The sequence below is a fragment of the Pan paniscus genome, chromosome 15, assembly GCF_029289425.2.
Source record: "Pan paniscus chromosome 15, NHGRI_mPanPan1-v2.0_pri, whole genome shotgun sequence".
NCBI lineage: Eukaryota > Metazoa > Chordata > Mammalia > Primates > Hominidae > Pan > Pan paniscus.
Window position 1 is genome coordinate 70,500,602 of NC_073264.2, and position 143,768 is coordinate 70,644,369.

The following is a 143,768-nucleotide window of genomic DNA, read 5'->3' on the forward strand; positions in this document are numbered from 1 at the left end:
TCATATTTTCCTCTGTAAGCCCAGCACCAGAAATGGTACTATATCTGAGAATCAAGGGAAATCATTCCCTTCAGATCTGCTCTAGAGTATTTAAAAAATAAATAAATAAATAAATAAAGCCAAAGATCCTCTATTTGTTAAAGAAATAAAACTATTTTAGCAGGACAGGCCAAATGAAAAACAGGACAATCAGATTACTTTTGGATCTATTTCTTTTTGTGTGAGATTATTTTAGCTTTATTTATTTTTTTTTGAGACAGAGTCTCTCTCACCCAAGCTGGAGTGCAGTGGTGCAATCTCGGCTCACTCACTGCAACCTCTGTCTCCCTGGTTCAAGGGATCCTCCTGCCTCAGCCTCCTAAGTAGCTGGGATAGTACAAGCGTGTGCCACCATGCCCGGCTACTTTTTGTATTTTTAGTGGAGACAGGGTTTCATCATGCTGGTCAGGCTGGTCTTGAACTCCTGACCTCAAATAATCTGTCCACCTCAACCTCCCAAAGTGCTGGGATTATAGGCGTGAGCCACCACACCCGGCCTATTTTAGCTTTAAAATTTGGTTGGTTTCACAGTGAAACATTAACTACAACTCTACTTAATTTTGTCAGGTACCCTAAAATTCTAATAATCTCTTGGTACAGTGATAACATTTCATTAACCAGATTATTCTATAGAAAAACTGAGCACATATGAGTATGTTCTAGGTAAAATTTTGTCTTGCATAAAACAACAAAAAAAATAGTTAAGGCCCTAATGTACAAGTAGAGGCAGGAACAGGGGGATATTAAACCAATTATGAGCCTTCCAAAAAACTTTCAATCTTATGCTGTGTCAAGATATCACTGGCTGTTGGTAAAGTGCTAATAGCAGAATCAGAGAGTGCTCATGTACTTGCTGATTGAAAATACATGATTGACATGATTGGAAGTACACTCCAGCTTGGGTACAGAGTGAGACTGTCTCAAAATTAAACAACAACAAAAAAGAGACAAGACTATCTTACACTTTTTTGTGGTTTTTCCCTTGCCCTTACAGCTTCCCTACGGTAGTGGGTAACTAGTATCCAACTGAAGGCTCTGAAAAGGGCACAAAGACCTCCTAGAAAGAGTACTTCCTTTGATCAACACTAAGAAGTTCATCTGTCTGCTGCTGCTGCTGCGGACAAGCTTTATCACCAGAAAGTCATTTATAACGTTTGCGTCAATAGTAGGTACAAACCTTGGAGCTATAATTAAGATTCATTTAATTATGCTGGAAAAGTGAGGTAAAAGTGTTATTAGCTTCACATAAATCACAGCAAAATGTGTTGTGCACTACTTAAACTTTCTTCAAATTCTTTGTGTAGCAGCTATTGGTTTTTAAACTTAAAATGAAAAAATGCTTTGCAAGAAAATTCAATGTTCAAAGACAAAAAAAAAAAAGCACTCAGGGAGAAAATATAACTAAAGGACATTTATTTATTTTTACCAAGACTTTATCTTGAGGACATGGCTAAACTGCATTTCCACCCCCCACCCCATCTTGAAGAAGGGTTAGTATGTGAATGTTATAAAGTAGATATGAACAGTTGAAGGACTGGAACCAACATTAAGTGACGAAGAACAACTTCCATCGAAATCATCATAAAAATGTTTAAGTAAAAAAAAAAAAAGAAAGAGAAAGAAAAAGAGGAGGTAACGGGGGTTTCCGATTGAACAAGATCCTCACATTTCATCTAATACGGTCAATCTTGGCTAGAGTATAACAAAGTGGAAACAGGATTACTATGATACAAAACTTCCACTACAGCACGCTGTACACACCTGTGTTCCAAGCCCACCCCAACCCCCCCAGTGCTTCCAACACAATTATTTCCCAGCCTGTTGGGCCTGCCGACGAAGGAGCACGTAGATCTTCTCTTTAATCCAGTCTTTGTTATAAGGCTGGTATGTCTGGGTATCAGCTCGGTAACTGAGGAGAGAAAGGGAATAAGCAAAGTCACAGTGGTCAATCACTGCCAGGTGTTTAAATCCCCAAATTATAACTGCCCAATGATGGCATAGATGTGCACATTTCCAAAAATGAACTTAATGAAAAGCTGAAACAGCTACTTACACAGTCGTTGAATTTTAAGTGACATGAACTTTATATCACCTAGTACAATCTTATAGTGGAAAAAGAAAACATGACTTAGAATTTTTAAGTTAAATGCCCAATATGTTACATATCTACTTCTTGACAAAGTATGACCAGAAACCATGTGTTCTTCCTCCTACATAGTTTCTATTTTTATGGTTCCTTTAGTGATTAAAAAACAACAACAAAAAAATTGGCTGGGTGCAGTGGCTCATGCCTGTAATCCCAGCACTTTGGGAGGCTGAGGCGGGTGGATCACTTGAGGTCAGGAGTTCAAGACTAGCCTGGCCAACATGGTGAAACCTTGTCTCTACTAAAATACAAAAATTAGCTGGGCATGGTGGTGCACGCCTGTAGTCCTGCCTACTCGGGAGGCTGAGGCAAGGGAATTGCTTCAACCGGTAGAGGATGCAGTGAGCCGAGATCGTGCCACTGCACTCCTGTGAGTGAGACTCCATCTCAAAAAAACAAAAACAAAAACAACAATACTAGAACAAACTTTAGATTTGCAATGTTTATTCTGAATTAACTAAAAAACCTTTAAAAAACATGTACTGGCAACAAAGATTTCTTGCTAATTTCCCTCCCCCTGTAAAGTATTAAGGAAATCTTAAACCTATATTTTAGGATTTGCTTTTTAAAATAAATAATGCTAGAGGCCTATGGAGAAGAATTATCAGAAGATATAGTAAGCTCCAAAATATCTCTAATCAGAAGGAAAAGGAGTACACAGACTAGCATTAGCAGTAAAACTCCAATGGGACTGTGAGTAGTATCTAGTAAGATGTCACAGAGTACTGGGTGTCGCTTTAAATTCTTATCTGAATTAACTCATTTTTACAACCCTGTGAGTAGGTACAATTATCCTCACTTCCCACCACCCCCACCACCGACCCCTGCTTTTTTTTGAGACAGAATCTCACTCTGTAACTCAGTCTGGAGTGCAGTGGTGCCATCTTGGCTCACTGCAACCTCTGCCACCTGGGTTCACATGATTCTCCTGCCTCAGCCTCCTGAGTAGGTAAGACTATAGGTGTGTGCCACCACGTCCAGCTAATGTTTTGTATTTTTAGTAGAGACCAGGTTTCACTATGTTGGCCAGGTTGGTCTCGAACTCCTGACCCTCAAGTGATCCAGCCGCCTCGGCCGCCCAAAGTGCCGGGATTACAGGCGTGAGCCACCGCACCTGGCCTCCTTTTTCATAAATGAGAAACCAAGGCTTTAAAAAGTGAAGCAAGTTATTAGCTAGGTAATGCTGGACTGGAGATAGATTTTAAATACTCCTGACTCCAGAGTCCTCACTGTTAATCACTAAGTTAGAAACCTAAACTACAATTTTTGGCAAGGGAAATAAATTCCAAAGTAGGAATGCTTTATACAATTAACATCATATTCTTCCTCTGAACAGTAAGGTCACAATCTGGTTTATTAAAAATGTACAAGATTCCCATTTTTTAAAATGCTTAACCAAATTTAAAAATTCTAAAATTTAATTTTTTCTGAAAACTCTTTGTCCATGCTTCCTAATTAAATAAGCTCTAAGCTAGTCTACTGCAAAATGTAGCAGAAGAGACTATAACATTTATATTAACACTGGAAAATAACTTAAAAAGGAACAAAATTTCTCACAATTATCATATCTGGGTGGGACAGGCTTTGTTTATACCATTCCCCCCAACAAAAGTCACTCTGGTTTGTGAACATTAAGGAATCCATCAACTTGCATGCAATTTTCCAACTCATCAAATAGTAGGCCAGGTGCCAGTGGCTCACGCCTGTAATCCCAGCACTTTGGGAGGCTGAGGCAGGCGGGCCACAATGTCAAGAGATCAAGACCATCCTGACCAACACTGTGAAACCCCGTCTCCACAAAAAAAAAAAAAATACAAAAATTAGCTGGGCGTGGTGGCACGCACCTTAGTCCCAGCTACTCGGGAGGCTGAGGCAGGAGAATCGCTTGAACCTTGGCGACAGTGCAAGACTCTATCTCCAAAAAAAAAAAAAAAAAAGCAATAATGCCTTCTTTATGGAAAGCTGTGTGTCGATGGCTGTTAACTGGCACTTGAAAATGAGACAATTAAATGTTAAATACTTTAATAAAATGCCTAGTCATTGGCACAGATGAATCTTTTAACCTATTGTTATGGTCAATGAATGTAGGTTTATATAAGAACAGAAGCTGTGGGTCTGGGCAGTGAAATCAGAAATGTCTTCAGTGATAACTTCTCTTACTGATCAGGAATACCTCTTGTCATTATAATAACTGACAGTTTAAATGTTCTTTATGTCTCTAAGCAAACAAGAAAATACTGCATGATCAAAAGGGTATTATTTTCATCTTACAAAAAGCTTATTTAAAAAACATACAGATCAGAAAACTGGAAAAATCTGACTCTGACTTTAAGTATACGAAATACAAATTTTCATGCCTACATTTTATTATTAATGCATGGTCAGTCTGCTCTGGGTTTAGTCATGTTACAAAGTAGAATCTTATTTATTCCATTTCCACCTATGCTGTTTAAAAAGAATTAATTTAAAAAAGTCCTAGGTCACTGCCATGTAAATTTAATAGAAGCTATGAGCACACAACCATCTACAAACCAAAAATGGACCCAGTCTCTGGTCTGAGGAGTAACGGCCCAAATCACAGGATGTGCTGTGGCAGTGGGTGACCTCTTTGGAAACAATACCTGATTTCTCCTGAATATTCAAAGAACAAAAAGGACATAACCAAAGTCACCTGGGGAAAATAGTTTTAAATCCTAAATTTGATTCTGAAAGTTTTTCAGAGGCCAAAAAATTTTCAACATTAGAAACAAACATAAATTGTTACAGGTTTTCAAGCTATGATAATTTACGGTTTTTAACACTCTGAAACTACTAAAAAACCATAAATTATCATTAACCTCTCTTCTATATTTCTGGAAATACTGTAGGTGGGAAGAATTATCTAGGTAATAATTAAAGCTTTCCCTCTATTTTGCTTTAATATAGCAAATATTGTATTAAAAATCAGTTTAGTATGCTAGATATGGTTTCTAGTTTACATTTTAAAGTCTAATGCAGCTGGGCACAGTTGCTCATGCCTGTAATATCACTCCTTGGGGAGGCTGAGGAAGGAGGATCACTTGAGCCCAGGAGTTTGAGACCAGCCTGGGTAATATAGCAAGACCCTGTCTCTAAAATTTTTTTTTTATAAAGTCTAGTACAAAGTTAGAAAAGTTATGTTCTGTCATTAATGACATACTTGTATATCATTAACATGTCACTTGTAACTGTTTTACTCTGTTCAATTTTCATATTGTTGAAAAAACCTCAACACCTTTTAAATCTCACTTGAAATTTATAATTTATCTCACACGTAGACATTAAAATTGATATCATTCTACTCCTGGCAAATTTAAGAACATGCTTGTAATTAAAAATAAAACTCTATCCTGACTTCTTCAATCTAGTTGAAAAGGGAGTTGCTGCATATCTAATAATGCTGTGCTCAGCAAGCACTTGATCCTCACAAGGAGTCTTATGAACTAGATTTGTCTGAATTTTACAAATTAGCAAACTAAAGTTTAGTAATACAAAGCTGCCTTGTCAAAGGGAGCTAGCAAATGGTAGACCCAGGATTCAAACCCAGCTATGTCTAATTCTGCCACTCCAGGTAGCTCTTAACCACAGCCTCCCAAGACAAGTAAAACATGATCCTTTGCTTCAAGTTTACTTCCCACTTACTGGGAGTAAGTACGATATCCCAAAAGCGTCAGGATTACATCCTGAATGTTTCAGTAAGGTTCTTTTATAAAACCATAAAGACAACCATTAATTTTTAATCAATGCAGAATATAGCTCTGTAATATAAATAAGGGAAATAGAAAATTATCAATAATTTTAGAAAGCTATTCCTCAAATAACACAAGTGACGTGCACTTATATAACCAATATTTACTCAGCACTAATTATGTACCAGAGATGCAGCAGTGAACAAACACAAAGCAACTTCTTCTTAAATTCTATCAATTAATATACACATTATTGGTAATTTCATATCCAGTGGATGATTCTGTCAACACTTAGGCCTCCCAATTCCATGAAGTCTTTTCCTCTAATGATCTCATCTCCTACCCTCTCTTGGCCAGATCCCTAGACCTTGTCATTTCCAACTACTTCAATTTCCTAATTTCAAGCATGTCATTCTCTGATCACCACTTCCTAACACTCTAATGTGAGCAATCCTTGATCCAGTGGGACCTACAATGAACTGATCTACCTCTGTTTCCAGCACCTCCGCCTACACCCCCAATTAAAGCTCATGGTCATTCAGTCGTTGCTGTTATCCTCATATATGCCCTCAACCTTTAGCAAAATCTTTACTCTCTACCTACTCCTCACCTGTAACCATCCAGGTGAGAGAGACTAGGAAAAAAATCCCATTATCACAATGACTGATTTCACTTTAAATCACTATCAGATAGGTACTTTGGAGGACACTTAATGCATCCCTGAATTAATTGCAGTTCCCTAATTCTTTCACCTTCCTAGCTTATTTCTTACTTTTCCACAAACCTGTAACACCTGTTTCAAATGATGTCCTTGCTCCTTATCTTTCTGAGATAACTGAAGCATACAGAAGATAATTCCCCCCAGCTCCCAAATTTGCCTGTCCTCCCTTTTTTATGATTGAACTGTCCAAGAGCCAATTTGAGCTATCAGTTTCTCCTTCTCTGGTACATCATCCCATCAGCCTGCAAACTTACCATTACTTTTCCCACTTAAAAAAAAGCAATTTCTTTCTCCAGCTACAACCCCATTTTTCTGTTCTTTCAAGCAAAATTCTTAAAATAAAAAAAAGGAAAAAAAAAAAAAAAAGCAAGCCTGTAATGGCCACCTATAAATCCTCTCTTTTCATTCCCTTCCATACACTGAAATCTGTAAGCATTTTACTCCTGGCACTCTACCACAACTGTTCTGGAAGTCACCAAAGACTTCCACAGTGTCAAATCCAGGGGTCAATTAAATTCTCAGTCCTCACGTATCTGTCCTATCAATGATATGACACACTTCTGCATTTGGCTTCCAAGATATCATTGCTCCCTGCTCCTCCAATCTCCTAAGACTCTCTCCTTCACTCATTCCTCTGCAGCCTCAAAGGCTTCCTTAATGACTTCAAACATGCTAGGCACTCCTACTTCAGGACTTCTACACTAGCTGTCCCTCGTCCCCTCTGTCTGGTATGTTTTTCCTATAGATGTCTGAATGGCTTAAAGTACCATGCAACATTCATTTGAATGTTCTGAGTGATCAAAGTGAAATGGCTACAACCGGAACACAATGAAGAGGTACAGAAAACAAAACTCAAACATCCCAAGGAAATGCGTGTTTTGGAACTTCTGGGGAGACAGCATGGTGCAGCCACATTCCATGATTGGCTCCAGTGGTGATCCAGGAAGTGCCTATGAGTAAGACTTGTATATTTCTCATCACTGCTCTTTCAACTTCTAGCACAGCACCTGACATGTAATAAATATTCAAGTATCTGATGATTGAGTATTGTATCATAAGGTGCTTCCATTTTCCTTGGTTAAATGAGCTGTATTTACACTCAATTTCTGTTTGCTAATGCAAAAAAGATTAGGTAAGTCTACAGTAACACTTTATGCTCCTTGTTAGTAATTGCCAGAAGCAGATTATTAACAAATATTATTATTTGTTAATAATAATAATATTATTATTAACAAATATGTTAAAAAATCTCACTCTAACATACCAAAATATACGTACTTACACAGGGTAGGATTGAAATTAAATTTCAGCTATACACATATTTAAGTTTTTGAAATGTCATGAAAAAAAGATAATCTTAGTTTTAATCCAAAACCAATGGCTTTAGGACAAAGACTGTAAAGGAAAAAAAAAATTAGGTATAAGGAACAAACAAGAGGGACATGGAACTTCTGAATTAGGATCCTTTCTGGATACTAACTATATCAATTAGCAAAGTTATTTTTTTCTGTGCCTTTGGCTTTATGTTGCCAATCTCTTATTTCTGTAAGAGAAATATTAATTACTATACACTATGCAAATGAAAAGATCAGTATCAGGCACATAATTAGCTCCCAATACCATAAATCACCTCAAACAGACAGAAAAGCAATAGAAAATACAAGATAAAAGACATGTTGGCTAATACTTACACCAGGCAGCTGAGGTCTGCCAGATCATCGATGAAATCAAACAACTGACTGATGTCATATGTGATAGAGGGACTGTTGGGATTCATTCTTTTCAGATGTTCTTCATACATTTTACAAACACCTAAGAAAGGATAGGAAAAAAAGCAAAATCTTACAATCGCATACACTTCTAGATATGAGCAGTGCTTATGAGCTGTGCTATATGTTGATATCATATTTACTTTAATAAAGTTGGGCTGGGGAAAAGATGATAGATTGATGGCTTTTGATTATTGCCACTAGCAAATACTTTTTTATTTTATAAATTCACCAGGTCAGGTGTAGTGGCTTACGCCTGTAATCCCAGCTCTTTGGGAGGCTGAGGCAGGAGCATCACTTGAGCCCCACAGTTTAAGACCAGTCTGCCTGGGAAACACAGGGAGACCTCATCTCTACAAAAATTAAAAAATTAGCCAGGCGTGATGGCGTGTGCTTGTGGTCCCAGCTACCTGGGAAGCTGAGGTGGGAGAATCACTTGGCTGCAGTGAGCCATGATTGCATCACTGCACTCCAGTCTGGGCAGCTGAGAAATTCACCACAATGTTGGTGTAACTATTTTGTGTCTTAATAATAAAATGATTACTTCAAACCACTGGAGCTAAGGGACTTTAAAGACTTGCCATCTGATGGCTCAAACAAATAACACTGTGGGTCTTAACAGGTTTTTCAGTAATTCTTCCTAAAGCCACAGAGCAAAAAAAAAAAAAAAAAAAAAATTGGCAACAAGGAAAGAGATTATCCTAAGGTATATTTAAGATCCTAGACTAGGCCGGGCACAGTGGCTCACGCCTGTAATCCCAGCACTTTGGGAGGCCAAGGCGGGCGGATCACGAGGTCAGGAGATCGAGACCATCCTGGCCAACACAGTGAAACCCCGTCTCTACTAAAAAAATACAAAAAATTAGCCAGGCATGGTGGCAGGCGCCTGTAGCCCCAGCTACTCGGGAGGCTGAAGCAGGAGAATGGCATGAACCTGGGAGGTGGAGATTGCAGTGAGCCGAGATTGGCCACTGCACTCCAGCCCGGGTGACAGAGCAAGACTCTGTCTCAAACAAACAAACAAAAAATCTAGACTATGGATTCAGACAGACTTGAGTTCCAACTCTGCCCCTGTCAAACCGAGGACAAACGACGCCATTCCCTGAACCACACCTGTCAAACAGAGTTAAGAGTGCCTCTTCATAGAATTGTGAGGTTTATTTGAAATAATACACATAAAGCATTAGCACATGAACAAGGATATAAGTACTTAAATATAATAAAAAAGATAATGAGCAAAATCATTAATAGCAAGCCCACATTACTAATTATAATTAGCTACAGAGTACATTATCTATTTAGTTTTTATTCAATAATACTCTCCTTTTTTTTTTCTTTGAGATGGAGTTTTGCTCTTGTTGCTCAGGCTGGAATGCAATGATGAGATCTTGGCTCACTGCAACCTCCGCCTCCTGGGTTCAAGCGATTCTCCTGCCTCAGCCCCTCAAGTAGCTGGGATTACAGGCACCCGCCACCACACCCAGCTAACTTTTTGTATTTTTAGTAGAGACGGGGTTTTACCATGTTGGCCAGGCTGATCTTGAACTCCTGACCTCAGGTGATCAGCGTGCCTCAGCCTCCCAAAGGGCTGGGATTACAGGCTTGAGCCATCGTGCCCGGCCTGATACTCTCCTTTCTTATTCCCACAAAAGGAGAATACACCTTTTCAGTCTATTCCCGCTGTCAACTATTTTAAGACTACTATGATGAATGGATAAGTGACATAAATGCTAGTTATCTAGAAAAAACATGTCCTATACTGTATACATAAGCCTTTTATTAGCTCCAAATTAACTTTATAAATTTCCTAATAAAAATACTATTCAACCACAGAACTATTAAACAACTATCTTAGGGCTTTTTATTGCTACTGGCATACTACATTGTGATCACAGAATATCACCCATGAGTTAATGAATGGAAAGAAAATAAAAACTAGGAAAATAAATTCGTATATGTTAAAAAGGCATTGACCCACAGTTATACTTTTTTTTTTTGAGATGGATTTTTTGCTCTTGTTGCCCAGGCCGGAGTGCAATGGCGCAATCTCGGCTCACTGCAACCTCCGCCTCCTGGATTCAAGCGATTCTCTTGCCTCAGGCTCAGCCTCCTGAGTAGCTGAGATTACAGGTGTGTGCCACCACACCCGGCTAATTTTTGTATTTTTAGTAGAGACGGGGTTTTGCGATTTTGGCCAGGCTGGTCTTGAACTCTTGACCTCAGGTGATCCACCCGCGTCGGCCTCCCAAAGTGCTGGGATTACAGGCATAAGCCACCATGCCCGGCCTCCACTATACTTAATGGTTAAAGACGGGATGCTTTTCTGTTAAGATTAGGAAGAATACCAGAATATTTATTGTGCTACTTGTATTCAACATTGTACTAGAAGTTCTAGCCAGGGCAATTAGGCAAGAAAAAGAGATAACAGGCCTTCAGATTGGAAAGGAAGAAGTACAGTCATCATTATTTGCAGATGACATTATCTTATAGATATAAAATCCTAAGGAAACAATAAAAATCTATTAGAACTAAGAAATGAGTACAGCAAGGTTGCAGGATATAGGATCGGTATATGAAAATAAATTTTATTTCTATGCCTTAACAACAAGTCTGAAAATAAAATTAAGAAAACTCCATTTATAACAGCGTAAAAAAGAATAAAATTCTTAGAAATAAACGAAACAAAAGTAGTACAAAACGTGTACACCCTACACTATAAAATGTCATGGAAGGACTCTTTTCTTTCCCTTGAGACACAGTCTCATTCTGTTGCCCAGGCTGGAGTGCAGTGGCCCAATTGCAGCTCACTGCAGCCTTGACCTCTTAAGTTCAAGTGATCCTCCCAAGGATCTGTGACTACAGGTACACGCCACCATGCCCAGCTAATTTTTGTACTTTTTGGAGAGCAGGGGTTTCATCATGTTGCCCAGGCTAGTCTCAAACTCCTGGGCTCAAGCAATCCGCTCACCTTGGCCTCCCAAAGTCCTGGGACGACAGGTGTGAGCCACCACGCCATGCAGAAAGTAAAGCCACCACACCATGCTTAATAAATGGAAAGACATCCCATGTTCATGAGTTGGAAGACCTGATGCCAATACTCCCCCAGATGATCTACGGATTCAACGCAATTCCCATAAAAATCCAAGCTGTTTTTGCAGAAACCAACAAGCTAATCCTAAATTTGACATAGAAATGCAGGAGACCCAAGACTTGAAATAATAATCTTGAAAAAGAACAACACTGGAGGATTCAAACTTCCTGATTTCAAAACTTACTATGAAACTACTCCAATCAAGACAATATGGTATTGGCATCAGGATAGGTATCTACATCAATGGAACAGAAATGAGAGTCCAGAAACAAACCCTCACATTTATGGTCAACTGCTTTTTGACAAGCATGCCAAAACAATTCAACAAAGAACAGTATTTTCAACAAATGATGCTAGGACAAGAGGATAGTCACATGTGAAAGAATGAAGTTGGACACATCTCTACAACAGACCAGAGACTTAAAAGTAGGAGCCCAAACTATAAGACCCATAGAAAAAAATAAAGGCATTAATGTTTGTGACCTTGGATAAACCAATGGTTTCTTAGATATGACACCAAAAACACAAAAATATGCAAGTTAAAATTTATAAAAATAAAAAACTTTTGTGCTCCAAAAGACACTATTAATTAAGAAAGTGAGAAGACACCACAAACGGGGAGAAAACCTTTATAAAACATCTATCTGATAAAGAAGGACTAATGTCCAAAAATATACAAAGAACTCCTAAAACTTAACCATAATCACTCAATGAAAAATAGGCAGAAGATCTGGATACCTCAATAAAGATGCAGACGGCAAATAAGCACATGAAAAGATGACATTATATGTCATTAGGGAATTGCAAATTAAAACAATAAGATACCTTAGAATGGCTAAAATCTAAATCAGTGACAACACCAAATGCTGGTAAGGATGTGGAACAGAAACTCATTCACGCTGGTGGGAATGCAAAATGGTCCTGCCACGTCTGAAGACAGTTTGGCAGTTTCTGACAAAGCTAAACATACTTGTACCACATAATCTAGCAATCACTCTCCTACGTATTTACGCAAATGAGCTGAAAACTTAGGTCCACACAAAAGCCTACACAGAAATGTTTATAGCAGCTTTATTCATAATTGCCAAAAAATAGAAGCAACCAAGATGCTCTTCAATAAGTGAATGGATAACCAAACCATGGTACATTCATTCAAGGGAATATTATTCAGCAATAAAAAGAAATCAGCTATGCAGCCACACACACAAAAAGTAAGAACCATAAAAGCATACTGCTAGGTTGGCCAGGCATGGGGGCTCATGCCTGTGATCCCCAGACTTTGGGAGGCTGAGGTGGACGGATCACTTGAGGTCAGGAGTTTGAGACCAGCCTGGCCTACACAGTAAAACCCGTCTCTACTAAAAATACAAAAAAAGGTAGCCAGGCATGGTGGCGCAGGCCTGTAATCCCAGCTACTTGGGTGGCTGAGGCAGGAGAATCGCTTGAACCAGGGAGGCAGAGGTTGCAGTGAGCTGAGATTACGTCACAGCACTCCAGCCTGGGTGACAGAGTAAGACTCTGTATCGCACGCCAAAAAAAAAAAAAAAAAAAAAAAAGCTATTGCTAGGTTAAAGCAGCCAGTCTGAAAAGGCTTCATACTCCGTAACTCTAACATGACATTCCAGAAAAGGCAAAAACTACAGAGATGGTAAAAAGATCAGGGGTTTGGGGGTGGTGGCAGGGAAGGAGGTATAGGTGGAGCAATGGGGATTTCTGGTAGTGAAACTACTCTGTATGATACAGTAAAGGTAGATACATGTAATTATACATGTCAAAACCCACAGAATGTTCAACACATACAGTAAACCCTAACATAAACTGCGAACTTTAGTTAATAATAATCTATGAATATTAATTCATCAATCCCAACAAGTGTAATCAGACTAATAGAAGATGCACTAATAGGGGAAACTAAGAAGGGGAGGAAAGAAGGCGTATGCTGGAGCTCTGTATTTTCCAAACAATTTTCCCATAAGCCTAAAACTGCTCTAAAAACATGGTCTTAAATAAAGTCTTTAACTACTCTTAAAAAAAAGGGGGGAGGAAAAAAATGCTCTGATCTACAGGGGAATATTTACTACAAGAAAAAAAAAAGAATAATAAAATTACCATTTGGCAACCACATCATGTGAGAACTTATTTAATAATTATTTTAACATTTTTTTGTTTTAGTTTTTTAAATGGGAAATAAATCGCCATTTTTAATTTTTAGAAAAAGAGCTACCAAGTCATGAAAAGACATGGGGGAAACATAATAAATGCACATTGCTAAGTAAAAAAAGCCAGTTAAGAAAAAGCCACACACGATAATGATTCCAACTATATGACATTCTGGAAAAGGCAAAACTATGGACACAGTAAAAAGACCAATGGTTCCCAGAGGTTGAGGGTGGGGTAGGAGGGGATGAATAGGTAGAGCACAAGAAATGTTTAGGGCAGGGCAGTGAAACCATTCTGTGTGATGCTGTAATGGCGGACACATGACGCTGCGCATTTGGGAAAATCCACAGTAATGTAGAACATAAGAATGAAACCTAGTATGAACTATGAACTTTACTTAATGACAATGTATCAGTAATGAATACTGGTTCACCACTGTTACAAATGCACCACACCAGTGAAATTCATTAATAATAGGGGAAATTGTGTAGGGGTGAAGAAAGAGAGTAATATCGGAAAAACTGTAGTTTCTGTTCAATTTTTCTACAACCCTGAAACTGCCCTGAGAAATAAGAGTATTGCAGAATCAAAGACCAAACATGATAATGTAGGTTAGGTAACAATTTGCTAAGAGAGCCTGCATACAAAATCTACATCAATAGCAGGCAGAAATGTCAGCAGAGAAATGGATCTGTAAAGAGATGAAGAAAAAATGCCATGTTCTTCTTTAAGAATTAGAGTAGGTGGCCTGGAGTGGTGGCTCACGCCTGTAATCCCAGCACTTTGGGAAGCCGAGGTGGGTGGATCACTTGAGGTCAGGAGTTCGGGACCAGCCTGGCCAACGTGGCGAAACCCTGTCTTTACTAAAAATACAAAAATTAGCTGGGTGTGGTGGCACACACCTGTAGTCCCAGCTACTGAGGAGGCTGAGGAAGGAGAATCATTTGAACCAAGAAGGCAGAAGTTGCAGTGAGCTGAGATGCACCACTGCACTCCAGCCTGGGCGACAGAGTGAGACTCTGTCTCAAAAAACAAAAAGAAACAAAGACACCTGCACTCATACGTTTACGGCAGTACTATACACAACAGCAAAGTCATGGAATCAACTACGTATCCATCAATGGATGACTAGACAAAGGAAATGTGGTGTATGAGAATGCATGCACACACATACCATGGAATACTACTCAGCTATTAAAAAAAGAATAAAACCATGTCTTTGCAGCAACATGGATGGAATTGGAGGTCATTATCTCAAGTGAAGTAACTCAGAAAGTCAAACATTTAATGTTCTCATTTATTAGTGGAGGCTAAATGATGTGTGCACATGGACAGAGTGGAATAACTGACACTGGAGACTACAAAAGGTGGGAGAATGGTGAGGGATGAAAAATCACTACTGCGTACAATGTACACCAGGTGATGGCTACACTAAAAGCCCAGACTTGGTTGGTGCAGTGGCTCATGCTTGTAATCCCAGAACTTTGGGAGGCTAAGGCAGGAGAACTGCCTGAGGCTAGAAGTCTGAGACCAACATGTGCAACACAGTGACCTCATCTCTATAAAAAAACCAAAAAATTAGCCAGGTGTGGCGGCAGGTGCCTCTAGTCCCAGCTATTTGGGAGGCTGAGGCAGGAGGACTGCTTGAGCCCAGGAAACTGAGACTGCAATAAGCCATTATCACCACTGCACCCCAGCCTGGGTGACAGAGCAAGACCCCGTGTCTTAAGGAAAAAAAAAAAAAAGGCCCAGACTTTACTACTATGCAATATATCTATATAAGAAGACTACACTTGTATCCCTTAAATCTATTAAAACAACCTATTAAAAACAGACAGACACACAAACCTATAGTGCTTGAGCTTAACCAGAATATATAAGGGATACCTGTAAAATATTTCCATACTGTAACAAAATAACATGTGACAAATAATAAGAGAATATTTATAAAACAACAAGCTGCTCTGGAAAGTCACCCATTATATACATTACTTTAAAAAAAAAAAAAACACCTAATACTTGTAGCAAGGAGGATACTATATACATAATTAATGTTTAAAATGTTCAACCGGCCAAGGCAGATTACTTGAGGTCAGGAGCTCGAGACCAGCCTGGCCAACATGGTGAAACCCCATCTCTACTAAATACACAAAAAATTAGCTGGGTGTGGTGGCCCATGCCTGTAGTCCCAGCTACTTGGGAGGCTGAGGCACAAGAGAATCACTTGAACCTGGGGGGCGGAGGTTGCGTGAGCCGAGATCGCATTACTGCACTCCAGTCTGGGTGATAGAGCGAGACTCTGTCTCAAATAATACATAAATAAATAAACAAACAAGCAAATAAATAAAATGTTCAATAATTATGGTCCATCCTAAATATCTGCTTTCCCTCCTAAAATTAGCAATTCAATAAATTTGGAGGGTTGGAAGTGATAAAGGCAGGGCCTGGGGTGGATGGACTATTAAAAAAAAAAGAAATTTGGGAGGGGGAAAACCCAGTTCCTAAATGAGACATTTTTCTACCCCTTGATTAGTGTTAAACTCACCTTCCATGCATTCATTCACAGATTCGTAGTCAGCATAAGTTCTGCCTTCTGGCCTCTTGGTAGGCTGTACCAGCAAAATGGTGTGAGACTGCAGGGGGAAAACATGATTTCAATATAAGTTTCTATTTGAGAAATTCATAGTATGATAAAAAAAAAATCCCCATTTGTAATGCAATAATGATTGCTAGTTATTAAAATGTAATTAGAGAGGCCAGGCATGGCATCCCATGCCTATAATCCTCATCCTCTGGGAGGCTGAGAGGGGGAAAATCACTTGAGGCCAGAAGCTTGAGACCAACCTGGGCAACATAGCAAGACCCTGTCTCTACAAAAAAATAAAATTTGCCGGGTGCATGCCTGTAGTCCCAGCACTTTGGAAGTCTAAGGCAGGAGGATTCCTTGAGCCCAGGAGGCTGAGACTGCAGTGTGCCATGATCACACCATTGCATCGGAGAGTGAGGCCCTATCTCTTAAAAGAAAAAAAAAAAAAGTCATTAGGATACTTTTCCCACAAAAATATTTATGTCTTAGTCTAAGTATAGTATCTAGCTGGATTCACAACTCTGCTGTACGGTCTCCCTAAGTCTCCCAGTCCTACCGTACTTACTGCCTACAAGTAATCAGTATAAGCTACCTTGCCCTCCTTTTTCTTTTGTATCTTTTCTTCCCAACTAAATTATAAACCTGCTTAGGTTTTCTGTCTCCAGTGGTCACTTTCCATCTTTAATGCTCTTAAGTCACTAATAAAAACTCAGATGGGCTGATGAAAGGAAACAAAAGGGGAAATAGTATAATAATCACAAGCATGGTTTCAACTTAAGTTTTTTTTCCAACCTTAGCATAAGAGCAAAGTCACATTTTATCCAGGGGTTAGACTTAACATTAAAGCAGTAGATAAATTAGCAATATAAACATATCGTAAGAATTACCCTTAAAAATCCATTAAACTATTCACCTACTAGATGACTTGCCTTACTGGGCTTTCTCATACCAAAATCACGTATTAGAATCACACAGAAAGTTAGGTTATCACACTATGAGAAATGTGAAATAATGCCCATAGCAGACAGACTTGTCTTCCACTTCGTGCTCACTGGGAAACATGTTTTTGTTAGTGATCAGTCACTAACAAATCAATCTCAGTGTTTTCTCAACGTGGGCTCTATTACATTTTGGGTTGACTGATTCTTTGTTACAAATGTCCCTTGGGGAGCAAAAAATCTCATCCAGCTGAGAATTCACTGGTCTGTTGAAAATATGACCCATCCAATTTTTTGCTACATGTGTAAGGTTAATTAAATGCAAGTATGATGCAACTCCACTGTAAATCCAGTCCCAAATCAAACTATTCACCTTTTTCCTTCTCTTCTGCTGTACTAGTATTTTTCAGCCAAAAACCAGAAAACAAAAATTTCCTAACAGGAACCCTAAACTGTTTTGGAATAACATAATTTTTTTTTGGAGACAGTTTTGTTCCTGTTGCCCAGGCTGGAGCGCAAAGGCGCGATCTCAGCTCACCGCAACCTCTGCTTTCCGGGTTCAAGAGAATCTTCTGCTTCAGCCTCCCAAGTAGCTGGGATTACAGGCATGCACCACCATGCTCGGCTAATTTTGTCTTTTTAGTAGAGATGGGGTTTCTCCATGTTGGTCAGGCTGGTCTTGAACTCCCGACCTCAGGTGATCTGCCTGCCTCGGCCTCCCAAAGTGCTGGGATTACAGGCGTGAGCCACCGCGCCTGGACAAAATGATCAGAATTTTTAACCATCAAATTGGAACTGAAATAGCTGAAGCCCAGACTTTCTGAATAAACAATGGAAAAATAGTACATTTAACATGACATGCAAAACCAAGGGTTATCATACCCTTCTCTCCCCATCAAGAACTAAACCACTTTGACTAAAAGTTTCAGAGGGTTTGACATAAAAACGGAACTTCGTGACAAGAGACGAAGGATTAACTCTCACCTGTAATAACCTGAGCAGTCAAAGCCTTTGTTAAATCGATTTAAAAGCCACAGAAAGCATCATATTAGATTATTTGTTATACAGAAGTCTTTGTAAGCTAGCTACTCAAAAAGTTTCAACGAGTCATTTAAGAAAAAATAATTTTGTAGAAACCATGTGCATTCTTGCAACAGAGCTTGCCCTATACACTAGCTATCTCAACTGCTACTGTAATAATTGTATTCCAATTCTAATGCAAATTAAAGGACTAATTTGAAAGGGTAAGAATGGAAAAAGCTATACAGCATGTTGCTTTTTATATCTAGTCTTAAAATGAACACCGGGCAAAGTTTACTATTTTCAATACTTACTGCCCAAAGACAAGGATTAAAAATCACTAAGAACATAACATGATACATTTTAAAAACTGTGGTCAACTGGTTATCATTTTTAAACGGCAATGCTTTCCTGCTCAAATTCTTTACAGATTATACCACCTCTCAAGCCAGTTTTGGTCACTTTCTTCGAATTGGAGCTTACTGATCATCCTGGTTGGGTTCTAATAGAGCTGGTCTCTGAGCTGAGCCTACTTTTCAGCCTCCAGCCCCAAGAGGATATAAATACAAATAAGTACAGGATCGAGGGCTGAGGGACGCGCCACATGCAATACCTGGAGGTCTCAAAAACAGGAAAAAAAAAAAAAAGGCAGAGCACAGGAAAACGAAAGCTGAGAAAACACTGCAAAGCAAATACGTCCTCTCCTGGCCCACATGCTGGGTATAGCTGGATCTGTCAGCTTCGAGAATAGTTAGACAACCCTGGCCCATTGTTCCTACAGCAGGCTAGAGCATTTGGAGGGAAAAATACCATATCCGGCAGGGCCCGGTGGCTCACGCCTGTAATCCCAGCACTTTGGGATGCCGAGGCGGGTGGATTGCTTGAGGTCAGGAGTTCGAGACCAGCCTGGCCAACATGGTGAAACGCCGTCTCTGCTAAAATAAAAAAACTAGCCGAGCGAGGTGGCGGGCGCCTGTAATCCCAGCTACTAGGGAGGTTGAGACAGGAGAATTGCTTCAACCCAGGAGGCGGAGGTTGCAGGGGTCTGAGATCCCGCCACTGCACTCCAGCCTGGGCGACAGAGACTCTCTATCTCAAAAAACAAAACACCTCCCCCACGTCTCCCTCTACCGAGTAACAATCGGGAGAGAGTTCATCCTTAGGCCCAAGGCACGCCTGACCCGAGCGAGCAGGCGGGCGCGCAACCGCAGGGCGGACCGGGGCTCCGAGGCCTAGAGTCAGGCCTGGCGTCCCTGCGGCGGGAAGAAGGGTCAATCCACCGACTAGAGTGGCGGGGAGCATCACGCGGCGCTACATGGGGCTCGTGGGGAGGGGAAAACGTATGGGGCTGGGGTCGCTCTGGAGGCCGGGGACTCGGACTCGGGTAGCCGCGGAGGCCTTTCTCACCATCGCGCCAAACTCTCTTCGCTGCAGCAGCTGCCGACACCGCCGCCGTTACACGAGCTTAACTACAACGCCGCTAACAGCCAATCCTCGCGAGAGGAGCCGCCGGAAGTCGTCGAAAGTGCAACGCAAAAGAGCCTTTTGGATCATAGAGGCACAGTCACTTCCGGCAGCTAGAGCAGCTACTGACTCTGTTTCAGCCATCTTCGATAAAGGCAAAAAGGTAAGGGAAAGTTTCCAAGCTTTAGGAAGAATTATTTTTTTTCAAGACGCTGTCTTCCGTACTTTCGTTATTAAACATACGGCTCAAGTGATCACCGGTATAGACAGTGACATCAGACATCTTTAATTAGCCCTACTCAAAAATGGCGGCAACGTAAGTATCCTGGGCCAGAGGTCGGTTGTAACCCGGAAGTGCCTTTGTAAAGGAGGGGGTGGTTAGACAACCCGGAAGTGGATGGAATGAAGAGATGCCACTTGGCGGCCATGGCAGCTGTAGTATCGGCGACTCCGGGTCAAGGCCCGGTCGAGTGCAGTACCATGGGCAGCACCGGGTATAGGGCAGAGACAGCTTTGTGTCAACTTTGCTGCTGAACCCCTAGGACCCATCGTTGGAGACCTGCAGGACTCCTTTCCTCATCCCAGGCTCGGAGGAGAGTTTGCTGGGACTGGTGGGCTGGTTTCCTGCTCTGGGGGGCGGATCACCTTCGGGGCCGCCTCTTGGAGACAGGGGCGCCTAGGGAACGAACAGGTTCGCTTGAGTCACTTACCCGCCGCCGCCTAAGACATTGTGCCACCCTCAATCCGACAATCGAAGAAATCGATCATTCGCACATTTTCCCCATTGACTTTTCCCATCTCTGTTAACCCACGAGAATCTAATGAGTGGCATCTGAGAACCCAGAGCCTGGGACCTTAGATTGCTGTAAGCTTTCTCTGGTGCTAATATCAGCAAAAAGGGTCTGTTGCCGGGTACGTTCAAGAGGAAGGTGCCTCGTGAACACATCTGCTGGTGGGAAGGCCTAAAGAACTGGAAAGCCCACTCTCTTGGAACCACCACACCTGTTTAAAGAACCTAAGCACCATTTAAAGCCACTGGAAATTTGTTGTCTAGTGGTTGTGGGTGAATAAAGGAGGGCAGAATGGATGATTTCATCTCCATTAGCCTGCTGTCTCTGGCTATGTTGGTGGGATGTTACGTGGCCGGAATCATTCCCTTGGCTGTTAATTTCTCAGAGGTAAGAAATTCTCAATTTTCTGTCAGCTGTCAGGATGGCTGTGAGATAGTAGTTTTAGTTGCAAAGGGAAGCTGCTTCCCTAGTTAAATCTCAAAGCTGAAGGTCTCATTAAGAAAGACTATCTTTTTTAAAAGATACATGACACTTAATAATAGAAAGAAACCTCATATTCATTAGTGGAATTCTTAACCTGGGGTAGATAGATATTCCACGGAAGATCCTGGAGTATTCTGAATCCCCTAGAATTGCTTACAAAAATTTGAGGTTCTGTGCATTTACCTGGAGAGAGGCACCATAACATTTCTTTTGATTCTCAGAGGTTTCATGGAATCAAGATTCCAGATTGTTATCAAGAAAATAAATGGAGGGCTGGGCGCGGTGGCTCACGCCTGTAATCTCAGCACTTTGGGAGGCTGAGGTGGAAGGATCGCTTGGGCCCAGGAGTTCTAGACCAGCCTGGGCAACGTGGCGGGACCTTGTCCCTACAAATGAGGCTGAGGCAGGAGGATCGCTTGACCCCAAGTGGTTGAGGCTGCAGTGAGCCGTGTTTGGGCCACTGCACTCCAGCCTGGACAGCAGAGTGAGATCCTGTCTCCAAAAAAGAAAAAAAAAGAAATGGAGAATGTTATTTTTCTACATGAACTGAAATCAATATGATAACTTCTTTTTGAGAAAGTCAAACACACCTTTCTGAGGAAAGCTGTTTTGTTTTTTGGATGTCTGTACTAGAATGAATGTAAGAAAAAACTAAAATAGATTGTTCTTAACTCACATTTCCTTTTAAAGAAGGGGAGCCTTGGAATTGATATTCTGAAGTTGTTTCAAATCTATTTGCTTAGCAATGAATTTTTGGTTAATACGTTTTGACATTTTTGTTAATTTGATTGGTACCTTGAACAGACGTTAAGCGAGGGTCCCGGGAAGAGGGATAGATGAAAGCACTGTTCAGTGAACATGCTGATAGGTCCTTTAGGTAGGCAAAAGGAATTCACGAAGTGCACAGCGTTCAAAGATTTAGGGGGGAAAAACTACTACATTCAGAGGGAACAAGATTTCATGAGTTTGTCCTAGAGTTCAGCAGTAAAATAGGCCCTAGTTTCAGTGCCATTCCTGAAAGTACTTTCAAAGGAGGCCTGAAGTAGAAAGGAAAGGTATAAATGAAATATTAAGTACACCTTGAAGAAACCTGAGGAAGAGGAGATATTACAGGTGAAAATAGCCTGTGGGTGGGAAAGAAGGTGGGACAAGGTGTTGTCAGTTTGAGGAAAAGTAAAGCCCATAGCCAGATGGGACAGATGCTTAAATTGTTGCTGTTCTTTTTCTGTTTCCTTTTTAATCTGTACCCCTCAGCATCTAATGATAGCATTTTAAAAAATTACGTGCATTACCTAACTTCACTTAAAAAGCTCAAGCTGGGTGCGGTGGGGCGCGCCTGTAGTCCTAGCTACTCAAGAGGATAAGGTAGGAGGATTGCTTGAACCCAGGAGTTGGCCTGGGCAACATTGAGACTCTTTCTCTTAAAAAAAAAAAAAGAAAATAAAAATCAGTGACATATAGATGAGGAAACGGAGACTGGATAGTTCATGAAGTTTGTTAGAATCAGAAGAGGGGTATTTTTTCAGTCTAGCTTTTCTGACTCAGACTAGTTCGTAGCCACTAAGCATTTCGGCAAAGGTACATGGTACATATACATGGTAGCCTGTGTGCCAAATCCAGCCTGCAGACTGTTCCATTAGCAGAAGTTTATTATTGTTGTTCTTTACCAGTATTTCCTCGAGGCAAAGGTTGGGTCGGGCTGAGTAGCAGCTGTTAGGCACAGTCCTCCTTGCCCTTGAAGCCTGTTTCACTTATTTGGGTTACCTGCCTGCCCAGTACTTTGTGAACCTGCTGTGTTTCCTTTGACATAACCATATTTTCTTATAACTATATTAGAATTGAATTGACATTAGTAGGGCTGACATGTGTGAGATTTGGGTTGGTTTGTATATTTTTAAACATATTGAAGTAACATTTATGAATAATCATAATTAATTCTGATAAGCAACCAGTAAAACTTTTTATTTCTATAAAATGCCTTTAACTTTACCAATTCCAGTATTTTTTCAAACTACCTTGAATGATTATTGCAATATGCGGATATATACTATTTCCTTTTTCACTAGAAGGAAATGTTTACAGGAGTGGTGTTAATAACTGGGTCATTAATACAGATAATTAGTATGTCATGTCATTTGTGGCTTTCTTAAATTGACGGTCAGGTGGTCTTTTCCAGCTGTAGGTCTTAAAATGCTAAAATCAGCATTCATAATATCTGTTTATTATTAGAGTAGATGCAATGCATTTTGAGGTATTAGAATAAAAAATGAAAGTTATATATAACTTAAAGACATCCTAGAATTCAACTAGGATTTCTATCTCCTAGGAACTAAACATATTTTCTAGGTAAATTATGCCATTATTATGGACCAATGTTGTAATGAAACTAGTGAGATGGTAAATTTGTAAAAATAAATTTCATTCACGGGGGACTGGAAAGCACCATTTCTTTCCTTAGAAAATAATTCCCCAAACTCCTACACTGGATAAATGACTTGCCTTTTTAAGGAAGTATGGCTTTCTTAGAGACTAGTGTTACTGTTTTACAGTTCACTTTCGTTTACATCAGGGGTGTCCAATCTTTTGGCTTCCCTGGGCCACATCAGAAGAAGAATTATCTCAAGCCACACATAAAATACACTAAGATAGGTGATGAGCTAAAAAAAAAAAAAAAATGCAAAAAAAAACTCATAATGTTTTAAGAAAGTTTATGAATTTGTGTAAGGCTTCATTCAAAGTACTCCTGGGTTGCATGCGGCCCACGAGCCATGAGTTGGACAAGCTTGATTTACATGAAAAGATATGCTTTTTATTCATGTTTTTAATCTTGCTGCTGCTTTCTCATTCAGTACTTTTTCTAAAAATTTCTCAGAACAGGAATAAAAGTCAGATGATCAATTATGGCAAGATTAGTATTTAAAAACGAGTTAAAATTAGGTAGTCTGAAATTGCAGTAGTGGTGGGGTCTACCTGCCAGATGTGCCCACCAAGAGGTTTATGTGACATTGATTTCTCTGTCAGTTTCTCCTCACCCCAAAACTACCTTTCTTGATACTTTTGTGGCCTTCTTCCTTGCCCTTTGACCTGGCAACTGTACTTTCATGCCTTAAAAATTTATAAAACAAAGGAAAAAAAATCCGATTCTCAAATGCAATTATAAGTAACTATGATAATCAGGATGTAAATTTTTTCAGTATACAGGAAAGAGAAACACTTTTAACTTTTAAAGGAGGCCAGCCAGGTGCTAAGTGGCTCACGCCTGTAATCCCAGCATTGGGAGGCTGAGGTGGGTGGATCACCTGAGGTCAGGAGTTCGAGACCAGCCTGGCCAACATGGCGAAACCCCATCTCTACTAAAAATACAAAAATTAGCTGGGCGTGGTGGCACGTGCCTGTAATCCCAGCTACTCAGGAGGCTGAGACAGGAGAATTGCTTGAACCCAGGAGGCGGAGGTTGCAGTGAGCCGAGTCCCACCATTGCACTCCAGCCTGGGGAACAAGAGCAAAACTTTGTCTCAGAAAAAAATAAAAATAAATAAATAAAAATAAATAAATAAAGGAGGCCAAAGCATGCTTTACACAAAGGAAGCCCTGTTTGGTAAGGGAGTGAGACCCGTTGGTTTATAGTTAACACTGTCTTATGTTTTTTCGATTGAATTGCTAATGAGTAGTTTTTTTTGGCTCTAAATAACAATGTTACATAAGTAGGTTGAGAGCCTATATTACCTAGTATAAACTCAGTGCTGCTGCAGTTGATAAATGGAGCTATGATACAAAAACAGATGGCTCAAGTGGGATTTCAGATTGATTATCTGAGGGTTGTTACTCACCTGAGTATGTCTCCTCTTTGTCACAGAGCTGGTAACAGAGAGCAAGCTGTTTTTGGCTCAGAGCTCTACAGCAATATTCCTCAAACTGCCTGGTAAAGGATCAGTTTTTGTTTTTAATTTTTATTTCAATCCATACCAATACACTTATAAAAATGAAATAGTAGGAAAATGAAGTGAAAAAAAGACATAGAAGATACAAGCCCAAATATATTGTTAAATTCAACAGATAAAAAATTACTACTATAATTGTAATAATCATATTGCTCTAAAAATTTCTGAAGGCTTTATCTCAGTTGCCATACTTTTCTTATTGCAGACCAGTTTGAGTTATAATGCCACATTTTTCATGTATTAAAACAGCAAAGCAGGCCAGGCGTGGTGGCTCACGCCTGTAATCCCAGCACTTTGGGAGGCCGAGGCAGGCGAATCATCTGAGGTCGGGAGTTCGAGACCACCCTGACCAACACGGAGAAACCCTGTGTCTACTGAAAATACAAAATTATTTGGGCGTGGTGGCACGTGCCTGTAATCCCAGCTACTTGGGGGGCTGAGGCAGGAGAATCGCTTGAACCTGGGAGGCGGAGGTTGCAGTGAACCAACATTGCGCCATTGCACTCCAGCCTGGGCAGCAAGAGCAAAACTCCCTCTCAAAAAAACAAAAAACAAACAAACAAAAACAGCAAAACTGGATGTAGTGGCACACACAGGTTAGTCCCAGCTACTCCAAATGCTGATGTGGGAGGATCACTTGAGCCCAGGAGTTCAGGGTTGCAGTGAGCTATGAGTGTGCCTGTGAATAGCCACTGGCAACATAAGGAGACCTACTCCCTAAAATAACCAACAGCATAAATCCGTAAGTTGGCAGATGAAAGTAGTGCTATTCTTAGGATGATTTTAAAGATGAATATGATTAATAATGCACTGATTTCAAAAGGGACTGTCTGAGACAGTATCATTCAAAGTCAATGTTACTACTTGAACAAGCTATTAAAATCCAAATCTCTTCTGTTAAATGACCTTCTAGGATTGTTGTGAGGTTGAAATAATATAAGCACAGGCTTAACACTATGTCTAGAACATAATAAAAACTTTCAAAAATATTGAGGCAGATTCTCAATACTGATTAGAAAAACTTTTAAAGGTTTTCATTTTTATAACTTTGTTCTAATTTATAATTGTTAAACCTTTTATTTGGAAACAGACTTAATAATGGGAAGCTCCTCCCCCTCCTCCCCTTCGCAGTCATGGAAACTTTTCGGCAATTTGTTTGGAATCTAAAGGTCTTGTTTTGGGGTTTGGTTTGCATTACTATTTACCATTCTATTTGGAGAGGCCAGGGCTTTTCCTCTACCCTCCCTGCTTTATACTATTTTTCTTAGTATTTAACTCTCTTTTCTTCATTATACTTACTCTCATTTTAAGCTTTGTTTTGTTCTTTCATGTTTGAAAGTTTTGTGTCTGTATTAGTCCATTCTTACACTGCTAATAAAGACATTTCTGAGACTGGGTAATTTATAAACGAAAGAGGTTTGATTGACTCACAATTCAGCATAGCTGGGGAGGCCTAAGGAAACTTACAATCATGGCAGAAGAGGAGGCAAACACATCCTTCTTCATGGGGCGGCAGGATGGAGAAGTGCTGAGCAAAAGGGGGAAAGCCCCTTATAAAACCATCAGATCTCGTGAGAACTCACTGTCACAAGAACAGCAAGAACTCACTATCACAAGAACAGCATGACCTCCCACCAGGTCCCTCGCATGGGAACTGCAACTCAAGATGAGATTTGGGTGGGGACACAACCAAACCATATCAGTGTCTGATTATAATAACTGACTCATTCATAATAAGTATCTTTAGGGGTTTGAGTTACCCGCAAATCAAAGGTTTATTGTGTCTGAAGAACAAATTTATTCAGTATGCTTCTGCCTCTACAATAGGTTCTCTTTGAAGTAGATTTAACAATGTTACATTTTTAAGGACTTTTATATTGTCTGGTACATTGCTCTTACCCTGTTATGGTAATACAAGAGATTTTATACCTGTTTGGAATTTCATTTGTAAATTCTAAGATTTGAGCCGGGCATGGTGGCTTATACCTGTAATCCCAGTGCTTTAGGAGGCTGAAGCTGGAAGTTTGCTTGAGGCCAGGAGTTTGAGACCAACCTGGGCAACAAGTGAGACCCTGTCTCAGATGAATGAACGTAAATTATAAAATTTTAAACTTTGCAATCTCAGTAAATTTATCCATATCTGGAAAGAAATCATCAGCTTGTCTTTTCTCAGGTTGAACTACAGATTATTGTTTCATAAGGATCCTTGATAAAACTAAGTTTGGATCAAATAAAATCCGGTTGCAATATGATTCAATATTATTTTCCTGAAAAACTTTGTTTTCTCCAGGATACTATATTGATAAACATAATTAAGACTTATCTGCATTATAATATTAATAATGTTTATTGAGCTCTTTCTGTATACCAGGCAATGATATGCACTATCTTATTAATCCTCAGGACCAAGACTATGAGATACTGTTAAACCTCACTTTACAAATGAGCAAACTCAGGCTTGAAGAGGTCACAGACTCTGGTAGAGGTGTGATTTGGAACTAAGTCATTTTGATTCCTGTTGCCAAATCAATCACTTGACTACTAAATGTTGCCTTTCCTAATGAATGCTGTGTAAAGAAGGAATGAAAATGGATCTACCTAAATTGATGCCTTTAGCTCCCCAAATTAGGAACATCTTTCATACCTTCCACAGTATATCTCATGCTTTCTGCCTAGTCAGTGGAGTAGAACTTGAAACTCCAGAGGTAAACCGTCTCCAAATACCATTGAAACCTATAAGAAATAAGTTAATATGTCTTAGATGCCCTTTAAATTAACACCTGCCAATTTGGAATCTGAAGTAGTTCCTATTGTGAACTATCCAAGTTGAATTTCACACTTGACATCCTCACAGGTTAGTCGTAAATTGTGCTGTTCAAGAAGTGACATCCTTTTCAAGAGAAGATGACATGAAATGGATTCAGAATGTTTCTGTATATGATAGTCTTAACCTCTCCTCTAATTAAAGAATTTAATGATGAGACTTTTGTTGAATGACAAGATCCCCTTCAGCTCAGTATGGAATTCCACACTGGGCTGAGCGCAGTGGCTCACGCCTGTAATCCCAGCTACTCGGGAGGCTGAGGCAGGAGAATTGCTTGAACCTTGGAGGCGGAGATTGCAGTGAGCTGAGATTGTACCATGGCACTCCAGCCTGGGCAACAGAGCGAGACTGTCTTAAAAAAAAAAAAAAAGTAGTAGTACTAAGTATGAGTACTGGTATTTCTTAAAACCTATAATGAAATTACAGAAATCTCAGTCTTCCTTGAATACTAATATTCAGTTTTTAACTTATTGAAATAAAATGGAAATAAATATTAGTTAGACTGGAAATTCTTTGTTTTTTTTTTTTTTTTTTTTGAAATGGAGTCTTGCTCTGTCGCCCAGGCTGGAGTGCAGTGGCGCGATCTCAGCTCACTGCAACCTCCCCTTCCCAGGTTCAAGCAATTCTTCTGCCTCAGCCTCCCCAGTAGATGGGATTACAGGTGCGTGCCACCATAACCAGCTAATTTTTTGTATTTTTAGTAGAGACAAGGTTTCACCATGTTAGCCAGGATGATCTGGATCTCCTGGCGTTGAGATCTGCCTGCCTCGGCCTCCCAAAGTTCTGGGATTACAGGCATGAGCCACCACACCCAGCCCTGGAAATTCTTATATGGAAATTCATTTTTAAATGAAAAGGTCTTGAGGGTAACTAATACATAATTACATCAAACTATCTATTGCAAACCCTGTATTTATCTGACGTTAATTTCCTTCCTTCCTTTCTTTCCTTCCCTTCCTTCCCTTCCTTTCCTTCCTTTCCTTCCTTTTCCCTTCCCTCCCCTCCCCTCCCCTCCCCCCCTCCCCTCCCCTCCCCTCCCCTCCCCTCCCCTCCCCTCCCCTCCCCTCCCCTCCCCTCCCCTCCCCTCCCCTCCCCTCCCCTCCCCTCCCCTTCCCTTCCCTTCCCAGTTTCACTCTTGCTGCCCAGGCTGGACTGCAATGGCATGATCTTGACTCACCATAACCTCCGCCTCCCAGGTTCAAGTGATTCTCCTGCCTCAGCCTCCCAAGTACTGGGATTACAGGCATGCACCACCACGCCCCACTAATTTTGTATTTTTAGTAGAGACAGGGTTTCTCCATGTTGGTCAGGCTGGTCTCAAACTCCTTACCTCAGGTGGTCTGCCCGCCTAGGCCTCCCAAAGTGCTGGGATTACAGGCGTGAGCCACTGCGCCCGGCCAATTTTCTTTCTTTCTTTTTTTTTTTTATTTTGAGACAGAATTTTGCTGTTGTTGCCCAGGCTGGAGTGCAATGGCACGATCTCGGCTCACTGCAACCTCCTCCTCTCAGGTTCAAGAGATTTTCCTGCCTCAGCCTCCCAAGTAGCTGGGTGGCACCTGCTACCACACCCAGCTAATTTTTGTGTTTTTAGTAGAGACGGTTTCACCATGTTGGTCAGGCTGGTCTCGAACTCCTGACCTCAGGTGATCCACCTGCCTCGTCCTCCCAAAGTGCTGGGATTACAGATGTGAGCCACCAAGCCCAGCCTGAGGTTAATTTTCTATTAACCAAAACATTGTACCCTAGCTCCTACACCTTGTTGTATACTCCTTTCATTAATTCTTTATGCATTTGACAGAGACAAATTGGGGAAAGAAGACAGATCCTAAAAGCCAAACACTGAACAATTAAATATGTCTTGTAGAGAAGCAATTTAGCATAGTGTTTAAGATTATATATTCTGGGCCAGGGACGGTGGCTCACACCTGTAATCCCAGCACTTTGGGAGGCCGAGGTGGGTGGATCATGAGGTCAGGAGATCAAGACCATCCTGGCTAACATGGTGAAACCCCGTCTCTACTAAAAATACAAAAATTAGCTGGGCATGGTGGTGCGCACCTGTAGTCCCAGCTACTCGGGAGGCTGAGGCAGGAGAAGGAGGATCACTTGAACCCAGGAGGCGGAGGTTGCAGTGAGCCGAGATTGCGCCACTGCACTCCAGTCTGGGCGACAGAGCGAGACTCTGTCTCAAAAAAAACAAAAAAAAAAGATTATATATTCTGGAGCTAGACTACATATAGGTTCAGATCATGGCTCTGCCGTTACTGGCTGTGTAAACCTGGGCAAATGGAACTTTCTATGTCTCTATTTCCTTGTCTCTAAGGTGGAGATAATAGAAGTATCTACCTCATAAGATTGTTTTGAGGATGAGTGAGCTAATATATGTAAAGTGACTATAATAGAACATGCCTGGCATCATAAGTACTTAATAAATGTTATTATAATTATGATGAAGGAGAAGAATTTTAGTAGCACCTCCCTTGTGTAGAACTTGGCCATCCAGAAGCCACATTAATCTAAAGGACCAGCAAAGTCTCTTATTAGCCAAATAGCCTGAAGAACAAGCATTTTGTTTGCTTTATACTGTTCCTGGTTCTCATTTGGCTCCTGTGTATCTTTTTTATGTAATTCTGGTAGGCTAGTGAGCCAGTTATCAATTTATTTCCTCTCAGCTTTAAATTCACTCTTCATTGACTATTCTGCAAAAACGCGTCTGAGCCCCGTAAATATTTTTCCTCTACCAGCTGGCACAATGTTATGCTTTGTCTGCAAGGGGTACTGGAGAGAAATTGTAAGTGGAAGTGGTTTTCCTTCTTGGTTCTGGCATGCTTGCCCGGCACCAATTTCTGTAGCACAGGCAGCCTGCCCGGTGTCCAGTTCCTGCAATGCACCCAGCTTCTTCAGCACAGGTTCCTGCAGCACATGTGGCTGTGGCTTTTCCAGCTTCTAGCCAGACTTCCCTGAGACCCAGCTCCTGCACCACCAATGGCTTCTCCAGCCCTAGCCTCCTGCTGCACACACAGTTGCTCACGCACCCAGCAGTCAGTAGTTTCCCCTGGCACCCCCCTTGGGTGGTTTTATAGTCTTGCCAGTGAGCCACTTTCCCCAAAACCTACAGTACAGATTTCCAGCAAGTTCCACCAGCATGGCACTATAGAAACTTCTCTGCCATTCGCCAAGCCCCAGCCATCCCCTCTTCAACAGAGTTTGGATCTCAGCCTTTGTGGGGCCTCTTCTTTGAGCACTCTTATCTTAGTGCTAGGATAGTAGCTGCGCCTTATATCTGCTATTATATTCTTTTTTTTTTTTTTTTTTTTTTTTTCTGGAGATGGAGTTTTGCTCTTGTTGCCCAGGCTGAAGTGCAATGGTGCGATCTCGGCTCACTGCAACTTTCGCCTCCCAGGTTCAAGCGATTCTCCTGCCTCAGCCTCCCAAGTAGCTGGGATTACAGGTGCCTGCCACCATGCCTGGCTAGTTTTGTAGTTTTAGTAGAGACAGGGTTTTTCCGTGTTGGTCAGGCTAGTCTTGAACTCCCGACCTCAGGTGAATCCGGCCTCCCAAAGTGCTGGGATTACAGGCATGAGCCACCGCGCCCGGCCCTGCTATTATATTCTTTACGGTTCTCTCTTAGTCAATTCCTCATCATTCTAGTCCCCTTTTATGCTTTTATAGGTATTCCTTTTTTCTTTCTTTCTTATTTTGAGATGGAGTCTTGCTCTGTTGCCCAGGCTGGAGTGCAGGGGTATGATCTTGGCTCACCACAACCTCTCTCTTTGGGTTCAAGCGATTCTCCTGCCTCAGCCTCCCAAGTAGCTGAGATTACGGCTGCCTACCAACACGCCCGGCTAGTTTTTGTATTTTTGGTAGAGACAGGGTTTTGCCATGTTGGCCAGGCTGGTCTCAAACTCCTGACCTCAGTTGATCAGCCCGCCTTGGCCTCCGAAAGTGCTGGGATTACAGGTATGAGCCACCGTGCCCAGCCCCCTTTTGTAGGTATTCTTTATGTTAAACTCTCTCTCTTCAAATTACTTTATGCTTTCTCTTTGATGAAAGGACCCTGACTGATAGAGGTAGGTAATGGATCATAAAATCAAATAAGGCTGAACAGAGAATTAAGCCTGGAGTAAAATAAGACAGCCCCAGTGTCATGATATATGGCAGCTGACCTTCAGTGTCAGTGCCTGGGAGTCATTAGGGAGAAGTGAGAACTGTGGGCATCTAAAGGGCACATATCATTTGATGACACCAAATCTTCCTATTTTTCCAAAGCTAGAAATCTGGATTTTTATATGAAGTCTCCTGAATTTTATCCTTTGGCTACTTATTCAAATATTGTATCAGTGCGTGGGCCAAACAACCCATGTTTGTGAGTCTACAAGCCTCTAGACTGCCTGATTTCTAAGCCCTCTGAATGTAGAAGGGGTGGGCAAGCAAGTAGAGGAAGTAAGTTACAGCATGGCAGTGGGGGTGGGAGAGACAGAAAAACATTTTGAATTATTACACAACGTCAAAGTGCAGTTATTTAGAATCACTTAGTAGAGGGGAGAACATCTCTATGTTCACATTAAAGACACTATGTTCTCTAATTTGACTATAGTATAATAATTAATGACTACATGTCAACTGATATGTCAGGTTCTACGTTGATTTTAACAGTAACCTTGAAAGGGAAGAATTCTTGTCCTGCTTGTAGATAAGGAAACTGGGCCTCAAGTTTAGTAAGTACAAATCCCCTATTTATATAGGCTTTAATTAAATTAACAATTTTTTAAAAGACGCTGTGGAAAATTTGGAAAATACGGTAACGTATAAAAGGAAAATAAAATTATCTATTATCCAACTGTTCAATTAGAATCACTAATAACATTTTTGTTTCTTTTTTTCTATTTGTTTGCATTTTTAACATAGTTAATTATGGTTGATATGTACAATTTACATTCTCCCTTTTATAACCTGGTAGTATATCATAAGCATTTTCCTTTATTCTTAAAAACTTGTTCTAGTCATTTGTTGTTGTTGTTGTTAAGGCAAGGTCTCACTTTCTTACCCAGGCTAGAGTGCAGTGGCATGTTTGTTTTGGTTCACTGTAGCCTCCGCACCCTGGGCCCAAGCGATCCTTCTACCTCAACCTCCCTAGTAGCTGGGACTCAGGCATGTGCCACCAGGCCCAGCTAATTTTTGTATTTTTTAAGAGGCAAGGTCTCACTATGTTGCCCAGGCTGGTCTCAAACTCCTGGGCTCAAGTAATCAATCGTCTTGTCTTGGCCTCCCAAAGTGCTGGGATTGCCAGTAGGGGACACTGTGCCCTGCCTTGGGCATTTTAAAAAATGTCCTCATTACATTCAATTATGTACAGAAATTCTTAATATGCATCTAATATGTTTTTACATTTTTGTCATGATAATAGTGTTGCATGAATATTTTCTTGTCTCAAGCATTGAGTGTATTTCAGATTATTTTTTTCAGGGATAGAATGATGGGGCTAAAGGGCATGAATGTTCTTCAGAAGGTTCTCAATCTATATTACCAGTTTTTTAAAATGCATTTTTACAACAAATGCAAATAACGCTATATTCTCACAAACATTATCATTATTCATTTTTAAAACTGTACCAATTTCATAGAGGAAAAGGTATATTTACTATTTTAGTCTGCTCAGTTCAGTTGAACTCTTATGTATCAATGATATATTTATTGGCAATGCTTTTCCAGGTTATTTTTCAATGGATTTTTGTTTGTTTTGGCTTTGTAGTTACATCAAACAATCTTAGGGGATTTATATTTATTTCTTTTATGTTTAGAAAGGAATTTTATGCAAAAAGAAAAATAAATTAATCTTATTTTCCAAGATTGGAGGAAATGGCATTAATAAGGTACTTGCTTGTTATTACTGCCTTAGAAGGTGTTAAGTAACCTTGATGTCACATGAGTTAGGAAATAGGAAGCTTATATGCCCCTGGCAACATGGCAGAATTGTAACTTCGTTCACTGGAACTTTCATTATTCTTGCAGTGGAGGTGCTTAGAAGCTTTTTTTTGCATGCTACTGATGATGTTGAAGACAAGTAATAACAACACCTACTCTGCTAAGTGCACTAATATCCTGCTCCTACACAATAATAATACTAGTAGCAGTAGCCCCTTCTTACAGAGGAGGCCATGAAGCCCAGGAAGGTTAAAGACTTGTCCTGTTTCACACAGCTGCTCCTGAGAGCCAGGAAGCTTTTGGGCATCTTGTTTCAGCTGTAAGGACTTGAAGAACCAAATTAGATCTGAGTTTTCTTTATTATCTGTTACTAACACTTAGCAGCAGATAATGTAGTGGCTAAATTGACATTAAGAAATATCTCTTTCTTGAAGCAGGTTTGTTTGTAAGAATATGGGGAAAAACTTTGTTGCCTCAACAAGAGTTACTTCATAGCCTGTGATATTTTATCTCTTCAGTGCCTAAAACTTTGAAGGGATCAATCTTATGATAAGAGATGTACCTTTGATTTTTTTTAGGAAGCTGTAGTTGACACTTTGACTACTAAAATGGGCATGGCACAAGGAAGATTGAGATAAAATGTTTTCCGTATCAAAAGCTTTTAAAGACTGGATGCGGTGGCTCATGCCTGTAATCCCAGTACTTTGGGAGGCCAAGGCTGGTGGATCACTTGAGGTCAGGAGTTCGAGACCTGCCTGGTCAACATGGTGAAACCCTGTCTCTACTAAAAATACAAAAATTAGCTGGGCATGATGGCACATGCCTGTAATCCCAGCTACTCAGGAGGCTAAGGCAGGAGAATCGCTTGAACCTGGAAGGTAGAGGTCGCAGTAAGCCAGGTTCACACCACTGCATTCCAGCCTGGGTCATAGAGTGAGATTCCATCTCAAAAAAAAAAAAAAAAAAAAAAAAAAAACTTTAAAAATTGTTGGCTTGTCTTTAGGTGAACCAATTTGTTGACTGTTTCTGTGAGCAGGGAAAGAAAGACCATTTAATTACCTTGGTGTCTGCCAAGAAATATTAAACTTGACTTCAAAGCTTGTGCTGATGGTTAACGGCATAGAGTGCAAGCTGTTGTTTTAATTAATATATCTAGCAGATCCTTTGGTTCAGTCAGGCTGCAACTGTGAACTTCTAAAATGAGATAACATAAAACCAATGGCATTGCACAGTTCATGCCTCTCCTGAGCAAATACTTCATTTCACTGACAGAAACTGTTGGTTTGGGAACTGTCTTTTCATCTTGAATGACACTTGGAATTTGTAGTTCTCCATTTAAATAAACTTTTTAGTGATTTACCATAAGCAAAATAGAGAACCTGTCAGCATTTTGTTAACTTTAATATAAACACAACTTGAGATTGAATCCCAAGTTGTGTGAAAGAATACAGCCATACAAATACATGAAGCCACAATTCTAGCGCTTAAAATAAATCAGATTGAGTCTAAAATGATCAGGTAAAGAATTTTTTTTTTCAAATTAAAATAGAAAGTGCAATTGGCAGTAATGCTTTTTTTTTGGACTGCTGGTTCTTTTCATCAAAAGTGTTGTTTCTGTAATATTGGTTGCCATGAAAAGGCTCATAGACATTTATCAAGCTGATAAAAATTTTGTAGGACAATCTTTACATTGCTTTGCTGAAGATTAAAACAAGGACTGAGGCTGGGCACAGTGGCCTGTAATCCCAGCACTTTGGGAGGCTGAGGTGGGAGGATCACTTGAGTCCAGGAATTTGAGACCAGCCTGAGCAACACAGGGAGACCCCACGTCTACAAAAGAAATTTAAAAATTAGCTGGGCATGGTGGTGCACACTAGTGGCTTTAGCTTCTCAGGAAGCTAGAGTGGGAGGATCACTTGAGCCCAGGAGTTTGAGGTTGCAGTGAGCTGTGATGGTGCCACTGCACTCCAGATTGGGTGACAGAGCTGTCTCAAAAAAAAAAAAACAAAAAACAGGCTGGGTGCAGTGTCTCATGCCTATAATCCCAGCACTTTGGTAGGCCAAGGCAGGCAGATCACCTAAGGTCAGGAGTTCAAGACCAGCCTGTCTCTACTAAAAATACAAAAAAATTAGCTGGATGTGGTGGCATGTACCTGTAATCTCAGCTACTAAAGAGGCTGAGGCAGGAGAATTGCTTGAACCTGGAGGTGGTAGCTGCAGTAAGCTGAGTTGTGCCTCTGCACTCCAGCCTGGGCCACAGAGCAAGACTTTGTCTCAAAAAAATAAATAGTAAATAAATAACTAACAAAACTCCTTTCCTAAGGAGTTTTGAGCTGCTTTGGAAAAATATATGTCATAGAAGATGTTTGCACTAATAAGACAAATGACAGCATTGCTTCAAATTTATTATGATGAAATTCTGTTATGATGCTTAATATATTTATATGAAATTCTATTATGGCATTGTATTGTATTGTATTGTATTGTATTGTATTGTATTATTTTTGAGATGGAGTCTCACTCTGTCACCAGGCTGGAGTGCAGTGGCGTGATCTCGGCTCACTGCAACCTCTGCCTCCCAGAGCCCAGTTCAAGCGATTCTCCTGCCTCAGCCTCCCGAGTAGCTGGGACTACAGGCACATGCCACCATGCCCAGCTCATTTTTGTATTTTTAGTAGAGATGGGGTTTCACCATGCTGGCTAGGATGATCTCGATCTCTTGACCTCGTGATCTGCCTGCCTCAACCTCCCATAGTGCTGGGATTACAGGCATGAGCAACTGCACCCAGCCTATGGCCCTTTATTAAATGTATTTGCGGGCTGGGCGCAGTGACTCACGCCTGTAATCCCAGCACTTTGGGAGGCCGAGGCGGGTGGATCACGAGGTCAGGAGATCGAGACCATCCTGGCTAACACGGTGAAATCCTATCTCTACTAAAAATACAAAAAATTAGCCGGGCGTGGTGGCGGGCACCTATAGTCCCAGCTGCTTGGGAGGCTGAGGCAGGAGAATGGCATGAACCCGGGAGGCGGAGCTTGCAGTGAGCCAAGATCACGCCACTGCACTCCAGCCTGGGCGACAGAGCAAGACTCCATCTCAAAAATAAATTAAATAAATAAATAAATAAATGTATTTGCATGCCCCTTGAGTGAAACTATCAATTCTGAATCAACTAATCACTGAAAATTCTTGATATAGTTACAAGGAATATGTGAGGTCTATTTCCTGGCACAAATATTCTAAAGAGGTTCCGCTGCATTTGTGTAATTGTTTGTATCAGAGCCCAGTGGCCGGTACCAAGTCCCCAGTGCTTTGCATGGTGGTGGGCATTTAATTCATTCTTTCAATAAATATTTAGGGGAAACTGCTGTGTGCCAGATACTTCCTTATAAATTGAGAATTCAGCAGTAAATTAAAGATCTCTGCCCTGACAGAATTGGTAATTTTGTGGGGAAGGGGTTACAGGGACAAACAGTAAACATAGTGTTGAGTGGATATTTAACTTCATTTGGTAAATAAATGCACTTAATTTCAAAGTGAACTGAAAACAATACAGTAGTTTTACCTCACGCTGCCTTTCTTCGGAGGAAATACTGCAAAGCTAGATGATTCATTCGGATTTACCTTGATGGTCTCATCCTACAAACTCAAATTCTTTGTTTCTGAATGTTCGATGGTATTATAATTTCATGTTTGCACTTAGATCAGGGTTTTCCAGCTTTTGGGTTTCATAAATCAGTCATATATTTAAAATTTCAAAGAATCGGCCGGGCGCAGTGGCTCACGCCTGTAATCCCAGCACTTTGGGAGGCCGAGGCAGGCAGATCACGAGGTCAGGAGATCGAGACCATCCTGGCTAACATGGTGAAACCCTGTCTCTACTAAAAATACAAAAAATAAGCCAGGCATGGTGGCAGGCACGTGTAGTCCCAGCTACTCGGGAGGCTGAGTCAGGAGAATGGCGTGAACCTGGGAGGTGGAGCTTGCAATGAGCCAAGATCATGCCACTGCACTCCAGCCTGGGCAACAGAGCGAGACTCCGTCTCAAAAAAAAAAAATTTTTTTTCAAAGAATCGATACAGGATTACCTCCTTTTAATTTTGCCATGTAAGGACACTAAAAATAAAAACAAAAACTGTTGTCACCATCATTTCTTAAAAGAAAGGACGTTATAACCAAAATTAGGTAGGATATAATCTCAGAATAAAAAATAGTTCTTTACATTGAAGAAATAAAGCTTTATGATGTGCTCACTGTATTGTCCTTATTTTATTTTGTCATGAACCATTAGAAACTGTCAATAGAGAAGAATTATAACTATTTATGATTTTGTTTTTTCTCTCGGTGTTGCTGAGGGATTTTGCTGATTCATACTATTTTGAAAGGTTGCATGAATATCATCTTTTTTGGAGATAAATTTTTTTATAATGGATTGTATGTATTATGCTATGCAGTGAGCATTGTCATGGAGTGCAATGCCGAATCTAATCATCCCTGTAACCACTAACTAGCTTAGTCATGTGATCTTGGGCAAATCACTTCTCATCTTTGGCCTTCGATTCTCCATCTATATATTGAGAGAAAATCATTTTTTATATTTTCTCCCAGTTCTTTAATTTGAATTGATAACTTTGGTAGCTAATATCCCTATTTTTAAAACATGGGTCTAAAGATTAATAAAAACCTTTACTGTGGCTTTCTAAAAACTTGCACCAAACTCCTGTTTATATTTCATATTCTTTTGAGAGAGGGTATCGCTCTGTCACCCAGGCTGGAGTGCAGTGGCACAGTCTCAGCTCACTGCAACCTCCGCCTCCTAGGTTCAAGCGATTCTCTCTCAGCCTCCCGAGTAGCTGGGACTACAGTTGTGCACCATCATACTCGGCTAATTTTTGTATTTTTAGTAGAGACAGGGTTTCGCCATGCTGGCCAGGCTGGTCTCGAACTCTTTTCCCGCTTTTAAAACTTATCTCAATGTAGTTTTTCATGTGACCCTAGGGTAGAGTATTATGAAGCACTTGGTAAGTGCCTAGTGAATTGTGGGTTGATCCAGAATTGTGAACACCACTGGTTTCCCCATAATGTTATTGACATAAAATTGTGGTGAATTATTTTTAAGAAATATCTGAATGGCAGATGAGATTGTTTAAGGAAAATTTTTGGAAGGGCCTTTTAGTATTCGAATTAGATCTCTGACCTTGATTTCAGAGAACTGCCGTGAGGAAAGAAGCCTTGTTAAAACTGAATATTCTAAAATGAATCCTTTCAGAAATCCTGGCTAAGTAAATTACTGCCCAGTTAATTTTTTTATAAATAGATAATTTTATAGAATGAAAGGTACGGATCTTAATATAGTTTGATGAATTTTAGCAAATGTTTACAAATGTAACATCCCAATCAAGATTTAGAACATATCTGTTATTCTAGAAAGTAAACCGATGCCACTTTCCAGTGAATCCCCACTGTGTGGCCACCCTCTCATCACTGGTCACCAGAGGCAGTCACTGTTCTGATTTCAATCTTTATAGATTAGTTTGGCCTATTTTTAAACTTCATATACATTTATTCATACAGTATATACTCCTTTGTGTAAGGCTTCTTTCACTCAAACATCAGGAAAATGTTTATGAGATTTATTCATTTATGTGCTGTATGTAGCTGCAGTTTATTCCTTTTTATTACCAAGTGGTATTCCATTGTTTAAATATACCACAATTTGTTTATCCATTCTCCTGTCGATGGACATCTGATCCAGATTGTGGCTATTCTTGATGTAGCTTCTATGAATATTCTTGTACAAGTTTTTTGTGGACATATGTTTTCATTTCCTTTGGGGAAATGAAAAAGGGGAATGCTAGTTTAACTTTATAAGGGACTGCTAATTTTCCAAAGTGGTTGTACCATTTTATGCTGCCAACAGCAATGTGTGAGTTTTCCAGTTGCTCAATATCTTGTAATTATTTAAAGTTGTCAGTCTTTTCAATTTTGGCCATTTTAATGGGTATGAAAAGGTATCTTGCATAGTTTTGATTTACATTTTTCTGATGACTAAATGATGTTGAGCACCTTTTCATGGGCTTATTAGCCATTCATACATCTTTTGTGAAGTGTCTGTGCAGTGTTTTACCCATTTTTAATTGGTTGTTTGTCTTTTATTATTGAGTTGTAGAAGTTCTTTCTACTTCAAATACAAATCCTTTGTCAGCGTCATGGAGTCTGTTCTGCCTCCCAAGCCAGTACCCCAACCACTGGAATACTCTCAGTTTACAAGTACCTAGTAGCCATTCTGAATGTATAAGGGTTGACCTGGCTGGGTGCTGGGGATCAGGGGGGATTCTTCTCTTGCTATATGGCAAGTATTAATTGGTGTTGACGTTGCAGCTTTAGTTTCCCCTTTTTCAATAGATACCTAGATCCCTTTCTTCCTCTCCAAACAAGGAGAGAGTAATGTTTCAACCAGCCTTTCAGCTAAAAAAAACTATTTTCCCATAGAGATAATATTTACAAAAGCTAGTTAGGCTCCCAGCCTCTCAGTCAGAAGTTCAGTAATGTATCAGAGATAATAGAGCTACTGTTTTTGCTAACTAACCTCTTTATTATTATTATTATTATACTTTTAAGTTATAGGGTACATGTGCACAATGTGCAGGTTTGTTACATATGTATACATGTGCCATGTTGGTTTGCTGCACCCATTAACTCGCCATTTACGTTAGGTATTTCTCCTAATGCCATCCCTCCCCCAGCCCCCACCCCACGACAGGCCCTGGTGTGTGATGTTCCCCACCCTGTGTCCAAGTGTTACCCCATGACAGGCCCTGGTGTGAGATGTTCCCCACCCTGTGTCCAAGTGTTCTCACTGATCAGTTCCCACCGCTGAGTGAGAACATGCTGTGTTTGGTTTTCTGTCTTTCCGATAGTTTGCTCAGAATGATGGTTTCCAGCTTCATCCATGTCCCTACAAAGGACGTGAACTCATCCTTTTTCATGGCTGCATAGTATTCCATGGTGTATATGTGCCACATTTTCTTAATCCAGTCTATCGTTGATGGACATTTGGGTTGGTTCCAAGTCTTTGCTGTTGTGAATAGTGCTGCAATAAACATACGTGTGCATGTGTCTTTATAGCAGCATGATTTATAATACTTTAGGTATATACCCAGTAATGGGATGGCTGGGTCAAATGGTATTTCTAGTTCTAGATCCTTGAGGAATCACCACACTGTCTTCCACAATGGTTGAACTAGTTTACACTCCCACCAGCAGTGTAAAAGCGTTCCTATTTCTCCACATCCTCTCCAGCATCTGTTGTTTCCTGACTTTTTATTGATCGCCATTCTAACTGGTGTGAGATGGTATCTCATTGTGGTTTTGATTTGCATTTCTCTGATGACCAGTGATGATGAGCATTTTTTCATGTGTCTGTTGGCTACATAAATGCCTTCTTTTGAGAAATGTCTGTTCATATCCTTTGCCCACTTTTTGATGGGGTTGTTTCATTTTTTCTTGTAAATTTGTTTAAGTTCTTTGTAGATTCTGGATATTAGCCCTTTGTCAGATGGGTAGATGCAAAAATTTTCTCCCCTTCTGTTGGTTGCCTGTTCACTCTGATGGTAGTTTCTTTTGCCGTGCAGAAGCTCTTTAGTTTAATTAGATCCCATTTGTCTATTTTGACTTTTGTTGTCATTGCTTTTGGTGTTTTAGTCATGAAGTCCTTGCCCATGCCTGTGTTCTGAATGGTACTGCCTAGGTTTTCTTCTAGGGTTTTTATGGTTTTAGGTGTAACATTTAAGTCTTTAATCCATCTTGAATTAATTTTTGTATAAGGTGTAAGGAAGGGATCCAGTTTCAGCTTTCTACATATGGCTAGCCAGTTTTCCCAGCACCATTTATTAAATAGTGAATCCTTTCCCCATTTCTTGTTTTTGTCAGGCTTGTCAAAGATCAGATGGTTATAGATGTGTGGTGTTATTTCTGAGACCTCTGTTCTGTTCTATTGGTCTATCTTTCTGTTTTGGTACCAGTACCATGCTGTTTTGGTTACTGTAGCCTTGTAATATAGTTTGAAGTCAGATAGTGTGATGCCTCCAGCTTTGTTCTTTTTGCTTAGGATTGTCTTGGCAATGCAGGCTGTTTTTTGGTTCCATATGAACTTTAAAGTAGTTTTTTCCAATTCTGTGAAGAACGTCATTGGTAGCTTGATGGGGATGGCAGTGAATCTGTAAATTACCTTGGGCAGTATGGCCATTTTCACGATATTGATTCTTCCTATCCATGAGCAGGGGATGTTCTTCCATTTGTTTGTGTTCTCTTTTATTTCGTTGAGCAGTGGTTTGTAGTTCTCCTTGAAGAGGTCCTTCACATCCCTTGTAATTTGGATTCCTAGGTATTTTATTCTCTTTGTAGCAATTGTGAATGAGAGTTCACTCATGATTTGGCTCTCTGCTTGTTATTTGTGTATAGGAATGCTTGTGATTTTTGCACATTGATTTTGTATCCTGAGACTTTGCTGAAGTTGCTTATCAGCTTAAGGAGATTTGGGGCTGAGATGATGGGTTTTCTAAATATACAGTCATGTCATCTGCAAAGAGGACAATTTGACTTCCTCTTTTCCTAATTGAATACCCTTTATTTCTTTCTCTTGCCTAATTGTCCTGGCCAGAACTTCCAACACTATGTTGAATGGGAATGGTGAGAGAGGGCATCCCTGTCTTGTGCCAGTTTTCAAAGGGAATGCTTCCAGTTTTTGCCCATTCAGTGTGATATTGGCTGTGGGTTTGTCATAAATAGCTATTATTTTGAGGTACGTCCCATCAGTACCTAGCTTATTGAGAGTTTATAGCATGAAGGGCTGTTGAATTTTGTCAAAGGCCTTTTCTGCATCTATTGAGATAATCATGTGGTTTTTGTCTTTGGTTCTGTTTATGTGATGGATTATGTTTATTGATTTGCGTATGTTGAACCAGCCTTGCATCCCAGGGATGAAGCCAACTTGGTCTTGGTGGATAAGCTTTTTGATGTGCTGCTGCATTTGGTTTGCATCCTCAGTATTTTACTGAGGATTTTTGCATCGATGTTCATCAGGGATATTGGTCTAAAATTCTCTTTTTTGTTTTTGTCGTGTCTCTGCCAGGCTTTGGTATCAGGATGATGCTGGCCTCATAAAATGAATTAGAGAGAATTCCCTCTTTTTCTATTGATTGGAATAGGGTTTCAGAAGGAATGGTACCAGCTCCTCTTTGTACCTTTGGTAGAATTCAGCTGTGAATCTGTACCTCTGCTAGAATTCGGCCGTGAATCTGTCTGGTCCTGGACGTTTTTTGATTGGTAGGCTATTAATTATTGCCTCAGTTTCAGAGCCTGTTATTTGTCTATTCAGGGATTCAATTTCTTTCCTGGTTTAGTCTTGGGAGGGTGTATGTGTCCAGGAATTTATCCATGTCTTCTAGATTTTCTAGTTTATTTGCGTAGAGGTGTGTATAGTATTCTCTGATGGTAGTTTGTATTTCTGTGGGATCGGTGGTGATATCCCCTTTATCATTTTTTATTGCATCTATTTGATTCATCTCTCTTCTTTATTAGTCTTGCTAGCGGTCTATCAATTTTGTTGATGTTTTCAAAAAACCAGCTCCTGGATTCATTGATTTTTTTGAAGGGTTTTTTGCATCTCTGTGTCCTTCAGTTCTGCTCTGATCTTAGTTATTTCTTGCCTTCTGCTAGCTTTTGAATGTGTTTGCTCTTGCTTCTCTAGTTCTTTTGTGATGTTAGGGTGTCAATTTTAGATCTTTCCTGCTTTCTCTTGTGGGCATTTAGTGCTATAAATTTCCCTCTACACACTGCTTTAAATGTGTCCCAGAGATTCTGGTACATTGTGTCTTTGTTCTCATTGGTTTCAAAGAACATCTTTATTTCTGCCTTCATTTCGTTGTTTACCCAGTAGTCATTCAGGAGCAAGTTGTTCAGTTTCCATGTAGTTGTGCGGTTTTGAGTGAGTTTCTTAATCCTGAGTTCTAGTTTGATTGCAGTGTGGTCTGAGAGACAGTTTATTGTGATTTCTGTTCTTTTACATTTGCTGAGGAGTGCTTTACTTCCAACTATGTGGCCAATTTTGGGATAAGTGCAATGTGGTGCTGAGAACAATGTATATTCTGTTGATTTGGGGTGGAGAGTTCTGTAGATGTCTATTAGGTTGGCTTTGTGCAGAGTTGAGTTCAAGTCCTGGATATCCTTGTTAACCTTCTGTCTTGTTGATCTGTCTAATATTGACAGTGGGGTGTTAAAACCTCCCATTATTATTGTGTGGAAGTCTCAGTGTCTTTGTAGTTCTCTAAGGACTTGCTTTATGAATCCGGGTGCTCCTGTATTGGGTGCATATATGTTTAGGATAGTTAGCTCTTCTTGTTGAATTGATCCCTTTACCATTATATAATGGCCTTGTCTCTTTTGATGTTTGTTGGTTTAAACTCTGTTTTATCAGAGACTAGGATTGCAACCCCTGCTTTTTTTTGCTTTCCATTTGCTTGGTAGATCTTCCTCCATCCCTTTATTTTGAGCCTATGTGTGTCCCTGCATGAGAGATGGGTCTCCTGAATACAGCACACTGATGGGTCTTAACTCTATCCAATTTGCCAGTCTGTGTCTTTTAATTGGGGCATTGAGCCCATTTACATTTAAGATTAATATTGTTATGTGTGAATTTGATCCTGTCATTATGATGTTAGCTGGTTGTTTTGCCCGTTAGTTGGTGCAGTTTCTTCCTAGCATTGATGGTCTTTGCAATTTGTTATGTTTTTGCAGTGGCTGATACTGGTTGTTCCTTTCCATGTTTAGTGCTTCCTTCAGGAGCTCTTGTAAGGCAAGCCTGGTGGTGACAAAATCTCTCAGCATTTGCTTGTCTATAAAGGATTTTATTTCTCCTTCACTTATTAAGCTTAGTTTGGCTGGATATTAAATTCTGGGTTGAAAATTCTTTTCTTTGAGAATGTTGAATATTGGCCCCCACTCTCTTCTGGCTTGTAGAGTTTCTGCTGAGAGATACGCTGTTAGTCTGATGGGCTTCCTTTTGTGGGTAACCTGACCTTTCTCTCTGGCTGACCTTAACATTTTTTCTTTCATTTCAACCTTGGTGAATCTGACAATTATGTGTCCTGGGGTTGCTCTTCTCGAGGAGTATCTTTGTGGTATTCTCTGTATTTCCTGAATTTGAATGTTGGCCTGCCTTGCTATGTTGGGGAAGTTCTCCTGGGTAATATCCTGAAAAGTGTTTTCCAGCTTGGTTCCATTCTCTCCATCACTTTCAGGTACACCAATCAAACGTAGATTTGGTCTTTTCATATAGTCCCATATTTATTGGAGGGTTTGTTCATTTCTTTTTACTCTTTTTTTCTCTAAACTTCTCACTTCATTTCATTAATTTGATCTTCAATCACTGATACTTTCTTCCACTTGATCGAATCAGCTACTGAAGCTTGTGCATGTGTCACGTAGTTCTCATGCCATGGTTTTCAGCTACATCAGGTCATTTAAGGTCTTCTCTACGTTGTTTATTCTCGTTAGCCATGTGTCTAATCTTTTTTCAAGGTTTTAAGCTTCCTTGCGATGGGTTTGAACATCCTCCTTTAGCTTGGAGAAGTTTGTTATTACTGACCTTCTGAAGCCTACTTCTGTCAGCTTGTCAAAGGAATTTCCATCCAGCTTTGTTCCATTGCTGGCGAGGAGCTGCAGTCCTTTGGAGGAGAAGAGGTGCTCTGGTTTTTAGAATTTTCAGTTTTTCTGCTCTGGTTTCTCCCTGTATTTGTGGTTTTATCTACCTTTGGTCTTTGATGATGGTCACCTACAGATGGGGTTTTGGTGTGGATGTCCTTTTTGTTGATGTTGATGCTATTCCTTTCTGTTTGTTAACAGTTTTCCTTCTAACAGTCAGGTCCCTCAGCTGCAGGTCTGTTGGAGTTTGCTGGAGGTCCACTCCAGATGCTGTTTGCCTGGGTATCACCAGCAGAGGCTGCAGAACAGCAAATATTGCTGCCTGATCCTTCCTCTGGAAGCTTCGTCTCAGAGGGGCACCTGGCTGTATGAGTTGTCAGTCGGCACCTACTGGGAGGTATCTCCCACTTAGGCTACACAGGAGTCAGAGACCCACTTGAGGAGGCAGTCTGTCTGTTCTCAGAGCTCAGACACCATTCTGGGAAAACCACTGCTCTCTTCAGAGCTATCAGACAGGAACGTTTAAGACTGCAGAAGTTTCTGCTACCTTTTGTTTAGCTATGCCCTGCCCCCAGAGGTGGAGTCTACGGAGGCAGGCAGGCCTCCTTGAGCTGCAGTGGGCTCTACCCAGTTTGAGCTTCCCGGCCATTTTGTTTACCTACTCCAGCCTCAGCAATGGCAGACGCCCCTCCCCCAGTCAGGCTGCCTCCTTGAAGTTGGATCTTGGACTGCTGCGCTAGCAGTGAATAAGGCTCCATGGGTGTGGGACTCGCTAAGCAAGGAGCGGGATATAATCTCCTGGTGTGCCGTTTGTTAAGACTGTTGGAAAAGCGCAGTATTTGGGTGGCAATGTCCCGATTTTCCAGGTACAGTCTGTCATGGCTTCCCTTGGCTAGGAAAGGGAAATCCCCTGACCCCTTGCGCTTCCCTGGGTGAGGTGTCACCCCGCCCTGCTTCAGCTCACCCTCCCTGGGCTGCACCCACTGTCCAACCCATCCCAGTGAGATGAACCAGGTACCTCAGTTGGAAATGCAGAAATCACCCGTCTTCTGCGTCGATCACACTGGGAGCTGCAGACCGGAGTTGTTCCTATTCGGCCATCTTGGAATGGACCGCTTGTTTGCTAACTAACCTCTTAAAAGAAACAAACAGATGAAGTTCATGATGTACCATTAAATTATTGAAACTTTTTCATAAACAACATATATAATTATTCCCTTGTGGTTTTGTTTATTTTCAAAAATGGGGTCTCTTTATGTTGCCCAGGCTTGAGTATAATTCAGTGAGATCATAGCTCACTACAGCCTCAGCCTCTCCATATCTGGGACAACAGGTACGTACTACCATGCCTGGCTTCTTGTAGTTTTTTATTATTTTTTATTTTTTTAAAGACAGCTCTTACTATGTTGCCCAGGTGGGAGTGCAGTGATTATAGCAGATGTGATTATAGCACACTATAGCCTTGAACTCCTGGGTTTAAACGATCCTCTGCTTCCACCACCCAAGCAGCTGAGACAACAGGTGCACACCACCGTGCCTGGCTCTCCTTGCCGGTTTTTTTGTTTTGTTTTGAGATGGAATCTTGCTCTGTCACCCAAGCTGGAGTGCAGTGGTGCAATCTCTGCTTACTGCGACCTTCACCTGCTGGGTTCAAGTGATTCTCCTGTCTCAGACTCCCAAGTAGCTGGGATTACAGGCACACACCACCACACCCAGCTAATTTTTGTATTTTTGTAGAGACGGTTTCACCATGTTGGCCAGGCTGGTCTCGAACTCCTGACCTCAGGTGATCCACCCACCTAGTTGTAGTTTTTAAGATCATTTTTCATACTTCTAAGATCCCAGTGAGTCATATTAGGGTATACTGCTGCTTCAAGAAACTTTGAAACCTAATCTTTTTGTATGACAAGAGGGAGTCCCTCAAACTTGGCTAAAAAGAAGACAATTAGGATTAAGTTGGATTAAAACCACAGAAGAATTTTAGCCTTAATGTCTAAATACATTTTTTTCATCGTATGAGTAATACATGTTTATTGTAGGTAAATTATAAATGTTTTAAAAGTTATGTATTTATATATTGCAAGTTATAAATTTTAAGTAAAAAATTGTTCATGTTTAATATAACTTGTTCTACTTATATATATAAATATTTTTTATAAATATGAGATTATCAATACATATTGATTGCCATCAGCTTTTTCCTCATAGCAGCATATTGTGACTTCCTATATCCATTAACATATTTATTTCTTAATTTTTAATGGCTGAGTGGTGTGGTACTCTGATGAAATTTATAGTTTATTTAGCCAGTCTCCTTTATTGGACATTTATTTTCAGGTTTGCATTAGTAATAAGCACAGTGGTCATCTTTGCACAATTCTTTCTTAGGATGAATTTCTAGAAGTAAAATTTCTGGATCAAAGAGTTCACATTTTTGAGGCTTTAAATCTAAATGCCAAACTGTAGTCTCCAGAGGTTGTAGCAATTCACATTCCTTCCAGTATTAAAGCGTACTCATTCTTCCTGTCATGGATAGTAGACATTTTCCCAAATCATTGTTAACCTGGTCATTTAAAAAATTTCATCTCAGTCAGGCACAGTGGCTCACGCTTGTAATCTCAGCCCTCTGGGAGACCGAAGCGGGCGGATCACCTGAGGTCAGGAGTTGGAGACCAGCCTGGGCAACATGGTGAAACCCCGTCTCTACTGAAAATACAAAAATTAGCCAGATGTGGTGGTGCACGCCTGTAATCCCAGCTACCCGGGAGGCTGAGGCAAGATAATCGCTGGAACTTGGGAGGCGAAGGCTGCAGTGAGCCGAGACCACGCCACTGCCTCAAGCCTGAGCGACAGAGCAAGACTCTGTCTCAAAAAAACAACAAAAAAAATTCATTTCTTTGTTTTACTTGGCATTACTCATGCAATTGATCATTTTTCATCTTCACTGTCTATTGTAGATGTTGGTCTCACAAATGAGCAGCTCACAGTCTTGATTACAGATACTTCAGAAACTTTTTCCCATTAATTAATCAAAGTTTGCAATGATTTCTTTTGCTTTCTCCCCAGGAACGACTGAAGCTGGTGACTGTTTTGGGTGCTGGCCTTCTCTGTGGAACTGCTCTGGCGGTCATCGTGCCTGAAGGAGTACATGCCCTTTATGAAGATATTCTTGAGGGTGAGAAAGGGAAGAGCATTATTTGAGATATGTTATTGACTTGGAGGGTTAGCAGGATGAAGCTTAGTGGTATGTTTTCTGAGCACAGTTCATGTTTACCATAGAGTTCTACCCTGAGAAGATTTGTTGAGAGATATCTTGATATCTTTGATATTGACACATCCTTAGCAGTTTGTCAACTGAATGTCCCAATTCATGAATACCACTTAATGTTTATTTGCCACAGTGCATGAATGAGTCATTTTAAGTTATGACAGTTCTTTTTTAATGCTTACTCAAACACTTCCCAAATCCCACATGATAGTGGCTGCATTTTTTGTTTAATTTAAAAATATATAGATATAAATATTTAAATTTAAGGACCCTTTACAGTAAACTTTATAGATAATTGATGAGGATCCATGCAGTAAAGGATAACTGAAAAAATTAAAGAGGCCTTTCCTGACCCTAATAGCAACAAGCAGAGGGAACAGTATAGCTGTGTGAGAGTAAATGCTTGGTGGTCAGCTTGGCTTACTCACCAGCAAAGTAATTTGGTCCTTCACACAGCTGAAAAGCATACTTGATTCACATTTGTGACTTAGCAAAATCCGATTACTACGTGTCATGAAACTTCACAGTTACCTGTGAAGGATTGACACCACAGCTGTTAAATACATGAGCTGAATCCTCAAGTACCAAGTCTACCAGATGTTAAGAATAGTATAAAGAGGTAGGCACTTCCAAATTTCTTACTAGATACAATATAATAAATACTTTTTCAGATCTTGGTAGAGGAAAAGAACTGTGTCCTTTATCCAGAATGGTGATGCTCTTAGGCCTGGAGTTTGATAGACAAAGAGTTTTGGCAGATATAAATGAGGATTGCAGAAGTGTTGCAAGATAGGACAGGGGCTGAGGAGTGGTCAGCTGCATTGGGGAACAGTAATAAATCAGGAGCCTTAAAGCAGTGGTCTCTACTTTTTTTATGGTCACACATCCTACAGAGGGAGGGAGGAATGATTTACATGCACTATTGCACTGATTTAATGTGTACATTATAAAATACACTCCTAAAATAGGAATATTTTTGAGGCCTGAGATTTAAATATACATAGAACAGTATTTTCTTTCATATTCTAGTGGGTCATCTTGAATTTTTCTGGGATGTGATTCCACTATAGAAATCACTATCCTAACATTTGTCCTTTTATGGGTGGCAGTTGTTTTCTAAAGTTGTCTGATAATGAAAATTCCTTGAGGAAGAGGTACATTTTAAAAGTATGATTTCCTGACCTCCAGGAAGGATCCCGGGAATATCTATTTTTAACAAGTTGTCTGCAATTCTTATGAAACAAGTTTCAGAAACACTGGAGTAGAGGAAAGAAGTGCTTCAAGTATAGTTTCTTTGTGTTATTTTTAATATCAATTTGAGATATAATTTACATACCATGTTTCAGGTATAGTTGGGGGTTTTGGGTTTTTTTTTTATTTGTTTGTTTTGAGACATGGTCTCACTCTGTCGCCCAGGCTATAGTCCAGTTTTGCCATCACAGCTGAAATCTCTTGGGTTTAAGCAATCCTCCCACCTCAGCCTCCTGAGTAGCTGGGACTATAGTATAGATGCACACTGCTATGCCTGACTAATGTTTAATTTTTTTTTGTAGAGATAGAGTCTCCTTCTGTTGCCTAGGCTGGTTGCCAATTCCGGGACTCAAGCGATCCTCCCAAGTTGGCCTCCCAAAGTGCTGGGATTACAGGTGTGAGACACCTCACCCAGCCCAGGTGTAGTTTAAGACTAAAATTATCTACCGTGTGTTAGGTTGTGTGTAGAGAAAAACTCTCTCTAACCGTGTTTTTCCTGTGCTCTCACACCACAACAATCATAAACACAGAAGAAAAACTTCTGTAACCAGATGCGTGGCGATATCTCCCCACTACCAAGCAGCGGACACCAGCCAGGTGTCCTCCAATTTAATTCTGACGCTGTCTACCTGGAGGCAGTATCAGATCCCACAGATCTAGGGCTCAGTCCCCAAGACTGCTCCCTCCTTCACCCATCACCAATCGCAAGCCTGGGCCTCTGGAACTTCTGACCAACTGGCTTCAAGTTGTGGTTCCCACAACCCCCTCTTTGGGTTCAGTCAATTTGCGAGAGTGGGTCACAGAACTCAGAGAAACACTTACATTTACCAGTTTACTAAGAATGATATTTTAAAGGATACAGATAAACAGCCAAACAGCCAGATGAAGAAATACAAAGACTAAGGTATGGAAGGGTCCTGGGTCCTGGAGCTTCTGACCCTGTGGAGTTGGGGTGCGCCACCCTCCTGGCACATGGATGAATTCTTCACCTTTCTGTCAGCCTTCATATATGTTCAGCTAGCCAGAAGTTCCCTGAACCCTGTCCTCTTGGGTTTTTATGGAAGTTTCAAGATGTTAGCATTCCTCCCCCAAGGGTTTAGGATCGTACCCTCTCATGGGAGCTTAAGACCCCAAGTCCTGCCTTGGGGCAGGTGAAAAGAGGGCAGGAGAAGGTCAGAAGCCTGCTGTTGAGGCCTAACACACCCAACAGTATAACAAAAGACTGCAACAAAGGCTATGTAAGTTATGAACCAGGAACTGTGGACAAAAACCAATATATACACATAACGTTTGTGTGTGTGTGTATATGTATGTAAGTGTATAGTGTATATACTATGTATATATGTGTTTAGATATATACACATATGTACACACACACACACACACACACATACATAAAATAACACCACAGGTTGCATTCCCTTATTTTCAGTTTTCCTGATTTTTGACCCAAAATAATTTTTTTTTTTTTTTTCAGACAGGGACTCACTCTGTCTCCCACGCTGGAGTGCAGTGGTGTGATCACTGCAGCCTTGACTTCCCCAGGTTCAGGTGACCCTCCTACCTCAGCCTCCCAAGTAGCTGGGACTACAGGCTCATGACACCACACCCAGCTAATTTTCAGATTTTTTTATGGAGACAGGATTTCACCATGTTGCCCAGGCTGGTCTCGAACTCCTGGGCTCAAGTGATCCACCCACCTCAGCCTTCCAAAGTGCTGGGATTACAGGTGTGAGCCACTGTACCCAGCCAGAGTAATTTTGTGGTGTCGTTTGAAAACAGATTACAAAGTGCTTTATAAGTCTCTTCTGAAAATAAGCATTCTGGTCTCTTTAAACTTTCATCATAGATTAGTTTCCAGCCCTAAGTCATTTAAATTTTTTAAAAAATATTTTCATTTATATATTTATCATTCACACTTTTGGTGTACACGTCTACAAGTTTTGACAAATGCATAGAGAGTGATGTTATCACCACTACAATCAAAATACAGAATAGTTTTGTCACCCTAAAAAGTATGCTTGTGCTGTCCATTTGTAATGTTTTCTCCACTCTCAACCCCTGGCAACCACTGATCTCTGTCTATATAGTTTTGCCTTTTCAGAATGTCATAAATGGAATCCTGTAACCTTTGGGTCTGGCTTCTTACTTAGCATAATGCATTTGAGGGTCAGTATATGAAGGGAAAATGTGTATTATGGAAAAACTATGCATGGATTTCAAAAAACTTTTTTGCACTAAAATGAACTTGCGCTAACTTGTTATAACATGTCTGAACAGGATCTACTTAGAGGCACTAAGAAGGTTAAGACAGCAGTTTGAAAAGAGCCCATATTGGAGCAACATGAATTCTGCTAAGATAGAAACAAGAATAAACATCAAATTTATGGGGAAGGTTGGGTGTAAGAATGATAAAATCATTGATGGTTTACAAAAAGTTTATGGGGGCTGGGCACGGTGGCTCACGCCTGTAATCCCAGCACTTTGGGAGTCAAGGCGGGTGGATCACAAGGTCAAGAGATCGAGACCATCCTGGCCAATATGGTGAAACCCCATCTCTACTAAAAATACAAAAATTAGCTAGGCGTGCTGGCGCATGTCTGTAATCCCAGCTACTGGGAGGCTGAGGTAGGAGAATCGCTTGAACCTGGGAGGCGGAGGTTGCAGTGAGCCGAGATTGTGCCATGCACCCCATCCTGGCGACAGAGCAAGACTCTGTCTCAAAAAAAAAAAAAAAAAAGTTTATGGGGACAGTGCCCCAAAGAATTCAGCAGTTTACAAATGGCTAACTTGTTTTAAGAAGGGACAAGATGATGTTGAAAATGAAGCCTGCAGCAGCAGACCATCCACACCTATTTTCAAAGAAAAAATTAATTTTGTTCTTGCCCTAACTAAAGAAGACCAACAATTAACAACACAAAAAATAGCCAACCCCATAGCCCTCTAAATTGGTTCAGCTTACACAATTCTGACTGAAAATTTTACACTGAACAAACTTTCCACTCAATAGATGCCAAAACGGTTGTGCCCAGATCAGCTGCAGACAAGAGCAGAGCTTTGAATGGAAATGGGACCCAAGTGGGATCAAGATCCTGGAGGTTTTTTTCAAAGAATTGTAACAGAAGATGAAACATGGCTTTACCAGTACGACCCTGAAGGCAAACCACATTCAAAGCAATGGCTACTGAGAAGTGGAAGTGGTCAGTCAAAGCAGAAGTGGGTCGGTTAAGAGCAAAGGTCACTGGCAACAGTATTTGGGGATGTGCAAGACATTTTACTTGTTGATTTTCTAGAGTGCCAATGAACCATAACATCTGCGTATTGTGAGATGCGTATTATGGTTTTTAAAAAGTTACCCAAAGTGTTAGCAGAAGAATGCCCAGAAATGCTTGATCAGAGTCCTCCACCACGACAGTGTTCCTGCTCATTGCTCTCATCAGACAAGGGCAATTTTGCGAGGTTTTCAATAGGAAAGTTTTGGGCATCAGCTTTATAGTCCTGATTTGGCTCCTTCCAACTTCTTTTTGTTTCCTAATCTTAAAATCTATAAAGGGTACCCATTTTTCTTCAGTTAATAATGTAAAAAAGACTGCATTGACATGGTTAAATTTCCAGGACCCTCAGTTATTTAGGGGTGAACTAAATAGCTGGTATCATCATTTACAAAAGTGTCTCACACTTGATAGAGCTTATGTTCAGTAATAATGTTTATATTTTTAAATTTTTTTAATCTTTTAATTCCATTTTTCCACAAGCTTTTTGAAGTCCCCTTATATTCTGTGTATCAATAGTTTGTACCTTTTTTTTTCTGAGTAGTATTTCATTGTTTGCATGAACCATGTTTGGCTATTCCTTCACCAGTTGGAAGATGTATATATGGGTGGTTCCTGGTTTGGGTGACTATGAATAAAGTCACTATTAATGTACTGGTTTTTGTATGAACATGAGTTTTTATTTTTCTTGCATACTTACAAGTGCCAGCCTGGGCAACATAGTGAAACCCTGTCCTTACAAAAAATTAGCCACGCATGGTGCCTCACACCTGTAGTCCCAGTTACTCGGGAGACTGAAGTGGGGGGATTGCTTGAGCCTGGGAGGCAGAGGTTGTAGTGAGCTGAGATTGTGCCACTGCACTCCAGCCTTGGCATCAGAGCAAGACAAAAGAATACTTGCAAGTAGGATTGCTGGGTCACATGACAAATATATGTTTAATTTCATAAAGAAACTGACAAACTCTTCCTAAAGTGGCTGTAATATTTTGCATTCTCATCAATAATAGATGAGAGTTCCAGTTCTCCCCTTCCTTGTCAACACTTAGTGTTGTCTGTTTTGTTTTAGTTTTTTATTTTAGCCATTCTAATAGCAGCATAGTGATATCTCAGTGTGGTTTTAATTTGCATTTCCCTGTGATGATGCTGAACATCTTTTCATATGCTTAATTGCCATTGTTATAGCTTCTGTGGTGATAGCAAACATTTTGTTCATTTTAAAAATTGAGTTTCCTTATTACTGAGTTTCGAGAGTCCTTTATATATTCTAGATACAAATCCTTTATCAGATACATGTTCTGCAAACATTGTCTCCTAGTTCATGGCTTATCTTTTCATTCTCTTAACAGTATCTTTTAGAGAGCAGTTTTTAATTCTGATGAAGTCCAATTTATCAGTTACTTCTTTTGAGATTTTGCTTTTGGTGTCATATCTAAAACCCCTTGCTGAGCCCGAATTCACAAAGTTATTCTCTTTTGTTTTCTTCTAGAACTTTTATGATTTTCAGTTCTACATTTAATCCTATGATCTATTTTGATATAATTTTGAATGTAGGTGAAAGTTCATTTTTTGGCATATGGGTGGATATTCAGTAGTTCTAACACTATTTGTTGAAAAAAAATCCCTTCTCTATTGAATTATCTTTGCACTTTTGTCAAAAATCAATTAACTGTGTTTGTGTTGGTCTATTTCTGGATTCTCTGTTCTGTTTTATTGATCTGTATGTTTACCTTTTACCAGCACTACGTTGTCTTGATGTAGCTTTATAGCAAATCTTGAAATCAAGTAGTGGAGTCCTTCTTTGTTCTTATTTTTCTTTCTTTCTTTTTTTTTTTTTTTCTTGAGACAGGGTCTCACTCTGTCACCCAGGCTGGAGTGTGCAGTGGCATGATCATAGCTCACTGTGACCTTGAACTCCTGTGCTCAAACAATCCTCCCACTTCAGCCTCTCCAGCAGCTAGGACTACAGGTGCATGCCACCATGTCTGGCTAATTATTTAAACTGTTTATATAGAGACAGCCTCACTCTGTTGCCCAGGCTGGTCTTGAACTCCTGGGCTCAAGTGACCCTCCTACCTTGGCTGGGGTTATAGGTGTGAGCCACCCCAGCCAGCCCACTTTGTTCTTATTTTTGAAAATTGTTTTGGCTTTCCATAAACTTCTTTGCCTTTCCATAAACATTTTAAAATCAGCTTGTCAAATATCTATGGAATAAATCATGCTGGGATTCTAACCGAGATTAAGTTTAATCTATAAATTTGGGGGAGAATAGACATCTTAAGAATATTGTATTTTCCAATCCATGAGCCCAGTGTATCTCTCCATTTATTTAGATCTTCTTTGATTTATTTCATCAGTGTTGTAATTTTAGCATACAGATCTGCAGACAGTTTATTGATTTATGCCTAAATATTTCATGTTTTTAGTAATTGTAAATAATACTTTTATAATGTTTTCAATTTCTAGTATTCTAGTATATAAAAAGTTCTAATATAAGAAATTTCATTACGTATAGGCACTTTTTTGTAGATTCCTTGGGATTTGCTACATAAATAATCATGTCGTCTGTGAATAGGGACAGCTTAACCTTTTCCTTTCCTATCTGCCTTTTTTTTTTTTTTTTTACCTTCCTTATTGCATTGACTAGACTATCCATTATGAGATTGATTAGGGATGAAAATGAACATTCTTGCCTTACTTTCATTCAGTCTTTCACCATTAAATATGAGGTTAGATATAGGTTTTTTATGGATTCCCTGTTTCTCTTTTTTTTTTTTCAACTTTTATTTTAGATTCAGGGGGTACATGTACAGGTTTGTTACCTGGGTCTATTTCATGATGCTGAGGTTTGGGGTACAAATGATCCCATCACCCAGGCACTGAGCATACCAATAGTTTTTCACCTTTTACTGTCTTCCTTTCTTCCCCTTCTAGTAGTCCCCAGTTTCTATTATTGCCATCTTTATGTCTATGAGTACCTGATGTTTAGTTCCCACTTGTAAGTGAGAACATGTGGTATTTGGTTTTCTGTTCCTGCATTAATTTACTTAGGATAATAGCGTCCAGCTTCATCCTCCTTGCTGCAAAGGACATGATTTCATTCTTTATATGGCTGAATGGTATTCCGTGGCGTATATGTACCACATTTTCTTTATCCAGTCCACCGTTGATGGGCAACTAGGTTGATTCCATGTCCTTGCTATCGAGAATAGTGCTGTGATGAACATAAGAGTGCGTGGTGTCTTTTTGGTACAGTGATTTGTTTTCTTTTGGATAGATATGCAGTAACGAGATTGCAGGGTTGAATGTTAGCTCTGTTTTAAATTCTTCGAGAAATCTCCAAAACTGCTTTCCACAGTGACTGAACTAATTTACATTCCCATCAACAGTGTATAAGTGTTCCCTTTTCTCCCTAGCCTTGCCAGCATGTTGTTTTTTGACTTTTTAATAATATCCATTCTGATTGGTGTAAGATGATATCTTATTTTGGTTTTGATTTGCATTTCTCTGCCGATTAGTGATTTGGAGTGGTTTTTCATGTTTGTTGGCAGCTTATATGTCTTTTTGAGAAGGGTCTGTTTATGTCTTTTGCCCATTTTTTAATGTGGTTGTCTTTTACTTGTTCCGTTTTTTAAGTTCCTTATAGATTGTGGATACTAAACCTTTGTCAGATGTGTAGTTTGTGAATAATTTCTCCTATTCTGTAGGTTGTCTGTTTATTCTCTTGATAGTTTACTGTGTAGAGGCTGTTTAGTTTTATTAGGTCCTACTTGTCGGTTTTTGTTTTTGTTGCAATTGCTTTTGAGGACTTAGTCATAAATTCTTTCCCAAGGCTGATGTCCAGAGTGGTTTCCTAGGTTTTCTTCTAGGATTCTTATAGTTTGAGGTCTTACATTTAAATCTTTAATCCACCTTGAGTTAGTTTTTGTATTTGGTAAAAGGTAGGGGTCCAGTTTCATTCCCCTGGATATGGTTAGCCAACTATCCCAGCACCATTTATTGACTAGGGAGTCCTCCATGGTCACTTTGTTGAAGATCAGATGGCCGTCAGTATATGGCTTTATTTCTGGGTTCTCTGTTCTGTTCCATTGGTATATGTGTCTGTTTTTCTACCAGGACCACACTGTTTTGGTTACTATAGTCTTATAGTGTAGTTTGAAATCAGGTAATGTGTTGCCTCTGGCTTTGTCCTTTTTGCTTAGGATTGCTTTGGCTATTTGGTCTGTTTTCTGGTTCCATATGAATTTTAGAATAGTTTTTTTTAGTTCTGTAAAAAATGATGTTGATAGTTTGATATAACATTGAATCTGTAGATTGCTTTGGGCAGTATGGCCATTTTAATGATATAAGGAAGTTCCATTCTGTTCCTAGTGTGCTGAGAGTGTTTATCTTGAATGGTTGTTGAATTTCATCAGATGCTTTTTTCAGTCTGTTAATGGAGTGAATTGCAGTGATTGATTTTCAAATGTTGAACTAGACTTGCATATACCCACCTCCTAGTTATTATATATAATTCTTTTTATATGGTGCTGGATTCAATTTACTAATATTTTATTAAGGATTTTTGTGTTTCTGTTCATGAAGAATACTGGCCTGTGGTTTTCCTTTCTAACAACATCTATGTATGGTTTTATCAGGGTAATGCTGGCCTCTTAGATTTGGGAAGTATTCCCTTCTCTTTTATATCCTAGAAGAGAATATATAAAATCAATAATATTTCTTCCATAAATATTTGTTAGAATTTATTGGTGAATTTGCAATCTTGGCCTGGCATTTTCTATGATGGAAGGTTATTAACTATGAATTCAGTTTTTTAAATAGATAGATATAGGACTGTTCAAGTTACCTATTTCTTCTTGAGTATGCTTTGGAAGTTGTGTCTTTCAAGTAATTGATTTATTTCCTCCTACTTTTTAAAGTTTCTTTAGGTGAAGCTCATTGATTTGAGGTTTGTCTTCTCTTCTCTTGTCTTCTCTTCTCTTTGCTTTTCTTTCTTTTCTTCTTTCTTTGAGGCAGGGTCTCACTTTGTCGCCCAGGCTGGGTACAGTGGCACAGTCTCAGCTCACTGCAACCTCCACCTCCCAGGTTCAAGTGATTCCAATGCCTCAGCCTCCCAAGTAGCTGAAACTACAGGCATGTGCCACCAGGCCTAGCTAATTTTTGTATTTTTAGTAGAGATGGGGTTTCACCATGTTGGCCAGGCTGGTCTCCAGTGGCATGATCTTGGCACACTGCAACCTCCATCTTCCGGGTTCAAGCAATTCTCCTGTCTGAGCCTCCCAAGTAGCTGGGATTACAGGCGCCCACCACCGCGTCCTGCTAATTTTTGTATTTTTAGTGGAGACAGGGTTTCACCATATTGGTCAGGCTGGTCTTGAACTCCTGACCTCAGGTGATCCACCTGCCTCGGCCTCCCAGAGTACTGGGATTACAGGCGTGAGCCACCACACCTGGCCTATTCTTTTCTAAGAATTTAGGCTAGGCATGGTGGCTCACGCCTGTAATCCCAGTACTTTGGGAAGCTAAGGCAGCTGGATAACTTCAGACCAGGAGTTTGAGATTAACCTGAGCTACATATGAAGACCCTGTATTTACAAAAAAATTTGAAAAATTAGGTGGGCGCAGTGACTACAGAAAAATTAGGTGGGCGCAGTGACACACACACCAGGAGGTTGAGGCTGCAGTGAGCCATGATTATGCCACTGCACTCTAGGCTGGGTGAAAGAACAAGACCCTCCCTGAAAAAAGAAAAAAGAATTTAATGCTATAAATTTCTTTCTAAGCACTGCTTTATTTGCATCTCAAAATTTTAGTGTGCTATATTTTTATCTTTATTTAGTTCAAAATATTTTCTAATTTTTCATGCAACTTCCTCTTTTACCCGTGTGTTACTTAGAATTGTGTGATTTAATTTGCAAATTTTTGAGTGGTGGTTTTTAAAATTTGGTTGGTTGCTTGGTTTTGCCCCCGATTCTTTCTGTTACTGATTTCTAGTTTAACTTTATTATGGTAAGAAAATATACTTAGTATGATTTGAAAACTTACAGATTTGTAAATGCTTTTTTAATGGTCCAGAATATGGTTTATCTTGTGGAACGTTCCATGCACACTTGAAAAGAATGTACATTCTCTTGTTCTGTAAATTTCAAGTCAAGTTGTTTGGTCTTCTATATCTTTGCTGATTTTCTGCTTCTGTCTATTACTAAGACAGGAGTATTGAAGTCTTCAAATATGATTGTGGATTTATCTGTTTCTCTTCATTTCTGTTAGCTTTTGCTTTATGTATGTTGAAGCTCTTTGGTTAGGTACCTACATGTTTAGGAGTGCTATGCCATGGTGAATTGACCTTTTTAATCATTGTGCAATATCCCTCTTTATTCCTGGTAATATTTCTTGTTCTCAAGTCTACTTCATGTAATTTTAATATAACCATTCAGTTTTCTCTTGATCAGTGTTTCCATGGTTATATCTTTCCCTTCTATCCTTTTATTTTTAGCCAGTGCCATTCATTTAAAGTGGACTTCTTACAGATGGCATATAGTTGTATCATTTTTTTAAAACTCTAGTTTGACAACCTCTGTCTTCTAATTGATGTGTTTAGACGAGAGATTAGCAAACTTTTTCTGTAAAGCATCAGATAGTAAATATTTTAGACTTTGTGAGCCATGTGATCTTAATTTGTACTTCTTACCTCGGCCATTGTAGCCAGATTCCCTGATTCTTTCCTCTGTCCTTTCCAGTCTACTATTTTCTTTCTTTCTTTTTTTTTTTTTTTTTTTTGAGACAGGGTCTTGCTCTTTTGCCCAGGCTGGAGTGCAGTGGTGTGATCTGGGTTCGCTGCAACCTCTGCCTCCCGGCTTCAAGCGATTCTCCTGCTTCAGCCTCACAAGTAGCTGAGATTACAGGGGTGTGCCACCACGCCTGGCTTATTTTTGCATTTTTAGTAGAGACAGGATTTCACCATGTTGCCCAGGCTGGTCTGGAACTCCTGACCTCAGGTGATCCACCTGCCTTGGCCTCCAAAAGTGCTGGGATTATAGGCGTGAGCCACTGTGCCCAGCCATTTCCAGTCTATTATTGATCTCATCCAGTGAATTTACTACTTTAGATATTATATTTTTCAGTTCTAAAATTTCCAGTTGGTTTCTTTTTATAAGTGTCTGTTTCTCTGCTGAGGATGTTCATTTATTTGAGGAATTTTTACCTTTCGGCCAGGCGCAGTGGCTCACGCCTGTAATCCCAGCACTTTGGGAAGCCCAGGTGGGGGAGGATCACTTGAGTATAGGAGTTCCAGACCAGCCTGGGCAACATAGCAAGACCCTGTCTCTATTTTTTAAAAATTATTTTTCCAAAAGTATGTTATTTTTAGCTTAGAGAACATAGTTAGAGTAGCTGCTTTAAATAAGTCTTTGAATGTTCCAGTATCTGAGTGATCTGTGGGTTGGGTTGATTGTCTTTTCCCTCGGTAATTGGTCAAAATTTCCTGTTTCTTTGTATGTCAAATAACTTTTGGTTTTATGCTGGACATTTTGAATACGATAACTTGAGAATCTGAGTCCCGTCAAAATCTCTGGAGAATGTTTATTTCTTTTGTTTTAGCAGGAAATTAACCTATTTAGATTCAGCCTAAAAGTTCTGTTTTGTTTTTGTTTTTTGTTTTTCGGATGATGGTTCTCATTTTAGCTGAGTTTTCAAAGCCTTTACAATGCTGCTTTGGCTATGTCCTGTGTATACTGAGTTCAGGGGTGAGCCTGGGACTTGTGCCGTTTATACATAGGATTAAAGAACCCCTCCCTCAGCTCTTTCCTCTCCAGTGTTCCTTCCACATTGTTTTGCAAACAGACCCCATTTTCCTGGTCCTCTGTCAAGAAAGACAAGGTTTCTCTATAGAGCTGTGGCTGCATGCAACACTACATGTGTTGCCACCACATAGTTCCATGTGACTTGGGCTTCTATCAAAGGAAAGTAACAGCAGAAAAGGCAGAACAGCATAACCAGGTTTCCCCCATACACTTCAGACCACTGGGATCCCTTGCTGGCTCCGCCTCCCGGGTTCATGCCATTCTCCTGCCTCAGCCTCCCGAGTAGCTGGGACTACAGGCGCCTGCCACCACACCCGGCTAATTTTTTGTATTTTTAGTAGAGATGGGGTTTTACCATGTTAGCCAGGATGGTCTTGATCTTCTGACCTCATGATCCGCCTGCCTCGGCCTCCCAAAGTGCTGGGATTACAAGCGTGAGCCACCGCGCCCGGCCTGGGATCCCTTTTTCTATTTGCTCTGGCCAGAAAGATGGGGTTTTAACTGCCTTTGTTGCCACCATGCAGTTCTGCAACTGGGGCTGCCTTAAAGGCAGGACCAGGAAAGAAAAAAGAGGAGGTAAAGAAAAAAAGGGGAGACTTTCCTGTACTTCACTACCTCTTAGCAACCTCTTTTCCTGGTCCTTTGGCCGGAAAGACAGGGTTTTTCTAGAAGTTTTTGCTGCCTTGCCTTCACTTGCTGTTGTTTACTTTTTGTAGTCCTGAAGTAGTTGTTTTTTGGTGTGTTTTTTCCAGTTTTTGTTGTAATCAGTGGGTGATTGACGTCAAAATGCTCTTACTGTAACATGGCCAGCATCAGATGTCTCCAACATTCCTTTTAAAATGTAAAATGTTAATACCTCTGTTAAAGAAGTTTTTTTGTTTGTTTTTTTTTTTTTTTTTTGAGACGGAGTCTCACTCTGTCGCCCAGGCTGGAGTGCAGTGGCACCATCTCAGCTCATTGCACCCTCCACCTCCCGGGTTCAAGCAGTTCTCTGCCTCAGCCTCCCAAGTAACTGGGATTATAGGTGCCTGCCATCATGCCCAGCTAATTTTTGTATTTTTAATAGAGATGGGTTTCACCATCTTGGCCAGGCTGGTCTTGAACTCCTGACCTCGTGATCCACCTGCCTCAACCTCCCAAAGTGCTGGGAAGAGTAACTCAAAAAAATCTGTGAAGTAACTTAACCATGATATTACCTTTCAGCTAAGCTGTCTCCAGATTTTTTACATCTTTCTTCATACTGATGAGTTTAGACATATCATTGTAATTTTGTTTTTGCTGCTTTACTCTCTCTTTTCTTACCCTCTTCCCTTACCCTTTTTTTTTTTTTGAGACAGAGTTTTGCTCTTGTCACCCAGGCTGGAGTGCAGTGACACCATCTCGGCTCACTGCAACCACCGCCTCCTGGGTTGAAGTGATTCTCCTGCCTCTGCCTCCCTAGTAGTTGGGATTACAGGCACCTGCCACTAGGCATAGCTAATTTTTGTATTTTAGCAGAGACGGGGTTTCACCATGTTGGCCAGGCTGGTCTTGAACAACTGACCTTAGGTGATCCACCTGCCTTGGCCACCCAAAGTGCTGGGATTACAGGCATGAGCCACCGCGCCTGACCCCCCTCTTTCTTTATTGTAGACCAAAACAACTTTTCTTCGTACTTCAAGAAAGACGTTTGTATACATGTTACTACAGCCTATGGTTTCGTTCTTCCGTGGACCTTATAATTATGATAATACATTGTTTTCAGAACTCAGTATATCATGTTAACTAAGTGCTCTGATGCTTTAGTAAGCATTATTAAATACTAATTAATGTAAAAAGGAACCTCTTACTCTTCTGTAATTATAGCTCTAAAATCACTGGAATTAGATGATTATCAGCTTTCACGTTAAAAAAAAAACTGTCTATAGAAACAAGTTTTAAGAACTTCAAAGATTGTTGGGTAATGCAGCACTTTACTGTGCAGCCAAAATTTGAAAACATCTCAAAATTCTTTGGACTGTTAGAATTGGTATGTTTAGGAAGGTAGACTATTGGGTCAAAGATGAAAATATAAATGTGATATATTGTCAAAACTGCTATTGTCAGGCATGGCTCAATGTAGATTATCCCACTCATTTTTATCAGTTCTGTAGGAATGCCATGTATCAGATTCTTTATAAAGGTATCATTAACTGTGGCTTTTTCTGTCACTTTACTCTACATTAAATAAAATATAGGGGGCCCTAGCCAGAACAGTCAGGCAGACAAAAAAGATAGAAGGCATTCAGATTGGAAAGGAAGAAGTAAAGTTGTCTCTGTTTTCAGATGAGATGATCTTATGCATAGAAATACCTAAGGATTCCACACACAAAAAAATTAGAACTAATAAACAAATGCAGTTAAGTTGCAGGATACAAAATCAGCATACAAATATCAGTTGCATTTTTATACACTAACAATGAACTATTTGAAAAAGAAACTATGAAAACAATTTCATTCATAATAGCATCAGAGGGGGAGGGAAAGCATTAGGAGATATACCTAATGTAAATGAGGAGTTAATGGGTGCAGCACACCAACATGGCACATGTATACATATGTAACAAACCTACACGTTGCACACATGTACCCTAGAACTTAAAGTATAATTTTAAAAAAAATAATAATAGCATCAGAAAATAAAATAAAATAAAATAAAATACTTGGGCATAAATTTAACCAAGGAGGTAAAAGATCTATATGCTGAAAACTATAAAACATTGATTTAAAAAATTGGAGAAAATATAAGTAAGGTATTCTGTGTTCATGAATTGGAAGAATTAATATTGTTAAAATATCCGTAGTACCCAAAGTGATCTACAGATTTAATGCAACCCCTATCATAATTCCAGTGGCATTTGCTATGGTTTGGATATTTGTCCCCTCCACATCTGGTGTTGAAACTTGATCCCAGTGTTGGAGGCGGGGCCTGGTGGGAGGTATTTGGGTCATGAGGGTGGATCCCTCATGCACATATTGGTGCTATCCCCTTGCTGATGAGTGAGTTCTCCCTCTATAATTTAACAAGAGAACTGGTTGTTTAAAAGAGCATGGCACCCCTCCCCTCTCTCGTCTTGTGAAATACTGACTCCTCTTCCCCTTCTGCAATGATTGGAAGCTTCCTGAGATCCTCAGATTCATGCTTCTTGGACAGCCTGCAGAACTGTAAGCCAAATAAACCTTAATAGAACGATCCTAAAATTCATATGTAACCACAAAAGGCCCTGAAGCCGGGGTAATTTATAAAGGTCAATTAAAGAGGTTTAGTTGACTCACAGTTCAGCATGGCTGGGGAGGCCTCAGGAAACTTACAATCGTGGCGGAAAGCGAAGGGGAAGCAAGGCAACTTCTTCACAAGGCCGCGGGAAGGAGAAGTGCTAAATGAAGAGGGGAAGGGCCCCTTAAAAACCATCAGATCTTGCAAGAACTCACCATGTAGTACACCTGTAAACCCAGCTACTCGGGAGGCTGAAGCATGAGAACCACTTGAACCCTGGAGGCACAGGGTTGCAGTGAGCCGATATCATGCCACTGCACTCCAACCTGGGTACAGAGTGAGACTCTGTCTCAAAAACATAAGAATAGTGTCAGGCACGGTGGCTCAAGCCTGTAATCCCAGCACTTTGGGAGGTCAAGGTGGGCGGATCACTTGAGCTCAGGAGTTTGAGACCAGCCTGGGCAACATGGCAAAACTCCATCTCCACAAAAACAATATAAAAATTAGCAGGACTTGGTAGCTCACATCTGTAGTCCAGCTTCTTGGGGGACTGAGGTAGGAGGATGACTTCAGTCCAGGAAATGGAGGTTACCGTGAGCTGAGATTGCACCACTGTAGTCTAGTCTGGGTGAAAGGGCCATACCTGTCTCAAAAAGAAAGAAAGAAAGAGAGAGAGAGAGAGAAAGAAACAGAAGAGTACACTGTAACTGTTGTAAGGTTGGATATTATTTTGTGAAACTGTTTTGTTTTGTTTTGTTTTTTTGAGACAGAGTCTCCCTCTGTTGCCAGGCTGAAAGGCAGTGGCGTGATCTCGGCTCACTGCAACCTCCGACTCCCTGGTTCAAGCGATTCTCCTGCCTCAGCCTCCTGAGTAGCTGGGATTACAGGCACGCGCCACCGTGCCCAGCTAGTTTTTGTATTTTTAGTAGAGACGGGGACTCACCATGTTGGCCTTGATCTCCTGGCCTCGTGATCCGCCCGCCTTGGCCTCCCAAAGTACTACGATTACAGGCATGAGCCATTGCACCTGGCCTGTTTTGTTTTGTTTTTAAGAGACAGGATCTCTAGGCTGGACACAGTGGCTCATACTTGTAATCCACCACTTTGGGAGGTCGAGGTGGGAGGATCACCTGAGCCCCAGATTTCAAGACCAGCCTAGGCAACATAGGGAGACCCCATTTCTACAAAAAAATTTTCAAATTAGCTGGTTATGGTGGTACTTGCCTGTGGTTTCCCAGTTACTTGGGAGGCTGAGGTAGGAGGATTGCTTGAGCCCGGGAGGTCGAGGGTGCAGTGAGCCATAATTGCACCACTGCTGTACTCCAGCCTGGGTGAAGGATGAGACCTTGTCTCAATTTTTAAAGAAGGCTTAAACTGCTTAATCTGATTATAAATGATAAATGTCTAGTATGTTATTCTCTATTCATGAAATATAGCAAAGATAAGCATTTTGGCCTTTTGAAGCATTTATGTTTTAAATGACAAATATGTTACTGTAAACTGGGATTATCAGCTGGCCAGGTATCATTTACTGCAGTTCAGAGTCTCCCAACCTCCATATTTCTAGAACTGAATTTAGACTGAAGGATGTGCCTCTTAAACTGCTCTGCCCTTTTGGTTTCTTGCTGGCAATTGTCTGCTGATATTTTATAAAGCTAAAAATTTTCTACTCAATTTGTTCCTTATTTGACATTTTTATCTCAGCCTAGGTATAAACTAGATGAATTTGATTGCAATTATTTTCATTGTTACTGCTCTTCATTTGCCTATTTTCATCAGAAAAAACAGTGTATTTTCTGGTGAGATTGGCATGAATTTCTCAGATAAAGGAATATTTGGGGATGGTGTCCCTTTGGGAATATGATTGCTTTCTTGCATGGTGATTTGCTTCCACTTCCCAGGTGTTGAGAATAATAGGCAGTCAGAAGGTCTGCATGCCAAAGGCAGAAGACATTTGGGAATTTTTTCATCATGAACTTTAAGTTGAAGGAGTTAATGATTGGCTGCATTACAATATAAAAAGTGGATGTCTTTACAGTAAAGTAAGTAGAGCTTGAAATACAAAGAATGGAAACTCCTACATGAAAATGTTTTTAGGGGAAAAACATATTTTCTCTTTATGGTTTATTCTGCTCTAGGAAAACACCACCAAGCGAGTGAAACACATAATGTGATTGCATCAGACAAAGCAGCAGAAAAATCAGTTGTCCATGAACATGAGCACAGCCACGACCACACACAGCTGCATGCCTATATTGGTGTTTCCCTCGTTCTGGGCTTCGTTTTCATGTTGCTGGTGGACCAGATTGGTAACTCCCATGTGCATTCTACTGACGGTGAGTGGCTCCAAGGCTTTCTGGGCAGTGCAATACATTTGCAGTTGAGAAAGTTACAAACGATCAAATATTTCAGTCTGTATCAGTGGCCATATTTAGTGCTAAAACTCTTGTCTTCCTTGGGTTCTAGCGAACATTTAACTAAGTGGGGAGAGCTAGTGAGTTGTGGCATGTGGCGCAAAGAAGTGTTTATTGGTTTATTACTTTGCTTGTCTTAAAGTTGTCACATTTGGTTGAGAGTCTAGGGCAGAAGTTCTTAACTTAGTTTTTTGGTGTGGAGCCCTTAGGCAGTCTAAAGACTGTGGACCTTTTATTGGAATATTGTTTTTAAATGTATAAAACATAGTACATAAGATCAAAGAGAAAACCACCTTTGTTGAAATACAGTTACTAAAACATCAGAACAAATTTGTGATATAGTAATGTATGTCTTTATCAGTGCATTAAATAATGAGATAATACATTTAAATCCTAAACAAGTTAGAGTTGAATTTTATTTTCTAGGACATTAGTATGCTAGCTATTACATAATAATATGCTTGGCTTAAGAACATTAAATTATGAGGTAGTCTGTAACAAGGCAACATGTATGTCAAGTTAAACATCTAGTTGATTTTGGGTTTTTGTTTTGATGGTTATTGGTGTAGAAAATCTTGATTTACAAAGGTATTTTCTTACAAATGTACCTAAACACATTTGTAGCTTGCTTTTTAAGGAATCATAAGCTTCTCTAAAGGACAACTAGAATTCCCCAAGACTTTTCAAATTTGACTCCAGTCATAGTAACTGTTTTGTTTTAAGATCAATGAATTTATCTTCGGCTAGGTCAACATTTTTCATACGATTTATATTAATAAAAAAGGATTCTGATACATGATACACTTCGATCCTGTGGTGATAGAAATAAATTTGAGAGTTATAAAACTTCTCCAGGGATTGATGTGTAGACATATTTTTTCAGATATGTCAGCAGGGAATTTTGCAGATAGGAAATATTGGAAAGCAGCATAAATATCTTGGTCCCCAGTGGGAGAGCCTTGTGACTATCACTGTTTGGTGGCTGAGTGACTGTTAGATGCAGAGCTACTTGATAGTTGCCCAGCTCCATCACATGAGCATCTGCAGACAGGAAAGCTGTAATCATGCAGTATGGCAGCAGTTCTATAAGTCCTTAATTTAAAGTAGTGATGAGTGAAAGCGATAATTTAAAGATAATCTACAACCGTAAAATAACCTGATTAGTCTGATTTCTACTGGCAGTAAAGATAGTGCTGATATTACTTGTGGTTTATTGTCTGCATTCATAATTAAAGGAAATGAGGGGGCAGTCACCATGACTCACCTGTAATCCTAGCACTTTGGGAGGCCAAGATGGGCGGATCCTTTTGAGTTCAGGAGTTTGAGACCAGCCTGGGCAACATGGCAAAACCCCATCTCTACAAAAAATACAATAATTAGCTGAGCATAGTGGTGCGCACCTGTAGTCCCTGCTACTGGGGGACTGAGGCGGGAGGAACGCTTGAGCCCAGGAGGTTGAGGCTGCAGTGAGCTGAGATCACGCCACTGCACTCCAGCCTGGGTGACAAAGTGAGACCCTGTCTCAAAAATAATAATGATAATAAAAATAAAGGAAATGTGGCCAGGCGTGGTGGCTCATGCCTGTAATCCCAGCACTTTGAGAGGCTGAGGGGGAAGGTTCACTTGAGACCAGGAGTTCAAGATCAGCCTGGGAGACATGGTGAGACCCCATCTCTACGAAAAAAAAAATAAATTACCCAAGCATGATGAGGCATGCCTGTAGTCGCAGCTACTCAGGAGGCTTAGGTGGTAAGATCACTTGAGCCCAGAAGGTTGAGACTACATTGAGCCACGATCACACCACTGCACTCCAGTTCAGCCTGAGCAAGAGAACAAGATCCCATCTCAAAAAAAATAAAGACAAAGGAAATGCTAAATTTCAGAGGTTAGTAAAAATAAAAACGCATTTTTTTCAAGTTAAAGTCACAGACATCCCCTGAATTCTACCTGTACTCACCTCTATAGACCCCAGGCTAAGAATCTTTGGTCGACAGAAAAATCTGCAGAAAAGCAGACAAAAGACATGAACAGATAATCGCAGTAAGATATTAAAATGGCCCTTAAACTTATGAAAAGATGTTCAATTTCACTTGAATACAAGTCAAAGCTATGCTGAGATACCGTTTCTTACCTGTCAGGCAAAAATTCAGAAGCTTAACAATACACCCGATTGGCAAAGCTGTGATAGAATAGGCACTCATATATTGGGGTGGCAATGCAAAATGGTACAATGCCCATGGAGAGGAATTTGGCAGTATCTTACAAAACTACATATATGTTTACCCTTTGAAATCCCACTTCTAGGGATTTACTCAAATACAGCTCCAATATGAAAATACATATGCACAAGATTATTCAATGCAGCATTATTTATCATTGGAAAATACTTAAATGTTCAGTCATGGAGATTGGCTGAATGAACTATGGTATGTACACATAATGGAGTACTATGTAGCTGTAGAAAAGAATAAAGATTCAGGCAGAGCACAGTGGCTCACCCCTTTAATCCCAGCATTTTGAGAGGCTGAGGTAGGATGATTACTTGAAACTGGAGTTCAAGGCTGCAGTGAGCTATGATCGCATAACTGCACTCCAGCCTGGGTGACAATGTGAAGCCCTGTCGCTCTAAAAAAAATAATAATAAAAGAATAAAGATTCAGGTATCTGTGAACTGATAGGGAGAGATTTCCAGGAGGTATTGTTAAATGGAAAAAAAAAAGCAAAAAATGTAATGATCATCTAGCATTTACTATGTTTTATGTAAGAAAGAAGGGGAAATAAGAAAAACATACAGTTGACCTTTGAACAATATGAGTTTGAACTGTGTGAGTCCATTTATACATGGATTTTCTTTCAATAAAAGTTACACTGAGTGTGGCTGCCTCTCCTGCCTCCCCTTCCACCTCCTTCACCTCTTCTACCTCTGCCACCCCTGAGACAGCAAGACCGACCCCTCCTCTTCCTCCTCATCCTCCTCAGCCTACTCAGTGTGAAGATGATGAGGATGAAAACCTTTATGATGATCCACTTCCACTTAATAGTAAATATATTTTCTCTTTCTTATGATTTTTAAATAACATTTTCTTTTACCTAGCTTACTTTTTTGTAAAAATACAGTATTAATACATATAACAAATAAAATACGTGTTAATCGACTTTGTTATCATTAAGACTTCTGATCAACAATAGGCTATTAGTGGTTAAGTTTTTGGGGAGTGAAAAGTTGTATGTGGATTTTTGACTGTGTAGGGGGTCAGCACTCCAACATCCACATTGTTCAGTGCAGTGGTCAAGTGTATCTACTTACCTTTACAAAAAAGAAACAGAAGAAGAACTGGCTAGAAAACAAAAGACATTTATTAACTGCATGGGGTGAGGTGGTGGAGTTGAGAGGGCAAAAGGGTTTTGGGAGCACATGATATTCCCCTGAGCATGCCTTTTTGGTATAATTCTGACTTTTGGAAACATGTTAATGTTCTACATATTCAAAAAATAGAATGAAACCAATATGGATGGGAGCGCTAACTGAAACAGATAAATTGTATTTCAAGTGAATAATACAATCACACTGAAGGGATTTAACAAAAACTAATTCAAGTAAATTATGAATGTAGTATTTGACTATATATGTTTAGTCTTGGGTAGAGTTGGGAGAAAACCATAAACAAATACTGAACTCGTTGTTGTTGTTTGTAATGGAATGGGCAAAACAGTTCTGAAGCTGCTTTAGATGTTTTATAGGATTGAGTCAATGGGTCATGTTGATGTTGGTGGAGTCAGGGTTCTAAGTGTGGAAGAAGGAACACGCAAGTATGGAGTGGAGGAAGGCAAGAAAGAACCCCTATAGGGACTTATTGTAATTGGAAGTATTGGACTCGGGATTTCTAAATGTATTTGGTTTTGTATATATATTTATATATACATATATGTATATGTCCTAGCTCTGTCTGAAGATGGGGCCTAGAAATAAAGACATCCCACTAGCATGAGCATGCCAGGGCCCTTCAGAGAAGACTCAGGGCTGATTCCAGGACAGGGGCAGGGTAAGTATAAGTGAGCTTGGAACATCTAGAACTGAAAAAAACAGAAGGAAGGAAGAAGATGGGAGCATGTCATAGGATATAGGAACCCTCTTAAAAGGGTTCCCACTGGCCACATGTGGGATAAGTTGAGCACCAACATAATTAAGAACAGTAATAAAGCATAAACCATTCAAAAAATGGGAATCTGGCTGGGCGCGGTGGCTCACACCTGTAATCCCAGCACTTTGGGAGGCCTAGGTGGGTGGATCACCTGAGGTCAGGAGTTCAAGACCAGCCTGGCCAACATGGTGAAACCCCATCTCTACTAAAAATACAAAAATTAGCCAGGTATGGTGGCACACACCTGTAATCCCAGCTACTGGGGAAGCTGAGACAGGAGAATTGCTTGAACTCAGGAGGCAGAGGTTGCAGTGAGCCAAGATTGTGCCATTGCACTCCAGCCTGGGAGACAAGAACTAAACTCTGTCTCAAAAAAAAAAAAAAAAAAGAAAAAGAAAAAAAAATGGGAATCCATGAGCCCATCTGTGATATATATATAGAGAGAGAGAGAGAGCGAGAGAGAGAGAGAGAGCACTTGCTTATAGTAGAATGCTCCAATTGTTAAATGTAGAAAGAGTGCTGGAGTTGGAAAAATACTCATTTTTGCAACCCTCCTTAAAGGTTGGCTCAGGCACGCATCATCAATGAATGTTAAATGTAGGGGGCAAATTTTTATTTCCTTATTGGCTTCAAGGGGAAAGAAGTAACTAAATGAAGAAATCAGATGATACCTTGATCGGATAGTCAAAATTAAGGTCACAAGCATTCTGCTTTTGATATGACCAAGTAAGCTCTCACTCAGATCAGCCTCCTTACAGGTAACTAAAAATGCTGGACGGAATTCAAAAAACCAGTGGAGAGCAACCCAAAGCAAGCAAATTCTGGAAGGGAGTCAACACTTAGAACAGGGTGCATTTCCTATTTTTACTGCTTTCAGTAGTCAGCCCCCCGTGGGACAGCTAAAACTCTGATAGAAAACTCAGTCTTTCTGGACTGAAGAACCAGAGGACAGAGTTCAGGAGTTTCAGTGGTTACAGCACTGAAAATAAGGGAGAATCCTAGAAAGAAGAGAAACTCAGCCCCAAATTCTGTATATGAACTGCCTCGGTCTCCAGCTGACCCTGAACCATGCTTGGCAGACTCCAGGTAGCTCAGCTGAAGATAATTATGAACTAAACTGGGCTGGATGCAGTGGCTCATGCCTGTAATCCCAGGACTTTGGGAGGCCAAGGTGGGTGGATGGCTTGAGCCCAGAAGTTTGAGACCAGCCTGGGCAACATGTCAAAACCTTTTTTCTACAAAAAAATACAAAAATTAGCTGGTCGTGGTGACCTGCGCTTGTACTCCCAGCTACTTAGGAGACTGAGGTGGGAGGGTAGCTTGAGACCAGGACAGGGAGGTTACAGTGAGCCAATATTGTGCCACTGTATTCTAGCCTGGGCAACAGAGGGAGGCCCTGTCCCCCCCAAAAAAAAAAAAAAAAGTGATGGGGCACAGTTGCTCAGGCTTGTAATCCCAGCACTTTGGGAGGCCGAGGCAGGTGGATCACAAGGCCAGGAGATCAAGACCATCCTGGCTAACACGGTGAAACCTCGTCTCTACTAAAAATACAAAAAAATTAGCCAGGCGTGGTGGCGGGCGTCTGTAGTCCCAGCTACTCGGGAGGCTGAGGCAGGAGAATGGCGTGAACATGGGAGGCAGAGCTTGCAGTGAGCCGAGGTCACGCCACTGCACTCCAGCCTGGGCAACAAAGCGAGACTCTGTCTCAAAAAAAAAAAAAAAAAAAAAGCACAAAAAAAAATTAAACTGAAAATTGAGCAGCAACCCAAAAGACATTTTGCAGTTTTAATCCAACCAAGCTACTTAAAGCAAAACAAACAAAAAAGTCACTCTTTGGAGGAATATAACAAAATCTGACTATCCATGAGATAATGTTGGCAATGTCCAGGATATAATTCAGAATTAACACCACCAGTGAGCAGCAGATGTACATCCTGCACCTCTAGTTGTGATACCCGGAGAAGCATCATCACCATTATAACATTTCATCCAAGAACCCGTAGTCTAAGGACATACACACAAAAGTTTTTATTACTAAAAAAACAAGAAAGGAGGAGAATATATTATCCAAAAATGGCAATGTCATAAAAGTCAAAGCGAGAGGAAATGTTCCAGATTAAAGGAGACTAAAGAGTTACAAGTAAGTGAAATGTGTGATTCTAGACTGGATCCTTCCTGGAAAGGAAACATGCCCTGAAATAAGTACTTTATTGAGCAGTTGACAAAATTACAATATGCAAGAAAATTAGAAAAAGTGTCAGTGTTGATAACTGTACTGTGATGATGTAAGAAAATATCTTTTCTCTTAGAAAATACACATTGAAGCATCTGGGGATAAAGGGTTATTGATGTGTGCAACTTTTAAATGTTAGAGAAAAAGAATGTGTGTGTGTACAGAGAGCATGAGTATAAATGATGAAGCAAATGAGGCAAAATGTTAATCAATATATTGGTCCATCTGAGAAAAGGATGTATGAATTTTTTTTTAACTATTCTTGCAACTTTACTGAAGATTTAAAATTATTTCCAAATTAGAGTTTAAAAAAATTATGGGAGTAAGCTTAAAACAAAACAAAATAATTTTGGTCTAGAACGGTTTTTAATCTCCTTGTATTTACTATGTGTTAAATTTTTTTCCATAGAGTTATATTTTTTAATAAAATCTTATCTTGGAAAGTTGATGTAAGAATAAATGGTTTTATTGTGCCTTACTCCAAACAGCAAATGAGAAGCACTGTTGGGTGGTATTGGACTCTGGCTGTATCACACAGTTGGCCACACTGGGCTCCAAGACATTTTTCTTGTGATTCTTGTCAGTTTCAATTTAAAGTAGGCTGAGCATGGTGACTCACGCCTGTAATCCCAAGCGATTTGGGGGGCCAAGACGGGAAGATTGCTTCAGCCCAGGAGTTTGAGACCAGCCTGGGCAACAAAGCGAGACGCCGTCTCTACAAAAATCTTAAAAATTAGCTGGGCATGGTGGCATGTGCCTGTAATCCCAGTTACTTGGGAGGCTGAGATGGGAGGATTGCTTGAGCCCAGGAATTCGAGACTGCAGTAAGCTATGATTGTGCTACTGTACTTCAGCCTGAGTGACAGAGGAAGACCCTGTGTCTTAAAAAAAGAGAGAGAAAAAGAAACAAGGATGGTCGAATTTCACACTTGTGAACCTATAGTTCAGGGAGTTGTAAATTTCTCCTACCTGACCTTATTCATGGTCAGGACTGTTGTGAGTTCAAGAACAGAGAGTAGCTGCAGAAAGTAATGACCTTTTCTGTGTTCTCTGATCCTGGGAAGGGGCAAGTGGCTCTAGTTTCCCTCTGACATCCTGCTCTGTGTGTGTGTGTGTGTGTGTGTGTGTATACACATGTGTGAGTGTTTGCTTATGCAAGAAAGGAAGGGAGCTGGGCACGGTGGCTCACACCTGTAATCCCAGCACTTTGGGAGGCCGAGGCGGGTGAATCATGAGGTCAGGGGTTCGAGACCAGCCTGGCCAACATAGTGAAACCCCGTCTCTACTAAAAATACAAAAAAATTAGCTGGGCGCAGTGGCGGGCACCTGTAATCCCAGCTACTTGGTAGGCTGAGGCAACAAGAATCGCTTGAACCTGGGAGACAGAGGTTTCAGTGAGCCAAGATCACGCCACTGCGCTCCAGCCCGGGTGACCATGCAAGATTCCATCTCAAAATAAAAAAAAAAGGAAGAAAGGAAGGAAGAGGACCGAGCTGGGGCAAAGCTAGCCTTCTCCCAGGGTATCTTTCTTCCGTACCATTCTACTTTCTCAGAATCCTTGATCTGCCAAAGAGAAATTTGGAAAATGATGAAATGGCCACTTCACTTCTATGTGTTTTGAAACGTGTATGTAAATGTAAACATGTTAAATATGTGAAATAAAATTTTTCCTCCTCAGTAAGTTGAAAGAAATTTCCATTTAACAAATGATTTTTTTAAAAAAACCTGATTCTAAAGATATATATGGTGATTGTCAGGCCAGTCACAATGGTGCACGCCTGTAATCCCAGCACTTTGGGAGGCCAAAGTGGGAAGATGGCTTGAGGTCAGGAGTTTGAGACCAGCCTGGACAACACAGCAAGACCCATCTCTACAAAAAAGTACTTTAAAAATTAGCCAGGCATAGTGGCACTTGCCTGTAATCACAGCTACTCAGGTGGCTGAGATGGGAGGGAGAATCATTTCAGTTCGAGGCTGCAGTGAGCTGTGATCGCACCACTTCACTCCAGCCTGGGCAACAAGCAAGACTCTGTCTCTAAAAAAATAAAAATAAAATGTGTGGGCGCAGTAGTAGCCAGTAATCCTATACAGAGAGTTAAATGTAGTTTGTGTTCCATTATTCTTCTTCCTGTTTTATCTCTGAAGTCATTGTTTTTGCTGGCTTTCGTGTGTGATGACCTGGTTTTACCTATTTTCTGCAGAGTTTTATGTATTATAAAATGTCAATAAAATGTATTTATTAAATTTATGCTAAACTGCAGTCTTTATAGGTTTATAAAAACTTTCTAATTTTAAAGCCTCTAATTGTTTAAGATCCTAAGTATAACTGGATGATAAGCCTTTGTATAAAAAAAGGCCAGAGCCAGCTTGCACACAGTGTAATTTGACTGTTCCTTCCAGTTCAGGGTAGCATTGAGCTATTTGCTGGCTCAGAGTGATTAGGGTCTTTAGCTTCCCTTCTTTGCAGTGTTTTAATAGGAAAATATCATTTATTAATAAGAGGTAATATCTTACTTTATTTGTATACTTTTTCCATTGTAAACCCCTTCCTTTTGTATGCTGGACTCCTAAGAAGATTAAATCCCCTGTAACTTACTTGACTGATGTTCATCTGTCATTTTACCTGGCATTTTGATGTCCCCATCTTTTAACTTTATTTACTTGTATGTTTCCTACAATAGCAGTAACATCTTTATTTAATACACATAAATGCTTTTTTCACTCTTCAGCAAGGATTTATTAAGTAACTATTGGGTGCCTAGTGCTGTGCTACATTCTGTCAGACATGTTAAAGGAAAAGAGAGGTAGAAAATTTAATGCTTTAGCATTTACAGTCCATCTGGGGATAGAAAACATTCAAGTGAAAATGGCTTTGTATATCTGAGGTGGTGTATAAGGAACCTTTGAAGACTGCCTGCATAGATCACTAGGTCTAGGCAAGGGGAGAGTTGCTTTGAGCTGGAATCAATTTTTTAAATTTATTTTTAATTTTTCTTGAGACAAGGTCTTGCTCTGTCACCCGGGCTGGAGTCCAGTGGCATGAGCATAGCTTGTTGCAGCCTTAAACTCCTAGGCACAAGTGATCCTTCCACCTTAACCTCCTAGATACCTGGGACTACAGGCATGCACCACCACACTTGGCTAAATTTTAAAAATTTTGTAGAGATAGGGTCTTGTGATGTTGCCCAGGCTGGTCTCAAACTCCTGGCCTCAAGTGATCCTCCCCCCTCGACCTCCCAGACTGCTGAGATTACAGGCATGAGCCACCATGCTTGGTCTTCAATTTTTTATTCTTTCTTGAGGGAAGTGGTTCTGTAGTTAGACTTTGATTGATGTCCAAGTTTTGGCTTAACAAGCTGAGAAGTTCAGTATGTGCCAAGAATTACAGGTGAGGAGACTTGGGGAAAGGAGAATAAGAAGGTTTTGTTCGATGGTGTTAAGCAAACTGGTTTAACTAGACTGGACATTGAGAAATAAGTTGGAACTAGTTGATAAAGGGCTTAAGAACCTATCTAATATAGCAGTTTGCCCTGAATTTGAAAAGCAGCAGATTCTTAAATGGTAACTGACACATCAGAAGGGTGGTGGGTTTTTTGTTTGTTTGTTTTTGAGACGGAGTTTCACTCTTGTTGCCCAGGCTGGAGGGCAATGGCACAATCTCGGCTCATTGCAACTTCTGCCTCCTGGGTTCAAGCAGTTCTCCTGCCTCAGCTCCCAAGTAGCCGAGATTACAGGCACCCGCCACCACACTCAGCTAATTTTTGTATTTTTTAGTAGAAACATGGTTTCACCATGTTGGTCAGGCTGGTCTCAAACTCCTGACCTCAGGTGATCCACCTGCCTCGGCCTCCCAAAGTGCTGGGATTACAGGTGTGAGCTACTGTGCCCGGCCAAGGGTGGTGTTTTCAAACGATGAATCTGACACGGATGTGTAAGATGAATTATATTAGGGAAAAATGAGAGTAGGGAACCTGATGCTAATTTAGGTTTGAGTGATGAAAATTTAGGTTAGGGTGATGGCAATAAAAATGTGACAGATGTTAGAATGAAGATAAAGTTGCAGGATGCTAAGGAAGAGATAGACAATGACAATTAGATTGGTCTGGAAAGAAATGATCAGAGGCCATAGATCACTTTCCTTGGAATAGTAGAGGAAGAGGATTAAGGAATAGGAGGAAGTTGGGGCTGTTGGGGGTTACACATTTCAGTGATTTTTCTGTTAAGGTAAGACTGAGTCAAATGAAGAGTTCCCTCTTAGCCATCTCTTCAGGACAGGGAAATCTTCTAAGGGTTTGAAGCAGAAAGAAAAAAGATAGTGGCCGGGTGCGGTGGCTCACGCCTATCATCTCAACACTTTGGGAGGGTGAGGCGGGCGGATCATTGGAGGTCAGGAGTTTGAGACCAGCCTGGCCAACATTAGTGAAATTCTTTCACCTCCAGACCAATGTTTGAACAGTTTCTGTCTCACATAGCTTAACGCTGTCTTTCTCATTCTCACTTTAGATCCAGAAGCAGCAAGGTCTAGCAATTCCAAAATCACCACCACGCTGGGTCTGGTCGTCCATGCTGCAGGTAGGATTGGATTGCAGTGGAACTTCTTTGTTTTCTATCGCACAGGGGAGACCTTAGTGTTTATATTTCAGGGACCGTCCTCATTGAATGCTCTTGGACTGGCCTTTGAGGAAAAGGTTTCTTAATGAAGTCCTCCAACACAAGCACAAGCCTGGTGTGCTCAGTGTCAGGGGTTTGCAAGCTAAGAATGGTTTCTATACTTTTTAATGGTTTAAAAAAAAAAAGAGAGAGAGAGGAACATACTGTAGCACATGAGAATTATATAATTCAAATTAAGGAAGTTTTATTGGAACACAGCCTTGCCCATGTATTTATGTATTGTTTGTGACAGTGAATTTGATTAGCGAAAAATGAGAGTAGGGAACCTATTGCTGATTTAGGTTTGTTTGAGTGATGAAAATTTAGGTTAGGGTGATGGCAATAAAAAATGGAGAAAGGCAAATGTGACTGATGTTAGAATGAAGATAAAGTTGCGGGAGGCTGAGGAAGAGATAGACAATGACAATGATCCATCTCTTTTGTTTTTGTGCAACAGTGGCAGAATTGAACAGTTGCAAGAGACCAAATAACTGCAAAGCCTCAAATATTTACTGTCTAGCTCTTAAGAAGAAGTTTGCTCTTTTCATTCTTGGCTCTAGAATGTCATCTGGAAAAGAGCCTTGGCGCTTCTGTCCTGAACAGCTCTGTTACCAGTTTATATGCAAAGCACCAGTTTAAGCAGAAGTGGTATGCAGTGGAATGCAGAGGTCTTAGCATTGCTGACAGGGTACACTTTAGAATCATAACCCAAACCTAGTCCTAGTAATAGAATTCTGTCAGTGGCAAAGAAAGGCATGTGAAAGGTGGTACACTGTTACCTGGCCCTTTCTAAGTATAATATGCTTTTCTAACAAATTTCATTCATTCAACCAGTGTTTACTCATTAAGTAGTAATCATCTATATAGAGTTCTAGTATCTTTATTTTATTTATTTCTTTTTTTGAGACGGAGTCTCACTCTGTTGCCGAGGCTGGAGTGCACTGGCACGATTCGGCTCATTGCAAGCTCCACCTCCCGGGTTTAAGCAATCCTCCTGCCTCAGCCTCCCGAGTAGCTGGGACTATTTTGTTTTTTAACCTATAAGATTAAGAGATGCTTCCTTTGAAATTCTTCTTTGGTATTTCCCTTGTTAGAATTTGATTAACTAATCAATAGATTTTTGATTAGTTGGAAAATTGAATGTTAGTTTTCCAATAACAACAACAGCAACCAAAATAACTAACATTGAATACTCTGGGCCAGATGCTATGCTCTTTACGTAAGTTATCTCATTTAATCCTCATGAAAACCCTAAGAAATACATACTTCATTGAACACATTTTAAAGATAAGGCTGGCATGTAGAAAGGTTAAGTAACCTTACTAGATCCAGCTGGACCTGACTGTAAAGCTCATACACTCAACCACTACACTGTTATTGTTGTTGTTGTTTATAGTATTTTATGTTTCCTTGTTTCCAAATATAGCTGATGGTGTTGCTTTGGGAGCAGCAGCATCTACTTCACAGACTAGTGTCCAGTTAATTGTGTTTGTGGCAATCATGCTACATAAGGTAAGCAACATTTTGGTGTAAGGTTTGGTATTGAGTGTATTCATAATTAAAATTTCTCATGGTCCTTAATGTTTTTCCTGGAATGGGAACATTTTCTTCATTTCATAATTGCTATTCATTTTGGAAAATTGAATAAATCTGTTCATAGCTTCTTGTTCCCATTTTCTTAAGCTTTTCCTTGAGGGGTTTCAATTTTTTTGTGTAGACATATACACAAATTGTCAAATTCTCCTCAGATTTTTATATTTCATAGTAATAATTTCTGTTCAAAAGTATTTTTCTTTTCTTGACTGTTTCTCTTTTTTACTATCCAGGAAACACACAAATAGGATCTTTTCTTGGCTTAGAACATTAATTCCTAAGAGGCATAGCTCAGCGTTTGTACTCTGCCTGGTTTTGTTTTTTGGTTTTTTTTGTGTGTGTGTGGGTTTTTTGTTTTTTGTTTTTGAGATGGAGTTTGCTCTTGTCACCCAGGCTGGAGTGCAATGGTGTGATCTCGGCTCACTGCAACCTCCGCCTCCTGGGTTCAAGTGATTCTCCTGTCTCAGCCTCCCAAGTAGCTGGGATTACAGGTGCCCACCACCACACATTTTTGTATTTTTAGTAGAGACGGGGTTTCACCATGTTGTCCAGGCTGGTCTCGAACTCCTGACCTTAGGTGATCCGCCCACCTCGACCTCCCAAAGTGCTAGGATTACAGGCATTAGCCACTGTGCCTGGCCTTTTGTGAGTTTTTCTTTGTATGAGAAATCATAGTCAAATGGCATATACTTCTTGATGTAGAAGCAACCCATACTTCTAGAATGATAATAAGAGATGATTTTTTATTTCCAGGCACCAGCTGCTTTTGGACTGGTTTCCTTCTTGATGCATGCTGGCTTAGAGCGGAATCGAATCAGAAAGCACTTGCTGGTCTTTGCATTGGCAGCACCAGTTATGTCCATGGTGACATACTTAGGACTGAGTAAGGTAAGCTAATCTATTCCCAGCTATCTAAACCAGTGTCTTGTGATCTCTTAGAATTTATGATCTCTTAGATTGAATTTTTCCAATACATTACTCTCTCAAACTAAAGATAAAATTAGGAGTAAAAACTATACAGGGTAAATATCTTAATTCCAATGTGTCCTCTTCGTATTAGCATTTTCTTATTCATTTAATTTGAAAACTTCTTCCCTATCAATCAGTTCCAAGAATATTTGCATAAATATGATAGCCCTTCAATATTTAAAATAGTATAACGTAACCAGCCATGCTAGCTTCATTTGACAGATATCTAATAAGTCAAATCTGTCCATATTTAATGTGAGGTAGACACCTGAAGCGTGAGTAACAAGCCACATAGCCGCTTTGAGAAGAGCAGCAGCTGGGCAGAGATTGCTGTCAAGAGTTTAAAAAACTGACATTGATTACTGAAGTGATAGAGTAATCTTTTAAAGGGAACAACATACTGCTCACTGAAAGAACAGAAGGCTGTTCAGGTAAATGGAAAGGGTTTTTATAACACACAGTTAGCAACTAAGATCAACAAACCCTTGCTTAACGGGAACTTAGCCATTCTTGGTCTCATTTTTCACGTTCCTCCTCTTCTCCCAGCTCTCACGTCCCCAGATAGTAACTGTACAGTTCTTTCTATTGAATACTTTGTACTGAACATAGCTTCAGACCTGAGGTAACATGTGCTCTTCTGTCTCCAAGCTGGACCTTCCCATGCCTTATAATCCTGTCTGTAGCTCTTAGCAACAACCCTCCGCATTTTACCCAAATGTCAACTGGCAGGCAACTGGAGGAAAATCTTAGAAGCAAACTGACTCAGGGCTAGTTGATGGGAACTGCTTTCCCCAACACCCTCTCTAAAGGTCATTGATTCTTCTGAGCATCAGTCAATTCAGTATTTGGCAGTAAAACCCATATTAATAGGAACATGTGAAAAATGAGATAAAGAATGGCTAAGTTCCTGTTAAGCAAGGGTTTGTTGATCTTAGTTGCTAAGAGTGTGTTATAAAAACCCTTTCCATTTACCTGAACAGCCTTCTCTTCTTTCAGTGAGCAGTATGTTGTTCCCTTTAACAGATTACTCTATCACTTCAGTAATCAGTGTCAGTTTTTTAACCTTTTGACAGGAAGGTGCTGATAATTCTGGAGACATGGAGTTACTTGCTGCATCTATGGCATGTCCTTTTCTTAAAATTTTAATTAGTTGTCTTAGTCCATAGGTCTACTTTTTTAACAGAAAAGGTTGAAATTAGTTTTATAAAGATTAGCTTATGAAATATACATATATATATATACACACACACACACACAGTTTTTTTTTTTTCCTTTGAGATGGAATCTTGCCTGTCACCCAGGCTGGAGTACAATGGCGCAATCTCGGCTCACTGCAACCTCTGCCTCCCAGGTTCAGACGATTCTCCTGCCCCAGCTTCCGGAGTAGCTGGGATTACAGGCGCCCGCCACCATGCCCGGCTAATTTTTGTATTTTTAGTAGAGACAGGGTTTCACCATGTTGGCCAGGCTGGTCTCGAACTCCTGACCTCGTGATCCGCCCACCTCGGCCTCCCAAAGTGCTGGGATTACAGGCATGAGCCACCACGCCCGGCTGCTTAAGAGATATTTCTAGGCTCTATGAGGTCAACTACTGCATCTTGATTACCACTGTATCTCAAGCACCTGGCCCAGAGCCTGGTGCATAGATGATGCTTGTTAAATATTAGTAGAATAAATAAATTTATGTCTGAAATTTAATATCTGCAATAATATGTTGTTGATTCTATCTCAAGAATAACACAAGCCAAACCTGTTGAACCAGCACTTAAAGTTCGTTTTAAAAAGCAATTGTGAACCAGGAGCAGTGGCGCATACCTGTAGTCCCAGCTACTTGGGAAGCTGAGACAGGAGGATTGCTTGAGCCCAGGAGTTCCAGGCTGTAGTGTGTTATGATTGTGCCTGTGAATAGCCACTCAACTCCAGCCTGGGCAACATAGCGAGACCTCATCTCTAAAGACAGATACAGTCAATGAATGGATGGACAGAATGATGGAACTGTGGTGAATATAGTTTAATAATAGTGTGTGGTACATATCAAAATTGCTAAGAGTAAATTTCAGATGTTCTCACCACAAAATATGATAAATATTTGAGATGACAGATGTTAGTTTTATTTAATTATTCCACATTTTATTCATGAATCATAATGTCACTTTATACCCTATAAATATATATAATTGTAAATTGTTGATTTACAATAAATTTTTTAAAAAATCAATTGCGTACATCACTGATATTCTTAAACCCTTATTTGGAAGCTTCCCATGAATAACTTAAAGTTGCTGTGTTCTCTAGATGTCCCCAGTGTCCTAGACAGCACCAGTTAAGAACAGTGAGTGTTTTTTAATTGGGACTTCTTCCTGACCCTGAATTTTACTTGACTTAGTTTTTCCTCTTTCTCTCTTCTAATTCACAGAGCAGTAAAGAAGCCCTTTCAGAGGTGAACGCCACGGGAGTGGCCATGCTTTTCTCTGCCGGGACATTTCTTTATGTTGCCACAGTACATGTCCTCCCTGAGGTGGGCGGAATAGGGCACAGCCACAAGCCCGATGCCACGGGAGGGAGAGGCCTCAGCCGCCTGGAAGTGGCAGCCCTGGTTCTGGGTTGCCTCATCCCTCTCATCCTGTCAGTAGGACACCAGCATTAAATGTTCAAGGTCCAGCGTTGGTCCAGGGCCGTTTGCCATCCAGTGAGAACAGCCGGCACGTGACAGCTACTCACTTCCTCAGTCTCTTGTCTCACCTTGCTCATCTCTACATGTATTCCTAGAGTCCAGAGGGGAGGTGAGGTTAAAACCTGAGTAATGGAAAAGCTTTTAGAGTAGAAACACATTTACGTTGCAGTTAGCTATAGACATCCCATTGTGTTATCTTTTAAAAGGCCCTTGACATTTTGCGTTTTAATATTTCTCTTAACCCTATTCTCAGGGAAGATGGAATTTAGTTTTAAGGAAAAGAGGAGAACTTCATACTCACAATGAAATAGTGATTATGAAAATACAGTGTTCTGTAATTAAGCTATGTCTCTTTCTTCTTAGTTTAGAGGCTCTGCTACTTTATCCATTGATTTTTAACATGGTTCCCACCATGTAAGACTGGTGCTTTAGCATCTATGCCACATGCGTTGATGGAAGGTCATAGCACCCACTCACTTAGATGCTAAAGGTGATTCTAGTTAATCTGGGATTAGGGTCAGGAAAATGATAGCAAGACACATTGAAAGCTCTCTTTATACTCAAAAGAGATATCCATTGAAAAGGGATGTCTAGAGGGACTTAAACATCTCCTTTGGCACGTGCCTCTCTGAATCCAGCCTGCCATTCCATCAAATGGAGCAGGAGAGGTGGGAGGAGCTTCTAAAGAGGTGACTGGTATTTTGTAGCATTCCTTGTCAGGTTCTCCTTTGCAGAATACCTGTCTCCACATTCCTAGAGAGGAGCCAAGTTCTAGTAGTTTCAGTTCTAGGCTTTCCTTCAAGAACAGTCAGATCACAAAGTGTCTTTGGAAATTAAGGGATATTAAATTTTAAGTGATTTTTGGATGGTTATTGATATCTTTGTAGTAGCCTTTTTTAAAAGACTACCAAAATGTATGGTTGTCCTTTTTTTTTGTTTTTGTTTTTTAATTATTTCTCTTAGCAGATCAGCAATCCCTCTAGGGACCTAAATACTAGGTCAGCTTAGGGGACACTGTGTCTTCTCACATAACCACCTGTAGCAAGATGGATCATAAATGAGAAGTGTTTGCCTATTGATTTAAAGCTTATTGGAATCATGTCTCTTGTCTCTTCGTCTTTTCTTTGCTTTTCTTCTAACTTTTCCCTCTAGCCTCTCCTCGCCACAATTTGCTGCTTACTGCTGGTGTTAATATTTGTGTGAGATGAATTCTTATCAGGACAACCACTTCTCGAACTGTGATAATGAAGATAATAATATCTTTATTCTTTACCCCCCTTCAAAGAAATTACCTTTGTGTCAAATGCCGCTTTGTTGAGCCCTTAAAATACCACCTCCTCTTGTGTAAATTGACACAATCACTAATCTGGTAATTTAAACAATTGAGATAGCAAAAGTGTTTAACAAACTAGGATAATTTTTTTTTCATATTTGCCAAAATTTTTGTAAACCCTGTCTTGTCAAATAAGTGTATAATATTGTATTATTAATTTATTTTTACTTTCTATACCATTTCAAAACACATTACACTAAGGGGGAACCAAGACTAGTTTCTTCAGGGCAGTGGACGTAGTAGTTTGTAAAAACATTTTCTATGACGCATAAGCTAGCATGCCTATGATTTATTTCCTTCATGAATTTGTCACTGGATCAGCAGCTGTGGAAATAAAGCTTGTGAGCCCTCTGCTGGCCACAGTGAGGAAAGTAGCACAAATAGGATACAGTTGTATGTAGTCATTGGCAACAATTGCATACAATTTTACCACCAAGAGAAGGTATAGTATGGAAAGTCCAAATGACTTCCTTGATTGGATGTTAACAGCTGACTGGTGTGAGACTTGAGGTTTCATCTAGTCCTTCAAAACTATATGGTTGCCTAGATTCTCTCTGGAAACTGACTTTGTCAAATAAATAGCAGATTGTAGTGTCTGGTTTGGTTTGGACAGTAGTGCTTTCTATCATATTGTTGTGTGCAATGGTAATTTGTTCTACTGGCCAAAGCCTCTTTCAGCAGTGCCTTGCCATCATGCTTAAAAGTTTGGCTAGTATATCTTGCTGGATGGAGCCTTGAACTCCGGCAAGGATTGAACCATCTGACTTCCAAATTTGCCTTCCCCTCTGGACCTCACTATTAACAAGCAAACCTTTCAGGGCCCTCTTAGCTCTCAGAAGCTATGTATGGGCTTTCCCAGATTTTAAAGCTGCTGCCTCGAGAACTACTCATTTCTCTCCTGGTCAGCAGACAGAAATAGCCATACTAATCTCATAGGGCTCAAATGCATCTTCAGGCAGCAGGGAACCAAGCAGCGTGGCACAGGCCTTCTTGACTGGAGGAAGAGCTTGCGGGCATGGTGGGCAGTATTCCAGGAGAGGCCGTGTCCGTGTTCACTTCTTGGCACATTTCAGTTCCGTTTTCCTCTTGTTTAAAACTGCCTCTTTAGATGTGGATGCCTTAATGCTGTAACACATTTGAAAACATTGGCAATACTTAAGTTGCTGCCATGATTACAGATGGAATTATTGGCTACCAAAGAGATGCAATTGATGATGAGAAGCATGATTCTTCCTTCCATATAACCAAAGTTAATCTTAATTGCAATTTGACTCCGTTTCCTTGGTAGGGATAGACTTTCTTCAGATTCCAAGTGCTCTCTTAAATGGCAAATTAAGTTAAAGAATACTACTGCTCCATTCCCCTCACTTATTCTCCAGTTAATTGCTTGTCAGTTCCATTTCAAGAAAGCAGTGATGTTCCAGGTTTGATTCAGTTTTCCTGTGCACACTGTTGCCAAATTTTTTTTTAGCAGAGATTCTGCACTGGAACGTAGATAGTTGGAAACAGTACTACCTACCTAGAGGTTATGTGTTTTCTCTTTCTCCCCGCTTTCACCTCTTTCTTTCCCAATTCAAAACAGCCAAGTGAGCCCTGTTCTGGTATTTTGAATCATTAGAGAAAAGAAAGGGAGTGGCTGTTTTGAGTTGTCCTTTCTTTGCAGAAAGGAGAAAATGTGATTGTGTTTTTTTTTACCAGCCTACTTCTAAGTGTCACTGCCTGGTTTTTCTCTTTTTCAAGGATTAGAACTAAGAGGACACACCAGCATCGGAGTGTATTAAGCCCCTGAAACACATGGTAGCTAGGGACTGAACACAGGAACCGTATGACAGCAGCACAAACCCCCAAAGGATGTTCCTGCCTTGTGGGCCCCTGAGCCCCTTGGGAGACTGAGAATCATGACCAGATTCATCCAGAACTGCTGCAGTATTAAGTGAAAATCCTCTGTAGTTGTTCTGCAGAGGAACCTTCCTTCCATTAGAAAATTTCTGCTCAATACAGAATGGTCCACATCACCCAAAGTGCACTGTTGGAGATGCTGTGAAATTAAAACCTCTTTGTACCTGAGACATCTAGATTCACCTCAGGAGGCCTGAAGGAAATGTGTAACTTGTGGGAAAGAACTAGACAACCATTTAGGAATTCTCTAGATATACTCAGCCTAACCCAGTGGCTTAACACAAGGAGATTGGCTTTGATCTTTTTTTCTTGTGGCATCTTCCAGCAAGTTAGAAGTCTCATGGGATAAGACTGCAGTTCCCCTGGTTCAATAGCTGGAACAGTGATTTTAAATGTCCCTTTTTCTGGATCCCTTGTAAACATGAAATCATTCCATGGATGGCTGCCTTATAATTTTGTCTCTTTCCACTTTAATTGTGAATGGTTAAAAAAATGCTGTTTTCTGATATTAAATTTTTATTAGTGCATACCTTAATCTGAGTGGCTCATTACTTATCCTTTTGGCAGTTTGTTTGATGACCAGAATTGACCTGTATTTGAACATCAGAAAAGAGAATGAAAAGTTGTGATGGATGGTAGAAAGATGTACCTACCACAGGCACATCCTTTAGGGAAGGGAGGGAGAAAGGAGAGAGGGGAAATTAAGGACTTGATAGACCAATCTGCCCTGAAAGACACAAATGCATTGATAATTGTTTTTGCCTTGCTGTTGTTAGCAAATATTATTTATGAAGGTAGCTCTCTCTACTCTCAGAAAAGAGAAAGAGGCAACAGATCCAAACCACAGTGGATTCATTTCAGAGGGCAGAGTTGTTATATGAGTAGATAGATGCTATGAACAACTGACCCTGGAAATTAAAGAGATTTGACTAGAAGCGTGACTTGTGAATTTGATAAATGTTTTTCTCCCTCTGTGGACTTATGGTTAGTCATTAGATTTCATTAAATACTACTGGCCCACTTTGTGCTGGTTTTCTATATGTATAGTTACATGTATAGCTAGTTACAAAGATTGTGCTCAGGGCAGGCATGGTGGCTCACGCTTGTAATCCCAGCACTTTGGGAGGCCGAAGTGGGTAGATCACCTGAGGTCAGGAGTTCGAGACCACCCTGGCCAACATGGTGAAACCCCATCTCTACTGAAAATAGAAAAATTAGCCAGGTGTGGTAGGGGGGTAACTGTAAATCCCAGCTACTCGGGAGGCTTCCCTGAGATCAAAACACACACACACACCTGGGCTTAGCCAAAATAGCTACCAATCCTTTTCTGTTTGGTGTCATTTTTATTTTATTTTTTCCTGCTCACATGATCTGTTTTTTGTTTGTTTGTTTTTTGAGACAGAGTCTTGCTCTGTAGCCCAGGCTGGAGTGCAGTGGTGTGATCTCGGCTCACTGCAAGCTCCACCTCCCAGGTTCACGCCATTCTTCTGCCTCAGCCTCCCGAGTAGCTAGGACTACAGGTGCCCACCACCATGCCCAGCTAATTTTTTGTATTTTTAGTAGAGACGGGGTTTCATTGTGTTAGCCAGGATGATCTTGATCTCCTGACCTCATGATCCGCCCTCCTCAGCCTCCCAAAGTGCTGGGATTACAGGCGAGAGCCACCACGCCCGGCCTGATCTGTTTTTTAATCTAGGTGCTGGTTACAGGGTTATAGAGGTGAAAAAGCGGTACACATGATTTGTGCTTTTTACCTTATGTCATAGCTCAATAAAAAGTCTTTAAAAGTCAGTGTCACCAGGTGTGATGGTTCATGTCTGTAATCTCAGCCACTTTGAGTGGCTGAGGTGGGAGGATTGCTTGAGCCCAGGAGTTTGAGACCAGCTTGGGCAACACAGTGAGACCCCCATCTCTACAAAAAATTTTTTTTAAAAAATTAGCTGGGGCCAGGCACGGTGGCTCACGCCTGTAATCCCAGCACTTTGGGAGGCCGAGGTGGGTGGGTCGCGAGGTCAGGAGATTGAGACCATCCTGGCTAATATGGTGAAACCCCGTCTCTACTAAAAATACAAAAAATTAGCCGGGCGTGGTGGCGGGCGCCTGTAGTCCCAGCTGCTCGGGAGGCTGAGGCAGGAGAATGGCGTGAACCCGGGAGGCAGAGTTTGCAGTGAACCGAGATCACGCCGCTGCACTCCAGCCTGGGTGACAGAGCGAGACTGTCTCAAAAAAAAAAAAAAAGCTGGATGTAGTGACATGCACCTGTGGTCCCAGCTACTTGGGAAGCTGAGGTGGGAGGATTGCTTGACCCCAGGAGGTCAAGGCTGCAGTGAACTGTGATCACGCCGTTTCACTCCAGCCTGGGCAACAGAGCAAGACTCTGTCTCAAAAAATTCACTTAAAAAAAAGAAAGAATTCTGTTCTAAATTAAGAGAGTCTGAAGAGATGAAATAATCAAATCCAGTGATTAACCTGGATTGGAGGTTCCTTTTTGGTTGAACCAGATCAGAAATTTGAAAGTTCAAAAAACATGTTGGGGATGACAGCTGCACAATTCTGTGAACCTACCAAAAGCTATTGAATTGTACACTTAAAAAATGGGAACTCAACATTAAGGGCACATTCCTCCACAAAACTGCCCTCCAGACACCAGCAGCAAGTTCAGGAATTACCAGGCAATCCTTACTTCTGACTAGCTGGCTGCAAATTTGGAGTTTCCCACAGCCACTCTCTGGTCAGTAATTTGCTAAAACAACTCACAGAACTCCAGAAAAAACTATGTTATGATTGCAGTTCTATTATAGCAAAAAGGACAGACCAGAAACAGAAGAAGAGGTGCCTGGGGCAAAGTCTGAGAGAGTCCCAAATGTGAAGCTTCCCTCATTCTCAGGGACACATTGCCCTCCCAGCATTGAAGCATGAAAATACTCTGACCAGGGACGTTCTCCTGAGTTTTGGTATCCGGAGTTTTTATTGAGGCTTCGTTATTTAGGTATGATTGAATCATTGGCTATGTGGTTGAACTCAATCTCTAGCCCCCTTTTCCTTCCTGGAGGTTGGACTGGTATCACATGACTCAAAGCCCCAACTCTAACTACATGGTTGGCTTTTCCGGGTGGCCAGCTCCCAGCCTGAGTCATCTTGCAAACATAAACTATCCAGGGGTCTTCCGTGAGTCACTGTGTTAGCAGAAACTATCAAGTGGGATCCCAGGGGTCCACCATGAATAATGAATACTCCTATCACTCAGGAAATTCCAAAGAATTAGAGGTTACTTCCCAGAAACCAAAGACAAAGGCCGCCTAATTCTTTGCTACACAGATGGTCAGAGCTGGACACTTAAAGGTGAAACCTGGCCAGGTGTGGTGGCTCATGCCTGTAATCCCAGTACTTTGGGAGGCCGAGGTGGGTGGATCACTTGAGGCCAGGAGTTCAAGACCAGCTTGGCCAACATGGCAAAACTCTGTCTCTACTAAAAATACAAAAATTAGCCAGGCGTGGTGGTGCATACCTGTAATCCCAGCTACTCGGGTGGCTGAGGCATGAGAATTGCTTGAGCCCAGGAGGCAGAGGTTGCAGTGAGCTGAGATCCCACCACTGCCCTCTAGCCTGGGCAACAGAACAAGACTCTGTCTGGAAAAAAAAAAAAAAAAAAAAAAGTGAAACCTGAACCAAGACTTGAAAGAAGTGAGTACCTGAGCCAAGCAGATACCTGGGAGGAGAATATCCCAGGCACAGCAAATAGCTAGAGCGCAGATCCTAACATTAGAGCTTACTTGGCTTGTTCAAGAAGAAGCAAAAAGACAAGTGCAGCTGGAATAGAGTGAGGAAAGAATAGTTGAAAAGGAAGGGCCGGGAGCAGTGGCTCACGCCTGGAATCCCAGCGCTTTGGGAGGCCGAGGTGGGTGGATCACGAGGTCAGGAGATCAAGACCATCCTGGCTAACACGGTGAAACCCCGTCTCTACTAAAAATACAAAAAATTAGCCGGGCGTGGTGGCGGGCACCTGTAGTCCCAGCTACTTGGGAGGCTGAGGCAGGAGAATGCTGTGAACCCGGGAGGCGGAGCTTGCAGTGAGCCAAGATCACGCTACTGCACTCCAGCCTGGGCGACAGAGCAAGACTCTGTCTCAAAAAAAAAAAAAAAAAAAAAAAGACACGTGGAGGGCCTAATTAAACTGACAAAGTCTCAATGCAAGCACTGACACAGAGATAGTGGAATGAAAGAGCCCAGCAGTAAGAAGCAGAATATTTAAGAATCTAAAATATGGCTAAAGATGACTTAAGGAAAAAAGAAAAAGCCACAGCATAGAAAAACACAATGGTAAATGTTGGGAAATTTTAAGAAAAGCAATCAGATTAAATGCTAGGTTTATACCGTATATGCAGTAAATGGTAGCTGGACAAAATAGTGAAATGTTAAAAGAAAAAAATGGATAAAATGGAAGCCAGTGTAAAGTGATACTACATTTCTAAAGAGCATACCAAGAGTTTGAATATATTTAAGCTTTTTATCCCAGGCCTTCCACCTTTGGAATTTATTATAAGCAGTTACAAAAATATATATTCGCCTAGAAATGTTTATGGGAAATGTATTTTTAATAGCATAAAATTGGAATTAGCCTAAATATGCAATAATATATCTCATTGAGATTATGCCAGCAGAGGAAAAAATGGGATGATGTAATCTTATGTGACTGAAAGCTGGAACAAAATTTTGTTTATAGTTAGAAATATTTACCTGTGTTAATATAGTCTAGTAAAAATACATAAATTGAGTGACAAGGACTTTCAGTTATGAGTAACCTATTTTCTTGTTACTAAATGGCACATGTTTGTGATTATGCCGCTTTGTAATTTTTTTCTTTTTTTTTTTTAGAGACAGGGTCGCCCAGGCTGGGGTGCAGTGGTAGGATCACAGCTCACTGTAACCTCCAACTCCTGGGCTCAAGCAACCCTCCCCCACCTCAGCCTCAGCCTGTAGTTAGGACTACAGGCACACACCACCACACTCAGCTAATTTTTTTAATTTTATTTTTCGTATGCAGAGATGAGGTCTTGCTATGTTGCCTGGGCTAGTCTCGAACCCCTTGGCTCAAGAAGTTCTGCTCTGGCCTCCAAAAGTGTGGGGATTACAGGCATGAGCCATGCTGCCACGTCCCATATTTTTTAGTAATAAAATTTTTTCATATCTCAGAGACGGAAATCTTTCTACTTAAGCCCTCATAAAACTGAGTTCATCTCACTCTGCTGAAACTTAAGATTCCTGTTTCCAACTCAAAAGGTCTTTTCTAGGTTGTCATTCTCCTCTAACTTTCTGGCCCCTGGACATTGTTAATTACCCTCTTTGAGAGCAAGGCAGTCACTCCTCAGGGAAAGCAGAATGTCCCATGCAAAGCCTCCTCCTAACATGATTCTATCCCCCAGCACCAAAATATCACTTCACTTCCTATCATCCAGGGCTGTTTCTTATATACCAACATATTACTCATAAATGAGAGAAATACAAACTCCTCCAGGAGGAAATAAGAGACTTGGTTTAAGGGTTCAGACCCTGCCCCTTAGTCATTAACAGCAATCACTGCATAGCCAGAAATGTAGGTGGGATAGTCAATCTGGTGAAAGGGGAAGATAAGGCCCCGTGTGGTGGCTCATGTCTGTAATCCCAGCATTTTGGGAGGCTGAGGCAAGAAGACCACTTGAGGCTAGGAGGTGGAGACCTGCCTGGGCAAATAGCGAGACCCTGTCTCTGTGAATAAATAAATAAAGCCAGGCATGGTGGCACGTGCCTATAGTCCCAGCTACTCAGGAGGCTGAGTTGGGAAGATGGCTTCAGCCCAGGAGGCAGAGTTTGCAGTAAGCTGAGATTCTGCCACTGCACTCCAGCCTGGGTGATAGAGCCAGACTCTGTCTCAAAAAAAGGTGGGGATTGGGGGGAGATGGAGTTTCAGGTGAGGGTCAGTAGAGCTGCTTATTATCAGCCCTCAAATCTCAACTATTTGTGAACAGGAGGCACCTCAGAAGCTCCTTGGAATTTCACCACTAATAAATCATTTCTGAACAGGAGTTACATCTTCAACCATGGTGGAACGATGTCTATCCAGTGAGCCAAATTCCTGTAGTTCTCCAATACCTCATCTTGTTACACAGCCTTCTGTGCTGGTTTCGATCAACCCCACTCCTTAGAGAAATAAAGGCCACATTCTTGAATGTCAGTAGGCCAAGAAATAAACACAGTTATTCATGAAGAGGTCAGGCATTCACATGTTTTGGGAGGACTTGTGGAGTTAGTTAAGACAAGGGAGGTAGTTCATGGATAGGACCATGTTTTTATCCAGTGTTCAGAGCCGTGAGTTAAACAATAACAGATTAGTTAAATTATGGAAAAGCAATACAATGGAATACTATGAGATCAAAAATGTAATTACAAATATGTTCATGATTAATTTCAGGTATGAAAAGCAGTTTACCAGACTGCATGTGGCAGATACTCCTTTTGAAAATTGTAATATAAGGATAGTGAAAAAGAAGGGCAGAGATAAATGAATACAACTAGTTCAGAAAATTATACCCTCAAATTTCAACTGTAATTATCTCTGGATTGTGGAATTGTGAGTAATGTTTGATTTATTCTTTTAATTATAAGTGCTTTCACATTTGTCGACAATCACCATATATTTCCTTTCTTTCTTTCTTTCTTTCTTTCTTTCTTTCTTTCTTTCTTTCTTTCTTTCTTTCTTTCCTTCCTTCCTTCCTTCCTTCTTTCTTTCTTTCTTTTCTTTCTGGGTCTTGCTTTGTCACCCATGCTGGAGGGGCAGTGGTGCAATCATAAGCCCATAGCTCACTGCAGCCTCAAACTCCTGAGCTCAATTGATCCTCCCACCTCATCCTCCTGAGCAGCCAGGACTACAGGTGCATGTCACCATGCCTCGCTAAGTTTTTAATTTTTTGTAGAGATGGAGTCTCGCTATGTTGACCAGGTTGGTCTCAAACTCCTGATCTCACGCCATCCTCCTGCCTTGGCTTCCCAAAGTGCTGGGATTACAGGCATGAGCCATTGTGCCCCACCCGGCAATCACCATTTATTTCTATAGAATTAGGGAGTTTTTTAAAAATCATTTGTTAAATGGAATTTTTCAACTTAGGAAGACAAATTTTATTTTACATTCAAAATGTGCATATTTGCATTCAAAACACATAGAAGTGAAATGGCCATTTCATCATTTTCTGGATTTCTCTTTGGCAGATCAAGGATTCTGAGGAAGTAGAGATGGTATGGAAGAAAGATACCCTGAGAGAAGGCTGGCTTTGCACCAGCTCAGTCCTCTTCCCTCCTTTCTTGCATAAGCAAACACTCACACATGTACACACACACAGAGAGAGAGGAGGATGTTAGAGGGAAACTAGAGCCACTCACCCCTTCCCAGGATCAGAGAACACAGAAAAGATCATTATTTTTGGCAGCTACTTTCTGTTCTTGAACTCACAACACTGTCCTGACTATGAATAAGGTCAGGTTGGATACATTTACAACTGTCTCCTTGAACTATAGGCTCACAAGCTTAAAATTCAACCATTCTTTCTTAAGTTGTTTCTCTCTCTCTTTTTTTTAAGAGACAGGGTCTCTCTCGCTCTATTGCCCAGGCTGGAGTGAAGTGGCAAGATCATAGCTCACTGCCGCCTCGAACTCTTGGGCTCCAGTGATCCTCCTGCCTGAGACTTCTGAGTAGCTGGGACCACAGGTGCACGCCAGCATGCCTGGATAATTTTTTAATTTTTTTGTGTAGATGGGGGTCTCACTCTTTTGCCTAGGCAACATAGAATTATTGGCCTCAAGCAATCCTCCCGCCTCACCCTCCCAAAGCACGGAGACAACTGGTGTGAACCACTACTCCCAGACTTATGTTGTCTCTTTTTTGTTTTTTTTTTTTGAGACGGAGTCTCACTCTGTTGCACAGGCTGGAGCGCAGTGGCATGATCTCGGCTCACTGCAACCTCCGCCTCCCAGGTTCAGGCATCCTCCTGCCTCAGCCTCTACTAGTAGCTGGGATTACAGGCACCCACCTCCATGCCTGGCTAATTTTTGTATTTTTAGTAGAGATGGGGTTTCATCTTGTTGGCCAGGCTGATCTCGAACTCCTGACCTCAGGTGATCCACCCACCTAGGCCTCCCAAAGTGCTGGGATTACAGGTGTGAGCCACCGCGCCCTGCCAAGTTGTCTCTTAATATCAGTAATCAGTAACTAAGGTCTGAGGTTTGCTTTAATTACAGTTTTTCATTTGATCCTCAGCACCAAGCTGCAAGCCCAGCATTAACATTCTTTTTTTTATGAACAAAGAAAACTAAGACAGGCTTTAAGAAACTAGTAAATGGCCGGGCACAGTGGCTCATGCCTGTAATCTCAGCATTTTGGGAGGCCAAGGTAGGCAGATCACTTGAGGTCAGGAGTTCAAGACCAACCTGGGCAACATGGTGAAACCCCATCTCTACTAAAACTACAAAAATTAGCCAGGCGTAGTGGTGCACACTTGCAGTCCCAGCTACTCGGGAGACTGAGGCATGAGAATTGCTTGAACCCGGGAGGCAGAGGTTGTGGTGAGCTGAGATTGTGCCACTGCACTCCAGCCTGGGTGACAGAGCTCAAAAAAAAAAAAAAAAAAAAAAAAAAAACTAGTAAATGGCTGAGTTGGTATTTGAATTCACATCTGTCTGACTCTAAAGTGTGTGCAATTCCACCACATCACTGTGTCTACAAGGGAAATGCTGCCTCTGCCCTCTCCTGAAGAATATATAAAGAAAGAGGCAATGTGGTGTATTTCCTGGAAAAAGCATCTTGGAAGAAAGAAAGCATTAACTTCTTGCCCATGATCATCCTTATCAGAAGCAGCAGTAGTGGCATTATTTTACATTTAGTCCTCCCCAGTAACTCAATGAACTGTGTGCTATAATTCTCTTTCTTCTTTCTTGTCTTTCTTTTTTTTTTCTTTGAGACAGAGTCTCGCTCTGTCACCCAGGCTGGAGTGCAGTGGTGCGATCTCGGCTCACTGCAAGCTCCGCCTCCCAGGTTCACGCCATTCTCCTGCCTCAGCCTCCCGAGTAGCTGGGACTACAGGCGCCCACCACCATGCCTGGCTAATTTTTTGTATTTTTAGTAGAGACGGGGTTTCACCGTTTTAGCCAGGATGGTCTCGATCTCCTGACCTTGTGATCTGCCTGCCTCGGCCTCCCAAAGTGCTGGGATTACAGGCGTGAGCCACCACGCCTGGCCTTTTTTTTCTTTTTTTTTTTTTTGAGACAGGGTCTTGCTCTGTTGCCCAGGCTGGGAGTGCAGTAGTACGATCATGGCTCACTGCAGCCTCTACTCCGGGCTCAAGCAATCTTCCCACCTCAGCCTCCTGAGTAGCTGGGACCACAGGCACACACCACCACTCCCGACTGATTTTTAAATTTTTATTTTTGTAGAGATGGGGTCTCCCTATGTCGCCTAGGCTGATCTCAAACTCCTGGGCTCAAGGGATCCTCCCGTCTTGACCTCCCAAAGAGCTGGGATTACAGACATGAGCTACCACACCTGGCTCATCCCCACTTTCAAATGTGGAAACCAAGGCACATCTCTGAAGCTGGAGCTCAGGCATTCTGGCTCCTGAGTCCATACTCTTAACTACACTGTAGAGGTCACAAGGTCTGAGAGAAACTGGATCAAACCAAGAGAGAGTAGCTCTGGAGTCTAGACCTGGTTCAAGGACAAACTGTACTACCTTGAATAGGGATGGTTTTCTCATTCAGGACTGGGCATCGCAGGGGCTGGCCAGCATCCAGGACCTCGGAGTCCCAGTCATTCAGAATCATGCTGCCTCAGGATGTCTCAAGTCCAGGGCTCCCCACACTTTCCCATGCCAAAGGTGCCTAACAGCAGAAGAGAATGAACCACCACCCATGGTAGTCTAGTATTTGGCCGAGAGATGTCAACCCATACACAGGAAGCTCCTTGACATCTCACTTTTGCTGACTTTGTCTTCTTCATAATCCACATTTATTTTACCATAGATATAATGTTTAAAATTAATTACCAGATAAACTCTTAGGCTTCCAGAGCTTAAGGTTCCTTCCAAACCTTCTGGTGAAACGGCTGCTTCACGGAAATGGTGAGAAAATGTTTCACACGTTTTTACACAGTCACACACAAGTGTGTATCTACTTCTCAATGGTCCCAGCCACACACTCAGCGACCCGTGCTGAGTCAGAACCAAACACCACACACCGTCACAACAATCACCACACACAGCGATGGTCACATGCCCACTCGGTCACTCACCCACAACCAGAGAGAGAATCACACACAGGCGGCACACCCAACACCACAGCCCTTCAAGCAGCAACCCAGGGAACCAAACACTCACCTGCCTACACATGTATGTATGTCTGTTTTTAATTCTTCTAAGCTAGAGCTGCATCCTCCCGTATACTGTTTATAATGTAAGAAGTAAGCAACCTTGAGTCTTTGTCCTTGTGTCTGGAATGCTTTTCCCCCTCCTTCAACTCTGGATGCAATGTCTCCTTCCATTAGGCTTACCAGGACCACATGAGTTAAAACTGTAACCTCTCCCCACCCCCATGTTCCGTATGCTGCTCTATTTCTTTTTCGGTAATGTTAATCACCGTGTCATGTGCTTTATAAAGCAGCCATGCAACACAGAGCAATGTTTCGGTCAATGATGGACCACATTTATAACCATGGTCCTCTAAGATTATAATACTGTATTTTTACTCCACATTTTTCTGTGGTTAGACACACAAATACTTACCATTGCATTGCAACTGGCTACAGTGTTCAGTACAGTAATGTGCTGCACAGGTTTGTAGCCTAGGAGCAATGGGCTGGACCATACAGCCTAGGTGTGTGGTAGGCTATGCCGTCTAGGTTTGTGTAAGTGCACTCTATGGCAGGGGTCCCCAACCCCGGGCCACAGACCAGTACTGGTCCTTGGCCTATTAGGAACCGGGCCACACAGCAGGAGGTGAGCGGCAGGTGAAGAAGCATTACCACCTGAGTTCTGCCTCCAGTCAGATCAGCGGCAGCATTCGATTCTCATAGGAGCACGAACCCTACTGTGAACTGCACACACAGGGATCTAGGTTGTGTGCTCCTTATGAGAATCTAATGCCTGATGATCCATCACCGTCTCCCATCATCCCCAGATGGGACCGTTTAGTTGCAGGAAAACAAGCTGAGGGCTCCCACTGATTCTACATTATGGTGAGTTGTATAATTATTTCATTATATATTACAATGTAATAATAGAAATAAAGTGCACCATAAATGTATTGCACTTAAATCATCCTGAAACCATCCCCCCCAAACTCCAGTGCATGAAAAAATTGTCTTCCATGAAACTGGTTCCTGGTGCCAAAAAAGTTGGGGACCACTGCTCTACAGTGTGCAAACAAGGACAAAATTGCCTAAGGACATGTTTCTCAGAAGGTATCCCTACCCCACCCTCCCACCAACCCTCCCTCTCCCCGCCCCAGCTGCAGCCCTGATCCCTGGCAGGACCAGCTGCTGACTCTGTGTGTGTGTAGCTCCACCTCTGCCTCACTTGGTGAGGGCTGCTTGGGAGTTAGCAGTATCAGAAAGGGCATGGAACTGAGTGTACAGGTGGGAAATTAACTGGGTTCAGGTTACTAACTCAGTGCTGACCAGCCACAGCAAGGTGCTGTATGACTAATTTAGGAATCAGAAAACCCGGATCCTATTACTGGCTCAGCCACTGATTTTTGTTACGATGTTAGCCACTGCCCAATTTTGTAATTTTTGGACAGGAATGTGAGTAAAAGTTTGTGTCCCACTCTGGTTGCACAAGAACTGAGGAATCCCGACAAATTCAGGAGCCATCAGAGGAGGGAGCCCAGTGGAGAAGGGGATCGAGGGGGAGATTGGGGTCTTCGAGGAAGCTAGAAGGACCTGGATTGCTTGCTTATGTCTGGAATGCTCTTGAGGGCAGAATTTGATAACCATCTTCAGATACTTCAACTACTGTCTCACCAAAGCTTCCACTCCTGAACTCTTGTTTCCTTCCAGCGCTCCAGCCCCCATCTGAATTGGGTGTTTGCTGGGCTAGGGGCAGAGGGTGGGAATGGCAGTAGAACCTATATTGTATTTTCATCTGTCCCTGCCTTCGCCCTGCTCAGTACTTGACAAACTGAGAGGAGCGGGGACTCCTCTTAGGAGCCTGCCAGGCACCCTCCCCACCCACTCATCATGGAAATAAAGGAAAATCTGAGTTCCTTCAAGGGAAATTCCAGGCACCTAGCTAGCCCTGAGAAGTGGGTGAGCAATTTCATAAGCAAGAAGGCAAAAGCAGCCTAAAACAATAACCAAGGAAGTTAGAGTCTCAGAAAGTTTGGTTCCCTTTAGAAACTAAAGATAATATCTTACCATATTTTCCTGAGTTGCTTTCCAGAAACCCAGACCCCCACCAAATGATCTGCTGGCACATAGACCTCAGATAGGGGGAAATGAGGGCTGAACTCTGACCACCAGTTCGCGACCATGGGCCAGAGCTAACATTCTTTTCTGCTAACTCCGAATTTTTAGACAAAGTTTTGCCTCCTTTACCAAATGCAAATCAGAAAATCTTTGTGAATTCACCTGTGACCTGTGCCCCACCCGCCTTGAGATGTCCACCTTTTTAGGTCAAACCAACGTATAGCCTCCATTGTATTAATTTATGGCTTATGACTTTGCTTGTAACCTCTGCCTTTAGAAAGTCTTGCCTGTAAGCTGTTTGGGAGTTCTGGTCTGAAGTATAAACTGCCAGATTCTCCTTCCTTGGCACCCTGCAATAAATGCCTCACTTTCTCTGACTGCAATCCCCATGGTGTTTGGCTTTGCTCCACCGGGTGTGCGGATGCAAATTCAGTTTAGTAACAAAGCCAGAAAAGAACATGCTATTGAACCTGGAAAAAAAATTCCAAGAAAGTATGATGCAGAGAGTTAGATGTCCTGGTCACCCCCTTCTTTTTTAAAAAAGAGATTGGAGATCTCATTCTGTCATCCAGGCTGGAGTGTGGTGGTGTAATCACAGCTCAATGTGACCTCGAGTTCCTGGGCTCAGTTGATCCTCCCACCTCAGCCTCCCAAAGCTCTGGGATTATAGGTATGAGCCACTGTTCCTGGTTAGCTCCCTTTTGATATATGAAGACAAGAGTGTTTTAAAGTAACTTGACCAAAGTCTTCTCATTGAGTAAAGATGGAGCTAATGCTGGTGACCAGCCTTTGGCTCCTAGTCCAGTGAATTGCTAATTCTGTTCTAGATGAGGGGCCAGCATCTTGGCTTTCCCTTAGATGTTCTGGGAGAGTGTGTGAGATCATAGCAATAAATGGCTATGGGCTTATTGGCCAGACTCAACATATCTGCCTCTTACCATTCCCAAAATATACTTGCTCTTAGAAGCCAAATTAGTGTATATTCTAATTCATGCATCACCCACAAGAGGGAGCACTGAATACCTTTAGGGTGTCTGCTGAGTGTGCTGCCCACAGCGATGCCGGTGGGTACCAAGAGCTAATGTTAGTGCGGTAGAGTAGCTGGCAGGCTGACAGGGCGGCATGGTTTTCCAGCCACTCCCAAAAACGCTTCTGCATTGGCAACATTGGGTGTGAGTGATTACTGGGCAGTGAGAGGGTGGGGTGGGGTAGAAGCCTAGCAAGAGGCTGGCCCTGCTGTTGAGAACACAGCCCATCTAGTCTAGTGCCAGGGAGCTCAAGTGGAGAGAGACTTTGAAGCGGGGGCCTGCTTATGTGGCTTCAGGCTGTGCTTCCCCGCAAGTGAGGCTTCCCACAGGGGCCCTGGGGGACCCTGCTCCCCAGCGCACCCAGAGATTGGTCAACTAGTCTTCTGTGCCCACACCCCCTTGTGGCTCTCCCTCCCCCATAGTCCTTTGGCCTACTGGCTTTGCACCTTCATGTGGTACCTTGTGCCCCACCTCAACTCTCTTCTGGGTTGCCCTGGGGGAAACCCAGTCCTGCGCAGGTAGAGGAGCCCAAGGCCCATCGTGGCCTTAGGAAATACAATCAAAATAGGAATATAATTCAACCAAGGGGAGGAGGAAGTGGCATCAGAAAAGGCATCACTGCCGGGTGGAATGGCTCACGCCTATAATCCCAGCGTTTTGGGGAGCCGAGGCAGGTGGATCACTTGAGGTCAGGAGTTCGAGACCAGCCTGGCCAACATGGCAAAATCCTGTCTCTACTAAAAATACAAAAATTAGCTGCATGTGGTGGTGTGTGCCTGTAATCCCAACTATTCCAGAGGCTGAGGCATGAGAATCCCCTGAACCCAGGAGGTGGAAGTTGCAGTGAGCCGAGATCGAGGCACTGCATTCCAGCCTGGGTGACAGAGTGAGACTCTGTCTCAAAAAAAAAAAAAAAAATGGCATCACTGCTGGGTGCAATGGATCATGCCTGTAATCCCAGCAACAGGAGGATCTTTCGAGCCTAGTAGTTCAACGCCAGCATGGCCAACATAGCAAGATCCCTAGGCCCTATTTCAAAAAAAAAAAAGTTTATTAGTTAGACGTTTTGGCATGTACCTGTAATCCCAGCTACTTGGGAGGCCGAGGAGAGAGGATTGCTTGAGCTCAGGAGTTCCAGGCTCAGTGAACTATGATGGCATCACTGCACTCTAGCCTGAGCAACCCTATCTCTTAAAATAATAATAATAATAATGTTTTAAAAGAAAACTAAAAGACATCACTAAAGAAGTCTTTGGGCTGAATGTTGAAGAGGGATTTTGGGAATAAGAGAAGCATTCTAGACTGAGGAGACAGCAAGTGAGAAGATGTGAAGAGCATGGGACCTTCCCAGGCTAGCAGAACCAGCGTGGCTGGAGCAGAGGGCCAGGGGAATGACTGTGAGTGAGCGCGGACAGGGGCCAGGGACTAGACTGTGAAGGGTGTTTGTATTAGTCTGTTTTCACGCTGCTAATAAAGACATACCTGAGACTGGGCAATTTACAAAAGAAAGAGGTTTATTGGACTTACAGTTCCATGCGGCTGGGGAAGCCTCACAATCATGGCGGAAGGTGAAAGGCATGTCTCATATGGCAGCAGACAAGAGAAGAGGGCTTGGGCGGGGAAACTCCCCTTTATTTTATTTATTTATTTATTTATTTATTTATTTATTTAGAGACAATGTCTCCCTCTCCCTCTGGTGTCGCCCAGGCTGGAGTGCAGTGGCACAGTCTCAGCTCACTGCAACCTCTGCCTCCCAGGTTCAAGCAATTCTCCCGCCTCAGCCTCCTAAGTAGCTAGGATTACAGGCATGTGCCACCACAGCCTGGCTAATTTTTGGATTTTTAGTAGAGATGGGGTTTCACCACATTGGTCAGGCTGGCCCTTTTAAAATCATCAGATCTGATGAGACTTATTCACTATCACGAGAACAGCACAGGAAAGACCCACCCCCATGATTCAACTACCTCCCACTGGCTTGCTCCTGCAACACATGGGAATTCAAGATGAGATTTGGGTGGAGACACAGCCAAACCATATCATTCTGCCCCTGGCCCCTCCCAAATCTCATGTACTCACATTTCAAAACCAAACATGCCTTCCCAACAGTCCCCCAGGTCTTAACTCATTTCAGCATTAACTCAGAAGTCCACAGTCCAAAATCTCATCTGAGACAAGGCAAGTCCCTTCCACTTATGAGCCTGTAAAATCAAAAGCAGGTTAGTTATTTCCTAGATACTATGGGGGTACAAGCATTGGGTAAATACAGCCATTCCAAATGGGAGAAATTGGCCAAAACAAAGTGGCTACAGGCCCCAGGCAAATCTGAAATCCAGCAGGGCAGTCAAATCTTAGAACTCCAAAATGATCTCCTTTGACTCCATGTCTCGCATCCAGGTCACACTGATGCAAGAGGTAGGTTCCCATAGTCTTAGGCAGCTCCACCCCTGTGGCTCTGCAGGGTACAGCCCCTCTCCTGGCTGCCTTCACTGGCTGGTGTTGAGTATCTGAAGCTTTTCCTGGTGCATGGTGCAAGCTGTCAGTGGATCTACCATTCTGGGGTCTGACCCTCTTCTCACAGCTCCACTAGGCAATGTCCCAGTAGGGACTCTATGTGGGGATTCCTGCCCCACATTTCCCTTCTGCACTGCCCTAGCAGAAGTTCTCCATGAGAGCCCTGCCCCTGCAGCAAACTTCTGCCTGGGCATCCAGGTGTTTCCATACATCTGAAATGTAGGCAGAGGCTCCCAAACCTCAATTCTTGACTTCTCTGTACTCGCAGGCTCAACACCATGTGGAAGTTGCCAAGGCCTGAGGCTTGTGCCCTCTGAAGCCATGGCCCAAGCTCTACGTTGTCCCCTTTCAGCCCTGGCTGGAGTGGCTAGGATGCAGGGCACCAAGTCCCTAGGCTGCACACAGGAGACCCTGGGACCGGCCCATGAAACCACTTTTTCCTCCTAGGCCTCTGGGCCTGTGATGGGAGGGGCTGCTGTGAAGACCTCTGACATGCCCTGGAGACATTTTCCCCATTGTCTTGGGGATTAACATTTGGCTCCTCATTACTTATGCAAATCTCCATAGCTGGCTTGGATTTTCTTTTCTATCACATTATCAGGCTGCAAATTTTCTGAACTTTCATGTTCTACTTCCTTTACAGAACTGAATGTCTTTAACAGCACCCAAGTCACCTCTTGAATGCTTTGCTACTTAGAGATTTCTTCCACCAGATACCCTAAATCTTCCCTCTCAAGTTCAAAGTTCCACAAATCTCTAGGGCAGGGGCAAAATGCTACCAGTTTCTTTATTAAAATATAACAAGAGTCACCTTTGCTCCAGTTCCCAACAAGTTCCTCATCTCCATCTGAGACCACCTCAGCCTGGACCTTATTGTTCATATCACTATCAGCATTTTTGCCAAAGCCATTCAACAAGTTTCTAGGAACTTCCAAACTTTCCCACATTTTCCTGTCTTCTTCTGAACCCTCCAAACCGTTCCAACCTCTGTCTGTTACCCAGTTCCAAAGTCACTTCCACATTTTTGGGTAACTTTTCAGCAGCGCCCTACTCCACTGGTACAAACTTTTGAGTGCGGACAGGGCCAGGGACTAGACTGTGAAGGGTGTTTGTATTAGCCTGGTTTTACGTCGCTGATAAAGACATACCTGAGACTGGGCAATTTACAAAAGAAAGAGGTTTATTGGACTTACAGTTCCATGTGGCTGGGGAGACCTCACAATCATGGTAGAAGGTGAAAGGCATGTCTCACGTGGTGACAGATGAGAGAAGAGAGGTCGTGCAGGGAAACTCCCCTTTTTAAAACCATCAGATCTGGTGAGACTTATTCACTATCATGAGAACAGCACTGGAAAGACCTTCCTCCATGATTCAACTACCTCCCACCAGTTCTCTCCCACAACACATGGGAATTCAATATAATATTTGGGTGGGGACACAGCCAAACCGTATCAGTGTTAGAGCCAAAGTCAGGAGGTAGGAGCTGGGGTCAAGGGAATGGGACCCAGCAGAGGGCTTTACACAAGAGACTTACAGGATCAGCTTGGGGCCTTGAAAAAAGCACGCATGATGGTGGGGAGCTGGATTATTTAGGGAGTCAGCTGTTGGTGGGAAGAGTCACCAGAAAATGGTATTGCACAGTCCTAGTGAGAAAGGTGAATATGAGCCAGGCATGGTGGTGTGGACCTGTGGTCCCAGCTACTCAGGAGGCCAGAGCAGGAGGATCGCTTGAGCCTAGGAGTTAGAGGCCAGCCTGGGCAACATAGGAAGACCCCATCTCTAAAAAAATAATAATAATAACAAAAAAAGTTGGACATGAAGCAAGTTGAGAGTGGAAGGAGGAGTGGAAGGAGATGTTCCTTCAGAACACGAAAGCCCAGAGAAGCCCAGTGATTGTCTTTAGTTCATACAGCTGGTGGCAGAGCCTGGACTTAAACTTACGTTAACACTAGAAGCAGGTGACCAATCTGCCATCTAGAGATTGCATTCACATACGTTCCCAACCCCCCCGCCACACACGCAGACTATTTTATAGAGGAGGGGACGTTGAGGACCTGAGAGGTCAGTCTCCATTTGTTTGGCAAATTGAAACAGGAAATGGCAGCACCTGAACAGAGGCTAAGCGAGGACAAATCGATTCAGTAAGCATTTGCTGAGCACCCACCACATGCCCTGGACTATGTCTTCAAGGACCTCCGAGTTTGAAAGGGAAGAAAACACATACAGAAAAACTCCAAACAAGGCAGACAGACGTGTGTTAGAGTGGGCGATGGACAAAGATCCACGGGAAGCCAGAGGAGGGTATGGTTTCAGCTGAAATCGGTGCCACAGCCTTGTGGAATCTAGGGCAGGAGCCTGAATGGTGGAAGGAGGCTTGGAGGAGGGAAAGGGGTTCCATGGATGACACTTGATGCTGCAGCAGGGCCTGGCCTGGAGCTCAGGTCTTTCTGCCTCTTCTGCTTCTTGGCCCCTCAGGGATACTTGGGCTGGGCCCAGCTGACAGACAGATGCCGGTGCTGAAGCCAGAGTCGCAGCATTCCTGGGTCCTTCACTTGGCACAAGCCTGGAAACAAGTAGACACGACGTGGCCTGCCTGAGGGTGGGGTCAGGGACAGAGGGGCAGGGAGCTGAGGAGTTGGCACTATGGGAAGAGCCACTTTTGTCCGGGTTGCTGGGAGCTTCTGTGGCTCATGGTAGTCCAATAACGATGACTCCAGGTGACCTCTGTCACCATTTTCTATTAGGCAATGTTTCCTGCCCATTCCTGGTTTTAGTGGGCTAAATAATACCCTTGTGTATGAGATTTTTTTTTTTCTTTTTTGAGACAGAATCTCGCTCTTGTCTCCCAGGCTGGAGTGCAATGGCACAATCTTGGCTTACTGCAACCTCTGCCTCCCGGGCTCAAGCAAGCCTTCTGCCTCAGCCTCCTGAATAGCTGGGATTACAGGCACGCGCCACTATGCCTGGCTAATTTCTGTATTTTCAGCAGATATGGGGTTTCGCCATGTTGGCCAGGCTGGTCTCAAACTCCTGACCTGAAGTGATCCACCCATCTCGGCCTCCCAAAATGTTGGAATTACAGGCATGGGCCACCACGCCCAGCCTGAAATATAAGATTGAAGAGATGGATTCCCTATGGTATTCACACATTTCCTTACCATGGGCTAGTCACTTAAAATGGCCATGCTAATATTTGTTTTATGGAAAAGTGGGGACTATCACATCTGCCTGCAGACTACGGATAAAAGCAATATTATAAAAATGTATGTTCAAGCCTGGGCAAGATAGTGAGACCTCATCTCTTAAAATAAATAAATAAATAAAAAATAGCAGGATGTGGTGGCGTGCATCTGTAGTCCCAGCTACTCAGGAGGCTGAGATGGGAGGATCACCTGAGCTCAGGAGGTCGAGGCTGCAGTGAGCTATGATCACGCCACTGTACTCCAGCCTGGGTGAGAGTGATACCCTGTCTCTAACAACAACAACAAAATATGTTCATTAGGAGTCTATCCCTGAGCACAGCTAAAATTCTGTAGCACTCGTAGAATTGCTTCGTCAGTTCTACAGGAAATTGAGCCCTAGGTGAGTTGGCAATTGAGAAAAATTCCTGAAAAGAGAGGAAAGACTGAAAGTGGTCTAGTATTTCCTAGACTGCACTTCACTTCACATGATAGTGTGCTGCAAGGTGAAGGGGAAGGGCTAAGGACTCAGGCCAAACTTCAGCTTGTCACTTTCCCTCATTCAACACATATTTAGGACCTATATCATGTTCTGGGAAATTACTAGCTATGTGACTTACGTAGACAACGCTTTTGAACTTTATTTTTCTCATCTGGAAAACTAAAAATAATATGTATGTACCTCATAGGTCTATAGTAAAAATTAAATGAAATGTGTCTGTTGTAAATAATGTATTAGAACATCAGCTCTGTGTCTGAGCAGTGTAGGGCACTTAGGGATCCTGAGTTTTCACCCCTGACTGGTCTCACTTACTTCCTGGCAAGATTGGGCGGCCCTGACCCACTTGGTCTAGCGCACAGGATTGGCACCTGGCTTGTTCTGTCTTCTGCAGAACTCAGCCAGGAATTCAGCACTCCTACCAGCTGGGGTAGAGAACCCAATGGAAGCAGAAAGAGCTTCTCCCAAGGCTGACCTGGTGCAGTCTGGGCTGGTTAGTCAAGGGGAACAGAAACCACTCAAGTATCTAGTGGTTGATCAAACTCCAGCTGTTTGCCTCAGAGCCTTCCTTCCACCCAGCCTTAACTGCTGTTATTTGAGGTCTATTCATACGTCCTGTATGCAGAGGGAATAGGTGAAGATTGGTTGCTCTTTGTCATTGAAGAAACCTGTGCTTCACTTCTCTTATTGAAGGAATCAGCCTTCCCCAGGATTATCTGGGCTCACTGGGCCCTACCGTGCAGGACTTCTTTTGAATGATTGCAGGTATCCTGCCTTTCTCTGGCCCACATGGCTCACAAGCTCATCACTAGTCCTCATCACCAGCAGCCATAAGCTGCAACTGACCTGATTCAGCAGAAAAGAAATGAATGTACTAAAAGGATATTGGGAGAGCCAGGGAGCCAGGCCTGAGGCAAAGCTTCCAGGAACCATATCTAAGACATGCTGCAGAAGCTGTTGGATGAGAATGCTGCAGCTGCCCCCGAGTTCTTGCTGCTGCTGTTTGTGCACTACTAGGAGCCCACCTCCCCATGACTGCTGTGGTACCCACCACACATGCTGCTGCCACCCCAGGAGCACACAGCTGCCACCCAAGGCACGTCAGATGCATGTGCCACCATGTTCCCTTGAAAAGTGCAAGCCTGTGTATGCTTTTTCCTCACATTTGTTACCTGCAACTCAAAGTCAGGGGCCCTTGACTGGTGAACTCCAGACCACAGGCTCCTAACACAAGTTTTCTAGCTTTCATCTTAGAAAAGCAGGACACCTGTAATCCCAGCATTTTGGGAGGCCGAGGTGGGAAGATCACTTGTGGCCAGGAATTCAAGACCAGCCTGGGCAACATAATGAGACCCCTATCTCTCTCTCTAAAAAAAAAAAAAAAAAAAAAAAAAAAAAAAAAAAAAAAAAAAAAAAAAAGAAAGAAAAAAAGAAAGAAAGAAAAAAGAAAGAAAAGAAAAGCAGGGCTCCTAAAGTGGGAAGATTTCCAAGCATTAGACCATGTGTCAGAAATAGACAAAATATATACAGAAAATGTCCACTTTGTACTCTGGCCCCGGGCTCTCATCATCTTCCCAGTCCCACCTCCTCCCACCTGATGGACCCAAGCCCCAGGCCCTGTGTTAAGGCTTGGCCTGAGATGTTCTGCATGGGGGCCTGAGCCATGAGAGAAGTGCAAGGAATTCACATGGGCGCTTCTGGACAGTGAGCACCAAGGGGATGCTGTCTGAGCTTGGGAACCCCAGAGGGGGTTAAGGGAAGAGTACCAGGGTAATGATTAGCTAGAGTCATAAAATGGGGAGATCTAGCATGGCCTTGGGGAACATCTAGTGGGCATCACACATCCAAATGCCTGCAGAGGGGCCAGGCAGGTCAGACAATAGGGGATGATGGGGCCTGTGGGGATGCGCCTTTAGGCATTACATTCAAAGACTTAAGTCTACTGTGCAGAGGTGGTAAGAATGATACAAGTGGTTGTTGTTGGGGGGCTGATTGACTATAAAGGGGCATGAAGAAACTTTCTGCAGGTGATGGAAATGTTCTGTCTGTTGTTTTGGGTGGGGTTACATCTTATATACCTTCATCAAAGAAATAACTTAGGTCTGTGCATTTTACCATGAAGTATACCTCAATTTAAAAACTTGGGGCAAATTCATAAAGCAATGTGGATCTGGCTCTCGGGCTAACCATTTGTAAACTTCTGTTGCAATCCGACTTCCAGAGGCGTCCTTGGCTCCTCGTCCTGGAAAAGCGCGACTGCGGCGTGGTCTGGCGGGCGGACGCTCACTGCGCGGTCTCCACGCCTGGCAGGTGGCGCGGGGCAGGCAGCTGTGCCAGCCTAGCATTTCCACCTGCCGGGAGGAGGCGGTCCCCTGGGGCCCGGCCGGCATCTCCCTGGCCTGAAAATGAGCCGGTCACCCCAAACGCCAACTCCGAAAGGAGCGGAAGCGGATGGAACAGCTGGTCCCAGGGAGCGCGGGCCAGGCGCGCAGATAAATCACGGACACACACTGCACGGATAGCTCCAGACTGGCGTTGAGTGCCAAATGCCGACACAGACACGGTCAGATTCCAGGAAGAGAAATCCGATCCGATGCGCGCTAGGCGGCGGCGGCGGAGCACAGTGAAACCCACCTGAGGGGGAAGGGTTGGGGGGCACCCAATCTTGATGGAGCCCCTCCCCGTGCGGGCACTTTGGGCACTTCCTGAAGTCCTACCTGGCCACCAGCCTGCCCGGGGCATCAGGCATCGCCACTTCACTGGGGAGAAAAGCCAGACCGCCGCAGTTCACGGAGCGGTAGGGATTGCGGTGGAATTCCAGGCCGGAGTGTGTGACCCCACGCCCTAACTCCGTCCTCTCCTCCACCCCGAGGCGAGCAGGTGTCTGCAGGAGTGCCTCCAACCCCATTGCAAAGCGGACGTGGCCCTCGTCTCGATGTCGGCGCTGCTCGCCGAGGGGGACCCCGGGGTGGTGTTGGGCGCGCGGGGCGGGGACGGGGACGCGCTGCGGCCAAGTCCCCGGTCCCTGCGACCCGCAGGGACCTTCCGGACGCACGGAGCCCGGCCCTCCAGCCGGCGCCCGCCCTGATTGGCGCCCGAGGCCGGCCTCCCGCCGGCTCACCTGCCACTCCCAGCCAATCGGGGCCACCAGAATTGGGGCTGTCGCCGGGGGGGGTGGGTGGCTAGGGCGGGAGGGGAGGAGATGCTGCCGGCCCGAGGCTGAGCCACCCTCCCCGCGGAGTTCCCGCCCGGCCCTCTGCAATCCGGAGCCCAAGCCGCCGGCTACGCGCCCGGCGCCCCCTTGGTGCCGCGTCCGGTGCCCAGCGCGCTTTGATGCTGCAGCTCCGGGCCGGGCTGCTCTGCTTCTCTGCCCTCTGGGACGCTCTCCGACGGCTCCGCCCTCGCCTCTCGCCCCGCGTCCCTGGCGAACCCGGGGAGGTGGGGTCCGGGCCGGGCACAGCCCCGCTGAGGCAGGATGTTCACGTCCAAGTCCAACTCGGTGTCGCCCTCGCCGTCCCTGGAGCAGGCTGACTCGGACGCCCTGGACATCAGCACCAAAGTGCAGCTCTACGGCGTGCTGTGGAAGAGGCCTTTCGGCAGGCCGTCGGCCAAGTGGTCCCGGCGGTGAGTGCGCCCCCGCGCCCCAAGGAGACCGCCGGGGAGAGAGCCTGGGCCTCGTTACCCCTCCCACCCCCTCCAGTCGCCGTCGTGCCTCTGCTTTCCTGTGTGACCTTGGCGTCACCCCGTTTCACTCTACACTGGCTCCCGCAGGAAAATGTGGACCATAGTCTGGGCCAGGAGAATGGGGATGGGGCCCCTGCCCTGGGGCGGTGGCAAATTCTCTATGGAATGAACCTGACCCTCGAGTGGGAATGTTGGGTGTGGGCAGAAGAGACCGTGGTCGGGGTGGGATCCCAGCTAGGTCAGATCAGGCCAGACTGAGGGGAGGGAGAAACTCCATCTCTAGCCAAAGATGCCCCCAACCCCGGGACACCCACTGTCAATTCCATCGTCTTCACAACCCCTGACCCAGGCCGCAAGGACCGGGCCTGAGTGTCTCCCTCCCGCCAACCACCCACCCTTAGACGGAGAGGGACCTGGCCCTTCTGAAAGGCTCAGGCTAAGGAGGGAGGAAGGGCCAGGAAGGGTGCTTGTCCATGGGGAAGTGACCTTGGCAACCCCTCCAACTGTCCCTTGAAATAATTTTTTTAAAAGTGAGCACAGGGAAGAGAGATTCTAGTGCTTCAGGAGGAGGAGCTGGAAAGGAGGGAGGCAGCTGGAGTGAAGGAGGGGATAGATTGGTTCTGCCAAGGATTGATCCTCTGAAAGGGGTGGTGGAGAGAGACAGGGTAGTCCCAACCATCCTTCAGCCCCAGCTGCCTGGTCCCCAACTCAGACGCGACTCCGCGGACATCGGTAGCCACTCTCCACTTACAAATTAGCCTGGGAGGTATTGAGGGAAGAGGGAGTTCACAGCCCCGGACTTGCAGGAAGCTCCCAACTGGCTGCAGGTGCTGTGGGCCATTTTCTGGACAGTTTCCACTCTCCAGTCAATTTCAGTTCTGAGATTCACTACTGGTATGGCCTGGAGAATGCAGACCCTGTCCAGCCCTTCCGCGGAGGTGTGACCCTTCCAGGAAACCAGGGGTATCCAGATGCCCCTTCCCCATCCCACACTCTATGAGTCTGCCCCTGAGCAGAGGGGGCCTCCAGTGTTCCCAGGACCACAGATCATGTGGATGTGGTAGTGGTGGGTGCTGATGTTCTGTTCTGATGAATAATTTAATGTTTCTATAAGACCGCAGAACAAATGGAGCTGTGGACAGTAGCTCACATTTTACATCCCTGGTTTCATGTTGTTTTGTTGCTTCTGACAGGTTTCTCTCTGGGATTTAATGGGATACAGGCTTCTTGAGTTCCTCCAAAGTTGAGCTTATCTCTGACCCCCTAAATGAAGGCTTGGAGCAACATGGAGTGTATTTGGGGAGCTTCCAGTATTGTGCTATGTGAGCTACAGCCCCCAGGGCCAGGAGAGCTGGGGTGGAAAGGCTGTGTGTAGATTCAAGCACAATCAGCAGAATATCTCCCCCCACCACCCATCTTTCTTCTGCCTCAGCAGCTCCAGATAGTTAATCTTTCTTTTCTATTGGGTCTGGCTGCTGTTCTGGGTCCTGTCAACCAAGACTTCTCTTGCCAGACATTTTCACCTGACAGCATCCCTAGAAAATGCTAGGTGCTTGTGACCCCCAGGGTATGTCCCCTGGTCCTCCCCTTCACCACTGCAGGTACATTGGGAACCTGGTCTCTGCACCCACAGTTGATTCCAGGGCTAGGAAGTGTCAGGAGTACAGGGCATAGGCCCCCAGCTAAAAGCACAATGGTAGTGCCGAGGAGGCTTGGAGAGGTTTAGTGTCCCCCACCCAGAGACTCCATCTTCTCCTCCATCCACTACCGTGGCCCCCAAAGCCACCCGAAACGATGCAGTCAGAGTCTGAGCAGTATGTATGCTCTGCTAATACAGCTAAAAGTCAAGTCCTTTAGCCTCCTTCCAAGGAGATCGTTACCTGGGTTCCCTTCCTTTGTAGGAATTTCGGAGCTGCCACTGTGCAAAGACTACCTGGGGCTCAAGAAAGAACTAACATCCCACCTGCCCATTCTAGGCCTCTGTGTTCTCAGTTCTGGGAATACACAACACACACACACACACACACACACACACACACACACACACACACACACACACGCTATTTAGTCTTGGGTCAGTGACAGAGCCAGCCAGAGAGGGCCTGGCTGTGGGGGAGAAAGATGCTCAGCTCAGCCCCCTCTCACTTCCCATCAGGGCCCCCTGGGCCCCAGCTTCCCATTTGTAAAGTAGAGTCTGTGGGCTCGCTAATTAGCAGCCACAGGAAGACTTGGGGACAGAGCAGCTGAGGGCCGCCACCGCAGAGCCTTGCCATTAGGGCGATCAATGCCCTGGCTGGAGCAGTTAAGGGGAGGGGGCCTGAAAAGTCTCAGCACTGCATTAGTAAAGAATAAGCTGGAGAGAACTGGCTGTGGCCAGCTGGGTTCTATAAAACCTTTTCCGCTCAGGGTCTGTCTTAGGACCTGTGCCTCCAGCTTCCACCGCCCAAGCAGCCCTGCCTGCCTGGGGTGGGAAGGTGCCCTTGAGCTGAAGGGTCAACTTATTTCCTGGGGGCAACAAAAGGGGAAGGGAATCAAAAGCATTAATTAGCAGAGATCAGATAATCTGGGAGAGATGTCTAGAAGGGAAGGCTGTTGACTGTGTCCTCATCTTGGTCTGTGAGTGGAGATGGAAGTGCAAAGACCTGGGCAGTGCCAGGACAAAGAGGAAGGGGGTGGGAAATCGCAGCCTCAGCCAGTGTCATGCTGTGAGGGCTTGGCCTAGACTAATTCTTTCCTGAGATTGAATGCTTTTTCCAGCATTCTATTCCACCTCCCAAATCCCTGCTGAACACTTCCCAAGGCCGGAACCCCTGAGGAGGAGGACCCACCCACTTCCTTCCTGCAACAGGAGCATCTATAATCCTCCTCACCCCTTCTCCTCCCCAGGGGCGGGGTAGCCAGTAGGGCCTGAACCGAGCTCCGCAGTTTACTCTTGCAGAGCATCGGTGGGTCCCTGACTTAGGGAGCTAAGATTCATGGTGTCCACCTGGTGCCAGTGGAGCCATGGAGACAGTGGCCATGTGTCCTAAATCTCAGGCCACAACCTGTACAGTGTGTAAAGATTATCTGTGCAGATGAGGGTCACCATGCCAAAAAGACTTGAGGAGACTTTCTTCCCACAGGGATTTGGAGCCCAGGGTTTTGACTTTGGTGCTCAGCACTGCTTCCCAGAGGTGACACCAATGCCGAGCTTTCCTAGAGCAGAGAGAAGAGCCTATCCTGTCAGCTTCACGGCACTAGGCTCAGCCTCACCCTGGTGACCCTGGGGTTTGGTCTCACTTTCTGGCACCCCTGGCATTCCCCTCAGCTGGCTGCGTGAGGTATCCCACAAGCAGAGTTGTAACATTTCTGCTGTGGAGGGTGCCTGCAGGACCCCCTTTAAAAAATAAACTTCTATTATTCAAACTTCTACCAGAGTGGCAACATAGGGTGTGGGGAACAGTGACCAGGTGGCAGTTGAGGGGCAGGGATCGTCTGCTAATGTGTGTGGGAAGCTGGGGAGGGGACAGAGCAGAGGAGCTCTTTCAGCATTGATGAAGAAGAAGGACTTGGGGAACAGTGTCTCTGCCTCCAGAAAAAAAAAGTGACCAAATTACTTTATTCTGAAGATTTCATAGTGTTTTTCACTCTCTGGCTCCTTGTTCCAGAGCTGTTCTCCCAAGCTCACGATAGGAAACTGAGGCACAGAGGCAGGGGGAAGGTGCCTTTTCTGAGTCTCCTCAGATTGCTCTACCCATCACCCTCTTCCCTTTCTGTGCTGGTGGCATCCAGGTTACCGTGAATCCTTGGGTTAGGGAGACGGGCACACTCTCTGGATCACCCAGCCATAAATGAAATGATACACATCAGGTCAGGCTTCCTGGGGTCGTATGATTATTTACCCAGACCAGGTCTGCCAAAGTTAAGTGAGTTAATTGTGCAAACAAGTGGCATTTCTTTCTCACCCACTCCCTGAGGAGCTGCCCTCCGTGGCTGTTGATGTCCTATTTGAAAATGAGTCTCACCTGTGTATGGGTCAGACCTCCAGCTTGCAGAGAGTTCAGCTTCCTTGTACCCAAGACTTAAAAATAACAAAGTAATTGCTTCTGAGAGCAGCTGTGGGTATGGTAGAAAGTGAATCTAAGGCCGGGTGTGGTGGCTGGTAATTCCAGCACTTTGGGAGTCCAAGGTGGGTGGATCACTTGAGGTCAGGAGTTGGAGACCAGCCTGGCCAACATGGCAAAACCCTGTCTCTACTAAAAATACAAAGATTAGCCAGGCATGGTGGTGGGTGCCTGTAATCCCAGCTACTTAGGAGGTTGAGGCAGGAGAATCGCTTGAACCTAGGAGGTGGAGGTTGCAATGAGCAGAGATTGAGCCACTGCACTCCAGCCTGAGGGACAGAGTGATACTCCATCTCAAAAAAAAAAAAAAAAAAAAAAAAAAAAGGAAAAAAAAGAAAGTGAATCTAAGCTTAGAGGCAGGTGCTCCAAGTTCCAGCCCCAGCTCTGCCAGTAACCAGCTGCATGATCCAGGCTGTGGCATTTCACCCCACTGGCCAGCAGTGTCTCATCTATAGAGTGGGAATGGGATGGGTCAAACTGTGTGCCACAGATGACCCCAGAGGTGCCTTGAGTCTACCACAAGGGAATGGGGAACAGGGGTACAGCTCCAAGACTCCCCACCCACTTCAAGCAATACCTCTGCGCTGTTATATATATTTTTTGTTTGTTTGTTTGTTTGTTTGAGAGAGAATCTCCTTCTGTCACCAAGGCTGGAGTGCAGTGTCGCGATCTTGGCTCACTGCAACCTCTGCCTCCCAGGTTCAAGGAATTCTCATACCTCAGCCTCCCGATTAGCTGGGATCACAGGCATGTACCACCATGCCCGGCTAATTTTTGAATTTTTGAGTAGAGATGGGGTTTCGCCATGTTGGCTAGGCTGTTCTCAAACTCCTGACCTCAGGTGATCTGCCCGCCTCGGCCTCCCAAAGTGCTGGGTTTACAGGCATGAGCCACCTGTTATATGTTTTACACCAGCAGTCCCCAATGTTTTTGGCACCAGGTGCCATGACTGGTTTCATGGAAGACAATTTTTCCAAGGACAGGGGTGGGTGTGGGGGTGGTTTCATCAGGCATTAGATTCTCATAATGACTGTGCAACCTAGATCCCTTGCCATGCACAATTTACAAAAGGGTTGGTGCTCCTATGAGAATCTAATGCCACCGCTGATCTGACAGGAGGCGGAGCTCAGGCGGTAATGCCAGCCACGGGGAGAAGCTGTAAAAACAGATGAAGCTTCACCTGCTCATCTCCTGCTGTGTGGCCCAGTTCCTAACAGGCCATGGACTGGTACTGGTCCAGGGCCCAGGGGTTGAGGACTCCTGTTTTACACATTACGGTTGTCTTACTGTTGTTGGAATACTTGTTCCAGGGGGACTAAGTTTTTTGAGCCCCCTTGGACTTGATAATCTCTCTGAACTCTAATGTGTCATGACTCATGCATTTCACAGATAGAATTCCTGCTGTTCTGCCATCTTAGACTGGATGCCAGATGAGAAGCACAGGCCAGGATGAGCATTTCCTGAGCACACCAGGCCATCCAGAATGGACACAAGGGACACATACTGGGGCTGTGTCATTTCTACCTTCCTTCTGCCAGTTCTGAAAAGGACACTTCTGAGGGCAGTCCTTCTCCAGCTCCACCCCCTACATAGCCATTCTCAGTATCCAGGAGGCTCGGAGAGGAGGGAGACTGGCTGCTGGGCCTATTCTGGAAGTTTGTGCCTGGGGAAGAGGGGGAAGCCAGGCTGGATGTTCGCCTTCCTGGGAAATGTAACTCATGTGTAACTCACACATCCACTAGGCTCTTGCTGCTCTCTTGAGAGTGAGATAAATTTGGTCCCAAGACCAAATCCCATATCTAAAGGAAGTCTAAAATCTGTACCAAGATTTCTGTTAATCTCTAAGAGGCTGTAAACTAGTTTCTTGGTTGATGGATTAATTTGCTGACCAATGTACACGGTCCTTGTTGCACAACCAGAGGTGGAACTCAGCTTTTATTCCTCAGTTTTCCAGCCTTCCACACTGCTGCATAAACACAGCAGGTATTTATGAGTCTAGCAGCCTATCCTGAAGGGAAGCTGTGGCAAAGAGGAGGGCAGAGGAGGTATTTAAATTACAGAATTGCAAACATCTTCAAATTGAGCGTTAGGTCCCTGGTAGGCACCCCACCTCGCTGTCACCAGAGATGGTGACATCACTCTTTCTCTGGACTCTTGGATCCTCCCAGGATCCTCTCTCCTCTGCACTCTGCCATCACTCCTCCTCCCTATTGTCCTACAGGATTTTCCCCAAATTCAAATTTCTTTCACTCTGTTAAGCAAAGCCCTTTCTAGCTCCTACTCCTAAACTCAGTGGCATTCGCATCTCCAAACATTAGGGAGCTCACCTGAGTGGACAGAGACTGGATAGGCCTTTGTTTAACAGGACCTGCCCAACATAGAAGATACCTGTGGTTCTAGATAACATTTTCCTTGGCTCCAGATGGGCTTATCATGAGGCAGTGGTGACCATCAAGCTCTGGTTGAGCCCTTGTTGCATTCAGAGCACTGGGGAGGGGGGCAGAAGATGGGGACAAAGCTAAAGCTTGAGAAAACCCTTCTTGGATTCCCTAATTCATATTGGATGGCACCTGTGCCACTCTGTGACCCAAGCTAGAGTCCTGGTCATCGTGTCATCCCAGTCCCTGCTCACCCTGCCCTTGTTTAACATTTCGATGAGCCTTGCTGATTTGTACCCCCCAATAAATTTAATTTTCCCTTTGCCTGCTTGTGGACTTCCCCATGGCTAAAACTACAATATGACCTTATAAGTGCCCTGTTTGAAACTTGCTGGCAGCTCCCCTTGTCTGCAGGAAGAAGTCCAGCGTCTTCACAAGGACTACTCACTCTGCCCCGCTCTGTCCCTGCTCTCTGACCTTAACTCACTCCTTACCGCACCTCCCCTGCACCACTGCCCACCCTTTGCACTTTCTGCCAATAATACCAGAGATATTTTTATAACTTTGAACACACTATTCTTTGCCTATGCTGTTCCCTCTGTCTGGAATGGATCTCTCCCATTTCCATTTCCTTCCAAATTCCCAAGATACTCCTATTCATTCTTCAAAGCCCTGCTTAGTTGTCACATCTTGGGGAGCTCCCTCGGCTGGACCCTTAAACCATTGATTCCTCCCGGTCTTCACTCTTCCTATATCTAATATAAACTTACAATGTTGCAATATATTGTGGCACATTACAATGTTGCAGTCTACTCTCCTGGCGTGTTGTAAAGTTACAGTGTACTGTGGTATGCTACGATGTTGCAGAGTACTTCCCTGGTATGTTACAAAGTTAAAGCCTACCCTGGAGCTTTACAATGTTGCGGTGTATCCTCTTGATGCTTTACAACTATCCTAGCTCCCCGTTCCCAGCTATGTGATCTGGGGCATTATTTAATTTCTCTATGCCCCAGTTTCCTCACCTACCTCATGTGAGGAGTTGAATGAGTTAGCACAATGCTGTTACTAGAACAGTGTTTAGCACCTAGCACAAAGGAGGAGCTTGATAAACATTAGGTGTTTTGTTTTTGTTTTTTAGGGTCTTTTGAGACAGGGTCTGGCTTTGTGGCCCAGGCTGGAGGGTAGTGGCATGATCACAGCTCACTGTAGCGTCGACCTCCTGGTCTCAAGCAATACTTCTACCTCAGCCTCCCAAGTAGCTAGGACCACAGGCACGAGCTACCATACCCAGCTAATTTTTAAATTTTCTGTTGAGACAGTCTCCCTGTGTTGCCCAGGCTGGTATGGACTCCGGGGTTGAAATGATCCTTCCGCCTTGGTCCCACAAAGTACTGGGATTACAGGCGTGAGCCACCACACCCGGCCAATATTAGCTATTTTTAAAAGTATGTTGGTTTCTACACTCTTTCTCCTGCTTTTGATTATCAGCTCCCTGAGGTCAGCAAATCATCAAGCTCCAGGGCCCAGCATAGTAGCTTGGTGTACCAGGGGAATCAGTCATGCTCTCTGACCTGAGCTGACCAGCAGCTTGCAGTCACTCTGCAGAGATAGCAGAGATAAGCTCTAGGAAGAGAAACAATTCCAGTCACATGTAATGAGGAGGACCAGGCATCACAGAGCACAGCAGGTGAGAACTTGGGCTTTGTCAGCAGAGATAACCGTGTTCTGAGTTTGCCACTTACTAGTCGCTTAATCCCTATGCCTCAGTTTCCTCTCTAGTGAAATAGTTTCCTATTTCACTAGAGAAACCTCTGTGCCTCAGTTTTCTCACTAGTGAAATAGAAAAAACAAGCACGTTTACAACTATCCTAGCTCCGCCATTCCGAGTTGTGTGATCTGGGACATATTATTTAACTTCTCTTAGAGTTGTTATGAGAAATTTAAATAAGATAAAGTCAATAAAACAGTTAGCATCAGGGCCTTTGCACCTGCAGCTCCTCTGCCAGAAACACCTTACCTGTCCTCAAAGATTACCTTCTTAACCAGGCTCTCCCTGGCCACTCTCTTAGCAAGGTGAGTGTCCTGGCACCCTGCGAATGCTCTTTAATCTGGAAATGAAAATACTATTCTTTATGATGGGAGAGAGAGACAGCCAGCGTTGACACAAGCCCTGTACCTCACCCAATGCTCCGGGCTTCACCCCAACACATGGGGACAGAAAAGGGCCAGAGCTGATGGGCAAAGCTTCTCCCAGGATTGATGTTGGGTCTGGAAGGAGGGACGGGCTTCCCACGGGGGGCAGGGGGAAGGAGCATATGCAGGGATAAGCCATGTGTTGGGAGGTCAGGGAGCTGGCCAGCTGGGCTGGAGCCAAGAGCTCCCTCCAGTAGCAGCCTTGTGAGCACAAATGGAAAAGGAGGTCAGGGTAGAGTGCAGCTTATTATTACTGAGTCTGAACCCAATCATAATAAATAATAATTTTAATCATAAAAGTAATCATTTATTAAGTATTTACCACCATGTTCTAAGTCTTTAGGGGAACATTATCCTGACAGCTCTATGAGATATAGGTATTATTATTATTATCCTCAAGTTGCACGGTGGGGACCTGAGGCCTAAATATATTAGGTAACTTGCCCCAGTCACATTGCCAGTCAGTGGCAGAGCTCTAACATTGGCTACCCCAACCCTGAAACTTACAGCCTCTGGCCCATCTGTTTCCTGGTCAGGAGCTGGATGGAGCAGCTCCTTAGGCAGTGGCTGTGGGAAGTAGGTGTAGGGACTATTGTCCATGGGTTCCAATCCCAGTTCCACCTCTGCCCTAGGAGTATGGCTTTGCATACACTATTTTGCCTCTAAGCCTCGGTTTCCTCATCTGTGAAATGAGAATAAAATGCCCAACCGTCCACAATTGTGACGTGGATCAAATACATGTGGAACCCTTAGCACAGAAGCCAATGCATGAGAACAGCTGCAGAAAGGGCAGCCATCTCTCGCCCTTGGGCCGTCTCTAGCCAGACCAACTGTGCAGGGCCTGGGAAGACGTGGCCCCTGGCTTGCAGTCAGAATGAGAGTGTCAGGGAACAAGGGGACTTTGGAATAGGGTGGGAAGAGGAAGCGTTCCTCTGTGCAGGGCACTGGTGTTCTGAGCCCCTGCCTGTTGAGAAGATGCTGAGAAGGGGCAGCTAAAATAGCAGGGCTGTCACTGAGACAGGTTTATAAGCAAGGCCAGATCTTTGGGTCCTAGAAATGTGCTTGCCAGGTGAGCCCTCCGTTGGGCCGAACTCATTCCTGCCTGCCAGGCCATCGTCCTCCTCCTCCAGGTCCATGCTAGCTCCCCTCCCTTGACCCCCATCTCCACCCAAGCCATTCTGGGGACAGCTGCAGCCAGGCCGGGTGTGGCATGTGTGATGTGTGGGCCCTTCACAATCCCTACTGAACTCTGGCCCTCACAGAGCAAAGACTACCCTGAACATCCACCTTCCTTCCCCTGCCCCTCTCTATGCTGTCCTTCAGAAGCACGAGGAGAAGAAGGGCTATGACATTAGGGAACACTTTCTGCGTGCCAGGCAAGTGCTGAGGACTTTACATGCCTCCATCCACTGGATCCTCTCTTGCCCCCTAACGATATGTGGCAGTATCCCCTAATGAATCTCCCTGCCTTTACACTGACAATCTGCCCTCAACACAGCAGGGTTGAGACTTTTGCAATGTAAGCCAGGTCACTCCTGCTCAAAGCCTTCCAGTGGCTGTCTCTCTTACTCAGAGAAAAAGCCAGCCTCTACCAACTAGTGCTGTGACCTTCAGCAAGTCATGCCTCCTCTCTGCTTCATTTCTGACCATGTAAATGCAGGGAGCATTTCTCTCATAGCATCATTGTGAGTGGTGTTAAGTGCATTAATAGCAGTAACTGCTTGGAATGAGGTGTGGTATGTGGAAAGTACTATATAAATGTTAGCTTGATCATTATTGTCATTACCATGGCCATAGAGCCCTATGCAATCTGGCCCAACTGCTGCAGCCTTGCAGTTCCCTCGAGAGCTAGGCACACTTCCTGCCTCAGGGCCTTTGCACCTGCAGCTTCTCTGCTGGAAACACCTTACCTCTCCTCAAAGATTACCTTCTTAACTAGGCTGTCCCTGCCCACCCTCTTTGACATGGACCCATGCCCACTCCCAATTCCCTCTAACCTGCTTTATTTTCCTCCATAGCATATATCAGCATCTGGCACATGACATCTCTATGTCTCATTTATTCATCATCCGACACCCACTACATGCAAGTAGTGTAAGCTCTAAGGAGATAGGGATTTTTGTCTGTCTTGTTCACAACTGTATCTCCAACACCTAGAGCAGTGCTTGGCACACAGTGGCAACTCAGTAATTGCTGAATCAATGGAGGAATCTTTATAACAGCCCTAAGAGACAGTTATTTGTACCCGCATTTTATAGAGGAAGAAAGGGAGGCTTAGTAAGGCTGGGAGTTTGCCTGAGGCTGCAGCTTGAAGGATGGGGGTTGGTGGACCCCAGAGCCCTGTGCTCTCCTTGCCATGTGTCTAATGATCTTCTGCCCACCCACTTCCCAGCCCTGGCACAGTGCTTTTCCTTAAGTGGGAGGGGCTCCAGAAGTGGCAGGAAGGCATAAAGGTATTTATTTGTTTCAGTCAGCTTGGGCTACTATAACAAAATGCCATAGACTGGGTGGCTTAAACCCTGGAAGTGTATTTGGTCACAGTTCTGCAGAGTCTGAGATCAAGTTGCCCACATGGTCAGGTTCTGATAAGGGCACCTGTTCCTGGCTTGCAGATGGCCACCTTCTCAATATGTCCCCACACGGTGGAGGAAGAGGAAAAAGAGGGTGAAAGAGGTTTGATTTATTTATTTTTGCAACAGGGTCTTGATCTGTCACCCAGGCTGGAGGCCACCCTGGAGTGCAGTGGTGGTGTGATCACGGCTCACTGCAGCTTTGAACTCCTGGACTCAAATGATCCTCTCACTCAGCCTCCTGGCTAGAACTACAGGCATGTACCACCATGCCCAGCTAATTTTTTTTTTTTTTTTAAATGTAGAGACAAGGCCTTGCTATGTTGCCCAGGCTGGTCTTGAACTCCTGGGCTCAAGTAATCCCCTTGCTTCAGCCTTCCAAACTGTCGTGATTACAGATATAAGCCACTGTACCCAGCCAGGAAAGAGAGCTCTTCTTATAAGGCCACAGTCCTATTGGATTAGGGCCCTACCCTTATGACCTTCCTTAACATTAATTACCTCCTAAAGACCTTATCTCCAAATACAGTCACATGTGGGGTTAGGGCTTGAACATATGAACGTTGAGGAGACATATTGAGTCCATAGTAGCATTTCCAAAGCCATTGAGAGGAGATGGCGGCCCTGGAGACAGTCGTGTGCTGCTTACTGCAGTGACTGTATTCAGACCATGGAATGCATCACTCAGCACTGTCCTGAGTCCTCCGCAGATTGGTGGGGTGATGAGCGCAATCTCATTTGACCCTCAAAATAACCGCATAAGGTAGTTGTTATTATCCCCATTCTATCGGTAGAGAAACTAAGGCTCAGAAAGGAAAGCTGACTTGCCCAAGGACCCCCAACCCCAGCCGGAAAATGTCAGGTCTCTCTGATGCCAAAGCCTATATGCTCTTAACTACTCTATGAAATTCCCTTGGAACAGCCAGGGGACACCTACCTGGGCCCATGGGACTGAAGTGGGATGGACTTGCCCTCCAGGAGCCTGATGCCCCATTGGGGCAAGATGCATACATGGGATGTGGCAGTGGGCCTAAGTGCCAAGTGCAGGCTCTGCTAGCAAGTGCAGAAGGAGCCCAGAAATCAGTGTGGCCTGGGTGGGTCACCAAGGGTGGGAAGGGTCCCGCTGGCTGAAGAGAAAGAGGGAGGGCATTCCAGGCCAAGCCACACAATCTCCATGTGCAGGACCACGCAAGTGTAGCAGTCAGGGGACAGTGAGCTCGGCAGTTGACTGGAGGACAGAGAGGCTGAAGGGCAGACATGGCAGGAAAGCTGAGAGGTGGGCAGAGGTCAGGTGCTTGCAGGCCTGGAATGTCACTGAGGTTCTGCAGCAGGTGGTATTCATGTGCTGTTTCTGCAGTGGGGGCAGAAAGGCCTAGGAAGAGCATTGGCTTTAGTAGGGTATCAACCCTGAGCAGGGGCCACAGGGCTGTGTTTGTTATGTGGCCGGTCAGAGAGGGTAGGTTCAGGTAAAGAAAATGGGGCTGAGTACAGTGGCTCAGCCTGTAATCCCAGCACTTTGAGAGGCCGAGGCAGGAGGGTCACTTGAGGCCAAGAGTTCGAGGCCAGCCTGGGCAACATAGCAAGACCCTGTTTCTATTTTATTTTGTTTTATTTTATTTTAGACAGTCTTGCTCTGTCACCCAGGTTGGAGTGCAATGATGTTATCTCTGCTCACTGCAACCTCCTGGGTTCAAGCGATTCTCCTGCCACAGCCTCCTGAGTAATTGGGATTACAGGCCTGAGCCACCACACCTGGCTGATTTTTGTATTTTTAGTAGAGACAGAGTTTTACCATTTTCACCAGGCTTGTCTCAAACTCCTGACTTCAAGTGATCTACCTGCCTCGGCCTCCCAAAGTGCTGGGATTACAGGTGTGAGCCATCGCACCCAGCCTTCTATTTTTAAAAAAGAAAAGAAAATGGGTTGACATGAGGCTCACACCACAGCACAGAGCTGAGCTTCACTTCCCTCAGATGGCAGCTGCCAGTAGTCCCAGGCCTGCCTCTGCATAGCAGCTGTGGCCTTAGGAAAGATCACGTGGCTGGTAGGACCTTCAGAGATTCACTGACTTCGTCATGCTCACCAGCAAGGTTTCTTTTTGTTTTCTCTTCTCTTCTCTTCTCTTCTTTGAGATGGAGTCTCACTCGTGTTGCCCAGGCTGGAGTGCAGTGGTGTGATCTTGGCTCACTGCAACCTCTGCATCCTGGGTTCAAGTGATTCTCATGCCTCAGCCTCCTGAGTAGCTGGGATTACAGGTGTGCGCCACCACACCCAGCTAATTTCTGTATTTTTAGTAGAGATGGGGTTTCACCATATTGGCCAGGCTGGTCTCGATCTCCCGACCTCAAGTGATCCGCCCACCTCAGCCTCCCAAAATGCTGGGATTGATTACAGGTGTGAGCCACAGAACCCAGCCTCACTGGCAAGTTTTCAAGCCCCTCACAAGAGGGCCCATTCGACCAGTGGTGTGCTGGCAAATGCTTACACTAGGCTCTTGGGGGAGGGAGCTGAGGCAATTCTGTAGGATTGGACTTGCATGGTGCAAATACTCCCATCACAGCCACTATTGAGCTACCAACACCATGTGACCAAATGCAGAGCAGGGAAGAGATTGACATTGTGGGCTCTTATGAGCCCATCTGAGCTGGCTCCAACTCTCCCTGCATGTAAACTTTAAACTCTCATACGTGCACACACACACACACACACACACATACACTCGCACCAGCTTTCAGAATCGCCACCACATTCTGCTTACACCCCGTCACTACAACAGCACTTATTAGCAGGGGCCCTGGAGCAAGGAGCCAGCCACTCTGGGTGTCCCTGAATCTCCGGGCTTTGAGTGCCAATCGGACCTTCCCCTAGAGGGTGCTTGGTGGCTCATCATAGCTCCAAACATGAGTCCTGGGAGAGCCCCTGGGGCGGGTCCAAATGCTCCACATGTTGACCTCAAGGACGTGGCCTCCCCAGCAGTCAAAAAGCACCAAAGTCACAGAGCCCTCAGACCTGAGTCCCAGAAGGCGACTGGGGAGTAGCCCGAGACAAAGGGAAGAAGGAGACTGGGGAGCAGCCTGAGACAAACAGAATGCCAATGTCACACTGGGGTGCTCGGGGCTGCAGATTGCCAGCTTTCATGTTACTTGCCAAAGACCCATCTTAGCATCTTGCATCTTCTTGCGTTCCTTCTCCTAGAGGAGACCCTAAGTGGCTGGAGGTGAGAGCTCAAGGGGCTGAAGGTGTCCAAGGGGAAGAACCACAGCTCTCCTGCTGTGCTGAGCCAGGGTGGTGGTTCAGCGGGACAGAGGCAGCCAGACCTGGAAGCCAGTAGTGGGGCTCCCGCTCCAGCTGGCCACCTGTGCAGGGGCCCAGCTGCCTGTGGGGACGTCACTGGCCAGCTGAGGCCTTTGTGAGGGTGTGGAGCTTGAGTTGGTAAGGATGGCTGAGCTGGTGTCCCTGTGGGCTCCCATGTGAGTCCAGGGCCCCCAAGGGTGCTCTTGTTGTCCCAAGAAACCTCACCCTTTCTCTCCTGGTTGCTTTTCCTTCCCCACTGCCCACTTTAGGTTTTTCATCATCAAAGAGAGCTTTCTGCTTTACTACTCTGAGAGCGAAAAAAAGAGCTTTGAAACCAATAAATACTTCAATATACATCCTAAGGTGAGGCGGCCCCTCCCAGGGCCACAGCAGGGGAGGGCCCAGTGCGGGCATCAGAGCTTGCATCTTGTGAGGGGAGGGGACTGCGCTCTTGCTCTGGCCTAGCAGAGAGTCTGGAGAGCAAATCCTCTTGGGGCAAAAGACCCCCTGCCCCTGTCCTGGGCTGGACCCTCACCCTCCTGTGCCCCAGACCCTGCCCCAACCCTTCCTCTTCTCTCTGAACATCAGTTCTGGCCTCTGTCCCATGGCCCCAGGGTCTAGCTTCCATCCTGGGGCACTTGGCAGGAACTGGCTTTGTCCAGGGGCCCCCAGAACCCCTGAGTGACCCCAGTTGGGTGGGGTGGGGGCTGCCTGTTCTGGTTCTTCCTCAGGGCGTCATCCCTCTGGGGGGCTGCCTGGTGGAGCCCAAGGAAGAGCCTAGCATGCCCTATGCCATGAAGATCTCCCACCAGGACTTCCATGTGAGTAAAGCTCTTCCCTCAGCCTGGGCTCCGCAGGAGCAGACCAGCCTCTCAGGCCTCTTCAGGACACACACCCCATGTCCTGGCCTGAGAGAGGGGCATCAGCACCCAGGGATGTGGGGTGGGTGACAGGGCAGAGCTGGGCCTCCATCACCCTCAGCGTGGCTGCCTCTCAGGCATGCGCATGGCTCCTCTTCTTGGCAGGGGAACATCTTTCTTGCTGCTGAGTCGGAGTTTGAGCAGACCCAGTGGCTGGAGATGCTGCAGGAGTCTGGGAAGGTGTAAGTGCTCACAGCCAGGAGGGCAGCCTGCAGATCCAGGATGGGGTGGGCGGGGCTGCCCCTGAACTCCCTGCCTCTCTGCTGGGATCCTGGTGGGCACAGGGCCAGGGCTGTGGGAGATGGCTAGGGTAGGGGAGAGCAGACAGGCCAGGTTTTAGAGCATCTGTGAGGGGTCCCCTGAGTGAGCTTGAAAAGTGTCTAGGTCACAGGTGGCAGGTGTGGGTACCATTTGTCTCCAACTCTTGGGAGTTGTATTTGATGCCTCCTGACACCCATCTCACCTCCCCAGGCCCATAATTAATTCTAGCAAGGACTAGAGCTAGTGCTTTGTAAATTAGGGTCAAGATCACAGAAATCTCCTGCCAACCCAGTCCATTTTTATGTAAACCACTGTCCTGACACCTGCCTAGTCAGGCTAGGTCATGCTTTTAGTTCCAAAAACACCGACTGTGTGCTCTGTGGCAGGCCTTGCACTGGGTAGCGGACATTCAGTAATGTAAAAAAGCCACCCAGGAAGCAATCTCCTCCCTGCTCTAAAAGTGCTGTTGGCCCAGCCCCCAGTGGCCCACTTTGCAGCCTGGGCCAGCCTCCAGCTACTGTAACTGATCCGTGCTGGTAACATGCCCAGAGCCATGGGTGCCAGAGTGAATGCAAGTTGAGATTCTGGAGGAGAAAGGGTGGGCGAGTACAAAACGTATGCCTTCTCTTTCCCCTCTACCCTTCTGTTTTAATGATTTTCTGTTTCTTCCTCTTCTCTTCCCTGTCCCATCTGCCCTCCCTCCCCAGGACCTGGAAGAATGCCCAGCTGGGAGAAGCCATGATCAAAAGCCTGGAGGCCCAGGGGCTGCAGTTGGCTAAGGAAAAGCAGGAGTATTTAGGTTGGCTGGAGGGGTGGTTCCCTAATGGTAGCAGCACTTGGGGACCAAGGGCTATAGCCAGGGGCTTGGTAAAGGACGCAGCAGGGATGAGGGTCTCTCAGGTGGGGCTATGAGGGAACAGAGACCAGTTCGGCACCTGGAGGGCTTCCTGGTACACTACGCATCCTTTTGGCCAACATGACTGAAGGCAGGAGCGTCTGGTGGTTAAGAGCCTGGGCTCTGGATCCAGCTTCATCACTTGTCACCCATCTCAGCTGTGTATATCTTTAGGCAGCTCAGCCTCTCTAAGCCTCAATTTCCTCATCCTTAAAATCGAGTTAAAAATAGTCTCTAGCTTTTAGAGGATTGGGTTAAACGAGACAATGTCTGTAAGTGCTTGAGCCAGACATGCAGTAAGGGCTCCATAAGTGGAGTTGATGTTGTTATCCTATCCTGGGTCCCCAGGGTCTGGCTTGTCCCCAGTACCCTTGCCCCAGGCCATTTTAAACCTTGCCACAGCGTTCCAGACCTTGTGCCCCTGACAGGTTGGTAGACATGCACGGTTTGGGAGAGAACATGAGACTGAGGGTTTGCCTTCAGCCTGGGACCCTCTCCCCTCTGCCCGCTTAGACACTTGGGGCCCCAGCACTGGCTCCCCTATGCCTACTTCAGAACTTCCTAGGTTCTGCCCTCCTTACTAGCCAGACATTAGTGCAGGTGGAAGGTGGGTGTGGGACTAGCCCAGGTGCAGCAGGCCTGGGGAATGCAGAGACTGCTTTGAACTTCCAAGGATGAGGCCCCTCATAACCCTAGGAAAAGAAAAAGCAGGATGATGATGGGGAAGGAGGGTGGCAGCTTCCATCACCAGGAGCTGGCCCACCCTCTGGCTGGCAGGGCTGCAGGCCCCTTCCTTGGGAGATGCTGGGGGTGACAGTGACCACCTCAGGCACCAGCTCCCTCAGGACCTCAGAGCACTTTCCTGATTGTGTGTGCATGTGTGTGTGTGTGCTTGTTTTGGCAGACAAACTGATGGAAGAGACCGAAGAACTCTGCCTTCAGAGGGAGCAGAGAGAGGTAGGTGCACACCAAGGGGCCCTCAGCAGCCGTGGTGTAATGGCTCACGTTTCTAGCACTAGGGAATGATGCAGGGGAGCTGGGTGCACAGAGGACTTGCTAGAGGATCAGATGGGGCAGGGCGGGGAGGCCAAATGGGATCACAGTGCTTGCTTGGGACTTGCTGTAGCTTGTTGGTAAGAAGTGTTTTTCTCCTTACCAACCCCTGGGAGTAAAGTGAAAAGGGTGGGTGATGACCTTCTAGAGAAAGAGCCATCCAAAGTGTCATCAGCTGCATCAGTTGGTAATGAGCTGCTTGTCAATGATGTTCACGGGAGCTATAATGCCCTCTGTTATCCATAGAGGGCTATCTGGCACCTGAGGGGGATTGGGCTTGATGATCTCAGAAGTTCCTTCATTCTCTGAATGTCAAAAGTCCACAGCAGGCTAAGCACTGGCTTGAGGCAGACTGGAGGGTAAAGGAGACTCTTGCCTTGTGTGAAGGTGGGGAGCCACAGAAGCCCTCTTCTTCATTTAGAATCTCAGTGCAGGCTGGGCGCAGTGGCTCACGCCTGTAATCCCAGCACTGTGGGAGGCCAAGGCGGGTGGATCACCTGAGGTCGGGAATTCAAGACCAGCCTGGCCAACATGGTGAAACCCCGTCTCTACTAAAAATACAAAAATAAGCCGGGCATGGAAGTGCGTGCTTATAGTCCCAGCTTTTCGGGCAGCTGAGGCAGGAGAATCGCTTGAACCCGGGAGGCCGAGGCTGCAGTGAGCTGAGATTGTGCCATTGCATTTCAGCCTGGGCGACAGAACGAGACTCCGTCTCAAAAAAAAAAAAAAAAAAAAAAAAAATCTCAGCGAAGCACTAGGCCTTGCCTGTTCTGAGGAGTCATTACCACATATTAAGGGCAGGGGGCGGTAGTGGGTAGTACCGTGGATTCTGGAGCCAGGCTGCCTGTATTTGTATTTGACCTTCACTACTTCTAGCTTTGTGACCTCAGGCAAGTTATTTAACTTCTCCAAATCTTCTTATCTGAAAAACGCAGATGATAATAGAATCCATCTTAGGGATGTTGTGATGATTTAGTGAGATGTTCCATATAAAGTGTTTGGCACATAGTACATGCTTAACGAATATCTGTGTTTGTTTGCATTATGATCGTATTATTAATATAGGCCCATGCTGCAAGTGAACTGTCTGAGGCCTGAAGCAGCAGAGTGGCTTGACCAGAGCAGCCTGCAGAGGGAGGGCCTTATTTAGTTCACTTTTCTTTGCCTAGTCACTTGTCCTTGTCCTCTCCCAGGCAAGTCACAGGGCAGGGGCTATCAGCCTTGGCTCAGAACCTCTAACTTGACTCTTAGGAAGTCCTCAGTTTTCCCACCCACCCCTCCCTGGGCTCTGAAACAGGCCATATCATCAAAAAGCATCATGTCCCCTTTGCACCCCAAATATTCCCAGGGCCTGGCACAGCTCCTGGCCCAAGATGAGTTCTTGGTAAATGTTTGTGGAATGAATTAGTAAATGAATGGGATTGATTTTTCACAACTTTACATCTTAATTTTAATCCAACGGGACAATCCACCCTCATTTTTCTTCTTCTAAAATTGCATTGGTTATTCTTGCTCATTTTATCCTTCCAGCTGGACTTCAGAATCATTTCGTTGATTAAAGAGAAAATAAAAAAAGAATGGGGATTTGTATTTGGATGGCATGGATTTGAGGACTGGCATTATAATGGCAATGAGTCTTCTTCCATCACCAGAGTTGGTCCTCTGTGTCTCCAGGCTCTCCTCTAGGTCCTGTGTTAGGGTTCTGGCATTTTCTGCACACAATTCTATACATTTCAAGCGAGGCTTCTGTATTGTCAGCAAATTAAAAGCAGGTGCCCAGGGATGGGATGGAGTGGCAGACACAGCCACTGGCAGGGAGAGAGACAGACTTATCCATCAGAGAGGCTAAATCTGGGGCAGCAGTTGGCTGGAGGAAAATTTAGACACTCTATCTAGGTCTTTAGCCAGGAAATTAGGACAGCGGAGACCCACTGCACACAGGCCTCCCTTAATGCCACAGCACAGGGAAGGAGGGAGGCCTGTCAGCTGTGAACTCCCTGGCTTTCTGGTATAAAATGTGAATGAGACTCAGGCCCAGCTGGTACCCACCATGAAGGCTGTTCTGGGCAGGGAGAGAACTGTGCCTCAGTTCTCATTTTTTGTCAGCTGCATGCTCTAGATCTGGAATAGAGCTCAGGTTCTAGTCTTTGCCACTGAGTCATTCAGTCAAAGTTTCTTCTTCCTTAACTTTCTCATGCATAGGATGGGTCCGCCTGTCTCCTGCACTTTTCCCATCTGCACTCAGGTCAGAGATTGTCTGGGTGTGCCTTGAGCCGCTGAGGCAATTGATGTAATGACCCAGTGATAAGATGAAGGTTCTCCTGCTGATTGCTGTGGTCTCTTAGAGACAACCTGGCCTAAAGAAAGACTGAAGATATGGAACCACGAGACCTGGATTGGAGTCTTAACTCTATCACTGACTGTGTGATGTTGGGCATGTCAGTTACCCTCCCTGAGCTTCAATTTCCCCCCATCTGGGATGTCTGATTAGAGTTATGCTGGCTGCTGCGTACTTCTAGGGTTGCTGCGAGGCTCAATGAAGTAGAACGCGGGGAAGGGATTTGTGAACTGGAAAGGCCCTTGTGCACTGTGTGATGTACAGTCCTGACATCCTCCATGCAGCAGAAAAGGCCTGGGACTCTGGAGGAATGAGCAGAGCGTGCAGGGGGAACCCTCCTGACTCATCTTCCCAGAGCCAGAAGTCCATGCCCTTCCCTGGGTTCCTGGTCTTTGGCTCCCTCTGGCCTTATCCCTCTCACCCCTGGAGGAGGGCAGCCTGCCTACCTTTCCCCTTCTGACTGAGTTGTGAGAGCTCAGCCATGCACATGAGCAGGTGCAGGAGAAAAATCAGAAATGCCTAGGGTAGGGCAGGGTTTCTGGCAAGGTTCTTGCCACCTGGAGTGCTCACAGTCAGAGTACAGACTCTTTGAGTTGGAAAAAATGTGCCACTACAACTGAAGCTCTTTGTCAACCTTTTTGGTGGACATTGTTCCTGGTTCTGTGACGAATGACTCACTACCTCCAGAGGTGTCCTTTGCATGATTTCTCAGTTATTTGAAAGCTCTTCCTTTCATTGAGCTGAAGTGTGCCTTCTAGTGACTTTTTCTCACCTTTATACTCCTGCAACTTAAGTCAGACCCAAGATTCAGCAGAACACACGATATAGTAGAGGAAGGTTTGAATTGTGGCAGGGCTTAGCAGACAACTCAGTCTATGATGGGGCTGCTACAAACACTCAAGCCATGCTGGGCTTCAGGAACAGAAAGTTCTGGCTGCTCCAGGTTTATAAGTGGTAACTTCCACTCTTATCAGCATTCTCAGGCTACACTTGGACACTGGCTTCCTTTAAGAAACATACAGGTGAAGTGAAAAGTGGAAAAGAAATTAGAAAGGAAGTGAGAATTTCTCTTTCCTTAATAAACTTTATTTTTTGGAGCAGTTTAGATTCACAGCAAAACTATGCAGCAAATACAGAGATTTTCCACATAACACTTGTTCCCCCACAGCGTTCCCCACTGTCAATATCCAGCACCACAGCGATACATTTGTTACAATCAATGAGTCAACATTGACACACTGTCACCCAAAGTTCATAGCATACATTAGGGTTCACTCTTGGTGTTGTACAGCCTATGGATTTTGGCAAATGTATAACAATATGTATCTACCACTGTAGTATCATACACAATAGTTTCACTGCCCTAAAAATGCTCATTTCACTGTCCTAAAAATCCTGGCAACTGCTTTTTTTTTTTTTTTTTTTAAGACGGAATCTTGCCCTGTTGCCCATGCTGGAGTGCAGTGGCGCGATCTCGGCTCACTGCAACCTCTGCCTCCTGGGTTGAAGGGATTCTCCTGCCTCTGCCTCCTGAGTAGCTGGGAATACAGGCGTGTGCCACCATTTTTGTATTTTTAGAAGAGATGGGGCTTCACCGTGTTAGCCAGGATGGCCTCGAACTCCTGACCTCATGATCCCCCCTCCTCGGCCTCCCAAAGTGCTGGGATTACAGGCATGAACCACCACGCCCAGCCACTGCTGATCTTTTTACTGTATCCATAGTTTTGCCTTTTCCAGAATGTCATGTAGCTGGAGTCATATGGTATATAGCTTTTTTAGATTGGCTTCTTTCACTTAGTAGTGTGCATTCAGGTTTCCTCCGTGTCTTTTTGTGGCTTGATAGCTCATTTCTTTTTAGTGCTGAATGATATTACATTATCCGCATGTCCTACAGTTTGTTTATCCCTCTCCCTACTTAAGGACATCTTGGTTGCCTCCAAGTTTTGACAATTATGAATAAAATTGCTATAAACATCCATGTGCAGGTTTTTGTGTGGACATACATTTTCAGTTTATTTGGAAAAGTAATAAGGAGTATGATTGTTGGATTGCATGGTGAAAATATGTTCAGTTTTGTAAGAAGTTGCCAAACTGTCTTCCAAAGTAGCTGTACCATTTTGTATTTGCAGTAGCAATGAATGAGAGTTCCTGTTGCTCCACATCCTTGCCAGCATTTGGTGTTGTCAGGGATTTGAATTTTGGCTATTTTATTTTTTATTTCAATTTTTAGTTTTTGAGACAGAGTCTTGCTCTGTTGCCCAGACTGGAGTGCAGTGGAGTGTGGCTCACTGCAGCCTTGACTTCCTGGGTTTAAGAGATCCTCTCACCTCAGCCTCCTGAGTAGCTGGGACTACAGGTGCACTCCAGCACACTTGGCTAATTTTTTTTTATTATTTTTATAGAGATGGGGTCTCCTTATGTTGAACTCCTGAGATCAAGTGATCTCCCCTCTTGGCCTCCTAAAGTGCTGGGATTACAGGCATAGCCACTGTATCTGGCTGATTTTGGCCATTTTCATGAGTTTAGCAGTAGCTCATTGTTATTTTAATTTGCAATTACCTAATCATATATGATGTTGGACATCCTTTTATATGCTTATATGCCATCTTTAAAATTTTTATTTATTTTTTTAGGCCGGGCATGGTGGCTCACGCCTGTAATCCTAGAACTTTGGGAAGCTGAGGCAGGCGGATCATGAGGTGAGGAGTTCGAGACCAGCCTGGCCAACATGGTGAAATGCTGTCTCTACTAAAATACAAAAATTAGCCGGGCGTGGTGATGTGCGCCTATAATCCCAGCTACTTGGGAGGCTGAGGCAGGAGAATTGCTTGAACCCGGGAGGCAGAGGTTACAGTGAGCCGAGATTGTGTCACAGCACTACAGCCTGGGTGACAGAGCAAGACTCCATCTCAAAAAAAAAACAAAACAAAAAAAAAACTATTTTTGAGTCAGGGTCCCACACTGTCATCCAGGCTGAGTGCAGTGGCGTGATCACGGTTAACTGTAGCCTCCCAGGCTAAAGTGATCCACCTGCCTCAGCCTCCCAAGTAGCTGGGACTACAGGCATGCACCACCATGCATGGCTAATTTTTTATTTTTTGTTGTTGCCTGCCACGATCCCTGGTGGACTGAACAAATGGGGGCAAACATGGGAATAAAAGACAAGAGACGAAAGAGTATATTTGGAAGAAGGGGTCTGGGGCACCTCACGGACAAGTGCCCTGAGCTTTACACAGCCCTCCATATTTATTAGGCAAAAGAGATAGTGAGAAAGTGGGGGTGATTATCGGGTAATTGTCAGTTGACTGTTTGATTCACAGCAAGCTTGCGAGACTGCATTCTTTGAACAATAGGCACTAGATTCTCAACAGGTAAATTCAAGGAGCCCAGCGCCAGGGAGTGATGGCCCTCAGTAAGCCTTTTGGTGGCAGGTGTGTAAGTTTGCTCACATTCTACATTCATGATAAACAGTTTGCTGTTTGATCATATAGCCTCCAGTAGAATGCTGAGTTGGTCACAATCCCTTTGGCCTTTTCGGCTCCCAACATTTTATAGAGATGGGGTCTTGCTCTATTGCCCAGGCTGGTCTTGAATTCCTGAACACAAGTGATCCTCCCACTTTGGCCTCCCAAAATGCTGGGATTACAGATGTGAGCCACTGTGCCTTGCCTGCCATCTTTATATCTTCTTTGCTAAGATGTCTGGGTCTTTTGCCCATTTTTTTATTGTTGAGCTTCATGAGTTCTTTGTATATTTTGCATAACAGTCCTTTATTAGATGTGTCTGGGAATGTTTTCTCCCAGTTTGTGACTTGTTTTCTTATTCTCTTGATGTCATTCACAGGGAATAAAATTTTAATTTTAATGAAATCCATCTTATCAATTACTTCCTTCAAAGATCATGCCTTTTGTGTTATGTCTTAAAAAGTCAGTACTGTAGATTTTCATCACCTTGATAAAAATCTTTTTGTAGACATCACCTAGGTTGTCTCCTATGTTATCTTCTAGGAGTTGTATACTTTTGTGTTTTGCATTTAGCTCTATGATCCATTGTGATTTATTTTTTGTGAAAAGTGTTTAAGGTCTGTGTAGAGTCTTTTTTTTTCTTTTGCATGTGGCTGTCCAGTTGTTCAAGTACCATATGTTGAAAAGACTATCTTAGGCCACGCACAGTGGCTCATGCCTGTAATCCCAGCACTTTGGGAGGTCGAGGCGGGTGGATCACCTGAGGTCAGGAGTTCGAAACCAGCCTAGCCAACATGGTGAAACCCTGCCTCTACTAAAAATACAAAAATTAGCCAGGCGTGGTGGCAGGCGCCTGTAATCCCAGCTACTCAGGAGACTGAGGCAGGAGAATCACTTGAACCCGGGAGGCAGAGGTTGCTGTGAGCCAAGATCACACCACTGCACCCCAGCCTGGGTTACAGAGTGAGACTCCATCTCAAAAAAAAAAAAAGACTGGCTTTTGCAATACTATTGTACTGCCTTTGCTCCATTGTCAGAGTTGAATTGACTATATTTATGTTAGTATGTTTCCGAGCTCTCTATTCTGTTCTATTTATATATTTGTTTATTTTTTCATCAATACCACAATGTCTTGATTGCTGTAGCTTTATAGTAAGTCTTAAAGTTGGGTAGTCTCAGTCTTCCAATTTTCTCCTTCAATATTGAGTTGGCTATTATGGGTCTTTTGCCTCTCCATGTAAACTTTAGAATCAATTTGTCAGTTTCCACAAAACAACATGCTGGGATTTTAATTGAGATTGTATTGAATCTATAGATCAAGGTGGGAAATGATATCTTGCAAATATTGAATCATCCTATTTATGAACATGGAATATCCCTTCATTTTAGTTCTTTGATATCTTTTATTACATTTTGTAGTTTTCTACATATAGATTTTGTACATTATTTTTAGATTTATACCTAAGTATTTCATTTTGGAGGGTGCTAATGTCAATGGTAATGTGTTGTTACATTTCAAATTTCCACTGCACTCCAGCTGGGTGACAGAGCAAGACCCTATCTTCAAAAGAAAAAAAAAATCTCAAATTCCACCTTTTTATTGCCAGTATATAGGAAAATAATTGACTTTGTACATTAATCTTGTATCCTACAATCTTGCTACAATCGCTTATTAATTCCAGGAATTTTTTTGGTCAATTCTTCCGGATTTTCTATATAGACAATCATGTCATCTGTGAACAGAGACAGTATTATTTCTTTCTTTGTAATCTGTATACCTTCTATTTCCTTTTCTTGTCTGATTGCATTAGTTAGGAATTCCAGTACAATGTTGAGAAGCACTGGTGAGAAGGGACATCCTCATCTTCTTCCTTTCTGATCTTATCAGGCAAGCTTCTAGTTTCTCACGATTTAGTATGATGTTAGCTGTAGGTGTCTGTAGATGTTCTCTATCACATTGAGGAAGTTCCTCTCTATTACTAGTTTGTTGAGAGTTTTCATCATCAATTGGTGTTGGATTTTGTCAAATGCTTTTTCCATGTGATTCTTTTTCTCTTCTTTAGCCTGTTGATGCGATGGATTATATTAATTGATTTTCAAATATTGAACCAGCCTTGTATACTTGGGAATAAATTCCACTTAGTTGTGATGTATTATTCGTTTGGATTTGGTTTTCTTTGTTTTGTTTGTTTGTTTGTTGTTGTTTGTTTGTTTTGAAACAGAGTTTCAGTCTTGTTGTCCAGGCTAGAGTTGCAGTAGTGTGATCTTGGCTAACTGTTACCTCTGCCTCCTGGGTTCAAGCGATTCTCCTGCCTCAGCCTCCCAAGTAGCTGGGATTAAAGGTATGTGCCACCATGCCCTGCTAATTTTGTATTTTTAGTAGAGATGGAGTTTCATCATGTTGGTCAGGCTGGTTTCAACCTCCTGACCTCAGATAATCCACCTGCCTCGGCCTCCCAAAGTGCTGGGTTTACAGGCATGAGCCACCTCACACAGACCATTGTTGGATTTGATTTGTTAATATTTTGTTGAAAATTTTTGCATCTGTGTTCATGAAAGATACTAGTCTGTAGTTTTCTTTTTCTCCTTTTCTTTTTTTTCTTTTTTTGAGACAGAGTCTTGCTCTGTCACCCAGGCTGGAGTGCAGTGGCACCATCTCAGCTCACTGCAACCTCCTCCTCCCAGGTTCAAGGGATCCTCGTGCCTTAGTCTCCCAAGTAGCTGGGATTACAGGTGTGCGCCACCATACCTGGCTAAGTTTTGTATTTTTTATTAGAGACATGGTTTCACCATGTTGGTCAGGCTGGTCTCAAACTCCTGGCCTCAAGTGATCTGCCTGCCTCGGCCTCCCAAAGTGCTGGGATTACAGGTATGATCCACTGTGACTGGCCAGTCTGTAGTTTTCTTATAATGTCTCTATTAGGTTTTGGTAAGGTAATTCTAGCCTCATTGAATGGATTAGGAAATATTCCCTTGGCTTCTATCTTGAGAAAAAAAGATTGTAGATAATTGGTATAGTTTCTTAAATGTTTGATATAATTCATCACTGAGCCCCTCTGGGCCTGGTGCTTTCTGTTTTGGAAGGGCATTAATTATTGATTCAATTTATTTAATAGATATAGGCCTATTCAAATTGTCTGTTTCTTCTTGTGTAAGTTTTGACAGATTGTATCTTTCAAGGAGTTGGTCCATTTCATCTGAGTTATCAAATTTATTGGCATAGAGTTATTCATCATAGTTCTTTATTATCCTTTTAATGTCAGTGGTGTCTGTAGTTATGTTCCCTCTTTCATTTCTGATATTAATAATTTGTGTCTTCTTTCTTTTTATTTAGCCTAGTTAGAGTCTTATGAATTTTATTTATCTTTTCAAAGAACTGGCTTTTGATTTTGTTGATTTTCTGTGTTGATTTCCTGTTTTCAATTTCATTGATTTCTGCTCTGTTTTATTTCTTTTTTTCTGCTTACCTTTGATTTAATTTTCTCTTTTTTTTTCTAGTTTCCTAATGTGGAAGCTTAGATTATTGATTTTAGATATTTCTTCTTTTCTAATATATTAATTTGATGCTATGCATTTCTCTCAAAGCACTGCTTTTGTTACATTCCACAAATTTTGATGAGTTGTATTTTCATTTAGTTCAAAGTATCTTTAGATTTCTCTTGATATTTCTTCTTTGACACATGTGTTATTTAGAAATGTGTTCTTTAATCTTCAAGTATTTTGTGGATTTTCCAGTTAACTTTCTTTTGTTGATTTCTAGCACAATTCCACTTTGGTTTAGGAGTGGACATTACATGATTTCTATTCTTTTATATTTGTGGTCTGGGCACAGTGATGCATGCCTGTAATCCCAGCACTTTGGGAAGCCAAGGCAGGAGGATTGCTTGAGGCCAGGAGTTTGTGGCAAGCCTGGGCAACACAGCAAGGCCCAGTCTCTAAGAAAAAAAAAAAAAAAGAGAGAGAGAGAAAGAAAAAAGAAAAAAATTCACCAGGGATAGTGGCATATGCCTGTAGTCCTCGCCACTCAGGAGGCTGAGGCAGGAGGATTACTTGAACCCAGGAGTTACAATGAGCTATGATTGTACCACTGCACTTCAGCCTGGATGACAGCAAGACCCTGGGCATTGTGGTGCATGCCTGTAATCCTAGCTACTCAGGAGGCTGAGGCGGGAGAACCACTTGAACCCAGGAGGCGGAGGTTGCAGTGAGACAAGATGGCACCACTGTACTCCAGCCTGGGTGGCAGAGGAAGACTCCATCTCAAAAATAAAATAAAATAAAATAAAATAAAATAAAATAAAATAATAAAATAAAATATAATAAAAAAGAGTTTAATGGAGTAAATGAAAGATTCGCGAATCAGGCAGCCCTCAGAATCACAGCAGACTGACAGAGACTCCAGGGGTGCCTGTGATCAGAACAAATTTATAGACAAAAAAGGTAAAGTGACATATAGGAATCGGAAGTGAGGTACAGAAGCAGCAAGATTGGTTACAGCTTGGTGTTTGCCTTATTTGAACGCAGTTTGGACATTCAGCAGTCTATGAGTGGCTGAAGTGTGGCCGCTGGGATTGGCTAACACTCAGCTATTGTTACAGGTGCATACTATTAAATTAGGTTTCAATTTTGTCTATTAAGCTAAGTTACAGTTCATCCATAAGGACTCAAATATAAAAGTATGGAGTCCTTCTCAGGCCATATTTATTTTGCTTTAACACACTTATTCACTCTCCGATGCTCTTCCTTTCCTTATGTAGATATGTGTTTCTGACCTATATCATTTTCCTTCTCCCTGAGGACTTCTTTTAACATTTCTTGCAAGGCAGGTCTACTGGCAACAAATTCCCTCTATTTTTGTTTGTCTGAGAAAGTATTCCTCCTTCACTTTTGAAGGATGATTTTACAGGGTACAGAATTCTAAGCTGGTGTTTTATTCTCTCAATACTTTAAATATTTCACTCCATTCTTTTCTTGCTTTCATGGTTTCTGAGAAGCCAGATGTAATTCTTATCTTCTTTCTTCAATAGGTAATTTTTTCTTCTTCTGGCTTCTTAAGATATTTTTCCTCATCTTTGATTTTTTGAAGTTTAAATATGAAATTTCTAGATATGGTTTGTTTAGGGCATTTATTCATTTGGTGTTCTCTTAGCTTCCTAGATCTGTGGTTTGATGTCTGACATTAATATGGGAAAACTCTCAGTCATTGCTTCAAATATTGCTTCTAGTCCTTCTTCTGATTATTCTCATTATACATTTTGCACCTTTTGCGATTGTCACACAGTTCTTCGATATTCTATTCTGGGTTTTTTTTTTTTCAGCCTTTTTTCTCTTTGCTTTTCAGTTTTGGGAATTTCTATTGTCATAGCCTCAAGCTCAGAGACTTTTTTTCCTCGGCCATGTCCAGTCTCGCAATGATCTCATCATAAGCGTTCTTCACTCTTTTACAGTGTTTGTGATCTCTTGCAATTTCTTTTTTATTCTTAGAATTTTCATCTCTCTACTTATATTATCCATCTGTTCTTGCATGTTGTCTACTTTTGCCATTAAAGCTCTTAATACATTAATCATAGTTTGCGTTTAAATTCCTGGTCTGATAATTCCAGCATTCCTGCCATATCTAATCTGGTTCTGATGCTTGCTCTATCTCTTCAAATTGTGTTTTTTACCTTCTAGTATGCCTTGTGATTTTTTGTTGAATGCTCTTTATTTTTTCCCTGGCCACGATGTATTGGGTAAAAGGAGTTGTGGTGAATAGGCCTTTAGTGATGTGGTGGTCTTAGCCTTTTGGTGAGTTGCGCCCTTGGACTGTGAACTTCATAAATGCTTCTCAGGGCTTTCCCCCACCTTAGGTAGAACAGCATGGGTACAGTGGGCTGGAATTTGGTATTTCCCTTCCCCCAAGTAGGTTACTCTCTGATAAAACAGGTTAGGCTGTGGTATAATAGTTTATGGCAGGCTTTGTAAAGAAGAACAGAATGGGCTCAGGCACAGTGTAATCCCAGCACTTTGAAAGGCCAAGGCAGGTGGATCACATGAGGTCAGGAGTTCAAGACCAGCCTGGGCGACATGGCAAAATCCCGTCTCTACTAAAAATACAAAAATTAGCTTGGTGTGGTGGTGCATGCCTGTAGTCCCAGCTACATGGAAGGCTGAGGCAGGAGAATTGCTTGAACCTGGGAGGCAGAGGTTGCAGTGAGCCAAGATCACGCCACTGCACTCCAGACTGGGTGACAGAGCGAGACTCTGTCTCAACAAACAAACAAACAAACAAACAAACAAACAAAAAAACAGAATGCTGTGTTGCATTTCCAAATGGCTGCTTTCCCCATATATTCACTGAGAACCTGGTAGAGCTCCTGGAGTTATAACTCACAGAAGTGAGGAGGCCTCCCTAAGATTGGCCCCCCCTGGAGTTTTAACTCTTCAAACTGAACCTCCAGCAATTTGTCAACTGCAGTTCAGGTTTTCCTACCCCAGTACTGGTTCCCATGGAGGTTTCTGCTGGTAGTTTCTGCCTCATTAGTGTGACTCTCTGTATCTGTGTCTTAGGCCATTCTTGCATTGCTATAAAGAAATACCTGAGACTGAGTAATTTATAAAGAAAGGTTTGATTGGCTCATGGTTCTGCAGGCTTTACAGGAAGCATGGTGCTGGCATCTGCACAGCTTCTAGGGAGGCCTCAGGAAGCTTACAATCATGGCAGATGGTGAAGGCGGAGCAGACATGTCACATGACCAGAGCAGGAGCAAGAGAGAGAGCATGGGCGGAGGAAGTGCCACACACTTTAAACAACCAGATCTCATGTGTACTCAGAGGGAGAGCTCACTTATCACCAAGGGGATGACCCAAGCTATTTATGAAGGATCTGCCCCCGTAATCTAACTACCTTCCACCAAGCCCCACCTCCAAGATTAGGGATTACATTTCAACATGAGATTCGGGCAGGAACAAATATCCAAGCTATATTAATCTGCCTGTCTTTTCAATTTTGGGAATAGAACTTTGCTTTATGACCTCACTTCTCTGATGATGTAAGAAGACTTGCTGATTTTTCAGTTTGTTTGGTTTTTAAATTTATTTTATTTAGAGACAGGGTCTCACTCTGTTGCCCAGGATGGTCGCAAACTCCTGGGCTCAAGTGATCCACCTTGTGGATTACAGGAGTGAGCCACTGTGTCCTGCCTTGTTCAGCTTTTTACTTATTAGAATAAAGTGACAACTTCTAAATTCCTTACATGCTGAACTGGAAACTGAAGTTCTTCTGTTCTCTTTCTTTTTCCTCCTTAATATAGAACTTTTCCCCTATTTGTAGAAATCATGCTCTTTGTAGAAAACTTGTAAAACATGAATAAGAAAATAAAATTTATCCGTAATCCCATAATTGACAGACAACTGTCACCAAACTTTTTGGTGCTTTTCATTTTAGCCTTTTTTTTCTCTATATACTATTCTTATATATGGTATATTTTAAATATAATTATCAGCATATTGGATATTCAGTTTTATGGACTGCCTTTTCATTATACTTTTCATCATACCTTCATTAACATTATACATTTTTCATGTCCTTTAACATTCTTTGAAAACATCAATTTTAATGGCAATGTACTGATTCATTGTATGTGATGTTTTATTTAAATAATCTTCTATTTTTGATCCTTCTTCCTGACCAAGAAGAAGCAATGAAGGTTTTGAGCAGGGAGTAAGGAAAAAGGGTGGGTATCATGATTTGATTTCCATTTTTGTGGGGGGGAGGGTGTCTCCCTCTATCACCCAGGCTGGAGTGCAATGACACGATCTCAGCTTACTGCAGCCTCGACCTCCTGGGCTCAAGTGATCCTCTCACCTCAGCCTTCCAAGTAGCTGAGACCACAGGTGCACACTACCATGTCCAGCTATTTTTTTGTATTTTTTGTAGAGATGGGGTTTCACCATATTACCCAGGCTGGCCTTGAACTCCTGAGCTCAGGCAATCTGCCTGCCTTGGCCTCCCAAAGGGCTGGGATTACAGTGATTTCTATTTTAAATAGTGATGTTGGCTGCAATATGGAGAAAAGGATGAAGGGGGGCCAGAAAGAGTGCAAAGAGCCCAGGTGGGAGGCCACTGCATTAGTCCAGACAAGACCTAATAGCAGTGTGAACCAGAGCAGGGCAGTGAGATGAAGAGAAGTTGCCTGGCAGGTTCTAGAGTGGGGGCTGGGGGTGGGGGGCAATACGAACTGGACTTGAGGGTGGCGTGGGAAAAAGTAGAGTGGGGAAGGATGAGGTGAAGCATGAATCCCAAGTTTCTCACCTGCATAAGCAGTGGATGGTGGTGCATTCCCTGAGACAGGGTACACTGGAAGATCACAAGCTCTGGTGGGGAAGATCACGAATTTGTTCTTGGACATGTGTTTATGATATCTTTGGATATCTGGCTGGAGATGTGAAGCCAACAGTTGGATATAAGAGGATGGAGCTCAACCAAGAGTAGGGACTACAGGTATCAACATAGGAGTCATTTGCACATAAATGGCAAATGAAGCAGGGAGGGGTGGGGGAGTGGGAGTGGTCTAGATTGCCTTGGATCTAGCGCAGACAGAGAGAGGGCAGGGGCAGCACTCTCTGAACTGAGGCAGTACTCCATGGTAGGGCTATTGGGAGGATTGCATACAAACTGCTTGCAACATAGGAAGTGCTTAATAAATGATAGCCACTGTCAGCCTGTCCAACTTCCCTCCCGTCATGTTCACTCTCACTCTGGGCCCAACCATGTGGGCCAATCTCGGTTCTTTCAGGGCAGCAGGTTTCCACAGGGCCTTTGTACCTACCTTTCCTTTTGCCTGGAATGCTCCTTCTTTTTCCTTCTATTGATTCATCTTCATCTGTCAGCTAAAGAATCACCTGATCTCCCCCAACCTCACACCGCATACCTGCCTCACTCCCATCAGGGTAGCTCTACATAGAACCATGTCCCTGTCCTGCATATCATGTATCTTGGTTTGTAATGCTACTCTAATGTGTCTGATTATTTTGGTAATATTTGATGTTTGCATTTGATCTACAATCCTGGTCTGATTTTATTTATTTATTTATTTATTTATTTATTTATTTAAGACAGGGCATCACTTTGTCACCCAGGCTGGAATGCAGTGGCGTGATCTCGGCTCACTGCAACCTCTGTCCCCCGGACTCAAGGGATCCTCCTGCCTCAGCCCCTCAAGTAGCTGGAACTACTACAGGCTTGTACCACCATACCTGGCTAATTTTTTGTATTTTTATTTTTAGTAGAGATGGGGTTTGCCGTGTTGGCCAGGCTGCTCTTGAACTCCTGAGCTCAAGCAATCCTCCCACCTCGGCCTCCCATAGTGCTAGGATTACAGGCATGAGCCACCTCTCCTGGCCCTGATTTTATTAATAGTTGCACTGGACTATGAGCTCCCTGAGAGCAAGGATACATCTGTTTTTGCTTATCTTCATATCCTCAGTGCATAGCTTGGCAGATGCTTGAAACATTTTAGACAATAAATATGTGTAGCATGAATGAATAGAATTATAAGAAAAAATCTCACTGAGGTTTTTACTGGAATTGCATTGAGCTCGTAAATTAATTGGAAAGAATCTTTACTGTATTAAGTCTTCCTAACCAGGAGTCTGGTCTAGAATTGCATTCTTTTCAAGAATACAATTAGTTTTACTGAGGATGAGAAATCATGCCCTGTGAAGTGTGGTGAACAGGAATTATTTGGCTTGGAGGAGAGGAGACTTGAGGACAGAATTGCTCTTTTAAATACTTGAAGAGAAAAGAGGTTAGTGTTGTTTTATGGCCTCAAGAGGGATAAGCCGGACCCATTGAAGGATTATGAGGTAGGCAGCTTTTGGCTCAAGTGGAACTGGTGGTGGAAATGGGGTGCCTCCTCCCCTAGGTGTGCTTGAGCAGCCCAGAGTGGCTGGGCTTTGGCTGCTGTCCTTGGCTTTGCCTGTGTTTTGTTTTGCTAAGAGCTGTTCCCTAGCTCTTATTTTGGTGACAGGGACATGCAGGCTTCCTAGCTGAGGAGAGGGGCTTCAGGAGAGAGTACAGCTGAGACAGACAGAAAGGCCCAGGAAGCCAGGCAGCGGCTGAAGGGAGAAAAAATTTGGGCAAGAGACAGAGATGGTTTATGAGATTTTGGAGGGGAATTTTGCTCCATAAATGAAATAGAATGCTCTCATTGAAGCCCCACAAAACTTTCAACAAAAATCTTCATTATTCATAAATGCTTTTGTATTTATAGCTGTCAGGGAGTGGCAGGGCTGAGCATAGCAGAGGGTTGAGCCTGTAAGGAAAAGGCTTTTATCAGGGTTGTTCAGGGGTGAAATGGGCTGTCATGAGAGCCAGTCAAGCAAAGCTTGGACCATCTCTTGGCAGGAAAACCAAGCAGGAGACTGAAGCATCTGATGGAGACTTTAATTGCCTTTAAAGTTCCTTTGACCCTGGAGGGTTCTGACTCATGGGTGCCTGTTTCTCTGGCCCTTTCACAGAGCAATAAATGCTGTGCGGGCACATGTAGTACAGACGGTAGAAAAGCACCTTATCGCATATATCGGGGACTACTGGGGAAGGAAGGGAATTCCAGTCATTCCAAGCCAAATAATTGTCTTGCCGTATTATTTTCAGGTGGATCACATTCACTTTCTGCTTCTCAGAGGCATAGCTGGGATCTGCTGGCGTCACGAGGCACTTAAATGCCAGGGAGGGAAGGAATGGGTTTTAATCATTGACCCTCCTCCGTTTTCAACTACAAAAAGATATCCCAGCGTAATATCAAGTAACGGGAAATATTTGTAAGTTGGAGTGTTAGAGAAAGGGACTTTCCAGGGATGGGGTGGAGCCTCCAGGTGGGTCCAGGGTGA

The 143,768-nt window shown here is 43.2% G+C and overlaps 4 protein-coding genes across 8 annotated transcripts in view; 2 read left to right on the forward strand and 2 right to left on the reverse strand.

The window, feature by feature from the left end:
* Positions 1-1,435: 1,435 nt before the first annotated feature.
* On the reverse strand, positions 1,436-19,712 carry ERH (ERH mRNA splicing and mitosis factor). Its single transcript, XM_003824098.5, has 4 exons — positions 19,586-19,712; positions 16,179-16,266; positions 8,305-8,425; positions 1,436-1,948 (listed from the first exon to the last, which is right to left on the reverse strand). The coding sequence occupies exons 1-4, from the start codon at positions 19,586-19,588 to the stop codon at positions 1,846-1,848; spliced, it is 315 nt and encodes a 104-aa protein (XP_003824146.1). The 5' UTR covers positions 19,589-19,712; the 3' UTR covers positions 1,436-1,845.
* Positions 19,713-20,446: 734 nt separating this feature from the next.
* SLC39A9 (solute carrier family 39 member 9) lies at positions 20,447-86,569 on the forward strand. 5 transcript variants are annotated; one of them, XR_612789.5, is made up of 8 exons: positions 20,447-20,820; positions 48,377-48,485; positions 66,274-66,471; positions 77,428-77,496; positions 79,001-79,086; positions 79,921-80,055; positions 82,553-82,919; positions 85,884-86,569. XR_612789.5 is itself a non-coding variant. In XM_003824096.5 (7 exons), the coding sequence occupies exons 1-7, from the start codon at positions 20,725-20,727 to the stop codon at positions 82,781-82,783; spliced, it is 924 nt and encodes a 307-aa protein (XP_003824144.1). In that variant the 5' UTR covers positions 20,447-20,724; the 3' UTR covers positions 82,784-86,569. The 5 variants fall into 5 exon arrangements, 3 of the variants coding, with proteins under 3 accessions (XP_003824144.1, XP_008976060.1, XP_063452338.1); XR_008620906.2 differs by lacking the exon at positions 66,274-66,471; XM_003824096.5 differs by having other exon boundaries at positions 82,553-86,569.
* A 16,705-nt stretch (positions 86,570-103,274) lies between these two features.
* On the reverse strand, positions 103,275-108,908 carry LOC117975844 (uncharacterized). The gene is made up of 2 exons (XM_055097735.2): positions 108,461-108,908; positions 103,275-104,628 (listed from the first exon to the last, which is right to left on the reverse strand). The coding sequence occupies exons 1-2, from the start codon at positions 108,649-108,651 to the stop codon at positions 104,184-104,186; spliced, it is 636 nt and encodes a 211-aa protein (XP_054953710.1). The 5' UTR covers positions 108,652-108,908; the 3' UTR covers positions 103,275-104,183.
* Positions 108,909-108,927: 19 nt separating this feature from the next.
* The window catches only part of PLEKHD1 (pleckstrin homology and coiled-coil domain containing D1), a 46,532-nt gene continuing 11,691 nt past the window's right edge, over positions 108,928-143,768 (forward strand). Inside the window, exons 1-6 of the mRNA XM_003824100.5 lie at positions 108,928-109,367; positions 124,235-124,328; positions 124,697-124,786; positions 124,991-125,067; positions 125,854-125,945; positions 126,946-126,998. Of these exons, the coding sequence (XP_003824148.1) occupies positions 109,219-109,367; positions 124,235-124,328; positions 124,697-124,786; positions 124,991-125,067; positions 125,854-125,945; positions 126,946-126,998 (555 nt within the window). The 5' untranslated portion in view covers positions 108,928-109,218. The remainder of the gene's footprint in view (positions 109,368-124,234; positions 124,329-124,696; positions 124,787-124,990; positions 125,068-125,853; positions 125,946-126,945; positions 126,999-143,768) is intronic.

What these genes read in the sequence shown, in the direction of transcription:
- ERH (XM_003824098.5), bottom strand. An exon ending in TGTGAATGAATGCATGGAAG is followed by an intron (nt 8,426 to 16,178) that starts GTGAGTTTAACA and finishes ATCCTTTCTTAG; the next exon opens with GTGTTTGTAAAATGTATGAA. An exon ending in GCAGACCTCAGCTGCCTGGT is followed by an intron (nt 1,949 to 8,304) that starts GTAAGTATTAGC and finishes TTCTCTCCTCAG; the next exon opens with TTACCGAGCTGATACCCAGA.
- SLC39A9 (XM_003824096.5), top strand. Translation starts at nt 20,725, where the DNA reads ATGGATGATTTCATCTCCATTAGCCTGCTGTCTCTGGCTATGTTGGTG. An exon ending in TTATGAAGATATTCTTGAGG is followed by an intron (nt 48,486 to 66,273) that starts GTGAGAAAGGGA and finishes ATTCTGCTCTAG; the next exon opens with GAAAACACCACCAAGCGAGT. An exon ending in TCTGGTCGTCCATGCTGCAG is followed by an intron (nt 77,497 to 79,000) that starts GTAGGATTGGAT and finishes TTCCAAATATAG; the next exon opens with CTGATGGTGTTGCTTTGGGA.
- LOC117975844 (XM_055097735.2), bottom strand. Translation starts at nt 108,651, where the DNA reads ATGGGGTTGGAGGCACTCCTGCAGACACCTGCTCGCCTCGGGGTGGAG. An exon ending in CCGGGCAGGCTGGTGGCCAG is followed by an intron (nt 104,629 to 108,460) that starts GTAGGACTTCAG and finishes ACTTGTTTCCAG; the next exon opens with GCTTGTGCCAAGTGAAGGAC.